This window comes from Hemicordylus capensis, chromosome 4, assembly GCF_027244095.1.
Source record: "Hemicordylus capensis ecotype Gifberg chromosome 4, rHemCap1.1.pri, whole genome shotgun sequence".
Lineage (NCBI taxonomy): Eukaryota > Metazoa > Chordata > Lepidosauria > Squamata > Cordylidae > Hemicordylus > Hemicordylus capensis.
This window is the reverse complement of record NC_069660.1, coordinates 18,943,344-19,073,133: the sequence shown is the minus strand read 5'-3', so window position 1 is coordinate 19,073,133 and position 129,790 is coordinate 18,943,344. Positions and strand designations below refer to the sequence as shown.

Sequence of the window (129,790 nt, the reverse complement as noted above, 5' to 3'; positions counted from 1 at the left end):
AGCGTGGTATAGTGGTTAGAGTGCTGGACTAGGACCGGAGAGACCCGAGTTCAAATCCTCATTCAGCCATGAAACTAGCTGGGTGACTCTGGGCCAGTCACTTCTCTCTCAGCCTAACCTACTTCACAGGGTTGTTGTGAAAGAGAAACTCAAGTATGTAGTACACCGCTCTGGGCTCCTTGTAGGAAGAGCAGGATATAAATGTAGTAGTAGTAGTAGTAGTAGTAATAATAATAATAATAATAATAATAATAATAGTATCGAATGCCTCCGAGAGGTCCAAAAGGACCAACAGAGTTACACTTCCTCTGTCAATTCCCAATTGGAGATCATCCATCAGGACGACCAAGGCAGTCTCAACCCCATAGCCCATCTGAAAGCTGGACTAAAACAGGTCTAGATAATCAGTTACATCCCAGCCTGCCTGGAATTGGGAGGCCACCACCCTCTCAGTTACCTTGCCCAGCCACGGAAGGTTGGAGACAGGCCTATAGTTGTTCAACTCTGAGGAATCCAAGGCAGGCTTCTTCAGAAGTGGTCTAATAATCGCCTCCTTAAGTGTTCTAACAATAGCCTCCTTATGAGACCAGAATTTCAAAGATAAGACAATAAATAATTTATTATAGAAAAGGGATCCAACTTTAGAAGGATTTGATGGAGGTCTGATTAGAGTTAAGTACCACTTGCGGACCACCTTGAACATCTACCTCTTTACATTTGCTAATATAATTTTAACAGGAAGTTTATTCCATATTGGCTTCCAGATTTCCAGTGTCATAGTGTGAGCACTGCAGTATCAGTTCCCTGAAATACTAGAGTCCTTCTGTGCCCCTACAGCAGGCTCAGGAACCTTTCAGAAGTGGTGTGTTAAGTCTTTATTTATGCATTCTAATTTAAAGTTTTGTGTACCAGTAATACATTTTAATCTTGCTAAGCTATGAAGCTGCTCAACTCTCCAAGAGCAGCACTCATTTCGAGTTGTAGATTCTGCAACCTGCCCGCCCCCACCCAGCAGTCATGAAGGCTAGAAACTTCCTTTAAAAAAAAAACACACCCACTTTTTTTAAAAAAAGGAAAACCCTCAATTGCCAATTTCATTCGGAGTGCAGAATGTGTTTGGGGGAGACAGAGAGGAAATGTTGTGACAGGCTGGCATCTATGCATGTATGAACACGAACACATGCACATATAACTGCTAAAAGAAGAAAGAAAGGGAGCTGGGGTTGGGTGGGAGGGAGAAGATGGGCAGTCCATTTAGCGCCTGTGGACACTCTGGACTTTTGTGTGTGCGCACACGTCTGCCCACCAATGAGAAGTATTCCCGAAAGACTTTCTGCCAGCAGGAAGGCAGAGGAAGCAACACCAGATTACTCAAGAGCCCGGGCATGGAGACATGTTCACCTAGAACTCTGCCCCCAGCATGATGAGTGATGAACAACTTAACTCTTTATTGGCTGGCAGGCAACAAGCTACTCTGCTGTGTCCCCCTCTCCTGCTACCCTTCCTACCAGGCACCGTTCTGTTTGCTCACCATCGAGTTGCTCGTCTCCATGTTATGGGAATGCTGCTGTGGGGAAGATGGGGGCAGACAGAAAAATCGGCCTCAATGTTGGACTAGCTTTGGCAGTTTCAGGGTGATGGCGGCCATGGGTACAGTCAGGGGTGGTGGCTGGGCTTACGTGCCACTCAAAATCATTTTGCATGCCAGTCTTGGCACGCATGCCATAGGTTGCTGACCCCTTCTCTACAGCTGAGTTAACAGAATGTAATTCATTTTTATTTATTTATTATTTATTTAGCATATTTCTATACCGCCCAAAACTTACGTCTCTGGGCAGGACACCACCATTGGAAGAACCTGAACAGGAGTTTACCTTAGTAAACTAAAAGCAGTTAAATGGACTAGTAGCTAACTGAGCAAAGAGGCACCTTTTTAAAGCAGTGATTCTCTGCAATGAGCAGGGGGAGAGCAACTGGCCCTATCCAAGCCCAGCCCAGCATCCCTCCAGCGGCTGTTGCTGGTGTCTTTTCTTATGTTTCTTTTTTAGATGGTGAGCCCTCTGGGGACAGGGAGCCATCTTTATTTATTTATTTGTATTTCTCTATGATAAAATATAAATAAATAAATATGTAAACCGCTTTGGGAACTTTGTGGTTGAAGAGTGGTATATCAATATTTGTCTCAGTCGTAGTAGTAGCAGCAGCTTGAGCCACTATAGTGGGATTTGTAATGAAATGCTTTGCCTGGGATTTTTACACACAGCAGGCTTTGTCACAAATTTACCGGGAGGCTTGACTGTGAACTCGAAGTTGTCCCAAAAAACCGACACAAATAGTGGATTTTTTTTTACCTCGATATAAATCGGGCTACACTCTAACGTGCAGTGAAATCCCTGAATTTTGTGTGTGAACTGCTCCCCGATAACTCTCAGGGACTTCAGGGTAAATCTGGCCGATATGTGAGCGTACCATCTCCATTTCAGAGGAGATGAGAGTTAAAGGGCTTTAAAAGCCCCGTGTGGAAAACTTCCTGCCGCACCTGGAACCAATTCACGTGTTGTGTTTGAAACTGTAGCTCTAATTTGCCTAGAAGTAAGAGGTAGATGCTCAGTGACCAAGTCTGGTCTAGCACCCAAGTCAAAGGCTGCAAACGTAAACACACCTACTAGTGAGAAAGCCCTAATCAACCCTGACTTCTGAGAATAAACATAGGATTTGTTTCAAGTCTATATTGATGGACTTGCTTCTGTTTTGCAGATGGAATGTGTCATAAAGCAACGGATGTGGGTGTCCTTGGATCAGTGGAGAAATTGTGGTGAAGGTGCCAGTTTAATTTTCCCATCTCTTTCATGTGGCCAAACTTGTTTTCATAAGTGGGTTGTGAGTATCTTCCGAAATATGAAGTGTATGCAGAAAAAATGAAAGAATAGGCAGACCTACAGTTTTGCCAGAACACCCAATATGAAGCTGCCTCTTCATGTATGGAATTATCAGCCTTTTCAGCTGGAACGTGTCATAATAAAATTGTAATCCTTGGATACCCAAACCTCTCTGTCCTCCATCTCTCTAGGCAGTGTTTTTCTTAAGACAGGGTTGCTTTAAAAATAAAATAAAATAAAATAAAATAAAATTGTTTGCCCTATCTTGGCATTTATTCAGCTAAACTGGATATTATAATATTCAGAGCATTTGAAAAAGCTGGTAATATTTGATACAACAACTATTTTAATTGATGCTATCTTGCCAAACCAGGGGAGACTGCATGTGTCTCATTGTCCCAACCACTTTGTAATTTTTTTGGTTGAAGAACAGTATAATAATAATAATAATAATAATAATAAGAAGAAGAAGAAGAAGAAGGGTGGTCTTTGTTTAATGGATGTCAGTTTGTAACTGACAATTCACAGATGTGTAAGTGTAAATGATTTGGGGATGTGTAAAGCCACCTTAAGTGGCGCAGCGGGGAAATGCTTGACTAACTAGCAGAACGTGCCGGGTCGAATCCCCGCTGCAGCAATATAGGCAGCAGCAATATAGGAAGATGCTGAAAGGCATCATCTCACACTGCGTGGGAGGAGGCAATGGTAAACCCCTCATGTATTCTACCAAAAGAAAATCACAGGGCTCTGTGGGCGCCAGGAGTCAAAATCAACTTGACAGCACACTTGATATCTTCTTAGGGGAAATGACTCAGCTAGCAAGCCAGAGGCTGCCGGTTTGAATCCCCGCTGGTATGAGCAGTGATATAGGAAGATGCTGAACAGTATCATCTCATACTGTGATGGCAATGGTAAACCCCTCCTGTATTCTACCAAAGAGAACCACAGGGCTCTGTGGTTGCCAGGAGTCAACACCAACTCAATGGCACACTTTACTTTATCTTCTTAGAGCTAGAGCCTAATAAGAGAGTTTGGATGTATGAATTTGTTCATTAGGAGGGATGTTTATACAAAGGGAGTCTGATTTGGCATGCTTAATTTTAAACCTGTTGCATTTCTGGATAGGTAAACTTTAGGGTCTTTGACAGATAAGAAAGGAGTGTTGTCAGCAAATCAACTGATTTTATGAGTAATACAACCGATAGTAATGTATTTAATTAAATTGTTGCCCCAAACTACATGTACGAGGTTCTGTGAAAATGACAAAGAAGAGAGAGGGCAGAGTTTAGCCTGCTTTATACCTCCTACTTGTATTATATTAACAAATTAATTATCTTCCAAATATATGTCGTTGGTTGCATGCTTGAATGGTTGGTTAACCAAGGATTCACATAGCTACTATATCAGTATGTGGGCAATCCAGATGAAGAAATAGCAGTCTATTCATGCATCATGGGGGCTAAGTAAAAGATATTCATTCATACGTTTTGATGTAGCATCAACTGAATTAGCCAACCAGCTAAGGGAGGACGGGGCCTACATGACTGAAGGGCTTTCCAAGTTCTGTTCAATGCCTTCCAACATCTCACAGAAGAAAATAGGGATAAATTTCTAACAACCAGTTTTCATGCCAAGAATTGGTGCCCAAGCTCCCACCCACTATTACACATTGCTGAAGACTAGATTCCACCTGCCATATGCATGGTGCCTTAGTGTTGTGCATCCATTTTCAGGCAGGTGCATCAGAGACAACAATGCATCCACTCTAATTTCTAGAGACTCTGGTGGGAGGAGAGCTGAATTATGAAGAACGGCAACTGTAGCAACTCACAAGGGGGAAAAAAAAACCACACCTGAACAAAGCATCACCAAGAGGCAAAAATAGGGACAGTGATTTACCAGGAAGATTCCAGAAAATAGGGTCTGTCCCTGGTCAATGGGGAAAGAGAGCAACCCCTGAATTACTCCAAATAGTCAGCAGAGACACTTGTGTAGACAAGAGTATTGGAAGGCAATTTTGAGATAACCACCTCTGAAGCTTGATTTGGAAAATAAGCCAAAGATGGGAAGACAAGGGTATGTTGTGACAAACAACTGTTAAAGAAACCTGCAGGTATGTAATTGCACTGCCATTCTGCGATATGCTAAACATAGAATCTGGAATGTGTTGAGGTCACTGGTCTTGAGAATTCCTACTGCAAGCTCAGTTTGGAACCCCTGGTCTCACCCTTTTCAGCTGTTCCACATTCCGAAATGTTTTCACGCGACTTGCCCTTGTCTCTGCTTTAAATGGATACTTCTCCCCTCTTCTCCCTCCTTTTGTGATGTTCAGCTGATGGAAAGAGAACAGGCGAACAGATGTGGGATCTCTAGCTATGTTTGGGGAAACTCTGATGGACACAATGATTGTCTGCTTTGCTCACCACCAGTTCTCTGGCTTGGGAAATGGGCTCACGGGGTTAGGAACACTGCTGGAGAACAATATTCAAAAGTCTCCCAGTGTTACAAAAGGTGAATTCCAAACAGTAGTAAAGTTAATTATATGAGACACATTCACAGTATTAGAATTTATGACAAAGCCACAACCCGGGAAGGGGGACACCCAATCACAGAAGAATACCTTATTGGTATATTTGAAGGGGAAAGAACTTAAATTGCTAGTATCAGAGTTGAAGCACAATCTTCCAGTAGTTCTCCTGTGCATGCTCCATTGAATGAAGGAGAGGTGCATCAGAACACACTAGTGCTCTGGTGCAACTCCCATGCATTTCAATGGGCCACCTGCAAGTGCAATCCTAAAAGAAAAACCATAGGGCTCTGTGGGAGTCGAAATCAACTTGATGGTACATTTTATCTTTACCTATATGTCCTGCTGACCTGATTAGGATTTACTTCCTAGTAAGTGCTTAGGGCTGCAGTGTAACCCACTTTCAAAATGATATAGTTCAGATCTTCTGGTTTGCCTCAGAAAGTTGTAACTTTAATTTAACCATGTTCCATTTATGACTTCAAAAATCTATTTCTCCAGTTCAACCCAAATCACACAAATAAAGAATAAGTGGCAGGCATAGCAATCAAGACTCCTGGATCTAATTTTGTTCAACCTTTTTCAATTCCCTGCTGCAAGTTTGATGAGTATGCATTAGCTATATTTTGTGACAGATGCTTGCTATGTTTCTGGATTTCAGTAATTAGAGTTTCATGCTCTCAGAGGATTTTTTGTTTTATTTTAACAAAAATACTTTCATCATATATCAAACAAGAGCCTTATTAAAAAAAAATACACCAACTTCATAATAATTTAGAAGCCACTATGATAGTAGATTTGCACATGTTAATAATATTTTTCCCCAGTCTGATTGCAAAAAGGGCATTTTGCAGTATTTCAATTTCTGTTATTACAGCTCTTATTACAATACATCTGAATGTAATAGCTTCACTCACTGATCCCTTGGAATTAAATGCACATGAACAAAAATGCTTACGATTAGCCTAGCAGAAAAACAAGCCCAGGAGCAGAGAAAGCAAACATTTTTGGACTACACAAGTTAAGAAGTATTTGCTTCTGCATGTTTTCAAATCTATCTACAAGGCAGTTAATTTCCAAGCACTATCTACTAATTCTGTGCAGTTGTCTCATTCTGACAGGCATGTTGGCCCCAATAAGACTTCTGTTGGGCAATTTTGGAATGAGTTCAGATCCAACAACAGGGAGTGCCAATAGCCAGATCCTCCGGCTGAGGTCCCAGGTGTTGTGTTTGAATTCCACTGGAGATCTGACATTCTTGTTGGACTAAGTTAAATGGCCCGCGTGCCACTTCTTGGCTGAGTTCGACCTTTTAATTCGGTTCAAAAGGAATGTTGAGAAATGTCAGATTTCTGATCTGGCGTGGCTTGACCAACAGTTTTGAGGAGTCATGTCAGTGCTTCCCAGCTGACAGCAGCTTGCTGGCCATTTAATTTGATTCGACAGGCATGTCAGGAAATGTTGGATTTCTAGTCTGAATCGACCTGAGCTGACAATTTGCCAGGGAGAGGGGGCATGTCAGCACTCCCAACAATTTCTCGGTCAGGTTGGCTCTGACATTTTTTTTGCTGCACAGCTCTACTATCTGCACTTTTCTATTACTGTCATTAGTTGATTTTCCTGACGCTAAGGTCGGATACAAACAATAGTTTTTAAGAGAGTTGAAAGAGGCGTGATGGAGACACATCACTGTCCTTGGTGTACTTATTCATTCCTGTTGCCTCTGGTCAAATAGGCTTTTGAAGCACAGCCTAAACTGGGAAAACCTGTGAACAGGGATAACGGTGGAACAAGTATGCACACTATGGGCAGAGGTCCACCTAGGTAATTTTGGATCCTGGACCTAAAGGCCTTGGGAGGTTCCCCCCACCCCCAACTTCGGCCCTGAAGTCTGCCTAAAGGCCTTGGGAGGCCCCCCCCCGACTTTGGCCCTGAAGTCTGCACCTCTGACCATGGGCAATTACTGGCTCTGTCAACCCACCACCATCTCTCTGACAAAAACTATTGGCTGATTTTAGCAGTTGGTTTCAATCCAAGCTAGAGTTGCTAGACTGCAATGTAGACTTTTCCTACCAACCATCAACTTTGGTGCGAGTTGAAGAAACAAGGTAGCTGGGACTTACACAGCCCCACCTATTTTTATTTGCTTCTTCCTGTGGTGAGGCATACCTGGACTTCTCCTCCCTACGGCCAATGGAGTAGGAGGATAGAAGAACCAGGCAGGAAAGCAGTGGCTTTTATCATGCAATTTAGTGGTTAGAGTGGAAAAATTCCTGTTGGGAACCCTAATCCATGCACATTTATATGGATCATAAAATCTATGGAACTTCCAAGCTTTTGCATTTAAACAGAAGTGAGGAACTAAATGGAGACTTGTCCTAGGCTTCCCATGGTGGAGTTACAATGTCATTGATTCTGGAGAATGAGTGACGTAAATCTGCTGTTTAAAAAATGAATATATTCAGTTTGAGCAATGCGTTTGTATTCCTAACCCGCACATTCAGCACTTGACGCTAGCAAATTTGCTGATATTGCTTATGCAACTAGAAATAAAGCATGAACTTTGCACTGTTAATAAGAATGCTGCTCAGGGAACATGAGCTTCTGCTTTCTGATGTATGCAAGTTTATGGGTGTGACCTACTGATTGCTATTCTCACATAAGTTCCACGGAAATATTTATCCTGCTTTTTGACCCAAAGGGCTCTAAAAACGTGGCTTACCAAATATTCAAAAGCGGTGTAACGCAGCAGCAGGGGGAGATTGTTGCCATAACAGAAAAAGCCCTGTTCTTCCTTGGTGCAAATTAAGAAACATCTAATCCCCTGAACACATGGAGATGGGGATCGCTGTTCTGAGGGGATTTACAACTGCATCACTTCAGCTATTAGGAGCAACTGTTCAAAATCAAATCAAGTAAATCCTTGATTATGCTTAGCCATGCAAGGATAACTGCCCCCTCCTCTTCCTCCTCCTCCGACATGACAGGCAGCTCTCCTTCAATGGTAGGGACCCATTGAAGGATGGTAGGGACCTTCAACTTCAAAGGCAGCCTCCATAGTGTAGCAATGGGGCTGCAGCAGCATCACTTAAAACTGCTTCTGGGCAGCAGAGCAGTTCAGACCACTAGAGGTGCCAAGTGGGTGGGGTGTGCAGAGAATCCTTTCTGGAACCTTCTGGAGTCCTTTTCTTTCTCTTAAGCTCCATGTCAGTCAAAAACCATGTAGAGATCAACCTTGATTGAAAACAGCCGTGAACTTCCAGAATGTAGAGCAGCTTTTATTTATTTATTTAGCCAAGGGAGTCTTTCAGCTGTGGAAATGTCATTTAACCTTTTTCTTTCTTTCTTTTTTCGGTAATGTGGTCCAAGAAAGTTGCTCTATCAAAGCCTTGGCTTTGGGTGCTTTGTTTTGAACTTTGATTGCTGCTAATGAGATAAATGCATTTTATTACCTTCCAGGCTGACTTTGCACTTGGTACAATGGCCAAGTACCCTTTGTTTCTGCAGCATATGATGTAAATGGAAAGGAACATTATTTTATTAATTCATTAAATTTGTAACCTGCCCAGTCTCCCAATCAATGTGGAGAACCTGGATTTTGTGTGCAATACCACATGAGGGGTTTCAGTGCTCCTGTGGATTCTCAGCATATACATAGCCTAGTAATATAATTGACAAAGCAAACATAACATGAAACTGGTGATGTTTCAGGTAACACCTAAAACTGCTTTTAAGGGTGCAAAAATCATAGGCAGTGCATTGGTCCATTAGAATTAGTTTTAGAATTAGAATTAGTTATTCTATTAGTTATTACTAATTAGAATTAGAATTAGTTTTAATTGTAAACCACCCTGAGCCATTTTGGAAGGGCGGTATACAAACCAAACCAAACCAAACCAAACCAAACCAATCAATCAATAAAAACACCCCAAAGCCACAAGATGGCTCATTACTTTGTAGGGCTGTCCTTGCAATCAGAACTAGACTACATCAGAATCAGAACTGGATTAGATAGGCCTTGGGCCTGATCCAGTGGGGCTCTTAGAACTAGGGTAGGCCATGCCTCCTATCTTAATTCGGGAGCTGTGCATGCTCCCATTTTGTGATCATGTGCGAGGGAAAAATAAGGCTGAAGGTGTGGACAGTGATCGTCAGCTAGCCTCCTGCTGGGAAGGAAAGCTCGGTCAAAGCCAGCAGCTTACTCAGTGCTGAATGAGGCAAGATGAAAAGCGATTCTACCCAGTGGGAGGCTAGCTGAAGATCACTGTCAGCACCTCTGACCATGTTTTCCCCTCGCAAACAATCACAAAATGGGGGTGCTTATAGCTGCTGAACTAGGGTAAAAGGCTTGGCCTACCCTAGTTCTGATCGTGAGGACAACCTTTCTGAATTTTATGTCATAATACAATCATGACATAATTAGTAACTAGACCTCTGCAGAGGTCCAGTTACGATTGCCACCAGCTCATTTGGTGGCAACTCAGGACTGGGCCTTCTCCATAGCTGCCCTGGGGCTTTGGAATATGCTCCCTGTTGAAATAAGGCCATCTTCTTCTTTGCTTACTTTTAGGAAAAACCTCAAAACCTACCTGTTTCCCCAGACTTTTAACTGAAATTTAGAAATTTTTTTTTAATCTTTTGAGATTGTTTTTATTTTTGTTTTGTGAATTTTAACTGCTTTATATTGTTTTACATTCGCTATATTTTTAATTCAGAGTCCACCCTGGTTGCATATGAATGGGAGACTAGAAGTGTGAGCACTGTAAGATATTCCCCTCAGGGGATGCAGACGCTCTGGGAAGAACAGAAGGTTTCAAGTTCCCTCCCTGGCTTCTCCAAGACAATCCTGATCACAGGAAGGCACCCAATCATGCTCACAGCCTCTGCCTCTTCAAATGACAGCTGTAAGCATGATTGACCAGCCCTGCAGGGGAGAGTGATTGACACATCGGGCAAGACTTCTGCTTCATTTTCAGAGGCTGTACACAAGTACAGCCTCCGTTAATAACATCTGAAAGAGGCCTCTGTCTCCTGAGTGTGTTTTTTCTCAACTGGACAAAATGAGGGCCAGTTCAGGGGGTCATCCCCAGATGTTGTTGGACTACAACTCCAATCAGCCTTCAACCATTGTGGCTTTAGAGGATGGGGGTTGTAGTCCAACAACATCTGGGATCCAAGGTTGGGACCCCTGCTCTCGCTCGTGAAAATTTATGGCACAATAAATCTGTTTGTCTTTAGGGTGCCAGAGGACTCTTTGTTGCTTTTGCTGCAGCAGATTAGCATGGCTACCCCTCTGTGATAAGAGTCCACAGATAAGAAAGAAATATGAACTATATCTGCTCCTTCTTCTCATTGCTGCTTGGATGTTACATTGTTGGGAGGAAGAAGGAATTTTGCAATATCTGGAAATGATAAAAGCTAAGAATCACATTCTAGAAATGGTTCATTGGCTGCATTGATGAGTTATTACAGCAAATAGGTGTTGGCGATCATAAATCCACAACACGGTAAATCAGTGCAGTATCTAGACTGTCCTGATATAAAGCAATGAATTTTCTATTGGGGCTGGGAAATGCTCTGAATGTTTTCAGACTAAAATTGCAGCTGGGGATCTTGACCTGCAGCAGCCTGATACTCACAAACATTATTGATGTTAAAAACAAATTGTTCCTCAGCAATGACTCACCGGGGGCTTCACTCCCCTAACATATGACCCATGCAATGTTAATTTTGTTATGAGTAAAGGACTATTTATCATCTTCTGGTCTGAATAATGCTTCCTATGCTTCCTATGAAGAAGGCATCCAATATTACAGCGAACAATGCAAGCCATAGACTCCCAGTCAGATCCAAGAATGGTAAACCCCGCCTGTATTCTACCAAAGACAACCACAGGGCTTTGTGGTCGCCAGGACACCAACTCGACAGCACAACTTTACTTTTACCTTTAGGTGCAGGCCTGCAATTTACAGGCCCATGTGGGAGCTATATGATTTCATGCACTGCAGGAATACCCCTGGCCATGAGCTCAGGGGTGGTCTCATGCACTCAGGACTGGTGTCACGCGTAGGGTAGGCCAGGTCAGGCCAAGGCCTGAAGGTTCTCGCCTGCCTACTCAGCTGACCCCTTTGTATTGGTGTGGATTGGTCAACAGACTTGTGCTACTATTGCCTTTCCCACTGAGCACTCACTACATCAGCCAAGGGGAGTGCCTCCCCCAGCTGAGAAGAGCTGCCACCGAGTCTTCCTTTGGCAACAACTACCCCCCTCCAACCCTTGGATGGCGGGAGGTGTAGGGACTGCCAATGCCCAGTAATCTCGGGGTGGGGGGCAGTAGTAGTAGCCAGTGCATGGGGGGCAGGGGCATAGACTCTGCAGGCATGGTTGAAGTGGGTACGTAGGGCTACCAGTTAGTGCAGGGATGGCCAACCTGAGATGCTGCTAGGAATTTATTGCAGCGGGAGATGATGGGAGTTGTAATCCAACAGCACCTGGAGAGCCTGAGATTGGCCACCCCTGAGCTAGCATGTACCAGTCCAGCATCTCTAAACACAGCATCAGGGGCATAGTGGGGTTCCCCCTGCGTCTGATGTCAGATGCAAGGGGGTGGGGAAACCTACCCCCTGCAAGCCTTCCCCTCCCCGTTTCTTGAACTCACCATTCAGTGAGCTTTTCGGTGTGGGAGGGTGGCAGCCACCTTGGCGAGCAGCAGTACTGGCTTGATGGTGCGGAACTGGGCCGGCTGAGGGGCTGCTGGGGATTGCCATCCTTCTCTGCCGGAGGTGGCAGCGGATCAGGGCCGGGCAGCCCCTCCTCCAGCAGCTCCTGGGAGAAGGACGCGCAGGGGGAGGAGAGAGGAAGCCCCAACATGCTTCTTCCCACTGCACGCGTGCAAAGTGCTGCGTACCCCAGCTGCAAGGCACCAGCACCCACCACGGAAAGGGCGTCAGTGGCAGGGCACACCCCAAGCCTTGTGGGCCCCCTGATCCTATGGGCCTGGGGACAGTTGTCCCCCCTTGTCCAATGGACATTACGCCCATGCACAGCACACTTTACAGGGTTATGTTAGGCTTGCTCACCAGACCCTAAACCGGGTTGGAGGAATGCCCAGCCAGGGTAGAGAGTCAGCAGGAGAGCTGCTGATCCACAGCCGTGTGAACTCAAAAAGCAAAGTAGAAGGAGGGGAACGTGATCATGTGGGATGGGAGAGCCGAGGAGGATGGCTTTTTGTCCACCCTCGGTAAAATGCTGGAGTAAGAATCTGGGTGGGGTGCACCCATCCTACCCACCTCCTGCCTCCCCCATGATCACTCTCTGCCTACTCCTCTGCCTCCCTTATTTAGCATCTAGCACACATTGTGCTTTTTGAGTTTGACCCGGGACCTTGCACAGCTCCCCTATCCTGGCTGGGTGCTCCTCCGACCCAGTTTAGGGTCATGTGGACAAGCCTGTGGCCTCTACTCAGGACCTGCCAGTGCCGTGAATCAGTTAATACAACAATGGTGACCCCACACGCCAGCAGTATTCTTGTAATATCTGATTCACAGCAATGAACTTGCTCTGAATATCTGTAGTTGCAGGTGGGGTCTTGGCTGACAGCCAAGATAAGTAGGTCATAATATAAGTAGCACTCAATGTAACTCCCCCCCCAACTTAACAAACATAATCAGTATTGATGGACCCTTGCAAACTGGAGCCCACTGATTTATTACAAGTTTATGAGAACTTCCTCCAGAGATGATGCCCACACTTAGAAATGCCTTGAGGTATGGAGAGAGGCTAACACTGAGGTGCTGAAGAAGGTGCAGGCAGCTGCAGATGGTGTCTTCTTGGAACATTTCAAGGTGAGGCCCTGGCAACCCTGCTTGGAAGTGTTCCATTGAAATCAAAGAGGGTCACGTCTACACAAATTGGAACACTGAGCTCACCATGGAGGTTTTTCCTCCTCAGTTGATGGAAGGTAAAATGGGATGGCACGTTCCTCTGACTTGCTCCACAGGCAGGGCCATATCAATCATTGCAGCTTTTTAACCTTCGGTGGGAGGAGGCCCTACCCACTTGTGGAGAACAGCAAAGCAAAGCAGGTACTCAGTTGTGGGGCACAGTAAAGCAGGAACAAACCCACTTAGAAAAAGACAAGCTGCATTATACACTGTGTGTGTGTGTATGTATATATATGTGTGTGTGTGTGTGTGAGCCCTGATTTGAATCCTATCGAACATCTATGGAAAGAACTGAAACATGCAGTCTGGAGAAGGCACCCTTCAAACCTGACACAGCTGGAGCAGTTTGCTCAGGAAGAGTGGGCCAAATTACCTGTCAACAGGTGCAGAAGTCTCATTGAGAGCTACAGGAATCGCTTGTTTGCAGTGATTGACTCTAACGGTTGTGCAACAAAATATTAGGTTAAGGGTCCCATCATTTTTGTCCATGCCATTTTCATTTGTGATATTATTTGAAATATTCTGTTGCATCAACACTCTAAAGCAAAGTCTGATTTTTGTTAAATGCAGAATAAACAATGATGGGTGCCAATTACATTTGTCAGTTTCAAGTTATTTCAGAGACAATTGTGGGTTCTTCTTTTTTCATGGAGGGGTACCAACACATTTGTCCACGTGTGTATATCTATATATCAGGTGGTATATAAATGTGATAGGTAGATGGACAGATACATTAAACACACACACACACCAGAGCAAAATCCTGAATACCAAAGATATCCTGAACTATATCACCTGGTATATACTGGATATACCAGGTGATATTCTGAATATGAAGGCACTGGATTGTGCTAGCATCACAAAGAGGTTTTGCCTTGAACCTCAACTTTGGAGTAAGAACAAACACATCTTAAGAAACACAAGTGAGCTCTGGACAATACAATCCTTCAATGAGCTGGCCTTGTGGTAGCAAACATGAATTTTCCCCTTTGCTAATCAGGGTCCACCCCGGTTCACATTTGAATTGGAGACTCCATGTGTGAGCACATTCCCCTCAGGAGATGGGGCCGCTCTGGGAAGAGCATCTCCATGCTTGCATGAAGAAGGTTCCAAGTTCCTCCCCTAGCACCTCCAAGACAGGGCTGAGAGAGATTCCTGCCTGCCACCTTGGAGAAGCCGCTGCCAGTCTGTGAAGACAATACTGAGCTAGATAGACCAAGGGTCTGACTCAGTTCCTATTACACCCTGGTTAATTTACATAAATAGTACAGAGAACAAAATCTGCCTCTTACATATTTTAGGAAAGCTTTGGGCAAAATAATTGAAAGCCTGGAGGCTGTCTGGAGGAAATGTCTGTGGCCACCTTAATGGGGCAGGCTTTTGAAGCTTACAGAAGACCAGATTATTTCTTTGGTCCTTTCGCCCCTCTTTTAGAGCCTCAGTCAGGAGGAACCACGGCTGTCCACTAGAGGGACCCTTAGAGCTTCCATAAACACTGAAGGCATTTTTAAAAAAGTAATAGTAATAATAACAATAATAATGAATAAATACTGTGCGTAAACTGTAGGCATCTAGAGCTTTGCTTGAGAGGCCCTTTTAGACGAGGGCCCTTTGAGAAGCTGACAGGCCCTTTTATTGTTGCTCTTGGAAGAAGTGCCTTGGCCCCAGTGGGAGACAGCATTCCTGTTACAAAAGGCATCCCATGGCCTGAGTGGGAGAAACTTTTGTTAGAACGGGAATCTTTTTGTCCCTTTACCAGAGAACTCGCTCTCATTCTGTGTGCCAAAGAAGAGGTGGAAAAAACATTCTAGCACTCTTTGGCTTTCTCATCCCATGACCAACCCTATGCTATTTCTGTGTGGTAGGGGTTTCAGATGCTCAAGATGAGCCACCCCTTCTGTCACTCGACTAGGGGAAAAGTGCCCAGAGAGCTGGGGAGGATGTGCATGCTCATGATGCGCACACATCCTGATTGTGTGTTTTAGGGTCAGCAGACACTGCATTTGCAAACAGCTGTCTGTCCATACATGCATGCTTTTGCAGGAATGACTGTAAATGTATTCATTTTAAAAGGACAGGCCTTCTCAAATGAAGGATATAGATAGGAAATATTCTGCCGTATGCATGTTGAGCATAATGTGTTGAGTGTAATGTGTATGCACATATGCTATACACAGATTGCACATACAATGAACATAACATGACTAGACCTTATATGGACGCAAGTTTTGGGCGGTATAGAAATATTTTAAATGAATGAATGAATGAATGAATAAATAATATCATGCAGAATGCAGCAGGCACGTTGGTCACCCGTAGAGACCACATTGCTCCTATTCTAAAAGAACTACATTGGCTGCCAATTAATTTCTGGGCAAAATACAAAGTGCTGGTTATTTCCTATAAAGCCCTGAATGGGCTGGGCCCAGAGTATTTAAGAGAGCGCCTTCTTCTTCTTCGTGAACACTGCCACCTGTTAAGATCATCGGGGGACGTCTGGTTGTGGTTGCCACCAGCTAGCTTGGTGGCGACGAAAAACCAGGCCTTCTCTAGGGTCACCCCAAAGCTTTGGAACACACTCTCAAATGACATCAGAATCTCCCCATCTCTGGTTGTTCTTTAAATGACTTTTGAAAACACACCTGTTTCATAAGGCTTTATGATGTTTTGAAGTTTTATTTATGGTAATTTTAATCGGTTTAATATGATTTTTAGGTCTTAGTTGCTGTTTGTTTTAATTGCAAACCGCCATGAGGTTTTCTATAGGACAGTATATAAATGCGTTAAATAAATAATAAATAAAAATAAATCTGGAACTAGAATTCCACATTTTACCAGAAAAATGGTGTCTTGAGCAGAAGGGCTAGTTTTGAGGGGATTTCCTCACCATTTCCCAAGATGTCTGAGGGAACACAATGGCTACTGAAAACTGAAAACTCATCATCCATTCTGACCAAAGATCTGTTGCTTCAACCTGTTGCTTCGACTGACTGATGAAATGCATGGTGTGGAGAGAGTGGACAGAGAGAAGTCCCCTCCCCACCAAGAAGTCTAGAACCAGGGAAGTCTAGAACCAGGGCTCACCCAGTGAAACTGATTGGCAGGACATTCCAGACAGACAAAAAGAAGCACTTCTTCGGACAGCACTCAGTTGATCTATGGAATTGATGTGATGGCCACTATTCCCACCAGGGGCGTAACAAGGCTGGAGTGGGCCCAGAGACAAAATTTTAAAAAGGGCCCCTCGCTGATACACACACACTTCACAATATATAATCATGTGACTTGCCTCTGGGGGCCCCCTCAAGGCATGGGGGCCCCCAGGCAGATGCCTCCCCTTGCCTAATAGTAGTTACGCCCCTGATTCCCACTTTTAAAAAGGGAAACAGGCAAATTCATGGAGAACAAGTCTATCAATGGCTACCCCTGCTAACTTGGCAAAGAGGCACCTTTTAATGTGGTGATTCTATTTAGCAGGAGGAGAGTAACTGGCCCCATTCACCCGCAGCACAGTACCTCCAGTGACTGTTGCTGGTGTCTATCTAATGTTTCTTTTAGATTGTGAGCCCTTTGGGGACAGGGATCCATCTTATTTATTCATTATTTCTCTGTGTAAACCCTCCCTGAGCCTTTTTTGGAAGGGCGGCATAGAAATTGAATACATAATACTAATACTAGTCATGATAGCTATATGCAATCCCCCAGTTCAGAGGCAATAGCCTCAGGCATATTGCTACACAATTGTGGGAGGCGGGTATGCCTTCATATTCTGTTTGTGGGCTTCACAGAGGCATCTGGTTGGCCACTATGGGGAACAGAAGGCTGGATTAGATGGGCTTTGACCTGGTCCATGCTCGAGAGCATTCCCCTCTGCAGCACGCTGGAGTTCTGTGACATATGCAGGGCTTCTCAGTGGCTGAAAGGATGTAGGAAGGTAAACTGCTGATATAACAAATAGCACGCTCAGTCCTGGGTCCACGTGCTACCAATGCCACAGACTCATTCTGTGGGCATATCTCTTTCTCTCAGCCCACAACAGATCCATTTGGGAGTGTTAAGAAGGCAAACAGAGTTTCAGATTAAAAGGCACTTTGGAAATTGTAGGTAGTGTCCAGGGCTGTAGGGAGCTTGTCAGAAGCCAGAGGATGAAGTTCTCCGGTGCCCCCAGGACTTCTAATTACGTGCGCAATGTGCACGTACCCCAAGCCACGCCCCTTGTGTCTGACATTAGATGCCGGGGTGTGGCCAATACCCGGGATGGATTAATAAGAACCTAAGAACAGCCCTGCTGGATCAGGCTCAAGGCCCATCTAGTCCAGCATCCTGTTTCGCACAGTGGCCCACCAGATGCCACTGGAAGCCACAGGCAGGAGTTGAGGGCATGCCCTCTCTCCTGCTGTTACTCCCCTGCAACTGGTAGATATAAGTTTATTCAGTCGTTGACCAGCAAAACCCTGCAACTAGTACTCAGAGGCATCCTGCCTTTGAGGCTGGAGGTGGTCTATAGCCCTCCAACTAGTAGCTGACGATAGACCTCTCCTTCCTTTCCCCATCAGGGATTCCACAATCTCTGTTACTGGCTATGCCACCTGCATCTGCCCTGGGGAGGATCCATTTGCACCGTCCCCATCCTACCCCGTCAGTGTTTCATTGAAACACTGGCTGGCTGGGCTTTTCCACCCAGCCCAGCTAGCGTTTCAGTGAAACAATGGCTGGGGAGAAGAGAGGTGCGCCTTGTGGTCCCAGCAGGTGAGTGCTTCATTCATTGGCTGGGTGCAGGAGGGGGCAAGGGGGTGCCCTGGTCGAGAGGGTACCTTGGTGCCCCACCCACCAGACACTGGCGGCCAAGGGATGGTCGTCCCCTCTTGCTCAACTGTCCCCACATCCCTGGTGATTGACTGATTAAGCGCCGTCAAGTTGGTGGTGTTGACTCTTAGCGACCACATAGATAGATTCTCTCCAGGATGATCTGTCTTCCACTTGGCCTTTCAGGTATCTCAGTGGTGCATTCATTGCTGTTGTAATCGAGTCCATCCACCTGGCTGCTGGTCGTCCTCTTTTTCTCTTTCCTCCAACTTTTCCCAGCATTATGGACTTCACAAGGGACAGAGCTGGGTTTTTGCATAATGTGTCTGAAGTATGAGAGTTTGAGCCTGGTCATTTGTGCTGCCTTGAGTGAACATTCTGGATGGATTTGCTCTATGACCTATTTGTTTGTTTTCCTGGCTGTCCATGGTATCCTCAAAAGTCTTCTCCAGCACCAAAAGTGTCAACGCTTCTTCAAAGAATAAACTTGCTTCTTCAAAGTCCAAGCTTTCGCATTCATAGAGCTTCACCCGAGAACGATTCTAATCTCTTTGTAGGCATAGACACGTCCTGTCCCTGGTTGCATACCTAAAATCCCAGCATTGCCTCCCTCCAGTGGATATATTTTTGGTGTCTACCTTGCGTCCCTTTTTAGATTGTGAGCCTTGGGCGGGGGAGAGGAAACCACCTTCTCCTTTTTCTGTGTAAACTACTTTGAGAACTTTTGTGCTAAAAAAATGACGATAATACTAATACTAATAACCATGATAACTGCATACCTGACCAAGTGCGTACAGGAACTGTGCAGGGACCTAACGCAGCATCTGGAACCTCGTGGTTTCCACATTCTCGGACGCAACCTGTGGACCAATCCCAACTCTCTCTTCCGCTGTATGCAAAACTCGGGGGAGGCAGAACCAATCAAAACCACAAGCCGGGAGGCTCCCGTGCCTCGCCTTTCCTGCAAGCCTCGCCCCCTGTCGGCTGCTTGAGGCTGCGGCGCACCTCCCTGCAAGTGATGGACTGAGGTCCCCGCGCTAAGTCCGTTTTGGCGAGAGTCAGATCCGCTTCCAGTCGGGGCGTGGGAGCAGCGCGTGTCGCCCGGGGTCCGCCTCTCCCTCCCTCACTGTCTACCTGGTCAAGCTGCTGCTGTTGCAGCACCATGCGGGAAGCAGACCGAGAGAAGCGCTAGCTCGTGGCTCGGGTTTCTCGCTCCAAGGTAGCGGCGCCGCGCTTTGGAGCCGGTCCGCACTGCAATTCTTGTGTCTGTCTATGGAAGTCCTCTTCCACTCCAGTTTCGGGTCGGATTGGGGCTGCTGAGGGGAGGGAGGACCCCCCCCCCCGCCCCGAAACAAGCAAACCAACAATCCGAGTCATGGAGCGTGTCTTGGCTTTGCAACATTTTCTTCTTCAGGACTAATTCTGCAAAACGGAAGAGACGGGAAGAAGCTGCAACTCGTAGGCTGCCCATCTGCAGAGAACACCTCGGCGCGTGGAGAGAGCCCGGCGGCGAGAGCCAGGAGTCTCTCTGACTCCCGGGAGGGAGTAGTTTTACTTTGCAAGACCTTCTGGTCCGCTTTCTTTTGTTTTCCTCCCGGGCCCCCCACCCCCTTCCTTGTCCTTTCCTGCTGCAAGCCGAGAAGCTTGCGAGTTGGGTTTCATGGAGCTGGGATTCCTTATACTTGTTGGACTTACAGTTGCCTCGAGTACAGGTAAAACGGGGGGAACTGGGAGATGCATTTTCTGGGTGACTTCTGGTCCCTTTCTCTGCGGTAATGGGAGTTCAGTTTTGCAAAGACCAGCAGCGGGCTCCTGCGCACGTTTGCTCGGAAGTTAATTCCCCTTGACTTCAGTAGGTCTCCCTTCCTGGTAAGTGTGCATAGGATCGCAGCCGCAGCCTGGGTGTGTGCAGGATTGCAGACCAGAACAGTAGCACCGCAGGATTGCCTTCTAAGTATCTCTCCGAATCAAAGATACAGCTCACGTTTTTCTTTAAATGTAACATGAAGGACAATCTATAATTCTTAATTCAGTTGTATTAGTAATTCAGTATAGAAATTATTTCTTAAGCATCTAAAGCAGCAAGGTGCTGAAAAGTATGGATGCATAGAATCACCACCTAGAGATGTACATATCAGGCAGTATAAAGATATGATAGATAGTTAGATAACAAAACCCTGCTTGCAGATTCACACCTTCTTCTGAAACACACAAGACTTCTAAAATTGGCTTTTAAAATGCTCTCTTTTAAACCATGGTATTTGGCATCAAAAGTTACTAATACTGGTGATTATTACTATTTCCTGAAGGTAAAAGTTCATGATTTTCTATAGATTAAGGAGGTGTGACATATCTTCTAAAAACAAAAATGCAGGGCCATTGTCGATATGTGTATTCTGGTGGAGTTGTGAGTGTTGAACAAAAGAGAAATCCTTTCTCCAGTGCTGCAGCTGTGATGATCAGGACTGAGAGCTGGAAACCCTTGTTTTAAATCTAAGCTTGATCACTAACTGGCTAGGTAGCCTTAGGCAAGTGACTTTCTCCTACATTCAGAACACACTTCTTTGGCCATGTACTTGGGAGTAAACTCCGTTGAACTTAGTGGGACTTACTTCTAAGTAAACATGAACAGGATTGGGCTGAAAGTTGCAGTGTACAAAGAGAGCTCTAGTCTACCTTACAGGATTGTTGTGAGGATTACTGAATCACTCTGAAGTGCTTGAGCACTCAAAAACTCATATAAATCCCAGGTAGTACTATAATTGCTTGAAAATCATTTCCATTGGGGCTGCCCCAAGAGACAGCCTCAAATGGCTGTATTGTGCAATTGAGTGGTTGCACCCCAGGGTATCTTCCAGTATCCAGAGGACAGGCCGCTGGCATGCACCTCTAAGATTGTAGTGTTGCTTCTTTGTCACTCCTCTAAAAGTCATGCTTTGCTTTGCTTGTGTAAATGGACTGACGCTGCTCTCCAGTGAAATCTCCATGCCAGAGAAATCTGGCAGAGAAAGGTAAAATGCTGGGACTGCACAGGCTCCACTGCTATTCTAACTCACATGCTATGCCTTGTTGTAAGGTAGTACTTTTCTGGCAAGACATTTTATCAACAGTGCAATATGGTACTTAATTGGTTTTCCCTTATTCAAGAATCTCAGGAGTACTCTTTATAGTTTGATATCTAGAAGATGCACAAATCTTTAAGTTTAATTGCACTTTTCTAAGTGTCTGTTAAATTAATTGTGAAGCACTGGGAATCCAACGTTTTTCCAAGCATACAAAATTGGGCTTCTGATCTATGTTTACTGGCAGCTCAAGAGAAAATAGTTTAGGGTAAGTTTAGGGTAATAGCAGCGTAAGGGCACTTAATCAATCACTCAAACAGTCAATCAAATCAATCAAAGTAGTGCAACTTTACAAAGTTTAGAATATTTCTCAAGTCTGTTTCATTGTAAAAGTTGGTATTCTTTTTGTTTCTTCCTCTTTCATTTGCCTGACTCCTCTCAAATTGACTCTTTGGTTAATGTTTTTGAGTTTTAAATAATGGGTAGAAACGTGATTTGGTTTATGCTGATATATCATAAATGTATATTTTAATATTTTTCTACAGTTGTTTGTATATGTTTTATGTATTGAAAAGCAATAAAAGCATTACTTACTTTCAAGTAAATGAAGTGGGGTAATTGAAATTCTGCACAGCAGAGGTTCTCAAACTTGGGTCCCCAGATATTGTTGGACCAGAACACTCTTCCTCCCCAGCCATAGTTGGAAGCCCTTTGTGGCTGAGGATGATGAGTTTAGTAGTCCAACAACATCTGGGGCCCTAAGTTTGAGAGAACCCCTGCTCTGTAGTAGTTCTTTTAAATTTTCCCCCAGATGTTTGTCTGGGCTGCAGCTGCCTAACCAAGAGGAATAAAAATCATTTATGATGATTTATTAAAAATCATCAGCGCCCCTCTGACTCAACGTACTTCTTTTCTCTCTGAACTACAGGCTTCTTGCTGCCCGTCTCTCATTCTTTGCTGCCCCTGGGTGGCAGCAGCAGTGGGCTGAAGTTTCCGGGGCTCCAGCAGAGAGACGGTAGAGAAAACAAGGCAACGGCAGGGGGGCTGCTCTCTACCAGCAGCACCGGGGTGGAAAAAGTGGCTCACCCAGGAGAAGCACATCACAGAGCCAAGCGCTGCACTTGCTACACCTACAAGGATAAAGAATGCGTTTATTACTGCCACCTGGACATCATCTGGATCAACACCCCAGAGTGAGTGAGGAGGTGGCGACTCTGTATTGGGGTGGGAACATGTGGGGGTAAGCACGTGGCCAAACTCTGAAGGGGAAGAGGGGGATGGAGCCAGACTTCAGGCATGCTGGCCCTCTCTTTTTTTTTAAAAACCAACTTAATCCCACTTTAATTTCATTGTTAAAGTACTTTGCTTCTGCATGTTTGGCATGTAGGGAATAAAACTATTGTTCCATATTGGCCATGATAGAGAAGTGGAATTTCCATGTTCATAGAAAGTAAACCTCTGAATATTAGATGCCGGGGGGGCGGGGAGATGTTGTTTTCATTCCCTGTTTGTGAGCTCCCCAGAGCCACGTATTTGGGCACTATGAGCTTTTTTTTAAAAAAGCAGTGGGTGCTAAAATGGCAAATATTTTGTTGTTGCATCCATATGCAAAGATTTATTTAAATCAAGCAATGCTATGATCTTTATAAATCTGTAAACAAGTTAAAACCAACAGGCTGTCTTAAAACCCTTCACCCAAAAGCTTTAAAACAAACCATTTCCTAAACATGTGTTGCTGCTGAGCAGAATGCAATGAAGTTCTCCAAAGTGCCTTAAGTGGTGAAATGTGTGATTAAAATTCAAACTCCCAGATGTTTTCCAGCTTCGGGATCTTTTTCAGTGTTGAAGCAATACTCTAAATAGTGATTTAACGTCTTATTGGTACTTGCGTGAAAAGAGTTTTGCAAAAGATAAATGGAGATGCCTGAACAGCAGAACTTCTGTTCATTGGACTCTCGTTGTAAACTATATAAAGTACGTATAGTTCTGCATATAGATAAGTGCAAATTCCTGGAGTAGCCATCTGGTTTTGGCTGAATGTAAAAGTCTGATCTCTTCTCTGATGCCTCCAAGAGAAGCAGGAACTATAAACTGGTAAAAAGCAAAGGTGAAGCTGTCGTTCTTGAACACTGTATGGATCCATCTTCCTCAGTGAGTTGGTTGTCTGCACGCAGGTCATGTATATACAACCCCACAAATCCTGCCTTCAGGTTATCGATCCTTGTCAGTCTTTTTCATGATTGCTTCCTAGAAGAGGATGTCTGCAGTGCTTTGCAGTGCTTGTGAAAATAATACCATCAGTGTCAGACTCTGTCTAGCTTGGGCAGCAAAGATTTCTTTGGAAATCTTCATCAACTGTATATCCCAAATTTGAGGGGTCTTGATGCCTTCATTTCAATCTGCGTATCATCTAGTTCGACCTTCTTGCAGCCCAGATGAAGCAGATAAGACTCCCTTAAATGATGAATAGTCCTATTGTCTTAATTGAGTCTTACCTGCTCCATCTGGGTTGTGTGAAAGTCGAACTAATTGATATGCAGATTGAGTGCTTGGAGCTTTCAACCATGCAGGGCCTGATCCAGATTGGGAGGTGGAGGTTCATGATGGAGGAAAGGGCTTTATCCCTTTGCCTTCTTCCACCGTCTCTAGCCAAATCACCCCCCCCCCCACACACACCATGGCTGCTGTCTGTCCTGGGCAGAAAACTCCCATGGGATTGAGCAGGGGCATAGCTAGGGGAGAGGGGGCCCGTGTTCATCCCTCTCTCTGGGGGCCCCCCAGAGTGAGGGACATAATGAAGAAATTAGGGAGAGATGGATGTAGAGGGCCCTCACGAGCTGGGGGCCCATGTTCTTTGAACCCTTTCGCTCAATTATAGCTACGCCCCTGGGATTGAGACTGTAGTGGAGGCAAAGAGTTAAAGCCTCTTCTCCTGACGCAATCCCAGTCCCCATTGGGACCCCGGCAGCTGCTATTTTCATTTTAAATAAATGCAGGACCCAGTTGCGCAATTTGTCCATCAGGGCGTTTGGCTCTTTCTGTGTGTGTCTGTGTCTCCTGGGTGATTTGCAAACTTCCCTGTAACTCATACTAGCAACATGCATCTAGATACAGGCCTGCTCAACTTCAGCCCTCCTGCAGATGTTGGCCTACAACTCCCATAATCCCTGGCTGTTGGCCACTGTTGCTGGGGATTATGGGTGTTGTAGTTCAAAAACAGCTGGAGGGCCTAAGTTGAGCCGTCCTGACTAGAAGCTGGAAGTGCTCTGCATTATACTTCTGTAGAATAAGGAGAATCTGTGTGTATGGAGCAGTGGCTTTGGGCTTGTTTGGAGTACATGACTTTATAACTTGTAAAGTTATTTGCCGCCCCCTTTTGCAGCTCATGTTGTCTGCCCTTAAAATTGCTGTTGAACTGTAAGCAAACTCACCCTATTCAAGCAGCAGTTGACTAGCCCATGTCAAAAGTCCTTTTGCGTGTCTCTTTCTTCATATAGCCCAAGGGCAAATTAGATAACCCTCCCACTCTGTATTCTACCAAAAGAAAACCACAGGGCTCTGTGGGAGCCAGCAGTCGAAATGGACTTGATGACACACTTTACCTTTTCCTTTAAGAGCCTCCTCACACATTGTATTTTAAACATATATTTAAAAATATATAGGGGATATTCACACAACCAGGCAGGCAGGGGAGCAGGCAGGCAGTGGAATGACTGCGTGAATCTTACCTTCCCCCCAGCTGACCCATTAAACATTGCTAGGAGTATGGATCACACTCCCAAATGATCTGCTGCTGTGCCAGGCAGTGTGGAGGCAGTGTGGATGATGCGTCCTGGCCTCCAGGTATCCCACAATGCACTGGGTGCGGTGCATTGGGGAATTCCTTCAGGAGATGGGCGCTCTAGGTGCCCGTCTCTGTGTCTCTTTGAGTTAAACACAGCTCGAGGAGAGATGTGATCTCGATGCCTGGGTTAATGGTGTGGTGGTGCCATTAACCCAGGCTAAAAAGCCGGCTAGGCAGCACTGCCCCACTGGGATTGGGCCCGATCCCGCCGGGTCTCACGCACAGCCTAACCCTGGGTTAGGCTGTGCATGAGAACAGCCTCCTGGTGCAAATGTGACAGACCCTGACTAAGCAAGCAAAAGAAGAATGTGTGCAGCAGCTGCAGTCCTGTTTCTGAAGAGTGTGTTTGTGAATGGGGGGTGATTTTTTGCTGATCTTCCCTTACCCCAAAAGCATTCCTTGCAATCTGACATTATATCCCCTGAGGACTGCAAACTTTTGCTTGCACTCATTCAGCCTTAGGATGTCTGCTGCTTGCTTGAAGACATCATACAAGTTATAGAGCCAGCATTGACCACAGCCCTGTTAAGTGTTGGCTGGATGGCAAAGCTGAGTTTGCTCCGCATAATGTGTGGAATAGCTCCCAGAATGAATTGCAGCCCCCACCGCACATTTTCGAAGCATGTTTAAATATGAAGTGGAGATTCTAACCTCCATTAGAATACAGAACCAGGGTGTGATCATTATTCTGGAAAGACATAAGTGCTTTTTTTAAAAAAAAAATCCTTTTATGTTGTGTAGTATGTGGCCCTTCTGTGGAGTTTGTTGTGCCTTGAAGTCTGGAGCTGTGCAACAGATGTATATAACTGACCAGGGGCTCTGCACCTGTTTAGACACTGCACAAATTGCATCACCCAGATTGCCACACACACAGTGTGCCACAAGCAGAAAACGGGATGAGAAAAGGTGAATCACACCAGGGTTGCCTTCAGCAAGGAATAGATGAATAAAACAATCCAAGTTATAGTTGCAGTTAACTGAGCAAATGCATAGGGATGCAAAAACTGGCTGCTGACAGTGCTCGTTTTGATTGCAATGCTAATTCTTTCCAGATTTCACAAATACTGGCTTGTCTTACTAGCCAGCCTCTACTTATGCTTGCTCTGCATGTGCAGAGGGCCTCGGGGAGAGGCAGGGATTTCTAACATTTCCTCTGGGTGATGGAGAAGGTAAAAACATCAGTAGGGTTGCCATGTCCCCCAGAATTTAGGGTAGCCCTTGGATTTTGGCTTCTCCACCTGGCTGCTAAATTCCACCCTGATTTACATGGATTTCAAATGCGCTACCCGGATTGCCTGGATTTTACTCTGGATCCGATCACATGGGAGGGCAGAGAAGGAGGGGAAATATACAAATCTGTCAAATAAATAAATCAAATGCAAATCAGTTGCCGCATAGGAACATAAGAACATAGGAAGCTGCCATATACTGAGTCAGACCATTGGTCCATCAGTTTTGTCTTCACAGACTGGCAGCAGCTTCTCCATGGTTGCAGGCAGGAATCTCTCTCAACCCTATCTTGGAGAAGCCAGAGAGGGAACTTGAAACCTTCTGTTCTTCCCAGAGTGGCTCCATCCCCTAAGGGGAATATCTTACAGTGTTCACACATCAAGTCTCCCATTCATATGCAACCAGGGCGGACCCTGCTTAGCTAAGAGGACAAGTCATGCTTGCTACAATAAGACCAGCTCTCCTCTCCTCATATGCAAATTAGGCCACCCGGATTTGGGAAACTTGAATATGGCAACCCTAAACAGCAGGAATTCCACACACTGTTCTTTGCTCCTCCAAAATGCAGCAGAAATGAGAGACCACTTTATTTCTGCATATGCCAGAGGGCTCAAGGAAAAGCCTTGGAGTTGAACTCGTCTTGTGTTTGTGTTGCAGCTTGGAGAAGCTAAGAACATGCTAAACTCTTGCTGTTTCTTACATTCACTGAATGGATGCAAGTGTGGTTTGAGTCACAGAGTGTACCCTCTTGATCCATGCTGGCCTGCTGTTTGTAGAGTTGTGAGCATACAAGATAGCAGGATACTGCAGCATAAGTGAAGGAACATTTATTAATAACTGTATGTTTCCATTAAAAATATTCTGTCGGTTTAAATCAACTTAACTGAGGCAGGCCTCTGGCCTAGGTCTGCGTATCAAATTATCAGCACCATGTCTAGCAGCAGACTAAACTACAGCCAAGTAACAAGACCTAAACCGCCTCCTAGCCCTGTAACAACTACTAAGCAGGCTGGGGTTCTGTCTTAAAACATCACTGCCTTTAACACATTCCACAATATATAACACTATTATATTACACAGGCCTATAAAATCTACTCAGCTGGAATTCTGTGGCAGAGCATTGCCTTCAAATGATTAGGAAAGGAATGATGGGTGATGTCCATGAAGTGCTGGTGCTACATGAGATATGTTGCTGCCGCTACTGGGTTCAGTTAACACAGAACTGGCACTCATTTGTGGGGTGGGGGCAAATACGGCAACCTCCCCTTTCTCCAGAAGCCCTCCATGCCACTCAGAAATATGTCCCTGTGGGTTGTACAGCCCACATGGCCATATTTTGGGATGGCACAGAGGGCTTCTGCAAGAAGTGACTCATCAAAATTTGTCTCGCCTGTGAATGGTCGTGCCTGTGTAGTCTGGACCTCAGCTGTAGCACTGGTACTTCCTTAGTCAAGATATTGGCCAATGCCCCAGTGGGGAAAGGAGTGGTCCACAGGTGATTTAGAAATATGTGTGGGCAGACGGACTAGTAAAAACATTTGTAGATTTTGGACTTTGGAACGCCATCCCAGAAGAGCTTTGCCATGCTCCCTCCCTCAGTGTTTTAAAGAAGCAATTGGATTTTTAGATTTAATATTTTTAGAGAGGCTTTTAAATATTTTATCCACTGCTTATATCTGGTAGGTTTCTTAGTGTTTAGCTTTTATTTATAATTTTAATTTCAAAATATTTAAAATTTGTCATTTTAATTGTGGTTTTAGCCTGGTCTTTTAATGTTTTGATTTATTATTTATTTATATAATTAATTCCTGAAGAGGGGATGTGTGGGGATGTGGCAAGCTCCGACCCCGCTGCAGCCATGACCAATGGCGGGCCCAGAGGGGGCGACACATGCAAGAGTGGGAGGGAAGAGCATGTGCCAGGTTGGGGCAGTGGGCGAAGCCCCTCCGCCCTGAGGAGGAGGGCGAGAGGACGAGTGGTGGGCGAAGCTCCGCCGCCCCGAGGAGGAGAACGGCAAGGCGGAGGGAGCGAGTGGCGGCAGGATGGCCTGGCCCCGGCCCCCCAGGGTGAGACGGTGGTGGCAGGGATGGCTGGGCCCAGCTAGAGGTGCAGATGCTTTGCACCCAGGCCCACTAGTTATTTGTTATATACTGTATCTGTTTTATTAATGTTGTGAGTATGTTTCCCAAACTATGGGAAACACCTATATCGGGCAGCAGCAATATAGGAAGATGCTGAAAGGCATCATCTCATTATTATTATTATTATTATTATTATTAATAAAACTTTTATACCGCCCTTCCAAAAGGCTCAGGGCGGTTTACATTAAAACACCATTAAAATCAAATAATCATTAAAACAAAAATTATAAAACATAAAACAATAATTAACAATTAAAAACATCATAAAACAACAATTAAATATTCAGAACTATTTAAAAACAAGTTTTAAAAAGCTGAAAAAGCCTGGTTGAAGAGGTGTGTTTTCAGGTGTTTTCTGAAAATTGCGAGAGATGGGGAGGATCGTATCCCAGCAGGGAGCGCATTCCACAATCTCGGGGCAGCAGCCGAGAAGGCCCGTCTCTGTGTAGCCACCAAACGAGTTGGTGGCAACTGGAGACGGACCTCCTCAAGTGACCTCAATGTCCGGTGGGGCTCATAGCAAAGAAGACGCTCTCTTAAATACCCAGGGCCTAAGCCATTTAGGGCTTTATAAGTTATAACTAGCACTTTGTATTTCGCCCGGAAACCTATTGGCAGCCAGTGTAACTCCATTAACAAAGGAGTAATGTGGTCTCTCCGAGATGACCCAGAGACCAACCTGGCTGCCGCATTCTGAACCAACTGAAGTTTCCGGACTACGTACAAAGGCAGCCCCACATAGAGCGCATTACAGAAGTCCAGTCTGGAGGTTACCAACAAATGTACCACTGTTTTGAGGTCATTGATCTCGAGAAACGGGCGCAGCTGGCGTATCAGCCGGAGCTGATAGAAAGCACCCCTGGCCACCGCCTCAACCTGAGAAACCAAGGAGAGACGTTGATCCAGAAGTACTCCCAGACTGCGAACCTGTTCCTTTTGGGGAAGTGTGACCCCGTCTAGAACAGGCAGATCAACATCGTCTCTAGAGTTCCGACCCTGCACAATAAGTACCTCCGTCTTATCTGGATTCAGCTTCAGTTTATTCTCCCTCATCCAGCCCATTACTGCTTCTAGGCAGGCATTTAGGGAGGATATGCCAACTCCTGAAGAAGTTGACATGGAGACATAGATCTGGGTGTCATCAGCATACTGGTAACATCCAGCTCCAAATCCCCTGATGATCTCTCCCAGCGGTTTCATGTAGATGTTAAAAAGCATTGGAGAGAGTATGGAGCCTTGAGGGACACCATACTTAAGCTCAGATTTTGAAGAGCAACAATCTCCAATTGACACCATCTGGAATCTGCTCGAGAGGTAGGAGCGGAACCACTGTAAAACAGTGCCTTCCACCCCCAACATTATCAGACGTTCCAGAAGGATACTATGGTCGATAGTATCGAAAGCCGCCGAGAGATCTAAGAGGACCAACAGAGTCACACTTCCTCTGTCCATTGCCAATTGGAGATCATCCATCAGGCCGACCAAGGCAGTCTCCACCCCATAGCCCGCCCCAAAACCAGTTTGAAATGGGTCTAGATAATCAGTTTCCTCCAAGACCGCCTGGAGCTGAGAGGCCACCACCCTCTCAATTACCTTGCCCAGCCATGGGAGGTTGGAAACTGGCCTATAATTGCTCAACTCTGAGGGATCTAACGCAGGCTCCTTTAGAAGAGGTCTAATAATTGCCTCCTTAAGACAAGGAGGCATCCTGCCCTCCCTCAGAGAACCATTTATGATTTCTTCCAGGCCGCTTACAACAGCCTCCCTGCTAGATAGAACAAGCCATGTTGGACAAGGATCAAGAGGACAAGTGGTAGGCCTCACCGCTCCAAGCAGCTTGTCCACATCATCAGGAGTCACAAACTGAAATTGATCCAGTCGAATCGTATAAGAGGAGTTGTCGGACACCTCCAGTTCAGACATAAAATTAATTGTGGAGTCTCCATCTAGGTCAGCCCGAATCCAAGAGATTTTTTCTGCGAAAAATTCATTAAACACACCACAGCAGGTAACTGATGCCTCCAAATTCTGGTTCAAGGGAGAGGGAGCAGATACTAGTCCCCTCACAACCCTGAACAACTCCGCAGGACGTGAACTCGCAGAGGCAATACGGGCAGAAAAGAACCGCTTCTTTGCCGCACGTATCACCTGAGCATAGATCTTTAAATGTGCTCCATGTCGTAATCTGTCAGACTCAAGTTGAGTTTTTCTCCACTTGCGCTCCAGTCGCCTACCTTGCTGCTTCAGCTCCCGTAGATCTTCCATATACCAAGGGGCCAATTTTGAAGCAGATCGGAGGGGACGCTTAGGAGCAATCGTGTCTACTGCCCTGGTGAGCAAGTTGTTCCAGTTCTCAACCAGGGCATCAACAGGATCACCAGCAGAGCCAACATTAAATCCCTCCAAGGCGTCTTGGAATCCTACTGGATCCAGTAACCTCTTCGGGCGGACCATTCTAATAGGCCCCTCGCCCCTGCGGAGGTGGGAAGTGGTTGTAAGTCCAACCTAACCAGATGGTGGTCCGTCCATGACAACGGGGAAATCGTAGGAGTCCCCACCCACGGAACACCACCCTGATCAGAATAAAAGACCAAATCAAGCGTGTGACCTGCAGTATGCGTTGATCCAGAGACCGCTTGGGATAGGCCCATAGTCGTCATGGCTGCTATGAACTCCTGAGCTGCCCCGGACAAATTGGTCCCAAAATGAACATTGAAGTCCCCCAGCACCAAAAGTCTGGGAGACTCCAACGCAAGTTCCGCGACCAAGTCCGTGAGCTCAGTAAGGGATTCCGCTGGGCAGCGGGGTGATCGGTACACCAGCAGAAGTCCCAATCTATCCCTGGTCACCAAACTCAAGTACACACATTCGATATGGTCCGATACCCTAACAGGGACCCTGGTAAGGGAGATGTTATCCTTATAGACCACAGCCACTCTACCTCCCCGCCCACGTCCCCTCACCTGCTCCTCTACAGAATATCCTGGAGGGAGAAGCTGGGACCAAACTGGACCACTAGCCTCCCCCAACCAAGACTCAGTAATACACATCAGGTGGGCCCCTTCATCCATGATCAAATCATGGATGAGTTCTGATTTATTTTGGACCGACCTGGCATTGCAGAGGAGCAAGGTAAGGTTATGTGGGATGTTGGCAGTGCTCCCCGAGGTCAAAGAGCTGGCAGGACAGCTGGAAAGGGGGACAGCTATAAGATTTCTGACCACCTTTCCCCTGGAGCAGCATGGGAGGAGGCAATGGTAAACCTCTACTGTATTCTTTCTACCAAAGAAAACCATAGGGCTCTGTGGGCACCAGGAGTCGAAATCGTCTTGACAGCACACTTTACCTTTACTTTAAGCTGTCCTGAGCAGTAGTGCACTGGAGGGGCGGGGTATAAAATATTTAAAAATATTTTAAATAAATGAGTAATTTTTATAAGCTTATTTGCATGGCTGTATATTGTAGTTTATAAAGCAAATGAAGCATTGCTAAGTGCTGTACCAGTATTGTTCAAATAATAAAACAGTCAGGTTCACTTATTTATTTATTTATGCATTTATATACTGCCTTTCGTTAAAAAGATAACCCCAAGGTTATAATAGTTTGCCAATTAAGAGATATGACACAAAATGAAAAAGATCGGGGACAACAGGGTAAAATATGCAAATCCAAGTAAATTAAAGTGATGTATTGACCAGGAAAAATGGAGACAGTCTTCGAAGGGGAAGAGCTGATTGGGAATTGGTCTGAGCCAGGCCTGGGCAATTCAACTTCTGACCACAGGGATTGTGTGATTGAATTGCTCTCTCAGGGGGGGAAAAATCCCTGTATGCAGAAGGTTAGCATGTCTGAGAAGGATTCTAGGTTATCCTTCTCTCTGATATATTAATTTTCCATGTGTGGGGATTTCCCCCTCCTATGATTTCTAATAGATTACTGCTATAGAGGCTGTGTGTGGGGTGAGGTTGCTTTGCCACCCTTCTAGTCATGCTCATGGAAGGGAATACCCATGGGTGACACAGTGTGGTCTTGTTTAACGCAGACGACTTCATGTGTGGTTCAGTCTCTCTTGTAACCTAAGGAGCTATTGGGACACACGTTGCCTAGTGATATGAGGGGAGAAGAAGGGCTCTTTCCTTGCAAAGAAGCTGGAGAGCAGCTGTGACGAAGGCTTGTTCCAGCGCCCAGCACGTGGAGGGGAATGGTGAAGTTGTTCACTTCTCTCCTCCCTGCAAAAGCCCTTTTCACTGCGTGGCCCTCAGGGACGTTTCTGGAAGCGAAAAGGGCTTTGCAGGAAGAGAAGAAAAACATTCCCATTCCCCTCTGTGCTCCCTTGCTTCTGAGGTGATTTTTGTGGGGGGTTTTGGAGGTGTTTTTGCAACTGTGGCTCCCCTAAACCTCTCATTCCCTTTCATTTTCTATTGCATGCAAATCATACTGCAGAATGGCGAAGAGACTGAGCCGCAGACTAGGAAGTCCACAGCTCAGATCTCATTTCTACCGTGAACTCGGAAGTCCCCATGAAATCTCACTTCTGCCTTTGGCCATTATGGTTCGGGATGATGGAGTGGGAACATTTGGGGACCCAAGTTTGAGAACTCGTATCCTAAGTGGAGGGGGGATGCGCAGGGATGGAGCGCCGATGCTTCTTGGCTTCTCTGGCCGTTGGGGTGGGCATGGCCATTGGGGCTTTCATGGAGAGCACCTGCATGTCTGAATTTGCAACTACATCACTGTTAAGCACTATGTTACGCTAACTGTCAAGTGTAGAGGTATTTTAAATGGGCAAAGTGCTCCCCAGAATCAGTGAACAACAGGTCTCTGGAATTCCCATTGTTTAGATGAAAAATTATCAAATAATCCTAAGAACTGCAGTTTGCGGAGGTGCTGAGGATTTTGTTAGCTCCCTTGTGCCTGCTTGCTTCACAGAACTGTACCTCCCTTGGTTCTCTGGAAAGAAGCAATTGGAATTTGCCTGGTTTAAGTCTGTAATGCAGATACGCATTTAAACTACAAAAGTACAGTGGATACACATTGCTTGTTTCATGTTTGTGTTTCACACTGATCACAATGCCATGCTGCACAACACCAAAGCATGCTTGCTGGTTCAAGTCCTCGATTTTGAAATGCTAGCTCTCTGCAAAGAATCAGTCATATGGTTTATATTTTTTTAAACTGGCTGCTAATAAACTCCGGAACAGGGTTAAAATAGAAAACACTGGCTGACATCTAGGTGAAATTACTCCTGAGTAGTCCTGTTGAAATTAATTAGTCATTTAGAGTTACTCCCGAGTGGTTCTGTTGAGGAACTAACTTAGAATGGAATACAGCCACTGTTTTGAATTCGTTCTTTCTGCAGTGCTGCACAGATTCAGACAGGCTGATTCTATGCTATTGCTGCTTTTGCTATACATTTCCCAGATGGAGGCAAAACTGTTTAACAAAGGGATTAAATGCCAAAGGTGTTCACCTCCATAAAGCTTTTTTTTTTTTTTTAAGTAGCAAGCCCTATTGTAACGGACACATCCTGATGGTGGAGTGACGCTGGGGTTCTTTTAGCCTAATTTCTTAAGGAAAATAAGCTTATGAGATCATCGAGCTCTGTGTGTGTGTGTGTGTGTGTCTGTGTCCGTGTGTGTGACTTCACAATGCCTGGACTGATTTGAACCAAATTTGGTACAATTGTAGGGACACATAGGGGCACCTCAACGTTGTAGTTTATGATGATGTCATTCACCCCAATTCAAGATGTGGGAATGTTTGAGACGCAAGTCGGCTAACTTGTGAAGATGGTAACAATCAATCAAGCCTATAGTGAATGGAAAGTAGGCAGATTAGTTCTTACTGGCACTCCTTGCTTAATCTTTTGCATCGCTGTGCAAAGCTGAGTATATATCAAACTAAAACGTAAAAGGAAAAAAAAATCAGGTTTTGCCTGCACTATTTGTTTCCTGCCAGCCAAACTAAATTGACAGCAGGCTCTTGGATGGCTTGATAGTCTAGGGAGGAAGCTATCCAGTTTGTAGTTTGCCTTGGAAACCTTCTCAGTCCAGCTTTGATTCAGTGCCTTGATTCAGTGGATGGCCTTCTCCTCAGTTGCTGTGACTTGGTTCCTCCGGCACAAAGTTCTCTGCATTAAGCTCCTCGACTTGAATTGCTAGGCAGGTTGTTCTCCATTCGAGGAAACTCAGTGAGTACCATAGATCCTTAGCCAAGGTGGGGTGAAGTTTTTTCTGACTTCAGAAAAAAGGGAAAAGAAAGTAACTTTTGGTGGTGTTAATGTTCCTATATTTTCTTTAAATCACGTTTGGATTTTCTCTCTCTCCCTGCCTTGGCCCATTCATGCTAAATAGCCCGGGACTTGTCATTTCCCAAAGAGTAGGGAAACCCCCCACCCTCAAGCCATTTGCTAGAAGGTAATCTTGTTTTCAATCGGAGGGGGGCATACTATTGCTGTTGTGTAGGAAATTAAGAAAAAAGTTCATTATTGGATCAGGGAGTCATCTGGAGACTTGATTACTATTACTACTACTATTTTTATATACTTCTTTTCAACGAAAAAGTCCTCAAAGCAGTTTACATCAAAAAAGAATAACAAGAAGAATAACTTGATTTGTCAGAGACCTTGGAAGGAAGTTAGGCTGCAAATCCTATGCACGCTTACCTGGGAGTAAGTCCCATTGAACACAGTGGGACTCTTTTCCTGGTAAACATTAATCGGATTGCACTGCACATCACATTGATCTAGAACAGTGTTCTTCATTGTAAGGCCCGGGGGTCAGTGGCAGCCCCCATCAACCCTAAGTGTGACCTCCGAACTAATTGTTTATTGGGCCTGTGCGGAACTTCAGCCAAAGCTGCATATTCTGCACAATCCCTCTGGCACCATGTGGAGATGACCATTCCCATCGTGCAGTGCATTGCGTTGTCCAGTGCTTGTAGGGCTTCTTTAGAGGAAATTGAGCTCTCTTAAGCCCCTGCACCTTCTTGGAAGGTGTGCACAGGGTGCTGGGAAGCGTGGCACTTCCCAGTGCTTCCTCTGTAGAGCTCTTAAGAGATGACTCCGTCTCCAGCACTAAGAAAAACACAGTACTGTGCAGAGTTTAGCACAATGGAAAATGGCTCTCTCATGTAAGGTTTTGCCAAAATGGCCCCCACTTAAAAAAAAATAGTGAAGATCACTGATCTGGTAGAAAACCAGTTGTTAGGAGAGTTTCCAGTTGAACTCAAATTGTGCATGGTTAAAAATAGTGAACACCTTACCTCTCATCTCAAACCAGAAGATCTTGATATTTGATTTGCTCTTACGTGAATGAGAGGCAGATTATTCTCACAATTGTCTTTTCAACTGACATTTTCTTTGTCCCTCATTCAAAACACTCCTGCTAACGGCTAGGAATTGGGGGCTGACATACAGAGCAATGGAGTGTGGACATGCCAGGAAGACATGTTGGTGCTACAGAGGGCTTTCCTAGCTGTATAGTATCATGTGCACAGCGGGAGAGGGAGTGGAAGTACCCTGTGTCACCCAAAAATATGTCTCTGAGGGTCGTGTGGAGAGAAAGCAGGGTCATGGTGACTGCCTCAATCTCCACACATTGAGTCAAAAGTGAGAATGTGACTTCTATGCATGGAGTGCCAGATGCATGGGAATCTTCCATGTGGGAACAAATGTTCAGATTAGTCTGCATGTATACCTGCATGTGTATAGAAGCCCCTTCTTCCCACCCCCCAATGAAGATAGGAGTTGTAGTTCAGCAACATCTGGAGTACCATAGATTGGGAACCCCTGCTCTAGGGCAAGGATTCCCAACCTTGGGTTCCCAGATGTTGTTGCCGGGGATGATGGGAGCTGCAGTGCAACAACATCTGGAGACCTAAGGTTAGGAGCCCCTGCTTTAGTGTATTTAGGCCTGGGTTGTACAACCTCCCCCCTCCTGCTGTTGTTGGACTACAACTCCCATCACCCCCAGCCACAGTGGCTGGGGATGATGGGAGCTGTAGTTCAACAACAGCTGGCAGGCCAAAGTTGTGCAGATGTGGTTTAGGCCCATGTTGTTGGAACAGCTTTTGGCTTTTATGTCTGGTGTAACAGAGCCCCTTAATATGCTGAGAGGTGTCTAGGACCATTCTTGCTGTGCCTGTTGGCTGATTTTGGCCACAGCCTGACTGTAGGCTGGTGTACCCTGATGCTCTAGGATGATTTAGGATGCTCTCATCATGGCATATCTATTTTGTAAAATTGGCCTTCGCCCACCAAACATTGAGAATGCCAAGCTTGGGGGTGGTGGGAAGGTTGAGTTCATACTGGTGACCCTCTATTCTTGCAGAGAATAAGTATTCTGATTCTGCACTGATTTCAAATGAATAATGCATTAGGACCCATAATTAGTTAAACACATCAATTAGAAAGTAGACTGGGCAGGCATTGGCTGTGACTAAGTACAGTACGTTCAAATAAAAGATTATGCAAATCACGAAGAACTTCTTCCTTAATTTCTGATTATCTGTTCCCTTTAGCATTTTTTTTGGTAAAATAATCAAAGCTCCACTTTCCACCTTGCACAAGGGACACCAAACTTAGAAGATCAATCCTGCCTAACCCATGCGTACACGCCTATTTTGAGTCTGGGTCTAAATCCTACCCCCACTTTTTTGCTCTGATGATGGTAAAAAGGTTCCCTGCTCATTTTCTGTGCAGTCTTCTTATGATTGTATAGTTGCAAGACTTCTGTTAGTTTCTGAGATCATGTCTACAGAAATCAAATCCAATTGCTTTTGCCTTTGAGCAGTGGATAAAAGAATAGCATTTCATACAGCTGTTGCTGCACAGCTGTTTCATGTTGTGGATTGTAATGACTTTAACTGAAATCTTCTGCCAAAGCCACAAATGCTGAAAATTCTTCACATTGCGTCCAATCTGATTTCATACAGCATCACCAATGGCTTCTTCATAGAGCTTTTAAAATAATAATTTTTTTTAAAATCCTATGTCCTCGTATATTGTGTTGTCATCTTGCAGCACGAAGTGGAACAAGTTATGTGAAATGGCTTGAAGTGTTAGTAATGTGGTTTTGGTGTTTTGTTTTTTCTAAAGGCTGTTGAAGTTTGCAAGCATGGGATGCACTGCTTTGCAGTGATTCCGCTCGTACCTCATGGGCAGATTCCAGATGGTGTCTCTTGGAGACTGTTGTTCTTCAAAATCTGAACTTTTGTATGATGTCCTTCAGGGCTCCATATTGTCTCTGATGTTGTTTAACATTTATTTATTTATTTATTTATTTATTTGAAACACTTAATATACCACCCACTCCGAAGACTCTGGGTGGTGTACAAAAACGTGCAAAGCAAGACAACATTAAAATTACATTCTAAATTAAAAACTAAAGTAACTAACAAAAAAGAAAAAAAATAGGTAAACTACAGGGCAAAAGCCTGGTGAAAAAGAAAAGTCTTCAGTAGAGATTTAAAAATCAGTAAGGAAGGGGCTAAATGAATCTGAAGGGGAAGGGAGTTCCAGAGAAGTGGGGCAGCAACCGAAAAGCACAGAAACAGCATTCCCAGAATGGTCTGGGATGGCAATATACAGCTGAGTATCATCAGCATATGGATGAAATCTCACCCCAGACTGGGAAATGACCTGACCCAGCAGCTTCATATAGATTTTAAAGAAGACAGGGGCAAGAACTGAATCCTGGGGAACTCCATAAAGGAGTGGCCATGGGTCAGAGCATCTGTCCTCAATGCATATCAACTAGACACGTCCACTAAGGTAAGAATGGAACCACTGTAAGACAGTGCCCCCAATACCCAACCCATGCAGGTGGTCGAGAAGGATAGCATGATCAATAGTGTCAAAAGCTGCTGAGAGATCTAAAAGGACCAAGAGAGGGACACTACCCTCATCAAGGTCCCAAAGAAAGTAATCTACCAGAGCGAACAGTGCTGTCTCTGTGCTATGCCGAGTCCTGAAACCTGACTGATAATAATTAAGATAACTAGTTTCTTCCAAGATCCTCTCAAGCTGGGCACATACAATCCTCTCTAACTCCTTTGCTATAAAGGGGAGTTTGGAGATCGGTATATAGTTGGCAAGGACCTCAGGGTCGAGGGAGGGTTTCTTCAAGTGAGGGTGAACTATCGCTTCTTTAAGGGCTGCTGGCACGAAACCCTCACATAGCGAGGAGTTAACCAACTCCCATAGCCAAGAATTAACATTCCCACCAGCTGTTCTAACCAGCCAGGAGGGACAAGGGTCCAAGCAACATGTTGCTGCACCCATACCTGAGAGAATCGTGTCCATATCCTTGACCAACTTAAAGGTGTCCCATGTAATGTCACAGGGCGGAATCTATCTGATCAGATCCTATAGAAGTAGAGTCCAGCTCTAGCCGAAGGCTGGTGACTTTATCAGCAAAGAATTGAGCAAATTGACCACAGTGGCCAGATTGAACATCTACCGAATCCACTCTCCTAAGAAGGGAGCGGGTAATCCGGAATAAGGCCGCTGGAGGAGAGTCAGCTGATGCGATAAGAGCGGAGAAATAGTGAGATTTCGCTGCTCTTATCATCCTAGAATATTCCCGAATATGAGCAAGTAATTGCATTCGGTCATCTTCCGCACCAGTTTTCCTCCAACGACGTTCCAAGCGTCTTTTGGTCTGCTTCATCTCTCTAAGCTCTGCCGAGAACCAAGGGAGCTGGGATCCACGTACCTTAAGAGGACGCTTGGGAGCTATTTCATCTAATGCCTTCGTGGCCTTGATGTTCCAAGATTTCACGAGCTGTGTCGGAGAAACGCAGCTCAAGAAACATCTACATGAAACCATTGGGAGAAGTCATCAGGAGATTTGGTGCAGGGTGTTGTCAGTATGCTGATGACACCCAAATCTATTTCTCCATGTCAGCATCATCAGGAAAAGGCATAACTGCCCTAAATGCCTGCCTGGAGGCAGTAATGAGCTGGATGAGGGATAACAAACTGAGGCTGAATCCAGATAAGATGGAGGTATTTATTGTGCGGGGTCAGAACTCGGGAGATGAATTTGATCCTCCCCCAGAAGGAACAGGTACACAGTCTGGGAGTTCTTCTGGATCCGAACCTCTCCCTGGTCTCCCAGGTTGAGGCGGTGGCCAGAGATGCTTTTTATTGGTTTCAGCTGATACGTCAGCTGTGTCCGTTTCTTGAGATGAATGACCTCAAAATGGTAGTACATATGCTGATAACTTCTAGGCTGAATTACTGCAATGCGTTCTATGTGGGGCTGCTTTTGTATGTTGTCTGGAAACTGCATCTGGTTCAGAATGCGGCAGCCAGGTTGGTCTCTGGGTCATCTAGGAGAGACCATATTACTCCTGTGTTGAAAGAACGACACTGGCTGCCGATACGTTTCCAGGGAAAATACAAGGTGCTGGTTATTATCTATAAAGCCCTAAACAGCTTAGGCCCTGAGTATTTAAGAGAATGTCTTCTTCGCCATGAGCCCCACTGCCTGTTAAGATCATCTGGAGAGGATAATCTGTGGGTGCCACCAACACGCCTGGCAGCTGCTCGAGAACAGGCCTTCTCTGTTGTGACCCCTGGACTTTGGAATGCACTCCCTGTTGAGATAAGAGCCTCCCCATCTCTGGCAACTTTTTAAAAGGCACTGAAGACACATTTGTTTACCTTGACTTTTAATTAGATCTATGGTTCTAAAAAGAAAAAAGAAATATTTTTCTTTTTTCCTTTTCTTTTTAAATACTGGGTTTTAAATGTTTTAAAATTTTTAATGTTTTAAATGATTTTAATTGTTAAGTGATTTTATGTTTTAAATTTTAATTCTAAACTGCCCAGAGAGACAAGTTTTGGGTGGTATAGAAATGTAATTAAGTAAGAAAGCAAGTAAGTAAATAAATAAATATTATCATCTATTTCCAAGCAGAGAAAAACGAGTTTAGGTCGTTTGAATATGAGGAAAGCATTTAGGTAGTTCGAATATCAGGAAAGCACTATAGCCCCCAAAGTTATGTTCTGGCTCAGACTTTAAGCCAAGTTGGAGAATAAATCTAGGCCTCCCAGACACTAGGGGTATTCAAGCCGGCTCGGTTTGATGGGTTCAGTATCGAACTGGATTGACCGGTCCGAGTTTAAGCTGAACCAGGCCTGGTTTGAACCGAGCCAGCTTGAAGCTATACTGGTAAAAGGGAATCCAGCGAGGATTTGCCTGTACCAGTACAGGCAAGGGCAGGGGGGCTTTCCTACATATAAAGGGGTTGGGAGTAAAAAGGTACTTACGAGTATGAGTGGCGGTGGCGGCCATGCAGGATGGAGCTCCCTACCACACCTGCTGGCTTCCCCCTGAGTAGCCAGGGCCAGTTCAGGCCTCTATCCAGGTGTGGAGGTCATGAAAATGGCCGTCATGGCAGGGAGCCACTGCCCGCGGCTACTGCAGCCACGGCTTATCCTTGTAAGTATATTTTTACTCCCCTTCCTCCCCCTCTATATGTAGGAAAGCCCCCCTGCCCTGTCCTGGTAAAGGGGAATCCTCACTGGATTCCCTTTTGCCAGTATAGCTTTGAGCCAGTCGAGCCAGCTTGATTGAAACTCGAACCAGGTCTGCCTCAACTGGGCCAAAACCGAGCTGGGATGGGTTGGCTCAAATCTGGTCTAGATTCAAGCCGAACCAGCAAATCTGGTTCTGTGCACACCCCTACCCACTTAACTATTTTCACTCTCATAGCTCTGGTAATAGCAGTGATGTAAAAGAAAGAAGGGAGATATCTCTTGAGTCGCTGTTATGGTTCCTGGCATGCAGCTATTGCTGCGAGCCAGGTGTCAGGGGTGCTAGGGAGTGCGATTTTCCCAGTGCTTCTGACAGCAGTACTGGGAAAATCACATTTCCCAGTGCTCACAGCATACTGTCAGGAGCTTCACAGAGGTTGAGGAAGGCCTCTGTCATACTGCTCCTGTGCCATAATTGGGAATAGAACAGGGTTAGAGGAAGTGGCATTTAAATGATTTTGTAGTCTATTTGCATAGTTTCAGCCTTTAGACTGCATGCTAGAAAAGTGCCTTTTGTATATCCTCCTGTGACTCGATTAATTGTTACTTTACAATTGATCCTCAGAGTTGGGTTTCAAGAGGCAGAAAACTGCATTTTTAGTGCAGACAGAGGCTGTGCAAGTTTGAGGTTACAGTGTCCACAATGTTGCCCACAAAAAATATGGCAGCTGACATGCTGCCCCAATCCTGCTGCCCGCTGCTGCACTCCTGTCCGCCGCTCCCACCCACCACTCGCTCTGGCCCCCAAGCCAGCATTCTCTGCCAGATGCCTCTGCCTCTGCCCCCAGGGCTCAGATGGCCTCTGCACATGTGCAGACTCTTCACATGCCCTGAGGGCAGGGCAGCTGGCAGGGAACGCTCCTGCCCATTGCTCTGTTCTGATGTGTGGCCCTCACCCATTCGGGTGCATGCCTTGCCCTGGGAAGCCGGCTCAGATGGCCTCCACGCTCAGACGGCTGCCCTACCTCTGTGCATGTGCGGACTCCATACATGCATAGAGTCAATCTGAACCCTGGGGGCGGGGCAGCTGGCAGGGAACACCAGGTTGCTGGGACGAGGAGCACGCTGGAATGGGTGTGGGGTGTGTGTGTGAGAGAGAGTGAGAGAGTGTTTGTGTGCCTGTGTGTGTCTGCACATGTGCCTGTTTGTGTGCCTATTTGTGCCCATGCCTGTGCATGCCTTTGTGTTTGTGTGCAAATGGCTATATCACCTGTATACAACCGTTACACTGTTTTGCTGATAACACCATCCTGAAGGAAATTAAATTAAGCAGGAGAACTGTAAGGTTTATGGGACATTTCTGGAAAGATAATCTATAGTATTGGAAACGGTTGCTAAAGCATTCGTTATTTTTAATTATCATTGTGGTGTGTGTGTGTGTGTGTGTGTTTTAAGAAAAAGGAAAAAATGAAGTACATATTCAAATTATACAAATTACTTCTTGTGTCCTAATTCACTGCTGAATAATCATGAGGTGGGATCACACTGTCACTATTAGTGTATCCACTAATTTCATTTACTTGTGTTTTTTCAGATGGGGGTGGGTGTGTGACTTTATCTTAGTTGAAGGTTTTAGAAAGTTTTTGGTGTTCAACATCAGGAAGTTTTACCTTGTGCTTTGGGTAAGCTTTTCCACATAGTGTCTAATCATATTTCCCTTTTTAAAATGTCAGGAAATTCAGTCATCCAACAATCTTCAGCTTAAAATGAGAGTTAAGCTATGTTACATTTTCACTTGTGCTCTAAACAGAATAGAAATTGCAAGTTAAGGTGCCCGTCTTAATGTCCGTGCCATATAAGCCATAACGATTTTGTACAGTCTGGTATATGATTATGGCTTTAAAAATGTGGCTCCATGCAGCCATCCTTTGCCTTGGTCTTTCAGTTGGACATTGGGCTAGGGAGGGATGCATCCAGGCAGGCATTTTACAGGTGCAGTTCCCCAATCATTTCGAAAGCCAACATCATATACCAGACTGTACAAAGTCATTAGAGCTTATATGGCACGGAAGTTAAAATGGGCACCTTAACTTGCAATTTCCATTCTTTTTACGGCGCGAGTGAAAATGTAAAACATCTTAACTCTCATCTTAAACCAAAGGCCTTTGGATTACTGAATATACACACCTGGTAAACAATTACAAGAAACCTCTACTAACAATGCTATGAACAGTTAGTATTCATAACTGTATAATGAATGATTAAGTCTTAGTATAATAGGTGTTTATGATCTGCTGGTCTGAATATGATGGTGCTTTTAGTAGTATTACCCACTCTGCCCCCTCATGTTCCCTCGCCATCTGCATCAAACTTGCACAAAGGGCTGGTTTGGATGGTAGGGCTGGTAGGCCTACTTTACCTACACATAGTAAGGGATGTGAGTGTGCGTCTCGTGGCCACAGAGGCGTAACTAAGGAAAATGGCGCCTAGGGCAAGCACTGAAATTGCGCCCGCCGCCGCCCAAACATCTGACACGCATCTTTCAGGTTTCAGTTCTCAGGTGTCAAGTACAATATCACACATTTTCATTGAACAAAATGTTTTTCACTTACTAGCACTGATTTACAAATATGTTTAGGATGCTACTTCCAGCACAACACAAAATACTTTATAAAGTTATCCTCTAGCCCATGAAACATGCCACTTCTTTGGACACTTAAATCACCTTCCCTATTGTTTACTTTCCAGAGGAAAAGGGGATATATCCAGAGGCACATTACAATCAAATTTTAAAGTATGAATTTGGTAGCACTTATTTTCAATGTAGCATAAGTTAAGGTTGCAAACTACTTCTTCAGAAGTATTTACTACTTCAGATGGCAAAAAATTGACATAGAACCCTACAACAGCTTATGCAGTATTCAAAATCAGTTATCTGAATGCATTCTTTGAAAATCATAACACAAGACTACCACTGCTATCCAAGCACATTATTATAATAGCACAAAACCAACCGTCCCCTTACACTGCTGGAGAAGCTTCATTATTACTATGGATACTACTCATAAAGCAGCATGTAGCATCTTAAAGACTAACAGATTTACGGTAGCGTGAGCTTTCATGGACACGAGCCCACTTTGTCAGCTGCACAAAAACTCCGTGCCACAATAAATCTGTTAAAGGTCCCACAAGACGGTTAGTAGTAGGAGTAATGAATTTCACAGGGGCAACCATGTTAGCGTGTTGCAGCAAAAAGAACAAAGAGTCCTATGGGCCCAGCCTCTGAAAGACTACCCCTGAAAACCATGCACTCTTCCATGGGAGAAAGCCCCGCTGAACACAAGGAGACTCACTTCCAAGTAAACATTCATAGGGTTGCTCTGCAACAGATTTTATTATGCCAAAAGCTTTCGTGCATCTAAACAACTGGGACTCTCATCCAAGAACACTAGTAAAGCCTTTGAGGCGGCACAAACTTCTTTCTTTCTTTCGGTATGTATGTATGTATGTATTTATTTGCTGCCACCAACTAAAGCAGCTAGGACATTGCCTTCCTAGGAACCTCGCGCCGCTTCCACAGATTAGACCCCAGCTGGCCAGATGCAGGGAAAAAGCGCTGGGCCACCATAAGGCTGAAACCCTGGACGCAGCTCCCAGGGAGCAAAACCCACGGGACTTACTTCCGAGGAGACCTGCTCATTAAAACGGCTTTCTCCCCGCAGCTGCAGCCGACTAACGCTGCTACCCCCTCTGGGTGGGTTCCCACCACGACTAACTCCCCCCTCCCCACTAAGAAGGCAACTTAATCCAGCCACAGTCCCGAAGCATGGCGGGGGTGGGAGGAGACAGGCCGCCAGTGCTCAGAGAGGGAACGAGGGGAGACAGGCCGAGGGGGGCATCACCTGGGCCTCGGCCGGGACCCCGTCTGGAGCTGCGCCGCCCCCCCCACTGCGGCCTGCCCGTGAGGGACCTGAGCGCCGCTGTCCCTTCTCCTCCTCCTCTCTCGCTTCAACTTCCCGCCCCCTCAGCAGCCTGGAACAAGGGAGGGGCAGCGGCGGGGTCCGGCGGTGCGGCTCTGCACGCGCAAAGACCTCAGGCGCCGCCAGGAGAGAGGAGGGCACCAACCGAGCGACAATGAGAACAGCGTCGTTTTTTCAGCCGCCCCCAAATCCAGCTACGCGCTTTCACGCATGTGCGCTATCCGGGTTCCCGTCGCCCCCGCTCACGCCGCCACCGCTACTACTCCTCCATCCCTGCGCGCCTCGCGATCGCCATCCCCGTCTCCCAGAACGTGCAAGAGAGCGCGCATGCTCAGTCGGGCGAAATCAAGGGGCGCAGGTTTCCATTTGTCTCTTGGGTCGAAGGCAGGAGGGCGGGTGTGCACGACTGACAATAGAGAGGAAACCTTACCGAAGTTTTAGTTGGACGTTTTTCGGCTGGATTACGCCCCCTCTTCAGCAGCAGCCGCCGATAGATTTTTTTTTTTTTAAATTTTAAGCACCAACAAAACATACAGCTCACTAGGTGTCATTTAAGAATGCTCTGTTAGCAGAGCCACAAAATAAATCAGACCAACCAGCAGCCAAACATGTTAGCAGTGGCGGGCAGGCGCACAATCTGACTTGTCAATCACTGCCAGGGCGCAGGTAGCGGTGCGGTGTGAGCCTGAAAAAAATTTTTTTGTGGGGAAGGGGGGGATGGGGGGGTCATGGCACTTTTTGGCGCCCCCCACGTGACCCACCAAAGTGGCGCCCAGGGCACGTGCCCTGCCTGCCCCCCCTATCGTTACGCCCCTGCGTGGCCATCTCTTCCTGGCCTGTTATCCTACAACCTCATAATTGTGAAGGGGGCAGTTCATCTGAACTGTGCCTCGCACACGATTTAAATACTACTTTAAATTGTGTGTGAGGAGTGGTTTGAATACATTGCTCCCCCGTGCAGTTATGATGCTATGGCACAGTATGTCAGGAGGATGGGATAGGATGTGGATGCTCATGTCCCTCCTTACATGTGGGCAGGTTTGATTGGGCATATCCAGTGGCGTGGTGGCACTGAGCAGAATTTGGGCTACTTCAGAGTTCTGGCTGTTATACATGTGTTATCTTGCAACACGACAGTGATGCAAAGAGCCCTTCCACCTGATCCTACCTAGTGAAGACCGTACAACTGGACTGTGACATTTAATTTTGGATATGATCTTGAGCCTTTGCTAAACCACAGTGCTCTTTGGGGAGATTTGCGTGAGAGAATTCCACAGAATGGAGCTGTCTCAGCACACGTGCTTCTAACTTTGCATGAGAGAGAGACAGGCCGAGGCTTAAGAGTCAATAAATGTCTCAAGCTATTAAAAGTAAATAACGAAGAGATTACATTTCTAACCACTGGGGGGGAAACCTGCAGGCCAAACAGACAGTGGATAATCCTTTCTGGAAGCTACTCGTTCTGCTTAATCGTCTGGAGACAGACATTATTTGCCATTGTGTGTGTGTGGATTTAATGTTTGGTCCCCCTCAGTAAGAATTCACGAAGTATAAAATAGAGTGAGGTTTATGATTTTGCATTCTAATGATGGAGAGGATAATCCTTTTCCTAGCCTGTTGCATGGGAAGGTGTAATTGTGGCTGGGGTAGTAAGTATGTGGTTGCCTTTGCTTTTAGTCTAGATTGGATTAAAGCCTCCTTGGTCCTAATTCAACAAGGTCCGGTTAGTCTGGTAGGCAGTTTTACTTGTGGAGCCTAATACGCTGCAGCAAGATGCACCGAGAGCCATGTTTGGGTGTAACTAGTATGGCATCATCCTTTGTTGGCCATCCTCAACAAGTAAAACTGCTTACCAGGGAGATGACAGACTGATCAAACCTTGCTTCTTTGTCATAATACTCTCTTCAGCTGCTTTCTGTGATATATCAAGCACTTTGGTGGCCCTGTGTCAACCAGTAGGGCAGTGAAATAGTGCTACTCATTATCAAGGTGAGGATTGTGCATATTTGGGAGATTCCTCAGGTATACAGGGAAAATAATTAGGCTATTCACATGAGCAGCCCATCCCAGCCTAGGGCAGCCCAGCTTGGGTTGGACTGTTCGTGTGGAGCTCCTGATCCTGGGATTGCTCCTGATCCTGGTGCTTCTGCCCCTGTTAGCCCGACTTTGAAACCTGCTCCTTAACTGGGGTTAGAGGGTGCAAGTGTGCCCTCAACCCTAGGGCCAGGATTGTGTGTATGCTCGGGCTGCACGTAGCCCATGTGCCCACAGAGTTCGGCACCTAGAGCGCCCAACTCACGGGGGATTCCTAGTGAAAGCCAGAGTGGTATAGTGGTTAGAGTGCTGGACTAGGACTGGGGAGACCCACGTTCAAATCCCCATTCAGCCATGAGACTTGCTGGGTGACTCTGGGCCAGTCACTTCTCTCTCAGCCTAACCTATTTCACAGGGTTGTTGTGAGGAGAAACTCAAGTATGTAGTACACCGCTTTGGGCTCGTTGGATGAAGGGCAGGATATAAATGTATAATAATAAAATGCACTGCACTCATTGTGTGGTGGATTGTGGGATACCTGGAGGCCGGGACTCATTCTCCCGGCTCCCAGGATGCTACGCGACTTGTGGTGGCGCCCATCATGTTGGTGCGTGGGCCACACAGCTCAGTTCCTCCGTTCATTGTCTGTGAGGAAGGTAGGTCCAACCCTGCCTCCCCACCACCACCCTGCCTGCCGCTGCCGCTGTGTGTGACCTCACTGTGTTATTAAAAAATGAAACAAAACTAAAAAGCACAAAAACACAAAAAGAAGGAAACAAAACTAAAAAACACAAAAACAGCTTTCCTGAAAAGGGGTGAATTTGGGCAATGCCATAACGTTAGGGATGTGCACGAAATGTTCCAGTGCCTCTATTTTGAGACGATGAAATGATTCAAGCTGCTCCAGGTGAATCGTTTCAGTGGGGGCAAGTAGTCACTTTAACAGGAGGCAGGTCTTACTTTCCCTCTGTTGCTGCTCCAGTGCCCCCTGCTTGCCCCAGCATTGTGCTGTTTGTATTAAGCAGCTGCGCTGTCCAAATTTTTGAAAAGCAACACTGCCCGGCTGCTTCTTGCTTAGGATCAGGAAGTTCCCTGTTTCCAGCAGCCCATGGGTGGCGTCTGTGCATGTGCAGACACTATCTTGAGAGGTCAGCATGGAGTTGTTGCTAAAATGACCGCTCCACCCACCCACCCACCCCGGCCTCAGATGTGTACGAAATGTTTTGTGTGCATCCCTAGTTAATATCCTTAGAGAGACAAAAACAGGGTGTGGTATAGGAGAAGAGTTGGCAATTTTGGGGATTGTTGGTTACAGCTGAAAGTCACAATTGGCCTGTGAAACTGCAGTAGCCGTTCAGAAGAGTTGCAGATTTCAACTCTCTTCAGGAGTTTTAGTCATGTTAAGATGTCAGGAAATGGGCCTATGGTTCTTTCTGAAACAGTGATCTTCACTGATTATGTGTCAGGGGCTACTGATGTGACCCCTCCCTACACAGCGCCTTGTATCTCAGATCTGTGTTTGGCTCAGTGTGCCCCCCTCAAGAGAGTGGCAGAAGGCTCAGGGTAAAGTGTGCACCCCATCAACGGGGATGTGGGGAGAAGTAAGTTGTGGGCTGCCGTTAGGGCCATCAGCAATGAAGAACACTGGTCCAAAACCCTTTTTCCTAGCACAATTCAGGCATTGAGTAACCATGTACAGTTTACATGAATAAACATTTCTGTGTACAATTTACATGGATAATCCCCCCAGGAAGAGCTCATTAGGATGGGGTTTGACCAAGCCGCACGGGTTATTAAACAGCGTGTCTTAGACACAGAACTGCAAGATGAATTAGCAAAGTTACCGAGGGAGTTGCATATAGGCAATCAGTCCTTAAATGCAAGGCCTGCAGAACATCTAAACAACTTATTAATTGCAAAATTTAGGAGAGCTGTGACTCTCGCTCGCCTAAATGCACTCCCCACTGCAGTTCTAGAGGGGAAGTTCAAAATGTTACCATATTCAGCTTGCCTATGCCCATGTGGCTCGGGTGAAATAGAAACCACTGCACATGTGATTCTTTACTGCACCTTTTACAAGGATATTCGTTTAAATTTTATTTCCCTGCTGTTATAGAAGTTTCCTGGCCACACTGATGAGTTTTATTTAGACTATCTGCTGTCCAGTTTTAAAGAAATGGTTTCTGGTAATGTGGCCAAGTTTTGTCACATTGTTTGTAAAATTCACAAATAACTTATTATTTATTTGGATGTTACTATGTAATGTTCATTTTATGCTGGTCAGTGACCGAAATAAAGTATCTATCTATCTATCATGGATAATTAGGTTTGTCTGATGAGATTAAAGCTGTATCTGGGGAAAGATCCTCACCGTGATTAAGAATGCTGAGTGCAGCGTGTTCCTAATCACAGGAAGTTTCTCTCTCTGGATAAAGCGTTCTTCTCTTCAGGCAAATGTTGAATATATGTGTAAATTGTACATGGAAAATGATTATTTGTATACTGAATGCCTGGAAAGGGCTTTTATGAGAGGAAACAAACAGAAGCACATACCAATTTGTGAAAAATATATTGACAAAGATGTTTGCCAGGCTATAGGGAGGAATAAAAAGTTATGTAAACAGCGGAGGGTGAGGAGAACAGAATGATAAGAGTAAAGATGAAGACATTGTACATCTAAGGCAGTTACTAAGGCACTAGTTAGCAAATCGTAGGTGAAGTGTCTAAATTTGGACTGTAGGAATTATCTAAACTTAGAAAAGAAATTGTAGGAATTAATATGGAGGTATAAATGTGAGCACAACATTAGAAATTCTGTTTGTAGAGTGGGGTACAGTGAACAATTTAGAAAATTCATAAAATAAACTCAGGGAAATACAGTTTATAACCCTCCTGCCCTGAAAAGGTAGCACGCTAGAAAGCTATCCCAGTGAGCAAAAAATAACTTATTGAATTTAAGTTCAGTTACAAGCAAAAGGAAACATTGTTGAAATATACTGACTTACATACACAGCATGGATGCACCCATGCAGTGAGAGAGCAGTCTAGCAGAACTTCCCAACTAATTGCACTGGTGCTGTGGGGAAGTGGCAATTTTTGACTCTCTTTCCTCCTTTATTTGGGCTTGTAAGAAACCAAGAATCAATTTTAGGATTATGCAAGATGAAAAAGAACAGGGAGGATTGGCTGTCCCTAACTTGAAATTATACTTCCATGCCATTTGTTTGAGGTGGATTTTGGATTGGATCAGAGAACCATATGGTCCAATTGTGGATATTATTAGTGTAGTAGTAGTACTAGTAATTCGATTTCTATACCACCTTTCAAAAAATGGCTCAGGGCAGATATGGAGGGATCAGACCTTTCAGATGGGTTACATAAGACTAGCATAAAAAGAAATGACCAGGACATAAAATCCCACACAACTAGAAATAGTCTGCTAAGTGTTTGGGACAAGTATAAGAAAAGGATCAGCCTGGATCTATCACCTTTGGCATCTATTTTAAATACTTTTTTCCATAAAGAAAATTAAAAAATGTAAAAAATCTCTCCTCGGAGAGAAAAGACATATAATATGCAAAGCTTAACTACTGGAAAAACAAAACTTCAAACCCTCACTTAGGAATGGTCTAAGGAACCTTCATGGTTTCAGTATTTACAAATTAGTTCTATAGTGCAGAAAGAAATACAAAGACAAGGTGGTAAACTTTTTTTCTTTTCAAATTCGATTTTTATTGATTTTAACAATAATAATATTGTCATTCATTACAATATACACAAAAGTGGACTTCCCGACAAGGTGGCAAACTTAGAGAGATTTAACAGAATTTGAAGTACTAATAACCATAAATGCTGATCACTTACTAGGATTGATATATAAATTGCTGTTGAAATATGATTCAGAACAGAGCAAAGACTGCATGATTAAGTGGATGCAAAATTTAAACAGGACAATTGATATCCAAGAATGGGAACATAAGTGGAATGTGAATATTAAATTTACAGCAAATAGTACCTTAAGAGGAAATTGGTACAAAATGTATTTTTGTTGGTACATTACTCCCATGATGATTAGAAAGATGGACAGTAATTATTCTGGAGACTGTTTGAGATGTAAGAATCATATGGGGACATTCTATCATATGTGGTTGACTTATGGCAAAGCACAACAATTTTGGAAAAAAAATTCACTCTTAAGATGCAACAAATTTTAAATATAAACTTTCCCTGTTCACCTGAGCTTTTTTTGTTAAATATGGCTAAACTGCATATACCTACTAAACACACGGAGTTGTCTTTATATATGATTACTGCTGTCAGGATTCTCTGTGCTGCCAGTTGGAGATCATAGGTAACCCCGACCTTGGACGAATGGCTACTAAAACTATGGGAATATGCCTCGTTGGCTAAGATCACTGCTTATTTACGGAATACTTCAGATGAAATATTTGCGTTAACCTGGGAACCTTTCATAAATTACAGTTTAGCACAGGGTCAACATTTTTTTAAAAAAATACTGAGGGTTGATTAACACATTACTTATATCTTTCTGTAATAGCTGATGTGAGGGGGAAGGTTGGCAAAGGATGGAAGCGGAATCCTGGATTGTTGTATGTAACTGTTGGAAGTTCAAGAGATGATAATGTAATCATATTATTTCCTTTTCTTATTAAATAAAAATATTATTAAAACACACACACACTGACTGACATACACAGCATGGACTGAGCAGTCTAGCCCAACTAATTGCACTCGTGCTGTGGGGAAGTGGCAATTTTTGACACTCTTTCCTTCCCCAGGGAATCCTTTGTGCTACCTAAAAATATTACCCTGAGGGATGCACAGCCCTTGGGAACATATTTTGGGAAGCACAGAGTGATTCCTGGGGAATGGGAGGGTGTTAATACTGCTAATTCCCTGCTGTACCCATGCAGCTTGTGGGCAAGTTCTGTTAGACTGCTCTCGCTGCATCGGTGCATCCTTGTTCTGTATGTCAGCTACTGTGAAAAAGAGGTGGGGGAAATGTATAAGCTGTATAAGTATAAGGCATAAATGTATAAGTATAAGGCATAAGCAAGTGCTTCTTATAACCAAAAAGGTGGGAACCAGTGTTTCCTCTCGCTGATGAAAAAAATTAGAGGGATCAGATTGGTTCTTGGTGGCACACGTATACATATATACATATACATATATGCACTTATACATATGTGTACACATATGCATGATTATGTGCCACTATGGATACAGCACACACACACACACACACGGAAGGAAAGATGTGTATTTGACAATTCTATTCTATTTGTAAAATTAAAATAATATTTATTCTATTTATAAAATTAGATTTATAGCTTTATAGTGCCCAACTAAGTATGCTAACTTTGGGGCTGAAGCCGAGCTCTTAAAATTCCATAAATACAAAATTTATTCCATCTGAGCTTTTCTGAAAGTAGCGTCTTGATATGGTGATAAGTCAGAACCAATCTTGGCAGAACCATACCTACTGGGTTAGGCTCCTGCGTGTTCTTTTCTATTATCTTCTCTGCCATTTATCAAAATTGGATAATTCTTGGGGAATAGTGCTAGTAGATTCCCTCAGTAGACAAGATCTGGAATAACTGGATCATTTACAGAACAAAAACCTTCAATTAACTGGAAAATAGAATTATAACTGTTTTCGTTACTTTAATGTGTCTTTAATAGTCTTTTTTTCTTTTTCAGAAAAATTATGAATATAATATTTTAACTATTATAGAGATCATTATTGAGTGTTAAAAACCTGCTGAGAACAATAATAAAATACTTCTCTCCAGACCTTATTTTTATTGAATAAGTTAAAACGTTAAAAAGAACATAATAATATGATAAAACATATTATAATAAATAATACGACAATAAAATATTAATAAAAGAAGATAATAAAATATGCTATTCAGAATTTTCCTGAAAAAGAAAGAAGTGTATCTTACAATTATATTTATAAAATTTGATTTTTACTTTCTTTCACTATAAGTATAATAAAATCATTTAGTTTAGCATCACAACAACCTGAACTATACTTAAATAACAGTTATTATTAGAAACGATAGTGCTGAAGAGAGAGGGAGAGAAAATAGAGGGGGGGAGGAGGGGCGGGGGGTAGAGGGAGAGATGAAAGCAAGAGGAAAAGGGGTTTGGACATTATATGGTGGAGGATTCATTATATTTAGGTATAAATTCCCAGGAAGGGAAGTTAAACCCCCCCCCCGCTTTTTACCATGCTAATGCTGATCTCACTATTCTACTATTGCTGCTGTGCTGATCTCCTTCCAAATTCACAGGGACTGTGCGGGGGCCGGAGTTGGCTGAGTGGGGGGGAAAAGATTTTTTTTCTGTGTGGATGTGCAGCTGCACAGCTTAGAAGGAACAGTGGTGGGAACATAGAGCAAAGATGATGATGATGATGGGGGAAAACACTTTAAGTATAATGCATTAATAACAGTCTGAAGCAGAATGATATAAAGGTGTGTGTGCGGGGGAGAATAAACCTGATGAAGAAGGAAAAAGGAATGTTTCTAAAATAGACTGAAGAAAGAATTGAAACTATATTGGACTGGTTCAAACGATACTATCCCCAGCATATGTGATGAAGGAGGGGTGTGTGCTGAGAATGTGTATATTGAGTAGGGGTGCGCACAGACTGCTTGCCATGGTTCGGTCCAAATTCAGACCGAACTGTGGGTCCCCAAATGGGTTCAGTCGAACCCACCAGCTGTGCCGGTAGGGTCGATGAACCAGCTTGAACCAGTTCGAAGTGGTTTGTGATTGAAATGGCCCGGTTCGTGGCAACCTGGTTCACAACTGAACTGGTTCTCAACATCCCTAGTATTGGGATTTTGTCCTGTCATATTGGAGCACAAGTTAAGAGGCGATTCAGGTGAACAGCCCCCACATGTGATCAAGGGACATGCCAGGAAGGCATCGGGACGTCTGTGGAGGATGTCCAGACGGGCGCGCTCTTAGCATGCCCCCTCCATCACATGTACTGGGACTGCTTTTGTTTGAACTGGCCCACAGTCATTGTACAGTAGGCTAAGGGTAACTTAGAGGATTAAGTTACCTTTTATATACAGAAAGCAGAACAATAAAAAAAGACAGGGAAACGCCAAAGCTAAGAAGAAGGGTGTACTTCAAAGGAGGTCACGTGAGCAGACATGGGAAGTGCACATGAGCAGACAGAAGCCCTCGTCAGACTTTCAGAGTACAAGAAATCTGATTTATTGCAGAAAAGGGAACAATAACTAAGAAGTGTGCTGTGAATGGATCCATGGCCATTGAACAGAAATAAGAAACAAAACTAGAACACAGCTGTGTGACAGAATTTATTGAGAATTTATTGCTGGAGCTCGCAATATCCCTTTACAGTTTAACAACCCAGCGCCTTTCATAAATCATCATAAATTTTGATATAGGCAATTTGATACTTGTGTCAATATTACTCAGATGTTTGGAAATTGGGAGAGGTGATGATTATATAACATCCAGCCCCAGTGGAAAGGTCACTGGAGTGTCTAGGATTTATTTACATAATATCTCAAGTGATGAGCAGTTTCTTTCACAGCATTTCATACAAATATTCACCTGCATAGCACCACACTTTTCCCAGTTAAGTTCTATTGTTTTAGTCATACCATACAGTGTGGCACAAAATATTGGCTACACACACAAGCCAATAATTTATTTAATACCAAAAATCTTAAATCTCTGCAGCACCATTTATAACATGGAGGTGGTACATAAAGGTACTTATTATGCGGGATCAGAACTTGGGAGACAATTTTGATATGCCAGTTCTCGATGGGGTCACACAGGTATGCAGTCTGGGGGTGCTTCTGGATCCAAACCTCTCCCTGGTGTCCCAGGTTAAGGCGGTGACCAGAAGTGCTTTTTATCAGCTTCAGCTGATACGCCAGCTGCCTCCATTTCTTGAGATAAACGACCTCTGAACAGTAGTACATCTGCTGGTCACCTCCAGACTTGACTACTGCAATGAGCTCTATGAGGGGTTGCTTTTGTACATAGTCCAGATGGTACAGAATGAGGATGGTACAAACTGCAGATGGTACAGAATGCGGCGGCCAGGTTGGTTGCTGGGTCATTTCAGAGAGACCATATTATTTCTGTACTGAAAGAGCTACATTGCTGCTGATAAATTTCTGGGCAAAATACAAGGTGCTGGTTATAACCTACAAAACCCTAAATAGTTTAGGCCCTGGGTATTTAAGAGAACATCTTCGCCATGAGCCCCACCACCCATTAAGATCATCTGGAGAGGTTTGCCTGCAGTTGCCACCAGCTTGTCTGGTAGCAAGGCTTTGGAATGTGCTCTCTCTTGAAATAAGAGCCTCCCCATCTATGAAAATCTTTTAAAAAGACAGTCAAGACACATTTGTTCCAGGCTTTTAATTAGATTTATAGTTTTTAACAGTGTTTACAGTTTTAACATTGTGTTAAATTTTGAATTGTTTTGAAATTTTACTGTTCTAATTTTAATTTATATTGTTTTTATTGTAAACCACCCAGAGACAAAAGTTTTTGGGCTGTATGTAAATATGTGAACACCTGAACACAGAATATTGTCTTCAAATACAGGGAATAGTGTATTGTATCATAACAAACATATTCCCTAAACAATGGCTGATATCCTGACTAAATTTACTAGAGAAAGTCCTGTTGAAATTTAGTAGAAATTTAGGGTAACTCCTGAGTAGTATTACTGAGTGACTGGATGTCAGCCAGTATGTCCCTGCCTAATCAATGTTAAAATTAGAATAGAATAGAATAGAATATATAACACAACATCACACAACATCACACAACATACATTTCTATATAATTTATGGTTAAAAAAGCCCCCAAATACACACATGATAATAGTATTAACAAAAAAGGCTAGCTGCAAGATAAACACTTTGGTTTTTTAATGGTTTCCCATTTTATTAAATAATAATGGTCCATATATTTCACGGTTTAACGTGGGTGGTTCCCAGCTGCTCACACAGTTGCCTGCCAACACTGAAGTGTTGACAGTTTTGTGCAAGAGGGCAAATACTTAAACTAGTGTACCTGCACTTTCTTTCTATCTATCTATCTATCTATCTATCTATCTATCTATCTATCTATCTATCTATCTATCTATCTATCTGATTTTTAGACCACCCCAAACTTCCATCTCTGGGCACTTTACAACAACATAAAACAAATTAAGACAAAAATGAAAACCTTAAAACAATTTATAACCACAGTCAAATTAAAAAGCTTGGGTGAAAAAATGAGTCTTTGGGTGAAAAAATCTCCTGAAAGGTTCTCGGATGGGGAGGCTCTTATTTCAGCAGGCATCACATTCCAGAGTCTCAGAGTGGCTGCAGAGAAGGCCTGTCCCTATGTAGCTGCAACTGCAGACAAACTTCTCCGGATGATCTCAATGGGCGGTGGGGCTCATGGCGAAGAAGACATTCGCTTAAGTACAAATATAAGATAGGGTATACTTCAAATAAAATATAGGATATGAAAGTTGCTAAATATAAGACCCATTGATAGGGTATCAACTATATGATAGGCTCCGCTATAATAGGCCCATTGTCATGGCTGCTATGAACTCCTGAGCCATCCCAGACAAATTGGTCCTGAAGTGAACATTGAAATTCCCCACCACCACAAGCCTAGGAGACTCCAACAAGAAACCCGAGACCAAGTCCGTCAGCTCAGTAAGGGTGCTGCTCCCAAAGTGCGGCAAGTGCGCTATTTGAAGTATCTATTCTAAGTATGTGTATTTGCACAAGACCATTCAGTCTGCAGAAGTGCAGGTGTTTGGGAACTCTCCACTTTAAAATATGTGGGCCAGTAAAAATAATCTGATTTGCATTAGGCTGAGAACTGGGGTGGGAGTGGGGTATTTCTTAATGCAGTGCTAAATTAACATGAAATTTATTGGTAAAAGTATTTATTATTTATTGTATTTGTTACATTTTATATCGCCCAATTTAGTAGCCCTGGTGCCACCATAAGAACAGCCCTGCTTTTTCAGGTCCAAAGCCCATCTAGTCCAGCTTCGTGTTTCACACAGTGGCCCACCAGATGCCTCTGGAAGCCTACAGGCAGGAGTTGAGGGCATGCCCTCTTTCCTGTTGTTACTCCCCTGCAACTGGTACTCAGAGGCATCCTGCCTTTGAGGCTGGAGGTGGCCTATAGCCCTCTGGCTAGTAGCCATTGATAGACCTCTCCTCCATGAAGTTACCCAAACCCCTCTTAAAGCCATCCAGGTTGTTGGCTGTCACCACATCTTCTGGCAGAGAATTCCACAAGTTGATTATGCATTGTGTGGAAAAAGTACCTCCGTTTGCTGGTCCTAAATTTCCTGGCAATCCATTTCATGGGATGACCCCTGGTTCTAGTGTTATGTGAGAGGGAGAAGAATTTCTCTCTATCCACCTTCTCTACTCCATGCATGATTTTATAGACCTCTATCATGTCTCCCCGCAGTCATCTTTTTTCTAAACTAAAAAGCTCCAGTTGTTGTAGCCTTGCCTCATTAGGAAGGTGCCTTAGGCCCCTGATCGTCTTGGTTGCCCTCTTCTGCACTTTTTCCAGTTCTGCAATGTCCTTTTTTAGATGTGGTGACCAGAATTGTACAAGGTACTCCAGGTGTGGCTGCACCATAGTGTTGTATAAGGGCATTATAATATTAGCAGTTTTATTTTCAGTCCCCTTCCTAATGATCCTTAATATGGAATTGGCCTTTTTCACATTGACTCGACACTCTCAATGAACTGTCCACCACGACCTCAAGATCGCTCTCCTTGTCAGTCACTGACAGCTCAGATCACATCAGCGTATACTTGATGTTGGGGATTTTTCATCCCAAAGTGCATCACTCTACACTTGCCAACATTGAACCGCATTTGCCATTTTGTTGCCCACTCACCCAGTTTGGAGATATCCTTTTGGAGCTCCTCACAATCAGTTTTGGGTTTCACAACCTGAAAGAGTTTGGTAGCATCTGCAAATTTGGCCACCTTGCTGCTTACCCCTGCTTCAGGGCTGGACTGGGGGCACTGAGAGGGCGTTGGAGTGTATGTAGGGAGGGCGCCAGGTTTTGAGCAGAATAGGTAATAAAGGGTGGGAGTTGGGGCGCAGGGGCACCGCGTGGGTAGGGCGCACCGGGAATATGCCCTGTTGCCCTGTGGGTCAGTCTGAGCCTGCCCTACTTCCAGATCATTTATGAATAATTTAATAAGCACCGGTCCCAGTACAGATCCCTGGGGGACCCCACTTCTTACTTTCCTCCATGGTGAAAACTCTCCATTTATATCTACCCTCTGTTTCCTGTCTTTCAACCAGTTAGCAATCCACACATGTACTTGTCCCCTTATCCCGTGACTGCTAAGTTTTCTCAGGAGTCTTTGATGAGGAACTTTGTCGAAAGCTTTTTGGAAGTCCAGGTATACTTTGTCAACTGGACCACCTTGATCCACACACTTGTTGACACTCTCAAAGAAAAGGTTTGTGAGGCAAGATTTACCTTTGCAGAAGCCATGCTGATTCACTCCCAGCAGGGCCTGTTGTTCTGTGTGCTTTACATTTTTATCCTTGCGAATGCTTTCTATCAATTTGCCTGGAACAGACGTTAAACTAACTGGCCTGTAATTTCCCGGATCACCCCTGGATCCCTTTTTGAAAATTGGTGTTACATTTGCTACTTTCCAGTCCTCTGGTACAGAGCCCGATTGCAGGGATAAGTTATATATTTAGCAAGGAGGTTGGCAATTTCACATTTGAATTCTTTGAGAAATCTTGAATGGATGCCATCCAACCCTGGCGATTTGCTAGTTTTCAGTTTTTCTAGACAGTTTAGAACATCAGCTCTTGTCACTTCTGTCTGATTCAGTCCTTTAGCCTCCCTGAAAAGCCTGGTTCAGGAGCAGGTATGTACTCAGTATCCTCTGCCGTGAAGACAGATGCAAAGAACTCATTTAGCTTCTCTGCAGCCTCCATATCTTCTTTAATAATTCCTTTCACTTCCTCATTGTTGAATGATCCAACCGCCTCCTTGGCACTGGCAGGTTTCCTGCATCTGATGTATTTAAAGAAGTTTTTGTTATTCCCATAGATGCTTTTAGCTAAATATTCCTCAAACTCTCTTTTCGCCTCCCTTAGTGTCACCTTGTATTTCTTTTGCCAGAGTTTGTGTTCCTTTCTCTTCTCTTCATTTGTACAGGCCTTCCAATTTTGGAAGGAAGTCTTCTTCCCTTTTATGGCTTCCTTGATGTTACCTGTTGGCCATGCTGGCATCCTCCTGGATTTAGTGGTACCTTTCCTCCTTTTTGGTGTACATTCTAACTGGGCTTCGAGTATTGTGGTTTTGAGTAAACTCCATGCATTCTGGAGTGAAGTGACTCTTCTGATTTTCCCTTTCAGCTTTCTTTTCACCATACTCCTCATTTTGGAGAAGTTTCCTCTTCTGAAATTCAAAGTGTCTGTGTTAGACTTCCTTGGTGATTCTCTCCCCACATGTATGCTGAATTTGATCTCACTATGGACACTGTTCCCAAAAGCATCGATGACACTGACATCATGCACTAGGTCCTGGGTGCCACTCAGGATTGAGGCTAAGGTCACCTTCTCTATGGTTGGTTCCAAGACCAATTGTTCTATTATTATTATTTTTTGTTTACACAGTCAGACAGGTGTTATTGACTGGTTTGTTTTATCCAGACATCGAGTCCTTCCCAAGGACCTGGGATGGCTGAATTTTATTGTCAGTGTTGTTGCTGTTATAGAAATCGTCGCAGAATATAGGCTGTTCCCAGTAAAGCTACTTTTTGTAATTGGCTGATGGTGATTTCTGTGGCCCCTATGGTGTTGAGGTGCTCTTCAAGGTCTTTTGGAACTGCACCCAGGGCGCCAATTACCAATGGGATTACTTTGGTCTTTTTCTGCCACAGCCTTTCAATTTCAATTTGTAGATCTATTATTATTATTATTATTATTATTATTATTATTATTAATTCAATTTCTATACCGCCCTTCCAAAAATGGCTCAGGGCAGTTTACATAGAGAAATAATATAAATAAATAAGATGGATCCCTGTCCCCAAAGGGCTCACAATCTAAAAAGAAACATAAGATAGACACCAGCAACTGTCACTGGAAGTACTGTGCTGGGGGTGGATAGGGCCAGTTACTCTCCCCCTGCTAAATAAAGAGAATCACCACGTTAAAAGGTGCCTCTTTGCCAAGTTTTCAGTGTATCTAGAAATTTGACCTCTTTGTCATTACCTGACTCTGAATTTACCCAGTCTATTAGGATGTTCTCACGATTGGCCAAAATTGGGCTAAGGGAGCCTAGCCTGATTTCCTGTGTGTGGTAACAGGAGCTGCGCGGCTCCCGTCAGCAAACCTCCCAAGGTACCCTCCCCTTAGCTAAGGTTAATGGAGTGAGCGCTCTGTTAACTTCATCTCTTTGATCGTGTATTGCTGTGGCGCAGCTCCACGGTGCGGCAACACATGAGGAGACCCCTGGCCGGGAGGTTGCAAGCAGCTTCCTGGGCTTGGGGGTCTCTCTCGCATGCGGCCCCAATCCCCGCAGCCCCCGGTAGCTCCATGACGGAGCAGGCAGCCGTGTGCACGGCCAATCCGGCTGCCCAGGCCTCTGTGGGTGATCATCGGCCCCTGATTGGTAAGCCTGCTCTCCCCACAGACTTCATTTCTGTGAGCCTCACTGATAGTGAGACTCGCCTCTTTGTGTGGGTAATTGAAGTCACCCATTATTACTGCCCTGCCTCTCCTTGATGCCTCCCTGATTTCTTCCTGCAACTCCCAGTCACTGTCAGTGTTTTGATCCGGAGGATGATAGCATGTCCCTTTGGATCAAAGTAGTACACGAGTAGCACATTTCCTTTCAGGCATTGTATTGTCACCTACAGGTTTTCTGTGGAGGACTCCAGTCCTCCTAGGTTTTCTAGCTTGTTAGGTTCTATCCCTTCTTTAACATACAGTGCTACCCCATCTCCAAGGTGCCCCTCCCTGTCCTTTCTATAGAGTTTATATCCAGGGATAACAGTGTCCCACTGATTCTCATTGTTCCATCATGTTTCTGTTATGCCCACTATATCTATTTCTGTGTTAGCACCCAAGCACTCCAGCTCACCCATCTTGGCTTGGAGGCTTCTGGCATTGGCATATAAGCCCCTATATGCTGAATCTCTCTCCTGGTGTATGCTATCTTTCTTTTGACACTGTGACTAGCTGGCACAGCCTCCTGTCTGCGCTTTATGTGGTTCTGCTCTGTCCCCTTCTGTTTTATCCCAATAAAACAGCTCTGTCCCCTTCTGTTTTGTTTTATCCCAATAAAACAATACAGTCAACAAACAATGATTAAAACAAAGAGTTTAAAGCAGTAGGATGTGGTGAGATCCACTAGTTTAGATGCTGTTTAAAAATAACCATTTCATGGAAGCTTATTAGCCAAGAGAACTAAAAATGAGGTGTTCAGATGCAGTATACTTTTGATAATTAGGTGCAGGGGCCATGCAACCCATATGGATGTTTTGCTCATGCCCTGTCTGCTAACTTCATTGCCAGGCACTTTGCTGACCAACACTAGAGACAGAATATTAGACTAGATAAAATCCAATATTCTGCCTCTAGTGTTAGTCAGCAAACTGCCTGACAATGAAGTTAGAGGACAGGGCATGAGCAAAATGTACATTCTGTGTTGCATGGCCTCTGGGAAACACCTATATTGGGCAGCAATAATATAGGAAGATTCTGAAAGGCTTCATCTCCTACTGTGTGGGAGATGGCGATGGTAAACCCCTCCTGTATTCTACCAAAGAAAACCACATGGCTCTGTGGTCGCCAGGAGTCGACACCAACTTGACAGCACAGCTTTACTTTACTTTATAGTAGACCTTTGGCTTGAGTGAGAAAGGGAATACATCATATATATAATACTGGTGCATAGTTGGCGATTTTGTTTCTGAACGTTAGAAGTGCTGGTGGCCTCCCCCCCACCTGGCTTTTTATGTTATAAGAATACTAATAAGTGCTGTTCAGTGGAAAAGTATTTTAATATTGGGCTCCAGGGTTTTCTTCTCATGCTGTTTTAATTGTTCGAATGAAGGCTCTGTACTATTTCACATGGTTCAGCTCACTATTGTTAGTTATTGAACCCCCTCCCTCCATTCCTCCTCTTCTTATTGCGGAAAGTCTGTGATTTGTTTTGTGAAACCCAGAGAGACATAAATTTAGTTCTCATGCCTAGATTTTGACCCAGTCATTTTAGGGCTAAGATTGCAAGGGAGAGGTGGTTGGACTTCCAGAGGAGGGAGGATTTGGCTGCTCTTTTGCCTGTTCTCGATTTTTGTTAGGAATCAAGGGAAAACAAGTGGTGTGGAGTAACAGACATTTTGTAATCCTTTCCCTAGAAGACGAGATCTCTAATACAGTTTTCAGTTCATTTGAATCCGTGTTAAGTGTTCAGAATTTTGCATGGCTCCATATTAAGTTACAGCCTCCCTGTTCCAAAATAAATCATGCTGCATAGTTCTGGAAGAATGTTCTGCTAAGGTTTTGTTTGTAAAGGTAAATATATATATATATTTGGGAGAAATTTACTTGATGTTCAGCTGAAGAGACAGTAAAGCAAAAACAAGAAAAGTTGCTATTCTGAAGTTGTTAATTTGCAAGTCTTCCCCAGTGGGGTAGTCCTGCTGATTTTCTTAGATCAGTATCTATGGCTTGTGGATTCTGTTGCCTCAATCTAATTATTTTAATAGCTCTTGTTGCAACATAGCTGACAAATCTCTTGGTAATGTTGATATTTCTGAATCCAGGACTGTATTTAGTTGCTGAATTCAGCTTAGAGGAGAGGAGCATGGTTTTGTAGTAGGACGATGCATCATCATCATCGTCATCATCATCTTATTTCAGTCTTTGGCTAGCATAAAATACAGCATATTTAAACACTCTTTAAATGTATTGGCATTCAGCAGCAGATTAAGAATTATACTAAGGCATAAAACATTGACATTAGAATATTAAAATATTAGGGTGATGCACATTATTTCGGAGATGATGTTTTTGAATTAATAACAGAGTTCTTCAAGTAGGATTCTATGATTTAGGGCCATTTGACAAGCTGAAAAGGGCAAACCAAAATGTCCTTTCGTTGGTGGAAGCCAACCACAATTCCCCCCAATTTTCCGGTATGCGATGTCTGCTAGTTGCAAACACATGCTTGTCATATTCACACTTTACATGTCTAGGTGTACACTTAAAAACATTTTAGATGTACCCCTAAAAAATGTAATATTTGAAGCAGCCCTTAGATCGATATATAAAACTGTGCTCTCTTGCCTCTGTCTGGCTTTAAAAAAAACCCAGAGTATTACTTTGGAAAAAGTGAGAGTTGACCTTGCCAGCTCATGGGTAGGTTGAGGTCTATCGGGTTTGTGCTGGGGTGAGATTAATTATCATAGCCCTATTCAGACATCACATTGTACAAGTGTACAGAAGTCTGTACAAAGGTACATGTTTTTGTGTGAATGACTGTGCCTGTGTTCATTTAAAAAGTGAATCTCACTACAGGCCCCCTGAAATGCGTGGTACAGATGGAACATGAACTGATGTACTTGTGTTCACCGTAATGTGTGAATAATGGTCCCTGTGTATACTGTACATATGTTGCATGAGTGTTGAACATAACATGTGAATAGGGCTTATATCAGTAAATCGGTAACTACCAGGCCATTTACCTTTACTCAACTGCAGCTACATCTCTTTCTTGATTCCATGCTCACTGCTTCCTCTGCATGTCTGTTTGCAGTGCTTCCTTATCAGACCCGACTGTATTTGCAAACACCTCCTTTTGCCTGATTTTTCAGGCCATCTCTTGTCTTTGGAACAGCCTCCTTCAGCTGCCAAACTCCCTTCTCCCTCCTGACAATTCTTCTTCACACACAGATTCCCCCTAACTCTGTATCCAATGACTGACTCTGTCGTTCTCTGTATTATTGTACCCAGTGAACTGTATAACCTTTAAGTGCTGCCTGGATGAAAACGTAGAACTTGGTCAGTCCCAGTTGATAGCTACGGAATGTAGGGATGTGCACGGAACCACGGAGGTGTGGTCCGGCACTGGGGGGCATGTAGCTTTAAGGGGGGGTAGTACTTACCCCCCCGCCGCTCTCCCCCCTCCGGCGCTGGTGCGTTTTAAAATCTTCCTGGGGCGGCAGAGTTCCTCGCTTGTCTTCGACGCTGGCACGCGTGCGGTAATGTATGTGGCACGCGCGCGCCAGTGTCGGAAACGAGTGCGCGTGCCGCGCAGGGCGCATGCACACCGCTAGCTGTACTCCTTTGAAGGCTTTGGATGACAACAACGGGGGCAGGGCCGGCAGGGAGGAACTCTGCTGCCCCAAGAAGATTTTTAACAGCACCAGCGCTGGAGGGGGAAGAGCGGCGGGAAGGGGGGGGGAAGTACTACCACCCCCCTTAAAGCTACATGTCCCCGCCCTCCCGAACCTCCGGACCTCCGAACCGGTCCGGCGGTCTTTTACATTGTGCCTGGACCGAACCGTGCACACTCCTAACGGAATGGTGACTGAGCTCTTCCTCAAGTGGAGGGAGGAAATTAGCTTCTCAAGATGGTGTATGATGATTCAACATGGGGACCAAATTGCTTTTGAAAGGCAATTCTGTCTTTCTTTCTCTGGCTATTGACATCAGAAGCTAGGTGAGGGGGAAGGGCCTGCTTAGTCCTTGGCACAGGATTAGTCAGGTTGTCTGCCAGTGACTCTTTGACCATACCTGATGCTGGAGGTATTTAAGATATTTAAAAGTTTTCAGTTTCATTGTCCATGTGCATTTTATTTGGAACCTGGAGACTGCTGAAATTCAGGATCGTTAGCACAAAGAAACGAGGCCGTTATTAATAGTCCAAAATACAGTAAGACAACGTCACACTAATAAATTTCCTGCTCTGCTCAAAGTTCCTCTTTCTCCATAAAATTTGTGTTAATTTTCCCCTCAAAAAATGACTAGAGAACTTTCCCCAATAACTTAAATAGGCATTGTGAATCTATTTGGCATGTTGGTTGACCTATCTGTACAGTTTTAAAAAGCCCTTCACCATATTAATTTCCTCACTGTATCTCAAAGGTTTTTCAAGTAGTTAAGTAGAAATTTTAGAAATGTTACAGAAAAATTAAGTAAATGGAGAAAGTAAGTGTGGGGAAAATTTTGCAGAAAATTTTCTACCCCACATCTCTGAGGTGTGTGTACACACACACACACACACACCAACACACACACCAACACACACTCACTCATTCACTCACTACAGAACTTATGACTATAATTAATATTTATATACCACTTTTCATCAAAAGTTCCCAAAGTGTTTCTCTTTCTCTTACACACACACACACACACACACACACACACACACACACACACACACTCTCTCTCTCTCTCTCTCTCTTAAACTTGCTGTCAAGTGGGACTTCTGCTGTGTCATATGGCTGTGTGTTCTTTTGTTGCATGTTGTGGTGTATACCTAATTCTGCCACACTGAAGCTGAGTTGATTTGGGATAGGTTCAGGACAGACAAAAGAATGTACAGTACTACTGCATCATACTATGCATAATTAACTTGCAGAATGTACTATCCTAAGATGTGGCGATGATCACTACCTGAGATGGCTTTTTCAAAAGGGTTGACCAAATGCATGGGCTGCAGTTCAGTCTGTGGCTGTTACGATGGCTAAACGGACCTCCACAAATAGAACTACATTCCTTGAAGAGGCACCTTTCAAAGTGGTGATTCTCTTTATATTTAGCAGGGGAAGAGCAACTAGCTCTATTCCACCCCAGCACAGTGTCCCTCCAGTAGCTGTTGCTGGTTTCTTCCTTGTGTTTAGGGATGTGCCCGAACCGTGGTTCGAAGCGTGGTTCAAGCACTGTTAGGAAAATTAGGAAGGGAATTTTAAGAGAAAGGAGAGCAGGTAAGCACCGTCGCCCCTTCCAGCTTCCTGCTGGAGTACTTCCCCCAAAGCCCTGCATGCCATCAGCACACACATGGTGCCCATGAGGGCGCCATGTGTGTGCTGACGTCACATGGGGCTTTGGGGGATGTACACCACCCCAGCAGGAAGCTGGAAGGGGCGGCAGAGAGCAGGTAAGCACCTGCTCTCCTTTCTCTTAAAGTTCCCTTCCTAATTCCCTTCCCTTCCCCTGCTAATTGGGCAAAGAGGCACCTTTTACCGTGGTGATTCTCTTTATTTAGCAGGGGGAGAGTAACTGGCCCTATCCACCCCCAGCACAGTACTTCCAGTGACTGTTGCTGGTGTGTGTCCTATGTTTCTTTTTAGAATGTGAGCCCTTCGGGGAGAGGGAGCCATCTTATTTGTTTTATTTCTCTTTGTAAACCGCCCTGAGCCATTTTTGGAAGGGCGGTATAGAAATCGAATTATTAATAATAATAATAATAATAATAATAATAATAATAATAATTTTCCGAACACTGCTTGAACCACGCTTCAAACTACGGTTCGGGGACATCTCTACTTATGTTTCTGCCTTTTGTTTCTTCTTAGGTTATGAGCCCTTTGTGGAACAGGGAAGCATGTTTTTATTCTTTTTCTATGTAAACCACTTTGAGAACTTTTGTACTGAAAAGTGGTGTATAAATAGGAGTAGTAGATAGTACAGCTAGTACAGCTTTGAGCACCAGATGCTCAGGCCCCCGTGCCTTACTTGTGAGCCAGAGTCCTCTGCCTGGCTGTGCTGTACAAGATGTACTTGGGCAGATCCATCAAATCAATCTTTATGTTCTTACCTGTGTATGAAATTAATCATGTGTGAAATGCTCTAAGAGACGGGGTATTACTGTGCTCCCACCCCCACTCCGTTTCCACATGCAGCTCACACATTCCATGGCAGCTGGGATGTGTTGGCCACACAGCAAGTCGGTGAGAATACTTCTAGCCGTCAGCCAAATGGCCCCATGCCAAGTTCACAAAGACTGTAATATTTTTATTTTTTTTTGCAAGGTGGGGGAAGAAAAGACAGATCACTTACTTTCCCCTGAGACTATTTACTCTTATGGATTGGATACCATAGATGCTTTTGATGTGAGTCCTTCTGGCCCTGCACTGCTAATGCTAAAGGGGCCAGGTACCCCTCCTCAGTTACATTTGTACATAAATCTCTTCAGAAAGGGGAGTTTACACTCAAAGTCGCAATCCTATGCACACTTACTTGGAGTAAACCCCGTTAGGGTGTTACAGTGTGAGAATTTCCCCCCCCCTTCCTGGATTTTATGTCCTTTGGCTTTTTAGTGTACGTTGCTTTGAATAACCATGGGCAAAGAATGCAGCCAGCAAATAATACTATTAAGGGGATGCTAACAATCTTCTGTGGTCTGGATTAATAAAATCAGGATAAATACCATCTCCAAATGTCTGTCTTCTCACTCTCTGGTGCTCTCAGGTCACAGCTTCCTTCTGCCTCTCGTGGCTTCTATGAAAGAAGCTATCAGTATGATTAATTGGCTAATTAATGGTCATGGTTGATTTGATTCAAATCCAACCGATTTAAAGAATAGATCATGATTTAAAGCGCTTCACAGTAGGACTCAATTTTAATGATTTAAATCTCAATTTAAATCATTGGTCAGGAAGGTTCGATTTAATCATCATGTTCTAGTAAAAGTACATTCTTATTACCATTAATATGCCTTAATAATATTCAGGGATAGATTGAGGTTTAATTTTTAGAAGGTAGGTACACACCATAAGAGGTGCACACATCTCATATTTCTGTTTCATTCAGGCAACCAGGCCTTGAATTTCGTTGTTGCACTGTTTGCATTTTCTGCACATGCCTATCTTACCCACAGGTAAAGAAACTTCATCAAAATATTCCCAAATCTGGTCTCTTTTACGGTCTGCTGCCACGATAGGTGTTTCCCTTCTACAATGGAGGATACACTCGGGAAAAGTTTCCTCAGGACTGTATGAATACATTCTGTTCACGTGTGTTTTCACTTTCTATTCCCTTCCCCTATCCCTTGCATTTATATACCCAGACAGACTTCTCCTCCTTGCTCAGATCTACTCCATCCTTCCAAATCCTCTATTTATTTATTGGCCTTCTTTAGTCCGATTCAGACATTCAGATGCCTGTACACTTTTACACATGTTTATGTGAATGATTGTATCTGTGTTTTATGTTAAAAGTGAATCTGGATACAGACCCTTCAAATGCATGACCCAGATAGGAGGTATACTTCTGTACCTGCATTGAGCATCATATGTGAATGACTGTACCTGTGTACAGATCTGTACCTGTGTACTTATATGACTGTTGAACATAATGTGTGAATGCGCCTAATGTCTCTGCACAATTTGGGCGGGGGGGCAAGGGCTTGACTGTGTGTGTGCTGCATCTACGCTACTTGCAGAATAGGATTGGTCTGATCTCTCATCCCCATATACTGCTGTTAACATGTTCATAGAATATAATTAGAAAGTTTTGTCTTAAGATAAAGCTTATCGCAGTCTTCTTCACAGCCAGGCCCATGAACCACTAGTGGTTCCCATCAATCCTAAGTGCAGCTCCCTGACTGATTATTTATTTGGCCTGTGCAAAACTTAAGCTGAATACCTCGCTGGGCTCTTCCCACGCCAGTACCATGCAGAGGTTCCCAGTGCTAAACTTTACCCAGTCCTAGTGGGGCAGCTTTGAGGGAAATGAAGCCCTGTTAAGCCCATTGCCACCTTGGAAGGTGCTCATGAAGCTAAGTGTAGTCCTTCACAGTGCTTTCCCCATAGAGCTCTATAGTTTTCCCACGGCATGCTAGGATTCCCCACCACACAGTTGGGAAAGAACTGCTGTAGAAATATGGGATTGCATAGTTTCATCAAGCAAAAAACAAAACAAAACAAAACACCAAACAAACAAACAAAAAACCACACAAAAAACCACACAAACAAAACAACCACTTTTAATTGTTCTGAATTTGTGATTTCAGCATTGCCCGAGGCAAAAATTGCACTATAACATGTTAAAAAGATTCGAAGTAAGGTAAAAGGAAAGTAGGATGCTCATATTTTCCTGAAAGAATGTTTCTTTCTTAAGGTCCAGTGTGCACACTGTTTAATTACAAGGTTGTATTTTGCAGTCTGTTCTGTGTCAATCATTTCATTTATGGGGCACCAGTAATGTAATGTAATGAATAGTAAATGTAGAGGCATAGAACAGGTGAAATGATATGTTTGTATTGGACAAGGCATATGTTTAGAATGTTTAGAAAGTGTCCAGATCCAAGAGATTGTTTGCGAGGCATACCACTCCATAGCAATTTTTTTTTTTAAAAAAAAATCATGTTAAAACTGATTCCTGACTGCCTTCATCACTTTGAAAGCTGAGGATGCAGTAGCAGTTGATCCAAAATTATTTTGAGACTCCTTTGATGTTATTTTATGCTATGCTTACATATAGCACTTTGAGGGTGTTTGAAGTGCATTCTAAATACTTCCTCAGTATTTAGTAAAATAATCCAGTAAATCAGCCCTGTGCCACCACGCCCATAATACAAATGAGAGCAGGGAGGCTGAAGCAGAGAGAAAGAGAGTTCATATTTGACTTGGTGAGAATATACACCGTTTTGCGACCCTGTTGGGTGCAACCCCTGCTAACTTGGCAAAGAGGCACCTTTTAACGTGGTGATTCTCTTTATTGAGCAGGGGGAGAGTAACTGGCCCTACCCACCCCCAGCACAGTACCTCCTGTGACTGTTGCTGGTGTCTATCTTATGTTTCTTTTTAGATTGTGAGCCCTTTGGGGACAGGGATCCATCTTATGTATTTGTTATTTCTCTGTGTGATCCGCCCTGACCCATTTTTGGAAGGGCGGTATAGAAATCGAATAAATAATAAGCTGTTCCTACAAAAAGCAACTTTACTGGGAACAGCCTATATTTTGCAGTGATATCTATAATAATAACAACAATATTGATAATAAAATTCAGCCTTCCCAGGTTCTTGGGAAGGACCCGATGCCTGGATAAAACAAACCTGGCTGTGTGAACAAGAAATAATAGTAATTGATCCCCCTAATTGCTGCTGCTCGGGTGCCCCTTCCAGCCCATCCACCAGCTGCATTTTTCTTCTTTTCTAAATCAGTCACATGGGTGATTCCAGCCAATCAGAGATCATGTAGTGGTTCCCAGCTGGGGGTACTGGTATCCCTAGGGCTACTTGAAGAGCTCTCCTGCTTCTCCACACTCCAGCCAAACTATGAGGCTGTTTTCACGAGCAGCCAAGACTGGGCTTGGCTGCCTGTGAGAACCACCAGGAGCCACGCATATTCTGGTGCTGTGGCAGTCTGCAACCCGCCTACCGAGCCTGCTGGTTAAGGGCGCAAACACACCCTTAACTCGGGCTAACTGCTCGTGTGTGAGCTCCGGCTGCTCCCAGCCAGCGCTGGCACAGTGCCCCACGCACTTGTGTCCTGATCCCCACACACCTGTGTCCCGCACATCCACGCTGCCTGGGGCGGCAGCAGGCCACAAGATCTTGGTCATCCTGTGCAGGGAAGGTAAGTTTATGCAGCCTCCCTCCCCGCCCTCCCTCCCAAATGGCCGTGAGTATGGGCTCTACGTGTTCCCCATCTGAGGCTCGCTGGCTTGAAGCCAGCCTGTCCTCAGTGATGTGTCTGCTGCCGAAGGCTATGGAGGTTAAGAACCTCATCTTCTGCTGCTGATTGGCTGGCTGTGTTCTGAAGCTCAGTGTACCCCTCCCCTGGCAGGCTTCAGAGTACCCCTCAGCTTCAATGACACTGAGTAGTCCCATGAAATTAATGGGACAGTGTAAGCCAGTGACTAGCCTGTCTCATAACTGTAATATTTAAATTTGTATACACAACACGCGCACACACACACACACACACACCTACACCTCAAGGGTTACTAAGCTGAATGTCTGAAACAGAAGGGGTACACTTGTCCAAAAGGGTTGGGAACCCCTGAAATAGATGGTGTCATGACACTTTGCAGTCAATTAGTTTTGACTATGTGATGATGTCCCTGAGGGCTAGTAAGATCAACTGTTCATGAGAGCAAGTCAGGACAACCTAACCTAATAGATGGACGATTCTCAAGCAATGTTGAAAAACCAACAGAAAAGGAAGATGTATTTTGGAACTGTCAAAAATATGCATGAGAAACAGTGGCTTGTAGGGATGTGGACGGAACCACCGTTTGTCTCTCCATTCTAGGAATGCTGAGCCAGTTCCTTCAATCAGCAGTCAAGCTGGTTCGGAGGGTGTGTGTGTGTGTGTTCATGCATGTCAGACATTTCTGTTGCGACGCTGACCAGGGCTGCAAGGAGGCACACTGCAGCCCCGCACACCCACTTTTTGAGAGAGCGCTAGCGGGGAGAAAGTGGTTCGGGGGGGGCTGGCAGGTAGGCAGCACCTCCCCTACCCCTTAAATACCCCACACACACACTCCTGGGAGTGCACAGAACTGGTTCTGTGCACATCCCTCATGGCTTTGGCTCAGCACTATTCATAAACTCAGAAAAACATGGACTTATTTCTAACATTACCAGTCCTCAGAGTGCTGGACTAGGACCGGGGAGACCCGAGTTCAAATCCCCATTCAGTCATGATACTAGCTGGGTGACTCTGGGCCAGTCACTTCTCTCTCAGCCTAACTTACTTCACAGGGTTGTTGTGAGGAGAAATCTAAGTATGCAGTACACCGCTCTGGGCTCCTTGGAGGAAGAGCGGGATATAAAACTGTAATAATAATAATAATAATAATAATAATAATAATATAATATATGGACCCAGCTCCGGAGAATTTAAGTCTACAAGCCTTTATCTTGTGATGATGATTAATTTTGAATTACAATATAATACCCTTCATTTTCAGCTAGTTCTTTGTAATGAGTTATTTTTAACATCGAAGACATTAGAAAAATATTATTTTGTTGCCATCCAGCCATTTGCTCTTTCCTGTAGGTACAAATTGCGGAAAGTTGTGTCAGCTCATGTCCACTAGTTTGTTTCCAGAAGAATTAAATCAGCCCACATACTGTATCTAGTAATATTTGCCTGTCCTCCCTTATTAATTCTACTTAAACAGGCAGCCTTTTGCTCAGAATTCCTTTTAATCCTCCACCTCAAAATGTTTTCCCTTCTCTCTCTCGTCTTGCTTCATTTTTGAAAGAGAATTTGATCCCTCCTTCCCCCGAAATCCGACGTTGCCAGCTTCTTGGGTAGGTTGGCTTGGCTCCATGTCAATTAGTGGAGTCAATATGTTGTCTCTGAACTACCATGTGGTCGCCACATGTTGCTGATGGGGGAGGGCATCCTCATGACCTCGTATGATTCATTTTGCCAGCTGCAAGCACTCACACCTATTTGGGTATCAAGAAGGGAGTGCAGTAGGACGTGACCGTGGAAAGCCTGCTACTCATCGTGCGAATAATTGGCATCCAGCAATATAAATTATACCTCTTTGACTAGTGGCATGTCTCAACAGTCTTCTGGGTCAGGGCTAGTCTGTCTGTACAAGCAGCCCGCTCAGTTGCTTGCAGCAGAAATGTCTGGAGGAACACCGGTGAAGTAGCTTGTAATCTAAGACAGGGATTCTCAACGGTGGGTCCCCAGATGTTATTGGACTTCAGCTCCCGTAATCCCCAGCCCTAGTAGCCTTTGGTTGGGAATTATGAGAGTTGTAGTCCAGTAACATCTGGGGACCCAATGATGAGAATCCCTGATCTAAGAGATCTACCCAGATCATATCAGAATGATTATCATTGCATTGCTGGTCTGGGACTGAGGCTAGGTGAATAGGAGCTTATTTCAGGCCATGTCCTGAGATTGTGGATGAGGAAATTTATGATCCTGGGGTGCGTCCTGGCTCACAGCACTTATTTTTACCCTCTGTGCTGCATGGGAGGAGAGCTGGTCTATGGGAGGAGAGCTGGTTGTGTGGTAGCAGGCATGAATCATCTCCTTTGCTAAGCAGGGTCTGCCCTGGCTTGCATTTGAATGGGCGACTACATGGGAGCACTGCAAGATATTCCCCTTAGGGGATGGGGCCTTCTCAATGGTCCGTCTGATTTTTTTTCATCTCTGCAGAATGAGTTTTGTTCTGGGCAGCATTATCAAGGCAGTGTTTGCAAATGTGCATTCAGAGTGGAGTCTTCCTGATTCAGTCTGAAAGGAAAGGAAAGATTGTGCCGTCGAGTCAGTGTCGACTCCTGGTGACCACAGAGCCATATGTTTTTCTTGGTAGAATATAGGAGTGGTTTACCATAGCCTTTCTTCCGCGCAGTATGAGATGATTATTTATTTATTTATTTTTACATTTATATCCTGCTCTTCCTCCAAGGAGCCCAGAGCGGTGTACTACATACTTGAGTTTCTCCTCACAACAACCCTGTGAAGTAGGTTAGGCTTAGAGAGAAGTGACTGGCCCAGAGTCACCCAGCTAGTATCATGGCTGAATGGGGATTTGAACTCTGGTCTCCCCGGTCCTAGTCCAGCACTCTAACCACTACACTATGCTGGCTCATGATGATGCCTTTGCCATTGTCACTGAAGTGAACATCCTCCTCCAGCACCTTCCTATATTGCTGCTGCTGCCCGATATAGGTGACTACAAAGATATATTTACTAGGCACAGTCTGGGAAGCACACCGGCGGGGATTTGAACTTTCTGTGTTCCCTCGCTGGCATCTCCAAATAGGGCTGAGAGAGACTCCTGCCTGTAACCTTAGAGAAGCCGCTTCGACTGAACTGAGCTAGATGGACCAAGCTAGATGGAGTCTTATTCAGTATAAGGCAGCTTCCTGTGTTCCTGTATTCCTATCGGCTCTCATTCTTTGGTTAAGATCCTGCCTACTTGAATGAGGCTTCCGCACTACCACAGTGCTTCTGGGGAGAGGGGTGATTTTTATTTATCTTTCCTGCCTTTGGAAGTGCCCTGTGCCTTCCGAAGATATGTTCCTGTGTGGCCCTCGGGGACATAGTTTTGGGTGGCAGAGGGCACTTATGAAGGCAGGGAAAGTCTATGAAAGTTGCTCCCCCTGCTGCATGTGTACATGCTACGATAGTGGGGAAGCTGTCTGCAGTGTGGATGTGTGTTCCTGACATGCCCACACTGTATTAATCAGTGGCTGACATACAGAACAAGAAGGCAGCAAGAGAGCAGCCTAGGAAAACTTCTCAACTATCTGCACCAGTGACTGGCATACAGTGACTTGTATGTCATACAGACATACAGACAGTGTCATACAGACATTGACTGGCATACAGAGTAAGGATGCACTGGTGTAGCCTAACAAAACTTCCCAACTAACTGCAATTAGGAAGCGGCAATTTTTGACACCCAGGAAGCCCTCTGTTTCACCCCAAAATATGTCCTCAAGGTTTGCACAGCCCTTGGAGACATATTTAGGATAAAAAATTGTCACTTCCAGCTGCACTGGTGCAATTAGTTGGCAAGTTTTCTTAGTCCACACCAGTGCATCCTTGCTCTATATGCCTGTCAGTGTCTTTAGTCTAGCAGGCGGGGTCAGAGTGAGGGTGAATTGTAGAGTGAAGCTGAAGTTTGCTTGTGAAATTATTTGATGTTCCTACTGGTCACATCTGAATTCTGTGTTTGTTGTAAGCCTAAGTTCAGTCAATAGCACCACCCAACTGGATAGTGGGGGAAATTGCTTTTGTGAAAAATATTCATAATGGTATTTAAAAAATAAATAAATCTGTTGTTACAGGAGGACTGTTCCGTATGGGCTGACTAATTACAGAAGCAGTTTCAGAGGCAAAAGGTCTACAGAACAACACCGCAAGATCTTACATTCATCAAAATGGCCTCCATTTCGCTGCTCTTGTGCAGACAGATGTGACAAGCAATGCATGCATTTTTGCACAAGGACTCAGAGTCGCCAGTGGTAAGACAGTTCTTCTGTGGATCTGAATGAAATTATGAATGGTGTGGAAAGAGTGGGTAGAAATGTTTCTTTTCCTGTCATAACAAAAGAGCTCTGATTCATGCAATGAAAGTGATTGGCAGGAGCTTCAGGGCAGACAAATGGAGGCACTGTATATAATGGAGGTCGAAGTATATAATTATCCAGATCATTGCCACAAGATATAGTGATGGCTATTAGCATAGGCCACCCAGAGCCACAGATGCACGATAGCTGCTTCCCCATGGTGTAATGCCATGGCAGGTGAGAAGAGCTGGTGCTGTTATTATTATTATTATTATTATTTCTTGTTTACACAGTCAGACGGGTGTTATTGACTGGTTTGTTTTATCCAGACATCGAGTCCTTCCCAAGGACCTGGGATGGCTGGATTTTATTGTCAGTTGTTATAGATATCGTCACAGAATATAGGCTGTTCCCAGTAAAGCTGCTTTTTGTAATTGGCTGATGGTGATTTCTGCGGCCCCTATGGTGCTGAGGTGCTCTTCAAGGTCTTTTGGAACTGCACACAGGGTGCCAATTACCACTGGGATTATTTTGGTCTTTTTCTGCCACCGCCTTTCAATTTCAATTTGTAGATCTTTGTATTTGGTTATTTTTTCTATTACTTTTTCTTCTATTCTGCTATTCCCTGGTATTGCTATGTCGATTATTTTAACTTGTTTTTCTTTCTTCTCGACTACAGTTATATATGGTGCATTGTGTGGCAGATGTTTGTCTGTTTGTAGTCGGAAGTCCCATAATATTTTTACATCTTCATTTTCTTCAACTTTTTCAATTTGATGGTCCCACCCATTTTTGGCTACAGGTAGCTTGTATTTTTTGCAGATGTTCCAGTGTATCATCCCTGCTACCTTGTCATGCCTTTGTTTGTAGTCAGTCTGTGCGATCTTTTTACAACAGCTGATTAGGTGGTCCACGGTTTCATCTGCTTCTTTACAAAGGCGGCACTTGCTGTTTGTTGTGGATTTATCGACTTTGGCTCTTATTGCATTTGTTCTTAGTGCCTGGACTTGCGCAGCCAGTATTAAACCCTCTGTTTCTTTCTTCAAGTTGCCATTCTTAAGCCATTGCCAGGTCTTGGTGATGTCTGATTTTCCACTTATATTGTGCAAATATTGACCATGCAGGGGCTTATTTCTCCATTTTTCTGCTCGGTTCTTGACTTGTTCTTTCTTGTAGGCCTGCTTTGTTTCATTGGTGTTGAATAGTTTCGCGTTCTTGACCATTTGAAGTGCACCTTCTTCACTGTCCTTGATATATTCTTCAAGGCCTCTTTTCTCCTCCTCTACTGTTTGATGGACTTGCAGCATTCCTCTTCCACCTGAGCTGCGAGGGAAGTATAGCCTATCGACATCACTGCGGGGGTGCAGAGCATGATTGATGGTCATGATTTTCCTGGTCTTACGATCCAGCATCTCTAGCTCTGCCTGGGTCCAGTCTATTATCCCTGCAGTGTATCGGATAACAGGTATAGCCCAGGTGTTTATGGCTTGTATGGTGTTCCTGCCATTGAGTTTGGACTTGAGGATTTTCTAACTCTCCTGATGTATTCACTTCCAATTTTTCTTTTAACTTCAGTGTGTGCGATGTTATCAGCCTGGAGAATGCCCAAGTGTTTGTAATGTTCTTTTTCTTCTAGGTTCTTGATCTTGCTTCCATTGGGCAGTTCTATTCCTTCTGTTTTTCTTATTTTTCTTCTGTTCATTATTAATGCAGCACACTTGTCTAGTCCAAACTCCCTTGCTATATCGCTACTGAATCCAAAAATGGCTCAGGGCGGTTTACATAGACAAATAACAAATAAGATGGAACCCTGTCCCCAAAGGTCTCACATTCTAAAAAGAAACATAGATAGACACCAGCAACAGTCACTGGAAGTACAGTGCTGGGGGTGGATAGGGCCAGTTACTCTCCCCCTGCTTTGCGGTGTTGCGGTAGTGAGCATGAATGGTCCCCTTTGCTAAGTAGGGGCTGCCGTGTTTTGCATTTGGATGGGTGACTATATGTGAGCGCTGTAAAATATTCCACTTAGGGGATGTAGCCATAAGCTTAGTGTTAGAACATCTGCTTGCATGCAGAAGGTCCCAGATTCACTGCCTGCATCTCCAGGTAGGGCTGGGAGATACTCTTGCCTGAAACCTTGGAGAGCTGCTGCCAGTCAGTGTAGACAGTAAGCTAGATGGAGGACTGACTCGCTGTAAGGAAGCTTCCTATGTTCCTGTGTGGTTACATTATGTGCGTAAACCCCCTGCTAATTAAGCAAAGAAGCACCTTTTAAAGTGGTGATTCTCTAAGATTTAGCCGAGGGAGAGCAACTGGCATCCCTTCCGTGGCTGTTGCTGGTGTCTGCCCTATGTTTCTTTTTAGATTGTGAGCCCTTTAGGGACAGGGAGCCATCTTATATATGATTTTTTAAGTTTTCTGTGTAAACCGCTTTGAGAATTTTGTTGAAGAGCAGTATATAAATATCAATAGTAGCAGCCAATTTTCTTCTCCTGGAACCTAACCCAGGAGAATGGTTTTAATTGTTTTTAACCATTTTAAACTGTTTTAATTGTTCAGATTGTATGCTTTTATGTTTGATTTTGAATGATTATATTTTGTTTTAGTTTGTAAACTGCGCAGAGCCATTGGATGGGGCGGTGTAGAAATGTAATAAATAACTCCTGCGATCCCGTTGCACCAATAACCCAGTATTCACAGTTACTGCAGTAGTAGCAGAGAACAGAACCCTTGTGAATGCTGAGGTTCTCCTGTATGTGTGAACTGGGCCTCAGATGGTTTTTAAAAGGATCTGACAAATTCATGGCGTTGGCTGTTAGCTCTGATAGTTAGTGGAGAGCCTCCATGTTCTGAAGTGGTTATACCTCTTTTTGCAAAAGTTGGACAAGCAGCAGGCATTTTGCTTGTGAGCTTGTGAGCACTGGCTGGTTGCTGTTGAAAACAGAATGCTGGGCTAGATACATCTGGCTCTGATCCAACAGGGAAGCTGTTAAGATCACAAAAGCAGAGGAATTGGTCACATATGATTTTAGTAAATGGAAGTGTCATGGAAATTTCCCTAATTTTTTTTGCGATATGGCATTTTGGAAATAGTGACAAGGATGCCATATCCACGTGTTCAGTGAAGCAATGCTTATTTAATCTAGTGTGTTTTTTTCACAATAAAAGTGAGTAAAGCAACACATGTTTTGATTCAATTCTTGAAAAAAGGCAGATGATAGCTAAATATTCTGGGTGGAAAAATGACATAGTGGTGCAAGGATTTTTTATTTTAATATTTTTTAAAATCACCTTCTTTTCCACAGTAGTAAGGAGCAACTGAACAATACAGCAGAAATGAAGCCACATCGAGAAAAAGAACACATTCTCGCTCAGTAGCCCAGGATAATTCAGCTGCTTCTATGCGCAAAGGTACCAGTAAGTAGTAAGTAAATTTATTACGCTCCTTAGACCAGCTTAACATTTAAAATAATACAGTTATAATTTACAAAATATTCAGATTGCTAATACGAAGCTCTATGAAGTTTGGATGCAACAAAACAAAACTTGGCCACATTTATAGAAGTAACAAATTTAAAATTTGACAGTAAAGAATCCAAGTAAAATTGATCTGTATGGCCAGGATGGTTCTTTAAGAGAGGAGCAATAAACTTAATACGAGCCTCCCCTATAAAATTGACAATACAGAAGCACATGAAGAACTGACCATATATCCCCTGAGCCACAAGGGTAAAGCAAAGGTACCATGTGTATTGCAATTACGGGTGATATAGCAACAGGCGCGGGCCATGAGTGCGCCTCCTGCGGGGTGGTGGGCGGCTTCTTTAAGTGTAAACGGAGCCGGTGCTCCGTGCTGCCCAGCAGCCCCTGCAACGGGGAAACCGCCTCTGCCACTCACCTGGCTCCCACGGAGGTGAGCCCCCGCCAGCGGCCAGGTGAGTGGCAGAAACGATTCCCCGCCGTTCCAGCTCTGTTTACTCTTAAAGAAGCTGCCCCCCCCCCCCGAGGCGTGTTCATGGCCCGCGCCTGTTTAGCAACCAGTTGATATTCTGGTTAATTTTCAAGTCTGTTAGCTTAAAATAAGATGGCCAAGAGGCAAGTAGCGAGGCACTTAATATGCATGTTTGAGGAAGTTTTTAATCCTTTTCCCCAGCTCCACTGACCAGAACAGAATTAGCTTGGAATAGAATATGTGCAAAATAGAATATACTAGACGTGGCCTCTTATTGACCAAGCAAAGTCATTTTATTTATTTATTTATATGTATGTATGTATGTATGTGTGTATTTATCATCTTTTTATATCTATATCTATACACACAAACACATATTTATTTCTAGAAAATTAGAAATAAGACAAATGAGAAAATACTAATTAAAAATAAACAAATTATTATTAGAAGTAATACAAACTAGAAAATACAATAAATATAAAGAGTATAAAGCAGTTAAAATTCACAAAACAAAACAAGATCAAAGACAGGGATGTGCACAAATCGGTTTTTTAAATTCAATTTGTTTTGTGTCCCAATCTACGCCCCCAAATCACCCCAGATTCAATGTGTATTTGATTTGATTCAATTCATATTCAGATTGATTCGGATCACTTATCAAGGTCCTGGGGCACCAAATTTGGGTGGTGGGTATGTCCCCATGGGTGCCAAAATTTCAAGGCAGTGGGGCACTTGGTTTATTTTTAATGGGGTTTTTTAAAGTTTTTACTGATTTTGTATATTTCTGCCATAGGACATAATGGGGATTTGAAGTCACCCTTTCCTAACCCTAACATGGACCCCCAGCTTTCATTTTTTCAAAAGGCTAAGCTCTAGCCTTTGTAGAAGTGGAGTTATGGAGCAAAATATGCGGCTACTATTTTTCAAGTGTTTGGATTCTTTGGTGTATAATCACTTTTCCTCATAATGAATCTCTATAAGGATTCATTATACACCTTTATTTCTTCTGTTCATTTTGACTGTCATTGGACAGTGCCAACTGTCAAGTGCCATTTGTCAACTACCCCACCCCACACACACATTGGTCTACACAGTTTATTTTTTTTAGGAATTTTTGAAGTTTAAATTAGTTGGTGTCTTCATTGCACATCTTCGTTTCTTCTGTTCATTTTGACCCCACTGCTTTGCAGGTGGGGGTGGGGAATTAGTGACATCCCATGTGCCAACAACCCCCCAACCCACAAGCCACTGGGTACTTAGTTTATATTTTAGGAATTTTTGAGGTGTTTAGACCTTTTGGTGTGTAATTAATCCTCATAGGGATTCATTATGAGGAAAGGTTACTTCGACTACTACTACTACGGATATTTATATACCGCCCTTCAACCAAAGTCCTCAAAGCGGTTTACATAGAAAAATAAATAATACATAAATAAGATGGTCTTCTGTCCCCAAAGGGATCACAATCTAAAAAGAAACATAAGGTTGACACCAGCAACAGCCACTGGAGGGATGCTGTGCTGGGGATGGATAGGGCCAGTTGCTCTCCAACTGCTACATAAGGAGAATCACCACTTTAAAAAGATGCCTCTTTGCTCAGTTAGCAGGGGTATAAACACTTGAAAAACACCAAAGAGTCTAAATACTTGACAAAGTTCCTAGAACATAAACTGAGTAGTACCCCACTGCCTTGCAGGTGGGAGGGGGGTATAGTTGGCACATGGCAATTGACAGTTGGCACTGTCTGACGACAGTCAAAATGAATAGAAAATGAAATGAAGGTGTGTAATGAATCCTCATAGGGATTCATTGAGGAAAAGTTATACACCATAGAATCCAAACATTTGAAAAATAGTGACCACACATTTTGCTCCAGAACTCCACTTCTACAAGGACTAGAGCTTAGCTTTAAAAAGAAAAAAGAAAGTTGGGACTCTGAGGGAATTAATAGGGTTCTGAATCTCAAATCGATTCAAATCGAATCAGGCGCTATTTGATTTGGACCCAAATCTAGCCAGTGGAACACAGGGGCGATTTGTTCTGTCTCCAAATCACCCAAATCAGCTAGATTCGGGTACAAATTGATTTGTACCTGAATCGTTTCTCACATCCCTAATCACAGATAAAAACGTATTAAATAATTTTTAAAAGCATAGGAAAGTTCAAGAAATTAAATATATGTAATAGAATTTTGTTTAATGTGCTTGTAAACGTGAAGTAAAAGAACTGTTTGAAATTTGTAGGATTTCAACTTCAAACATTCATTTTACTGAATAGTTACCATATATGGTACATTTGGATCACAGTAAATTTGAATCTGAGAAAGATAAGAACGTAAGAACAGCCCTGCTGGATCAGGCCCAAGGCCCATCTAGTCCAGCATCCTGTTTCACACAGTGGCCCACCAGATGCCACTTGAAGCCTACAGGCAGGAGGTGAGGGCATGCCCTCTTTCCTGCTGTTACTCCCCTGCAACTGGTACTCAGAGGCATCCTGCCTTTGAGGCTGGAGGTGGCCTATAGGCCTCCGACTAGTAGCTGTTGATAGACCTCTCCTCCATGAAGTTATCCAAACCCCTCTTAAAGCCATCCAGGTTGTTGGCTGTCACCACATCTTGTGGCAGAGAATTCCACACATTGTTTATGCATTGTGTGAAAAAATACTTCTGTTTGCTGGTCCTAAATTTCCTGGCAATCAATTTCATGGGAATGCCCCTGGTTCTAGTGTTATGTGAGAGGGAGAAGAATTTCTCTCTATCCACTTTCTCCACACCATGCATGATTTTATAGACCTCTGTCATGTCTCCCTGCAGTCGTCTTTTTTCTAAACTAAATAGCCCCAGGTGTGGTAGCCTTGCCTCATAAGAAAGGTGCTCTAGGCCCCTGATCATCTTGGTTGCCCTCTTCTGCACCTTTTTCAGTTCTACAATGTCCTTTTTTAGACGTGGTAGCCAGAATCGTACACAGGTGTGGCCACACCATAGTTTTGTATAAGGGCATTATAATATGAGTAGTTTTATTTTCAACCCCCTTCCTAATGATCCCTAGCATGGAATTGGCCTTTTTCACAACTGCCGCACCTTGGGTTGACACTTTCAATGAACTGTCCACTGTGACCCCAAGGTCTCTCTCCTGGTCAGTCACCGACACTCACTCAGACATGTAGCTCCTATCTTCTGCTTCATGTCTGATCGAGTTTTAAAAATCTGTTGAGAACAATAACAGTTCAAATATAATGATTATATTCAGTATTTAATCTAAATAAATAAAAATTAAACCTTTGCCCCAGGATACTCCAGTGTAAAAAGAAGTGCATTCAGCTAATTTAAGTGGCAAACTTAACAGTATCAAGGAAGGGTTGAGAACATTTGGAATAACTGAAATCTTCAGTTATTCCAGAGGTTCTCAAAACCTGGTCCCCAGATGTTGTTGGACTACAACTCACATCATCCCGAACCACAAGACTTGAGTCCTCCCCACAGTTTGATAAGATAATTTTGATTATATGCAACAATACTTCAAGTCTCTTCACTGGAGCTGTAGTCACTTTGTAGTGACACATTGCTCGGGGACATTTACACACAGCAGGTTTTACTGCAAGTTTACTGGGAGGCTTTACTGCCATCTCGAAGTTGTCCCAAAAAACTGACGCAAATAGTGGATTTTTTTTTAAAACCACTATTAATTTTTTTAAAACCCCGGATATAAATTGGGCTACACTCTAACATGCAGTGAAACACACAGATTGTCTGTGAACTGCTCCCCAATAACTCGCAGGGACTTTGGGGTAAATCTGGCCGATATGTAAACACACTCCCTCCATTCCCGAGGAGATGCGAGTTAAAGGGCTGTAAAAGCCCCATGTGAAAAACTTCCTGAAGGTCTAAGAAAGTAATTTTGGGGGGTTAGCAAGAAGATTTGCTAGCAATAGTTTCTACATTTAGGGTATTTTTAATCAATCACAGGTGGTGAGGGAATTTATTCCAATGCATACAGCACAAAAAATTGTATAAGCTCTTGCTTCCCTTCTGAAAAGCAGGTCGGCAGTCAAAACTGGAGCAAATTAGTCTGAGAAAAATATTTAGAGTCAGAGTTGAAGTATGGTGCACTTTTGATGCACTTTTGATGCAATCCTGCAGGTGGCCCACATGTGCAGAGTAATTAATGGCTCTCATAACCTAGCTGCACTGATGTATGCCCGACTGTGTGGAGGTTGCCTGGCAAAGGAATTGGAGAACTCGGCTGATTCTTATGGGATGGTTCCTTGCTAGTGGTATAACCACCGTTGAGCAAGGTGGGACAAATGTCCCTTGGGTGTGGGGGCCAAGGTGTCCTGCCCCAACTTTTGCCCTCATTGGTGGATGCCATGTCCACCCCCTCCCCACTGCTGCCGGGCACCATGCCCTCTCAGTTCCACCACCATGCACATGTGGGGTTCAGCCACCCAGTGATTTCTTTGCTGACCTCTCTTGTGAATGAGGGAGAGGAAAGAAGCACCCAGCTGGGCTGGTGAAGAAAGCCCTGGTTGGTTGGGCCACACCAGTGCCCTCAGTTTTGGCAAGCTAGTGCAGCCAGAATGGGCATGGCCGGTGTGGGTAGCATGCCCAGTGGAGGACAGGGGCAGGCATAGTGTACGGCAGTAGAAGGGCACCCATCCTCCCATCCTATCCAGGGGCTGCCACCGGCCTTCCCTCACCCTGCTCCTTGCGCTACTCTGTGTGGTGCCTGTTGGATTGAACTCTGTGTGCTTATCTCTTTGAAATCAACATGCTTTCAGGACATGCGACGAAATTACAAAAGAAATGACTAAAGTATGGACCTTTTGTTATATGCAGTAACTGATACTTGAATGTGTTTTATTTCAAAGGTGTGGAACCAGGAAGCTACTACCTAAGATATAAAACTTGCCCAAGGTGGGCAGATTCTTAAAGGGATTATCTAACAGTAGATGCTACCTTTTCCTGAACGCCATCTTGAAGGCGGAGAATTCTTTATTCTGGAGAACACTGTGCTTCTTCCGCAGTGTTCTGTTGAGAGTCTTGCTTGTACATCACAAGGAACATGATGACTTCCATCTGTACCGGAAACGAACAACTTTGCCAATTTAAAGTCCAAACACCGTCCACCCACAAGTTTAAGGGTCAAAACGCAAGATAGGAAAAAAACACTGCTTCAGCTGCTTGCATTCTACATGTACGAGTTTGTGAATGTCCAGATTTCTGCAGATGCTTGTCATGGGAGCAATTGGTACCTTAGAAAAATACTTGTATTCCAGGCCTTGACAAAATTTCTTTGGATCTAGGGGCCAACCCCCAAATTTGGGAGACAGGCAAAATTACTGACGTACATTGTGGAGTGGGAGAGTAAATAATCTTCTCTTTATCCCCTTTATAAGCAACATAGAACAGAAATGGGGCTGCCTGGGACAAATTAAAAAATATATATTAAATTACTAGTCCAGGCGCCACAGTTAAATTTCTAGGCACCATGGCTCCCTAGCACCTGGGATTTGTCAAGCCCTGTGTATTTGGCGTCGTTGCTTTTATGCATTAAAAAAATTTCCCTCTTTGTCCTAATGTAATGCAAGTCTGTAATATTGTAATTTCAGTGGCACAATTGTTAAATGACAATATCTATGCAGATTAAATATGAATGGCTAATGTTAATATCATTATAAAAATATAGCGAGCTTATACTGTGAGTATTTCCTAGATTATTGGATTTAAGCACCAATTATCCCTGCACTGAAGTGGAATTTTAAAGTGGATCTGAAGGACAGATATTGAGAGATATGTAATGTTGGTGAATGTAACACTAGTTTATCTGTTCCCCGGTTTCTTTTTATTAAACACCTTCTTAAGATGAAACTTTGAAACTATGAAAATGCATTTGCTAAGGACAATCAAAGCCATATATTAGTCTTAATTCAAATATTTAGAAGGGTTGGCTGTGAAAAGACAATGGTGGGAAAACTTAATTGCCATTATGAAAATTCACTGTTGAAGAACAGGCAGAAAGATCGGATATATTTCATCACAGCTGCTGAAACTGACCTAGATGGAGCTTTCGAACAACTTCGATGCATGTTTGAATTAAGAAGATGTCAGAAGAAAATTCATCCAGTGTCTGGTTATACAAACAGAAAGAGAAAAAGGAAATTTGTTATTGATAGTTGGAAACCTTTCAAAGGATACTTTGGTAAAAACTGTGACATTTAAAAAAAAAAAATAAAAGTTATATTTTACTAAAACAAAGGTTTGAAGACCACAGTTAAGACTGTAAGCTGAATAAATGAACTCTTGAACGCATTGCAAAAAATAAAATAAAATTCAAAACCAGCAATATCACATTTCCAAAGAGATAATGGACATTGTTTTGAGCAAGAAAGGAAGAGATCTTTTGTCATTATATATATATAATGAATATATTACATAAATAAATTATTCTACTTTAAAAAGTAAACATATCTCCCAGTTATCACATTTATACCAGTTTATGCTTTGCTGGTGTGATTTTGTTATTGAGATGTAGATTACTTATTGTCTTGAAAGGTGTCTTCTACTTACTGTGTGTGTTCCTTTTAATTAAGGTGGTGGTGAGGAATTGCATCTTTTAAAAATAACCAACCTTTTGTTATAGCTCCGGGGCACATTTTTAAGAATGACAAATCACTTCTCAAAAGCTGTAACATGTATGTGCAATTTGTGCATAAGACTTTCATTATTACAGTAGATGTTATCACACAAAATAAGGTGGCGATCTAGCTCAAGTTTAGTCATGACTAACCACCAAAAGTTAGAAAACACCCTAAGTTAGATGTCTGGGAATGAGGTTTTAGGAGGTCCTGCAACTGGAGAAAAGAAAAGAGGAGCCCAAGAGAAGAGTAAGACCCAGGGAAAGCCGCAAGAGAGTGTGGGAGGGAGGGAGAGTGATGCGGTAAGATTTAATTTTTCTTAGTTCCAGTTGCAGAAGAAGCCAGTCACATTATTTCAATGAGACTTGCAGCATAATTCAATGAATTTTACTCAGAAATCCCTCTGGTAAATGAGGCTTATCCAGGTAAATTTACCTAAGACCATATGACTATATATAGCTGATTGGGTTTGAAGAGTACAATTAAAATCTTAGTGGAGAGGATTTCGATATATTAATGCACATCTGCACTCGTATCTAACTTCTTACAGCTAAATACTCAGTTGTGTAACTGATGTGCAGCCTTCTTAGGGCTATGTTCCCTCCCATATGCTTTCAGTGGCCATTTCAAACATTAGGCTGGTCACACAATTCTAATTAGTGTAGGAGACACACCCAACCTACAGATGTGAAGAGCTGGGGGGAAACTGGGGAAAAACTTTTAAAACCAGTATTAATCCAATCAATCACTCAATCAATGATTTTATTTCAGTCTTTGACCAGCATAAAATACAACATATTTAGATGCATACAGCAGCAGATTAAGAATTTTGCTTAGACATTAAACATTTACCTTAGAGTATTAAAATATTAGGAATACTAAACTGCATAAGTTGATATGTCGGTGATACAATGCACATAATAACTCCACAACTCTCAACGAAAAGACCCTTTATTGCACAAAAAGAAACACTAAATGTTGGTATACATACATAAAATGTAACACACCATCCTCAGTTAAGCAAATAAATGAGCACAGATAAAAACCTTTGTTCCCCAGCTGTTAAATTCCATGACTGGTGGAGAGATAATGGGGGGGGGGGGGGGAGAGAAGGGAACAGCATAAACTACAGAACTAGATAACACCAACCCCGTAATTAACCCTAAATAACATACTATTAATGTCCGAGTTAAGAGTTTTTTGGCAATCGGCTCACAATGTATTTTATACGCTACATCACAGTACTTAGCAATGTTATACGTAATGGAAGGGTTCCAGGCAGAGAGTAGTAAAGAACCTAAAATTGGTCAGCTCGTCTTGGTGACTTAAAATTGGGGAGATAAAACGGATATCCATATAAAACTGACAGTATAGAAGGATGTGCCCCATTGTTTCTACCATCCCCGAACCACAGGGGCACAAACATTCCGGAAGCAGAATTTTCCTGTCTCCCGTACAACACTGCTGAGAGCAGTGTACCTTAGCGAGCCAGTGCGAAAGCCTGTCTTTTGTCTAGGAACGGTTGGTTGAGTTAGATAAATGGCAGGTGCAGTTATTAGCCTTAACCTTTCTGAAATGAGGAAATTCAGTACCAAACCCAGATCAGTTTGACATTTGACATCTAGGCACTGTTTTTTTCATTTCTTTCCTGGGAAAAAATGGTTTTTCAGAAAACAAACATTCTACCCAAATTCGGGAGCTGTGCATGCTCCTGTTTTCTGTTGTCTGTGAGTAGAAAGCAAGGTAGGAGGGGGAGGAAGTTATCTGCTAAGCAGTAGCTGGGTCAGAGGGCTCCGTCTAAGCTCTTTAGCAAGGTAGGACAAAAAAACTCCAATTGAGCTGCTGCTTAGCAGATGATCACTTCCTCCCCCTCCTACCTTTTTACTCACAGACGATCTGAAAATGAGAGTGTACACAGATCCCGAACTTTAGTAGGATGCACCTCCTACCCTGCGTTGTACGCAGAATGTCCCAGGTTCAGTCTTGGCAACTTTAGGTAGGCCTGGGAAATACTCTTGCCTGAAACCTGAGAGAGGTTCTGCCAGTCAGTGCAGATCAGGCCTGCTCAACTTTGGCCCCCTCAGCTGTTTTTGGACTAAGGTAAAATAAAGGTAAAGTGTGCCATCGATATCAACTCCTGGCGCCCACAGAGCCCTGTGGCTGTCTTTGGTAGGAGGGGTTTACCATTGCCTCCTCCTGTGCAGTATGAGATGATGTCTTTCAGCATCTCCCTTTGTTGCTGCTGCCCGATATAGGTGTTTCCTATAGTCTGGGAAACATACCAGCGGGTATTCGAACCTGCAATCTCTGGCTTTTTAGTCAAGCTTTTTTTATTTCCCTGCTGCGCCACTTAGGTGACAACTCCCATAATCCCCAGCCACAATGGCCAATTGCTAGGGATTATGGGAGTTGTAGGCCAACATCTGCAGGAGGGCTGAAGCTGAGCAGCCCTGGTGTAAACAATACTGAACTAAATGGACCAATGGTCTGACTCAGTATAAGGCAGCTTCTTGTATTCCTGTGTTCAGTTTGTCCAAGGATGTGACCTTCAACATATAAGGGAATATGACTTTTCAAGTAATAGAATATAGTTTTTCATCCTCCCTGTTCATTCGCGATGTGTAACTGAACAGCTTTGCTGAGATTCCGTACACTCTCTGGAATTTGAGGAGACTTTAGCACAGCTAACTTTCTCTGGATTGGGACCAATAAGACCTAGAACATGCTTTAATAACTCCTGTAGAACTTTCCTTCAGTCTTAATTTTGGGGGTCATGAATACAGAGGTAGACATCCTGACGAAATGTTCTAGAGAAAGTCATTTTGGAATTTAGTAGTCCTTTAGAGTATCTCCTGTGTAGTACTATTATTTTAGCCAGCACCTGCAACCCTGCTCAGTGTTAGCACCACCTGCAGTTAAATGTGCTTTATAGTGCATGGAGTACGATAGGACCTAAGTGATGGACAACTGGTTTGGATTGCAGCAAATGCCTGTGGTTGACTTGGTTTGTCCATATTAAATTGCAGTCCTCAAACCACTTAGACTCAAGCAACTTCACTTAATCTGCTGCAAAATAAGTGGTTTGTGGTTCACTCAACTGATCTAAGATAGGGATTTCGTTTTTCTTTGGAGCAGGCTTGCACAAACCCAGGCTGCCAGCAATCATTCAGCTGTGCCTTCTGATCTTGTTATTTGGCATTAGACACTAGTTCTGATAGGTCAGTTCCATACTTTATGTGAGAAACATTGACTGTGGGCACTCCAGCATTACATTGCAAACATTCCCTAGCAAACATGGAAAGGGTAGAAGACCTAGCGTATTTACCCATATATAAGATGACTCTGAATTTAAGACGAGCCCCTTAAAAAGTATAGCTTAAATGCAGGTTATACCTATATTTGCCCAAAAGGAAGAGGACTCTGAATTTAAGATGACCCCTTGATTTCTAACATCAAAGAACTTGGGGGAAATCTAGTCTTGGATTCAGGTAAATGCAGTACATGCTTTTACACATATCCTTAAACTTGTGCCTGGGAACCCTGATTCTGTTAAGGTTCCCAGGCATGTATACAGGGCTTTTTAAAGGTGTGTGTGTGTGTGTGTGTGAGAGAGAGAGAGAGAGAGAGAGAGAGAGAGATGTTCCTGAACATGTTCTATACATGTGGAAACTGTCAGTGTACCTGCAGCAAGCATGTGTGCTGCATAAAGTATAGATCTCTCTAAATAGAACATGGGAGAGCTTTTAAAAATATGGCACTGGTTATCTTTTAATTTTTAAGTACCCTTAAAAATTAAGATAACCAGGGCCGCCTTTTCATCTTACTCCAAAAGGCAACTCCATTTCACATTTACATAAGGCTATTGTATCTTTTATTTGTGAAGGATTTATACCCTGCCTTTCGACTGAATGTTCCTAAAGTTGGCTTACAATGAACTGCAGTGATAATTAAAAACTAAAGACCTCCATGCATATACATGTGCAGTTCAGCATCCCTTTGGCCAATGGCAGAGGCCAGAAGGTGTCTCTCTTTAAATCCATAGTCCCTGGGCAGTTGATAGTTGAAGCGGAATGTTCTTCCTATCAGAGAGAGGGGAAGTAAGTTCCCTGTAGCTGTTCCTTCCCAGACCAACGGTTGCGGGCTGTCTGCCTTTTTTTTTTTTTAAAGTTGAATATATTTGTTCATACATATCTAATTCATGCATAAAGGTTGTACAAAGAGCTGAAAAACTTCAGAGATGGTTGGGAAAGGTTTATTTTATTTGTGTATTGATAGAGCTGATTAGTTACTATACATAAAGTGCGGTAAAGCAAAGACAAGAACCATGTTGGTGACAGAAAAGAACTGCATTGGTGATGCTCTGATCCTAGCCAATAGGCACTTGCTTCAGCTAATTATTTCTATTCAGATTGAACTATCCGCCCCCCCCCCCGCAATGTATTTAAGTGAACTGGGAAGCATTCACAGTGTTATCAAACTATGTGCATCACTCTGAAAATAACAGGTTGAGTCAGAAAGAGAACGATTGGAATACTGTAGAATATAGAACAAACCTATACCTTCGCCCAGATCTACCTCAAAGAAATTAGTTCATCGACCAGATTCCTGTTAAATGAGATCATGATGAAGCTAACCATATGAATGGGTCTTTGAATTTAAATGAGTATATTTCTCTGCTGTGATTGTAAACAGAAATTCCAATGAAAAAAGAGTAAACTCTGTTGGAATTTAATTATTTCTATCGCTTCCTGGTAAGTGATGTTTATGCCTGACTAGAATGTATCAGCCATGTTGTTGTAGGATGTGATAAATTCTCGCTGCATTATAGTATTGTACAGATGGCTAGAATTCATTTTCTTCGCATATGAATTAATCACAACCATCTGAAATCCTTTAGTAATTGGCTAGAGCTTTGTTATTCTCATCCAACTATTTATTAAATTCAGGAGAAATAAACTAATAGTGACATGCCAATAGCATATGGTATTTGATGCATTGGCAGGACAGCCACAAATGAGCTGGAGGAAGTTCTTCCCGAATAAGTAATTTCTGGTCCGAACAGCTCTATCCCCTTGGCCTCAACGTAGACTTAAAAATCCTTGACTTCAAAGGACTGGGGGAAACTTCAGTAAGAGTTTTGCATTCTGTATGGAAGAGTTTGCCTTCCACGCGATGATCCTTTGAAATTAGAAATGCCACTGTGGACAGGACAGATCAAATGGATTATTTCAATAAGGCCAAAACCACTGAAAGGGAACATCCCACCATCTCGTTTAACAGTTCCAACTGAAGTACTTTCCATGCTGGTGTTCAGCTGGCAATAATGTTGAACAACACCAATAATGTTAAGAAGAGAAATGTCTTAATGGTAAGAGCAGTTCAGCAATGGAACCAGTTCCCTAGCGGAGCAGTGGGTTTTCTGGAGATTTTTGTTGGAGGTCCTCAAAAAGGGACATAACCATCTGTTAGTGATGTTCTACCTCTGGATTTCTTGAAGCTTTCAGGAGGTTAGTCCTGATGGCCCACAAGGCTCTCTCCAACCCAGTATTGGCAACATTGTTGTCTGTGCTGACCATCCATATAATGTTTTATACATGGCCTTAGGATTGCTCTTTGCTTCAGCTGTTGTTGGACTACAACTTCCATTAACCCCACTCAAAATGTCCAGTAGGCAGGGATGAGGGGAACTGTAGGCTAACATCTGCAGGGGGACCTCAGTTTGAGACCTCTGTGATAAGTCTTGGGAAACATCATTGGCTATTACACTAGCCAGATAGAAGGGACCTCCATGTTCTGAGGGAATAGTCCTGGGGATGTTTCTCTCCCCACCCCACCTCACCCCAACAGGAGGAAAAAGCCCATCAAACAAAACAAAACAAAACAGAAAAAAACCTGTTTTTCCTCCAAGGTCTACAATGGAAAAATGAGGAGGGCGGGGGGACCTTATGAAATATTTCCAATTCCAGAATGATGTGTGAAATGTTTTTTAACACAGTGTTCTCAAGTACAATTGTGACAGTCAAATTCATGCTGCTATAAATCTCCAAGATCCAAGACTGGAATATAGTTTATTATTGTTATTTAGAATATGTTTATGTGATGTTTATTTTAGAGATGATATCGTTGCTGTTGCATTTGTCATAATTACTAAACAAACAACGCTCATAGGTCTTGATGTCAGGAGAAATATTTTCAAATGCTGCAGAAACAAGACATCTTCAGGCCCCTGCTAACTGAGCAAAGAGGCATCTTTTAAATGTGGTGATTCTCTTTATTTAGCAGGGGGAGAGCAACTGGCCCTATCCATCCCCAGCACAGCATCCTTCCAGTGGCTGTTGCTGGTATCTATCTTATGTTTCTTTTTTAGATTGTGAGCCATTTGGGGACAGGGAGCCATTTTATTTATTTATTTATTTATTTATATCCAAAGTAAACCACTTTGGGAACTTTTTGCTGAAAAGTGGTATATAAATATCTGTCATTGTTTTGTCCAGGAGTTCAGTCTAGGAGTCTGCCAAGCATATTTCCCCCCTGCAGTATGGCAAAGACTTTAGCAAGGTCTTTGTTCAACACAGCCTCTGTCTCCTCTTGCTTCCCACTTGTCTCAAATTTCTCCATCGTCTGCAACAAATGAAATAAACAGATTAATGGTTGAAAATTCACGTACACAGTCAAGGAGCAAACTTGCATGTGAAATAGATGAGAAACGTATTTGAGTTCCTATAAAAGTTGCATTTCTGAAGCCTGTGAAACTCAAAGTAAAAGCTGTAATTCTTGCAGACACCCGGACTAGATTGCTGATAAGTAGTCCCATTGAAATGAATGGGATATATTAGTCATGACTGATTTGTCTCATTAATTTCAATGGGACTGCACAGGAGTAATTTAGTTTATGTGTCAGCCACAGATTCTGTTGAGAGAAATAAAACTAAATTATGATTGTTCTTTCCAAAATGTATTATTTATTGGGATGGAGCAGGAAAATGCATTAAAAATGCACAGGATAACTATTTTTGTTTATAGGAACATACAAAACTGCCTTACAGTGAGCCAGACCATGGGTCCATCTTGCTCAGTATAGGTTAGTAGCAGCCCTTCAAGTTTAAAGCAGGAGTCTTTCCAAGATCTACCTGAAGATGCTGCCAGATTAAACGGGATGCTGAACCTGGGATTTTCTACATACAAAGCATATGTTCTACCACTGAACTATAACCCCATCCCAATGAGCTATCGAATGGTTTAGATGTACTATGACACAATGATTGTAGATACTATGACACCTGCATGATTGTGGATGATGATGATGATCTGTACCCTAAGAAAGGTAATCATGGCTAAGCATCATTGAAACCAATGGGAGAAATTAGTCATGAATATCAAGAATGGCAATCTGGTTCTTGTAGGTTTATGTTATACTGAAAATCTTCCATGAAGTAAGCATCTGCCTCCAAGTAGCAAATAATACCAAAACCTTCAGTTTAAGATGAGAGTCAAGGAACATTTTGGAGAAGCACTGTGCCTTGTAGAGATGCATCTGGCAGAAATTCACCAGGATCTCTGGCAGAAATTTATCAGGGGCATTGAGAAAGAATGAATTTCTGCCTGGCTGCATCCCTTTCCAGCCCAATGTTGAGCAGAAAGACCAAGGCAAAGTGTGGGTGCATGGAGCCTCACATGTAAAGCCAGCATAATATATGAGACTGTACAGACAGACGGACTCTACAAAACTCTTCACAACTTATATACCATGGTACTTAAGATGGACACCTTAACTTGCAATGTCCATACTTTAGCACAACTTGAAATTGAAAGCACCATAACACTCATTTTATACTTTGGGTTTTGGGATTATTGAATTTCCAGGCTTTTTGAAAAGAAAAATCCAACAGGGCACTTTGGGGAAGAGAAGTGTGACAGTGTCTCTTCTTACTCATGCTGGTTTAATCAAGTCTCCTTATACATAGGCATTATGCCTCTGATGGAGAACGCTTGCCTTCAGATTGCCCTTGCAATTCACCAATCACCTTGTGTGCTTTTGCAAGGTCTCCTGCCATTTCGTTGCCACCTCAGGCACACCCTAGCAAGTCCCTCTGCCTCACCACCACCGTTTGTGTCTTTGCAAGTCCTTTTGCCACCCAGAGTTGCCAGAACCTAAGGGGTATACTCATGGGTCAGATGGGCCGTAAGCCAGAATTTGGCTTTTTAAAAGCCAAATCTGGCCACCTAGTTGCCACCTCGTTGCTGTTATGTGTGCCCTTCTAAATGCCTGCCTCTACCACCTTTTTGCAGCACTATACACTCTCCTCAGTCCCTCCTCAACTTCACCACTGCTTTGTGTCTGCTCGCAAATCCCTCCACTACCTTGCCTCCACCTCGTGTGCCTTTGCAAGGCCCCACCATCTCACATGCCCTCAGACACCCGTCCACCATCTCACTGCCACCTCATATGCACTTGCAAGACCCCTGTCACTGTGCCACTGCTGCACGTGCTCATGCAAGTTCATTCACCCTCCGCTGCTGCCTCACTCTCTCTCACAAGGCCCCTAGCCACCATGTGTGCCCTCAGAAGTCCATCCACCACCCTGTCTCCACATTGCAAGCCCCCTGCAAGTCCCTTTGCCCCCTTCCCCCACCTCACACACCTTCTCGAGGTCCTCCTCCACCTCCTGGGCCTTCCCAAGTCCATCCACCAACCTGCCTCCTCTTCATAGGCCCTCTCAAGTCTACTTGCCACTGCCTTGTGTACCCTCACAAGACCATTTGCCACACTGTCTTTGCCTTGCATGCCCTCACAAGTCCATCAACCCACCACCTCACATTCCCTTGCCAGTCACTGCACTGCCTCCACATAACGTGACTTGGCTAGTCCATTCACCACCCTGCCGCTGCTTTGTGTGCCCTTGAAAGGGCTTTTGTCCCCTCATCTGCTGTCCTGCGCAGTCTGCACGGCCTTCTTCTCACCACTTTGCCACTGCCTTGCAAGGATCATTGTAGAGATGGTAAGCCCTTCTGATGACATGAAGCCTGCCAAATTGCAATCAAATAGGTGCAAGGTGCAGTGATACTTTAAATTGTTAAGGGTTTCCCTTCCCCCATTTGACATCTCATTGACACAGATGAAAGGATTCACATGTCAAAGTATACGGCACATATCACTACCCCTCTCCTCCTAGGGAGGGGATTATTATTTCCTCCCTATCCCTCCTCTTTGCCAATTGGAAAAAGTTACACGTTATAATTTTAAAAATTATAAATTAAAATTTTTAATATTTTTAAAAAGAAAGAAACCCTTTGAAGCACTGAGTGGGGTCAAAATCAAAGTGGGGTAATTTTTTACTTTGATTACAAATCAAAGCAGCTTTTCCTTTGATTTGACTCAATTCAGATAACTGCTGATTTGGGTCCAAATTGAAGCAAAACTGCCCGAAGCTGAGCACCCATTTTGCACCAGATTTCAGCTGGCAGCCGAACTGATGCACAAGTCTGCAACTTCATTCTGAAAAGTTCAAAACCTAGTTTGGCAGACTGGGTTAGAAGAAAAAGTCGGGTGCCATATCAGCCAACAATACAGCTAAGACATGTGAACCAACCGAAAGGCATTTCCTGATAGAAGGAACAAAGATGCTGTCCATGCAAACTATAAGTCTTTTGAATCTGTGCAATGGAATCTGCTAGGGTAACAATCAAGGAACATTTTAAAACACACAGAACAGGATCTGTTTCTGCTGTTACACTTAAAAAAAAGGAGTAATACACAGCTAATGTCTTATGTATGGAAAGGTTTATAGTACAGCAAAACCTTTCGGGATTAAGTGACTTATAATACATCAGGCAAGTTAAAAAAATAATATTGAAGTTATCTGTTTACGTTATCGAGATCCTGCTGAGCTTTATTTTAAAAAGTACTTTCTCCTAATAAAATATCTACTTGCAGAGTGAATGTTTGAGGTGGTGAGGGAAGAAATTATTGAGTTGTGCTGCGTTTTTAAAGCTGCTGGAGTCATAGACCGATTGGCAATACCTAGATTCTGAATGCTCTGTACAATTTCCTTTGAAATGTATGCACTAAGAGTTTCTTCACAGGTTATATTTTTTAGGGGTCATTCCAAAGGTGAGATTTGACCTCACCTTCCAAAAGTGAGGTCATTCCAAAGGTGACACTGCTGTTAACCATGGCAGGCCCAGTTTTTCTTTAGTCCATAGCAGCTAGATTGAAGCTCTCATGGACTGGGGCAGCAGTGGGGCAAGGGATAGGGTGGGCTACTCCCTGCCATGGTCCCACTCAATAGGGGCCTCTAATCTGAAGACTCCTATTTGGCTACTTTTGACTAAGCAAAAATTAGGGCTAATGTCAATTTAAATGTCATGTGAAGTTGGGGTCCTAAGTGTATGCTGGGAGTATGTGTGTGCACAAAACCAGTGTGTCCAGTTCAGTTCAAACTGGACTTGAAAAGAACTGGGCATGTTCGGTTTTGCTGCTACAAACTGACCCCCTGGCTGGACTCAAATTATTGAGCCTTGAGGCTGCGGTCACTGCCGCAGTCACAGGGGGTCTCCAGTGATTCGCCCTCCCCTGCCAGCCTCCCCAGTCTCAAAACACCCCAGTTTGGGCAGTTTTCAGCCCATTCTGGGCCTCTTCACACTGACCGTGGCTATTTTGGAGGCTGTTGTGCATGCACACTGGCCATCGGTGTGACTCCGGACTGAAAAAAAAAGTTTTCGTTCGGACCAGCCAGGGGTCTTGTTCGGCTCGCGTGTGAGCCCTTGAGCTGGCCAAGTTTGACATTGAACTGGCTCAAGGTTGAGCTGGTTTGCACATCCCTAGCTGGGAGACACTGTACTCACGAGAGATCTCTCTGCTATTTCAAATCTGTAGAGCCATCCCTTCTTCTATGGCCCCTTCAGTCCACAGTCCCTGAGACTTAAGACCTATGTCAATTTCCTCCCCATCTCTCTGTTGCCTCCTTGATCCAGTTTCCCTCTCGGGGCCCCGTCCTCAGCTTCCCTGCACCTCTAACCATCCTGCAGTATCATATAGCATCCTGAACAGAAGAAATGCCCTGCTGGATCAGGCACAAGGCTTATCTAGTCCAGCAACCTGTTTCACACAGTGGCCCACCAGATGCATCTGTGAAGCTCACAGGCAATAGATATGGGCATGCCCTCTCTCCTGCTGTTGCTCCCCTGTAACTGGTATTGAGAGGCATCTCTCCTCTGAGGCTGGAGGTAGCCTATAGACATCAGACTAGTAGCCACTGATAGACCTGCTCTACAGGAATTTGTCTAAGCCCCTTTTAAAGCTAGTGGCCATCACCACATCCCATGGCAAAGAATTCCATAGATTAATTATGTGCTGTTTGGAAAAGTACTTCCTCTTGTTGATCCTAAATTTCCTAATCTTCAGTTTGATGGGATGCCCCCTGCTTCTAGTATTATGAGAGAGGGAGTATCATGCAGTATCATACAACCCTAAGCATCCTGCAGCAGAAATACAACTACCATTACAAATAATTATATACTGAGGCTGTTCTCATGAGCAGCTAAGCCTGGGCTTGGCTGCCCATGAGAGCTGCTGGGATCCATTCAGATCCCACCAGTTCCACAGTGCCAAACCCAGCATCAAAGCCTGGCTATTAGCCCGGGTTAACGGAGTGAACACTGTTAACCCAGGCTCTGGGATCGTGTGTCAGTGCGGGTTGCTTGCAACCCATACTGACACAGAGAGGAGTGCCTAGAGCTCCAGTTTATTTTGGGGAATCTCCTAATGTTTGTTGCCATGGCAGCAACTGGCGCAGTGTTCTGGAGGTCAGGGGAATCCCAGAGAGCGGTGCATTGTGGAATTCCCCCATCTTCTGGAATGCCACAATGATCGCTGCCGTGGTGGTCATGTACACAGTGGCATGGCGTGGCTGGGGCCAGCCCAGATCACTGGCGGGGAAGGTAGCTTAACCCTGCCTCCCACCCCTGCCACTTGCCTGCCCGCATGCATGATCGTGTGAAAGGCCCCACTGCTTTTTAACAAAAGTTCTCAAAGCAGTGTACACAAAAAAATTAAACAGGTTGACATGATGCACAGTACTTTCATGTACGGAAGATATTGGCACCACCACTGCTGAAGATCCAGAAGCATGGGGGCCACTGAGAGAACCAGCAGTAGCACTATGAGCATTACCACAGTTTCCCCCCATGCATGAGAATGAGGCCTCACTGCTTCCAGGTCCTAAGAAGTCGTGATGCCAAAGTCTTTGATGCCCTAAAGTACTGAGTGAGCATCATGTCAACCACTATAAATCAATAAAATGGCTCCCTGCCCTGAAAGGGTTTACACTCTGAAAAGAAACAAAGTAAACAACAGCAACAACCCCTGAAGGTATGATGTCCTGGGGCTGGATAGAGACAGTTGCTCTCCCCCTGCTAAATACAAGAGAATTGCCACTTTAAAAGGTGCCTCTTTACTCCATTGGCAAGAGTTAATCTTGCAGGAGGTTTCAGTTCCTTTGAGACTGTGACTTTTGAAGACTTTTTGCTCTATCCCCCGAAGAAGAGATTTCTCTAGAAACATATTGAAGATGCTAGTGGGTTTTTCTAATAGATGGTCTCCTACACCCAGAGGGCTCCTGCTTTTGTTTTTTTCTGCTTTGTGGTGCTGCTCCCATGTCTTGTGCCATCTTTTTTGCTGGAATGAATTGAAAATAGATGAGGATCTTCTGTCATAATGGCTCTCTTATGTGCAGAGACCACAGTTAAGACGAGACAGGTTTGCTTTATCGTTTGATTCTCCTTCCCGCTGTTGCAGCTGTTTGCATTATTTAGTCCTTCTATAATTAGAATTGTCCCTCCCTGCATTCTATGATTTTTTTGTTCTGCAAATAATTTGCTTAAACTGTATAAACTTTGCCCCAGGATCTCAGAATGGTCCTCCTGAGACAAACAAAATTAGAATACACACACAAGAAAGAGTGAGGATTGTAAAACACAGCATCAACATAGGGAACCAACAACACCACTGATAAAATCAGCATTTAAATCCAGCACTTCAAACTAAGCAATTAGTTCCACATGCAGAAAATGAATAACATACCAGCTGCTACAAAGTAGCCTATTGCTGTTTCATATAAAATCACTCTAAAGAATGTTTGGCCAAACTAAAGAACTTTGCCAAACTGAGTTTGAATATGAAACTAATAGATGAAGTAGGGTCAAATTAATTAAAGCTGGCTTAAAATGTCATGGCTTATGCCTTATGTCTCTGAAACACAAGAGCTTTGCTTGCTCAAAGACCTGTTTAGTCCAGTATTCTACCGCTAAAAGTGACCAGTAACATAACTCTGGAAGCCTGGAAGCATGGTATGAAGGTGATGGTCTTTTCCTGTTTGCCACTGTATTGACAGGCAGGCTGAATATATGCCAAGACATTCAAGATATTAAGGTCTTCTAATATATTCAAGATATCAATAAATATCTTATTAATCTCTAAAATATTATCTCATATTAATATCTTATCTTAAATATTATCTTACCTTAAATATTTAAGACATTAAAAGACTTGTATTACTACTGAATTTATCTCATTAGCTCACCCATTTGTGATGTATAAACTGAGGGCTGGTTCACACTCGACAGCAGCATCAAGTGATGATGTTAATTTGGACCCCTGCTGAGCAAAGAGGCACCTTTTAAAAGTGGTGATTCTCTTTATTTAGCAGGGGGAGAGCAACTGGCCCTATCCATCCCCAGCACAGCATGCTCTCAGGGGCTGTTGCTGTTGTCCAGCTTCACCTCTAGGTGCCTGGGAGGGGCACTGCTGGGTCTATTCTGCCACGGCTTTCAGGACTTGGCTTTGCCTCAGAGATGGTGGGGAGGGGCTTAACTTTCACCCTTCTCCTCCTCCACTCATCAGTGGGAGAAACTGTCCCCAGGAGCCATTAAGACCAGGCAGCCTTGGACTCAAATGACCTCCTCATCCTTGGCTGCCTGATCCTTAAATAGAGCCCTGAATTCAAGGCCATCCCCTTCCCTGCGGCTCCTCCCTCTCAGGCCAGGCAATTAACCTGGACCCCCTATAGCCAGCCTCTGGGAGGGCCCCTTCCTCATGCTCCACCCCCACTACCAGCATCAACAAGCCGGGCTGAATGAACAGGGCAGGAGCAGCCCTCTCCTCGTCACCAACATTGGGCCGTGCCAACCCAACCCAGGGCAGCTGCCTCCTGCCTCTCCCCTGACCTGGGAAGAGAACTGAACAGGCCAGGGATCCCTTGGCTTTCCGTTGCCTTGCTGCCCGACTAAGCAGTCTGGTCTTTCAGGCAAGGGCGGGGGAGTCGGTCAGCTGTTGTCTGACTTATTTCTTTTCAGATTGTAAGCCCTTTTGGGACAGAGAACCATCTTAACCTAACCTAAAACGGTGCTATTGCTGATGTCTATCTTATGTTTCTTTTTAAGATTGTGAGCCCTTTGGGGACAGGGAGTTTTCTTTCTTTCTTAGCTGGAAGAGGTCCTGAAGGTCTTCTAGTTCAACCCCTGGCTCACTACAGGAAATTACTAGAGCACTCCTGGCAGACTCCCTGATCAGCCTCTGGTTGAATACCTTTAGTGAACTAGAGCCCACTACTGCATGAAGCAGAGGGCTGCAGCGAGAGGAGGAGATGGCCATTTAATGCCTGGCTTAAAAAACCCCAAAGGTTGATGTATACAGATTGATGTGCACTCCAGCATATAAGGGAGCCAGCGTGGTGTAGCGTAAATAGGACTTGGAAGACCCTGGTTCAAATCTTCACTCAGCCACGAAACTCTTTGGGCACCATGAACTTCACTCCTTCTCAGTCCGTCAGTCACTCTTTCTCAGCCCGTTTGACCCCATAGGAACATAGGAAGCTGCCACATACTGATTAAGACCATTGGTCTATTTAACTCGGTATTGTCTACACAGACTGGTAGCTGCTTCTTCCAGGCAGGAGTCTCTCTGAGTCCTATCTGGAGATGCCAGGGAGGGTACCTGGGACCTTCTGCATGCAAGCATGCAGATAAGGACATAAGTACCCAAACTGCCCCTTCACATCCGTACCCATGTGGCATAGGATGGCTTGAGCAGGCAAACTACTGGTTATTGGTCTTAGGAAGGAAGCTAATTGTTTTGTGTGTGGCCTGTGTAGATTTAGGTGCTTATCTACCACTGCCAATTTCCATCCGCCCATCCACAGACGGTTAATGGGGAGTTCTAATCTTTAGATGAATGTGGGGGAATTGGCAGAGGTAGCAGTAGTGTCTGGTAGGCACTGGAGCTGGGGGTAGGGGGTGGGGCAGGGGAGAACCTGGTCATCAAGGCAGAAGCCTACCTAAAAGTAGGAAACAAAGGTTTTGTGGGGAGGAAGAAAGCAGAAAGCCAGGGCAAAAAGCAAGGCAGAAAGTCAGAAAGCAGAAAGGAAGGGCAAAAGACAGAAAGAGGGACAGAAAGGAGAAAGCAGGGATTGCATTCCCCCTCCCACCAAACAAACAAGCGAGTACAAGTACAAGCTAGTACACCAAACAAACAAGCTAGTACAAACAAGCTAGTACAAGATCAAATTTACCAGCAGTCAGGGAATAGTGCAGATCAGGGAGCTTCCTTCAGTCCCTCCTCCTCTGCCTGAAACTTCCTCTTTTGGTCTTACTGGCTGGAACAGCTGCTACTCCAGCCAATCTGATTCCTCTGGGGCTCCTCCTGGCACTGCCCTCAGGAAGAAGGGAAAAAATGTATTAAAAATATACTCCCTGAAGCAACTGGGAAGTGCATTTTATCCCATTATTTTAGTTATTCCTGGGAGCAGTTCCAGGAGGAGCCCCCGAGGAATCAGATTGGCTGGGGCAGCCTCAGTAGCAGCTGTTCCAGCCAGTAAGACCAAAAGAAATTAGAGTCAGGGGAAGAGGGCTGGAAGAAGCTCACTGCTCTAAAGGTTTCCCTGGATGCTGATAAGTCTGAGCCTTTAGCTTGTTTTGTTTTTTGTTTTTGGCGATGGGGGTGCTGCCCCTCCTGCCCTTACTGACTAGCCACCCCTGAGGTAGATAAGAACCTCTGATATGATGGCGTGTGGGAGTTTTCCATTCACATATTTTAACAATTCTGAGGAGTGATTTTCAGGAGTAGTCGGAATGAACCCACACTTGCAGAATGCAAACCATGTGCATGTGTGTGTGTGTATACATGGAAAGACTGAACAACAAGATTTTGTAGAGGAATGTTAAACTGAAAAAAGGAGGCCCTAGAAAAGCATTCTGGGGATGTGGTTTACTTTTCAGTTGCTATGATTAAATTTTGCATTTAAAAATAGATCTCAATTGCCAGTATATTGCTGACACAACCATCTTATTTTTCATTTGTGATTGCCTGTTTTGAAATGTGGTCCTGGACCCAGTCATTCATATCTGTGAAAGCATGGAAGATAAGCCCAGCGAGAGTTTTCAACTAACTTATTTGATAAACTGGCCAACCAAAGCCTGTCTTTTGGCCAGTTTTCCAATGTCCAGTGGGCATAAGAGAGGATGCCAAAGAGACATTTGGAGGAGAGAATGTTGCTAATAATGTTGCTAATAATAATGTTGCTAAGTTATTATGCTAATAACTCAGCATAAAACTGAGTAAGGATATTCACACGACCAGACGGATGGAGGGAAAGCTGCTCTAAACTTACCCTCTCCTCAGACGATTCTACAACATTGGTGGGAAGCATGGACTGTGCTCCCACACCATCCACTGCTGACACTGCTGAATGCAGCACGGATCTCCGGAGTCTGGGATGACGCGTCTCAGGCTCCATGTATCCCACAATGCTCCGCATGATGAGTGCAGTGCATTGGGGGATACCCCCATGAGCTGGGTGCTATAGGTGCCCATCTCTGTGTGTGCTCGGGCTACAAGCAGTCTGAGCACACAAACGATCCTGGTGCCGAGGTTAAGAGGGCACTTGCGCCCTTAACCTCGGCTAAAGGCCAGGCTTAAAAGTGGGCTTATGCGGGCGGGCAATGCCAGGATCTGTGCCGATCCTGGTGATGCACACAAGTATCCTAACACAGGCTGGGCTGCTTATGAGAACAGCTGTAGTATCTCTGCTGACATGCTTTGTCTCCAGGACATCATTTGATCCAGGTTCTAAGCCCAGAACCTGCAGCCTGGATTAGGCTGCATGTGGATAAGATGGGGTTAGGCCCAATCCTGGCAGGGCAGTACCGCCTTGCCCTGCTTTCAAACCTGGCTCTTATCCAGGGTTAAGGGCTCAAGTGAGTCCTTAACCTGGGCTCTGGGATTGTGTGTTCACTGGAGCTATGTTTAGTCCCAGCAGATACAGAGATTTGCACCTAGAATGCCCATCTCCTGGGGGAATCCTCCAATGCATCACACGTGCTCCGAGAAACATTGGAGCAGTCATTTGGGGGGAAAGTAAGCTTAACCAGCTTCCCTCCCCACCCGCCTGCTGCCCTACCCACTAGGACTGTGCACGAACCAATTCAGAGGACCTTTCCTGGATTTCTGGACTGGTCTGGTGTTCAAGCCGGTTTGGCGGCGGGTGTGTGTGCTATCTCATGATCAAGCAAAAAATTCTAAACACAAAAAATAGTCATCATTCCAATTTTCCTAACAAACAACACCACATGGACATTTCACATTTTTCTATTGTTACTTAAACCCAAATTTATAATTAATATTTTAAATTTAGCTTCAGATTTTCCTCACTAATTCTTATGTTTGAGAAGCAAGAGCAAGTGGTATTGTTTGTTAGGAAAATTGGAATGATGACTATTTTTTGTAGTTAGAATTTTCTGCTTGATCATGAGAAATTTTAGGATTAAAAAGGTGGACATTTTTGTGGAGATCCAGGTTGTCTTTGGGCTTCCACACTGACTCTTTCTCATTTACAATTTGTATGTAAGTACAATGCTCCCTGAACTATATTCTTTGAAACGACTTTTCATGAAATGCCATGACTAACCAATACTATGTGGGGAGGAGAGCTGATCCTGTGGTAGCAAGCATGAATTGTCCCTTTTACTAAGCAGGGTCCACCCTAGTTTGAATTTGAATGGGAGACTATGGGGCAATTCTCACGATCAACAAAAATCGGGCTAGCAGAGGCTAACCTGGTTTTTGTTGACCATAAGAACCACTGGGCTCACAGCTGAGCCCAGTGGTTCTTGAGCGGGTAACCCGCTCGAGAACCCCTGGTAAAAAGCAGGTTTGCGGAGCGAGCGCTCCAGCAAACCTGCTTTTTACGATCGTGAGTAGCTGCGGTGTGCCTTCGCACCACGCCTACTCACAAGCTGACCCCCGGCAAGGAGGCGAAAAGCCACCTACCGGCTCCGGGGGTCTCCCCAGTATGCCCTGTGCACTCGCGCAGGGCATACTGGGGCTTGCGGGGGCTGCGCAGCCCCTGCTCCCCCCACCCCCACCGGCTCTGTCATGGAGCCAGCCATCGTGTGGGCGGCCGATCCAGCCACCCAGGGCTCCCTGCCACTCATGAGCGTGGAGAGCGGGCTTAGCCCACTCTTCCTGCTCACCCGAGGAAACCGGGTCTCACTGATCATGAGACTCGGTCCAATATGTGTGAGCAGTGTGAGCAGTGTAAAATATTCCCTTTAGGGGACGGGGCTGCTCTGGGTAGAGCACCCAGAGCACCCCTGCATGCAGATGGTTCAAAATTCCCTCCTTGGCAACTCCAAGACAGGGCTAAGAGAGACTCCTGCCTGCAACCTCGGAGAAGACGCTGTCAGTCTGTGTAGACTACTGAGCTAGATGGACCAATGGTCTGACGCAGTAAAGTTGCTTCTTATGTTCCTTTGCATCAATAACCTGCACTACGCTGATGACACCACTCTGATAGCTGAGAATGCTGATGATCTGCAAGCTCTAGTAATGAAAGTCAAGGAGCACAGTGAACAAATGGGACTGCAATTAAATGTAAATAAGACTAAACTAATGACAACGGGTACAGCAACCAGCCTCAGAATTGATAATGAATACACTGAAGAGGTGGATAGCTTTTGCATTTTAGGTTTGACCGTCAACAGTAAAAGATCCAGCAGTCAAGAAATATGCCGCAGACTAGCACTTGGTAGGGTTGCAATGAAGGCCTTGGAAATGGTATTTAGATGCCGTGACGTGTCTACACCTACAAAGATTAGAGCAGTTCGGACAATGGTTTTCCCTGTGACACTCTATGGATTCGAAAGCTGAACTTTGAAGAAGCAAGATAGAAAAAACATTGAGGCTTTTGAACTTTGGTGCTGGAGAAGACTTTGGAGGACACCATGGACAGCCAGGAATACAAACAAATGGATCATAGAACAAATCAATCAAGAATTTTCATTCGAGGCACAAATGACCAGGCTGAAACTATCATACTTCGGACACATTATGCAAGGGCCCAGCTCCCCTGAGAAGTCTATAATGCTGGGGATAATTGAAGGAAAGGAAAGAAGAGGACGACCAGCAGCAAGGTGGATGGACATGATTACGACAGCAATGAATGCATCACTGAGGCCTTAAAGGCCAAGTTGAACAGAACAGAACAGACTTTATTTCGGTCATTGACCAGAAACATTATCACACACAACAGAATGTAATTTGCATAAAATATAACAAAACTTAGCCACTGTGTTGGTATATTTATGATTAAAATTTGACAATAAATTTTTTAAGAGAGACTCATCTGGATAACCAGGAAACATCACAAGATACGGCAAGATAAGTGTTGATCGATCATTCTTGTAGAGGTCACAATGTAAAATAGCATGTTCAGTAGTCTCAATATCGAAAGGCCAAGTTGAAGACAGATCATCCTGGTGAGAATTTATCTATGTGGTCGCTAAGAGTTGACACTGACTTGACGGCACTTAATCAATCAATCAATCAATCAATTATTTATTTATTTATTTATTTATTTATTTATTTGAGAGAGATAGAGCGAGAGCAAACAGAACTGTCTGCCTTCCCCAGAAAGCAGGCTTTACCTTGGGTTTTCTGAAAGGTTTTACTGTGAGTTTGAAGTTGCCCCAAAAAACTGATGCACAAAGTGGACTTTTTAACCCCGGATATAAATTAGGCTTGCAATGAAAAACCCGGATTGTGTGTGAAGTGCTCCCCGATAGCTCACAGGGACTTCAGAGTAAATCTGGCCGATATGTGAACACACATCCTCCATTCCAGAGGAGATGCGAGCTATAGGGCTTTAAAAGCCCCGTGTGAAAAACACCCATACAAGTATTTTCTGGATCCCATAAGGATGCTGTTAATCAAAAGGAATTGTATAAATTTATTGTTGATTAACAAACAGAAATATAATGTGCATGATGTTTCAGAACATCAGAGCAACTGAAGAAGGCAGAAGCTGAAACATATTGAACATTGTTTGGTAATCAACAATAAATTTGTGTGTCTGTTTGTATATATAAACAAACTGGCTCATATGCAGCCCAAAGGTATGTGAGCCTAACACTATTGTGGGCATGCTAGTTGTGCAACTGCAGAAACACAAAAATGCTGTTAAATGAGGGTAAGACCCTTTGCATGTCTGTGCAACTTTCACAATTGCACAACAATGGTGCTAGGCTCATGTATTGTTGTCCTGAATGTGAGCCCCTGTGTATTTGTAGCACTACCAACTGATAGTTTGAAAAGGTCCTTCTGAAATGTTTCGGTTTAATCCATTTAGATGGAAAATATCTCAGAAAAAAGACATCACCAGGCCCACTAGAGTGCAATTGTACACCCAGGGAAACCAGTGGCAAAACTTCGCAGCATGTTAATGCAACAGGATTGCAGGCCGGGAGATTTGTCTCCTGGGTTGAGTATGCTATATAGACCCACATCTGGCTGGTGAACTTCTGAGACCTTGTTGAAGTGGGACCCAGGGGAGCTTTTTGGGAATATGCACGCAGATAAAAGCTGAGCTTTGTTACAAAGTAAACAGCCCCCAGGGCCCAGGGAACTTACAATAGCTGAGACATGAAACACGCTGAAGGAAAATGTGCGAAGAATGTCAACGGTCAAGGTTTTAAAGGCAGGGTTATTACAACGCAGGGCTGATGGAACTCGTTATCACAAAAATGTCATCTGTCCTCAACATGCTGAGGAAGAGGTAAGCTGAAGTCAGACAGAGGGAGATCCACCTGGGGCCTTCCCAGACCTGGCGGCTTCACTGCATCAGGAAGTGCCTAAAGTTAAGCAGTTCTGAGAGAGCTTAAAAGTGCTACTTGTTTAGGCTGCATAAAATGTGCAGTAACTGAATTGTCAGGACAAAAGCTTAATAATGCCATTGGTTGTATGAATGCCATCTTCTGCTGCTGTCCTGACATTGGTGTAAATGGTTCCATCCCTCGTATGGAAGCACCCCTCCCCCTCCTCCTGAGTGTAGTGAAGCTGCATTAAACCTCCAGTTGGAAAAGCTCCTGGTGAAAAGTCACAGACAAACACAAAAGTCTCTGAGTAACCTTTAGGCTTACACAAGAAACAGTATCTTGGGGCTGAAGGGACAGAGGGAAACTGCTTTCTCCAAAGAATGTTTAATCAGAAGAGTGCCAAGGAGTAGCTGAAATTGTAACTGAAGTATAATTTAGTTTGGGTGAGGCTTTGTTTGTACTGATTGTTAATATACTATTGTCCCTTTAAGAGACAAACCAAGTGAAACCCTGGGAAAAGGGGATAAAAAGGTAACTTCCGAACAGTTCTGAGTTCAGCTGGAGCCCTGCCAGGTGTTGATTTTACTTTGGAAGGGCAAGTGTGCGTTCACACATCATCTAGATTTATGTCAAAGTCCCTGCGAGCTATCAAGGAGCACTCCACACACGATTCAGGGTTTTCATTGTGCATTGGAGCTTAGCCTGATTTATGTCCGGGGTAAAAAATTCCACTTTTTGTGCCGGGTTTTGGGGCAAATTCAAAATATCCGATATGCCCGGTAATGCACAGTATTTAATCCCTCTTAATCCTGCGGTAAAGCGTGCTGTCTGGGAAAGGCCCTGGAGGGAGAGCAGCAAGGCTGCTGAAATGTCTGCCAAACCGATGAAGCTCTTTATAGCAGTAAAGGTTCTTAATCTCCCTTGAGTGTGGTGTAACAATTTCAATGGCTGACATTCCCATTCACTAGGAAGAATGTCCCCACTGCCGCGCCGTGGCTTAGTTTTGTAGCGCTGATCACGTGTGTGTGTGTGTGTGATTTTCACTGATCTCTCCTTCCTCTGAAAGTGCCCTGCACTGCCTGAAGACATACCCCAGAGGGTCAGGGCCATATTTTCAGCGGGTGCAAGGCACTTCTGGGGGAAGAAGAGACTGGCAACCCACCCCACAAATTGCAGTACATGAGCCAGCTGGGGTGGTCACCATCGGGGCCAATGACAAAGAATGCTCATTGTGTTTTTTGGCAAGGTCTACAGCCACCTAATGGAGCAGCAGGGAAATGACTTGACTAGCAAGCCAGAGGTTGCCAGTTTGAATCCCCGCTGGTATGTTTCCCAGACTATGGGAAACACCTGTATTGGGCAGCAGCGATATAGGAAGATGCTGAAAGGCATCATCTCATACTGTGCGGGAGATGGCAATGGTAAACCCATCCTGTATTCTGCCAAAGAGAACCACAGGGCTCTGTGGTCACCAGGAGTCGACACCGACTTGACAGCGCACTTTACCTTTACATCCCTAGAGATGGAAAATAGGCATGTTCAGCTTTCAGGGTGTTATTGTGCTTTTATTGTCCTGCTTGCAGCAGTCAAATTTGCAATGGTGTTTTTAAAGCTTTAAAAAGTTTCATAAACACAAAAGCTATGATAAAATTTTATTGATGTTGTCAGAGGACTGGAAATGATCATTGGCAGGATTGCCCTCCCAAGATTACTTCATGGTGCAACGATTGGTTCATTGTTACCCGAAGCCTGACCCTAATCTTTTACTCTGTACAAAAATGACTGCAATTCCACCCTAGTTGTTAGGAGGTTAGGGATAAAGAAGGGTAAGTACAACAGTGCTATCTGTCCTCTCCAGGGAGTTAGATTTCACCAAATATCACTATGAGCTTTCGTCCCCTGAGGTGGTACCAATGACCCAAATTTGTGGGCCTGGCTTACGGACTATCAGCTCTGCAGAGCTAAGAGACTGCTTTGTAGTGGGGAAGCCTCTTCCTAGTATGCAGGCACATGGTTAGTGGGGATGTTGGCCAGTAAGATAATCTGTTAGACTTTCACAATGTGGATAATGAACTGTGGCTAAGCATAAGGCTTAAACAAATATGATTATGATATACTGAAGAAAGTCCAAAGAGGTTTGGGAAATGGGTTTTCAAGAACGGGCTTTGCATCCTGTTTCTCTTTCTAGTTACTCTTGCGCAAGAAAAGATCCATCAACAGATACACATTTTTGGTTTTGCTTTAAAATGTAACATGTAATTAAGGATAAAAGGCCCCAACTATGTAAAGCCATACATTTCTTTATCTCAGCTGCGCTTTCTTGTATTTTCTTAATTACTTTTAACTGCTTGAGGCTGAAATTTCGGCATTACCAGATTCTGTATAGCCCAGTTAAAAATGTAAGAGTGACTTTGTAGCTACTGCTACTTCTTGAGTCAAAGCAACAGTTGTTTTGGACATGACAGCATGGCAGCAGGATGCACTTCTAGCTTGTCTGAGAGTGATCTTATATTTCCCCCTCAGTAGGGATATGTATAAAATCGGTTTAGCACCTAAGGCAGGGAAGTAGAAGCACAGGTTGGTCGCCTGCCAGTTTCCTCCTCGTTTCACCAGAGGTTGGCAGCAGGCCTGTGTCCTAAATGTGGCCACAGCCACATCCCCAGCCTTCTTTCTCCCCCGCTGTCCTGGGCCCTGTAGCTGCCTTCTTATTGGCCTCCACCATGACAGCTCATCTCTCCCACTGCTAAGCCTCTGTCCACATCCTGCTCTGCTGCAGCTGCTGTCACAGCAGCACCAGCAGCTACTAAAGCTCTATGAGCCACAGCAAAGACTCCCAAGCTTTGCCCAGCTGCTGCATGCTATAAAAATGTCACAGTCAGGTGAGATGCTGCAGAAAATAGGCTTGGATTGGAGGCTTTTGTTTAAAGGTTTGAGATGGGGGGCGGGAGAAATGGGCAGAGAGGTGGCTAGATTGTGCCCAGTGCCAGTAGGCTGGTGGGCAGGAAATAAAATAGGCTTATGATTTGTTTTAAGGTTTGATATGGGGTGTGTGTGTGACAAAATGGACAGAGAGGGCTGGAGAGGCTTCTGTTTTGAAAAACTGTAAAAAAATGCAGTGAGGGATTGCAAAAGACAGAACATTTTTAAAAAACACCCACTAGGCTAGGCTACCTTTCCCTTTCCTAACCACCTAAGTACCTAGCTAATACAGGGATCCCTCCCACAGACTGAACCCCTGTTCAAACTTCTTTTAAACTAAACACAACTTTTAAAAATGCAAACCCAAAACTAAGTCAAACCTCCCTCCAACCAGAAAAAAGCCAAAATACACAATTTAATACTTTACTTTGTGTCTCTGTGTGTAGTGTGTGTGTGTGTGTGTAAATGGCTACTCAGTCTAGGACTTCGCCCATGTTGTGTCCAGTTGTCCACTTCTGTATGGTCTCTGCTCTTTAGTTCAGTCTTCTTCAACCTCCTCCTACTTTCATTCTTCAGATGGAGGGGCCTTGGAATTTTTTTTTAAAGGCGGGGGGGTGGGTGCGGTGGCTGGCCAGCTGGCTAGTGGCCACAGCGGCTCTAGGGCTGGCAGGCACAGACAGCAGGTACAGGCAGTGATTCTCTCAGCAGCAGGAAGGGGGTGGAAAAAACACCTCTTCTCTTTTCTTCAATCAGGCAGAAACAAAAAGTAGAGAATCCACTCTAGGCAGCAGGCAGGCAAGGCAAAGCCAAGCTCCTCTGGCATACTCTCTCTCTCTCTCTCTCTCTCTCTCTCCTCCCATGAGGCAGAAAGGCAGAATGGTGGCTGGCTGCCTCCTTATGTATATTTGAAAATCCCACCTTCAAAATCCCACCTTTGTCCCTTCTTTGACCCTTCCCCTGTGAAGTGCTGGATCAGTCACCTCTAACAACATGAGATTTGAATGGAAATGAGCCAATTTGGAACCAGGGGGGAATCACCAACAAATCATTGTATACTTTAAGTCACCAATCTGAAGCTTGGGAGGGCGGGATTTCAAAACTTTTTCCTGAAACAAAATGGAGACAGCAAGAGAGATCACCACAAAGTGGAGGTCTGAATCTACAAATCTTTTGGGTTTGAAATCTGGGCAATTTGTTTTGGACCTGAATCTGGCCAGCTAGCACAGGGGTGATTTGTTTTGTCCACAAATAACCCCGAAAAGGTAGATTCAGGTATAAATAGTTTTGTATCCGAATCGATTCACACATCCCTAGTAATCAGCCCTTTAGTTCTTCTACACAGATGACCAACTACTTCTGCTTAGATATATAACAGTTTTATTTTAACAACTAAAGAACTACAGGAGAACCTTGTTACCACCGTGAGTAACGAAACTGCAAGTAATGAGGGAAAGGGGGGTTAGGTTCCAGAATGCACAAAAAAGTTGTTAAAACATATGCTTTGGCAGTTAGCTACATCCCCACTCCAAAAGATGCTTTGATAATATATGAAGAAGTCCTCACATTGCCATCTGGGATCAATCCTGTTCATCTACAGTTGTCTTCAGCAACAAGACTTATATGTAGCATCACTTTTATCATTAGGGACGATGGGAACCAACGGAGATGGAGGGAGGCTTTAAAAAACAAATCTGGAGAAGGTCTGGATTTCCCATTTCAGTGCTGTGTTTGGCAAAGGAACAGGACTGCAGGAATACAACCTTTTTATTGTAACAGAGAAGATCAGATGGCCTTCTTTCCTTGACATGAGTTCACACCTTGAAGAGGAGGTATGGTAGAGACAGAGGTGCTGCCAGATTGGATCCACAATAGGTTGGAAACTCACAATTTGGTGGCCATGTGGGAAAATAACAACAATAATAACAACACTGCATGGACTTGCAAACTTTCCCCCAAAGTGCCAGGCATACATACATTCCTGCAATGAGTCAGATGTAAAAGTTCACCAATGAGATAAAAGTACATACATGCCTTTTAAATTTGTATTTTGTTTCACTGAGCCCACCACCCAAAGGAAATGTGCTAACTTCACAGGAATGAATCCAGAGACCAACACTTTCTGGTGTCAATTTATCAAGTAACGGGTTAGCAGCAGGTCAAGCTAGTTAGCATTCAAAGGTGAGGCATGTCAGTACATTAAATCAAATCTTGCCATTGATGCATGTGCATAGAAGAATGTCCTGATCACATATTAGCAAATGGTATGACTTTTGAAAGCAGGTAGGGACAGATTCCCAGGTCCTAAGCCAGGTTTCACGTGTACTTTCATTGACTAAATAGCTATGCCAATACAGGATTTGCTCCCATAACATTGCAGCTTCTCAGACACATGGAAACAGAGCAGACTTGGACAAGCTTTCCTGTCAGTTGAGTCCCTGTTTAGGACTCTGAAGGTAAAACATAGAAGGAATGTGCTCTACAGATTAGTTAAACTGGAGTGCTTGGCTTAAATAGGCCACCATATTTTCCACCCAAGGATGAAGGGATATTTCCCACCACCACCTTAAAAAAAAAAAGTACAGAGGCCAGGTCTACCAACTGATTTGAGTGGGCCAGCTGCAGTGGTAGACCTGGGTTCCTGGTCTATCCATTCTTTTGGGCAGGGAGGTGCCCCACCCCTAACCTGTCCAGTAGCCTTGACACTGGAATGACAGAAATCAGGTCTACCTAGGGCCTCTGGCATGCAGCAGGTAGCCCTGGCTTCCCATGCCTTGATAACCTTGGCCTCTGGAAACTGTTAAGACCTGGCAACTAGTTTGAAGGGGGCCAGGGTCTTCCAGGGGGCTCACATGTCTATGTCCTCAAGGACATTCCTCTTTTTCATGAAAATGAGGACATGTCCAGGGGGCAATGAGTTGTTTCATGCCCAGGGGTATTTGGTCTTCAAATGGATTAAGACAACTTAACTCCAAAGCCTGGTTCACGCAGAGAGGCTAAGTTTAGATGTAACACGGACCAATGGACCCACACACTCCTCCCCCTACTCTCCCATTCACATTTGAACATTGGTGAGAGGGGCCTCTCAGCAGACAGCGAGACTACAGAGAAGTGGGGGAGCTGGCTGTGCGGGATCCCTTCTTTCCTGAAGGACAGCCCACACAGCCAATAGCAGCTGGAGTAAGGGAGGAGGTTCCTCCCTCAACTCCGGTTTGGGACAAGGCTAACAGTGGTGCCAGGGTTTGGATGTAATGCTGGTCCCACCAAACCAGAGGTTGGAACAACCAACCTTGGAGAGGACCCAAGGTAACAAATGGAATTTGGGGAAGGAAACCCTGGGTCTATTTCCTCATTTAACATAAATTTGTCGTGTTCAGACGTTTGATTAGTGAAACTGGAAGTGAAGGGACCTCTGGTTTCATGTTATGTCTGAACCTGGCCTCAGTTTCCTCTACATATCAGCAACCATGGCCTCTGCTTTCCCACAATTGCATGGAAAACCAGCAATATCAACCAGATGGATACAGCCAGCAGCAATTCCCTTCTTCTAGCCTCTACAACCTTGGGTAGCACCACAGTCATACCCTTGTTATGGGCCAATTCACACTAATATTTATGTAAAATATGTATACCCTGAATTTCCCCTTCCTTTCAAATGGCTTACAAAGGTACTAGACTGAGGAAAACAATGGCAGCTAAAACTCCAGTTTAAACCAGAAAAAATAAAACCACAGAATCAAGAGCAGAAATAGCAGCAGCAGCAGAAACTAGCATAGCGGTAAATGTCACATCACAGCTGCTTATATGGAGAGGACACTAAGTGTGAAAAGACTCAAACTGAACCAACTCCAGTGCATGACTAACTTTAGTCCAGTTTGTACCCACACCGTACATCTGATTTCTAAGGGCCCAACCAAATAGTTAGGCCACACATTTTTTAAGCTCTGCCAATATGAACCCTGTCATGTTTCCTCTGTAATGTAAAACCAGAGCCTCAGAGGCATCACTGAGGAGGCCCTGCTCCTTCCAACCACTTCTGCAGCATCTCTAGAAGAAAGGGTTCTGAACTGGACCAATCCCTTCTTCTTCCAAGATTTTCTTTCAAGATTACTATCTTCTTCCAATAGGTGGGCAAGGGGAGAGACTATTCCCCCCACTCCATGTGATCATGGGTGTTTGCATGACCAATGAGAGAACAAGACTTGTGTGACCTGAGTGCATTTGGCTCCAGGACTTTGTGATTCTCCTGGCAAGAGAATTACATGACCTCCTCCATTCAGAAGCCTGACCCTTCCTCACCAAGAGCATGCCTCTTGCTCCTCTCCATGATCTTTATTCAGAACAGGGCTATGGCTTACTCCAGATCTTGGAGTGGGGGGTTGTTCATCTGAATAGCCCCTCTACCAGGCCTTTGGAGCACATATAGAGGGGGCATTCAGATGAACATTCCCTTCCTGTGATAAAGGGACATCCCAAGAGTGCATCAGGATGCCTTCACCAACATCACGGTGGGAATGCTCTCAACCTGACCTCTTAACTATCACATGTGTTGGCCACATATTGCCCGTACTGGCCCATAATAATTTTGCTTGAAGGCTGTGGATTAGGCTTTCAAAATTCTATTCCCACAAATCTTCACTATTCACAAGTAGCAAAAGCAAAATTTCCTGGCATCAAATATGAATAAGAATACGGCAAATATTTATATGTCACTTTTCAACAAAAGTGTCCAAAGCAGTTTACATAGATATAAATAAATAAAAATGGCTCCCTGTCCCAAAAGGGCTCATAATCTAAAAAGAAACATAAGGCAAACACCAGCAACAGCCACGGGAGGGATGCTGTGCTGGGGTTGGATAGGGCCAGTTGCTCTCCCCCTGCTAAATAAAGAGAACCACCAATTTTAAAAGGTGCCTCTTAGCTCAGTTAGCAGGGGTGCCTACTATGTTATGTATATTCTGTTAGGAGATTTGTTTGAACAGGACTAATTACATCACAGGTACCAAAAAGCACCTTTTGATTCCAGATATTTGACTGCTGAATAAAACAATATAAAATATTGATTTTATCTGCCCTCTGAGAATCACACATTTTGGCTTTAATTACCGACCTTCATTCTGTGACCAACAGAAACCAGACCAGGCAGCTCCTTCCTCTGGAGAGCTTTCTCGGAGGCACAGAGCTACAGAACATAACACCACCTGCACCCTGCTGCTTGAGACCCTGGATGCACTGCAATTGAATGGGAACAACTAAAGGCTAATGGTAAAAAATGTTATATAGGTGGGAATAGCAGTTGTGGGCAATTCTGAATTTGATTGTGTTCCCTCGCTGAATGGTAGCATCATTTTAACATGGCCCTTTAGGGGCAAAGCAGTTGCTTTTGTTTAGTTTCTCTTTTGTTTGCCCAGAGTTGTTAGTTCTGTCCAGATAGGAGCTGGAAGGTTCTCTGGTTTAAGTTCTTATACAGTTCTCAGTCCTTTCCCTCTGGGTGCTTGTGGAATTATTATAGAAGAACCATGGAAAAAGAAGAGATAAGGCAGCAGGAGGATCGTGGAGCTCTGAAAGTGGACAGCAGTGAGCAGCCAGAACTATAGGAGCTCTAGCGGGGTCAAAGGTATCACCAGTGAGATATTGGAGATCCGTGTGACTGATGTCTAGATAAGCAAGCTTGCGCCTTCCTTACTGAGTAACAAGCAGGAACAAGCAAGGCTCTGTTGTCAGTTCTTTGTGTAATCCTTACATGGAGAAGGTACAGAGACGGAATCTGCTATAGCATCATTTTTGCCTAGCCCTAGAGTGCATGTCTACTGGTGTGTTGCTTGCACAATTAATTTACTGCATGCAGGCAAAGTGAACAAAGAAAGGATAAATACAATAAAACTAAGTGATGTGCCTGTCCCCGCTGCGAAGCACATTTGCCAAAAAAAGAAAAGAAAAGAAAAAAAGCAAGATGCAATCAACTAAAAAATCTCTCATCTGCTCTTTCCAGCTTGTGAAGGGTGCCATATGGTCCCCGGAAGCTCTTCAGCTGCAGACAGAACATCGGCAGCAGCTGTACAAAATCCCCCCACTGAATTAACTTAGTCTCTTCCTGCCCTCAGCCAAAGTCCATTTAATTTGGGATGCCACCCAGAAAACAAGCTGATTTGGAGGTTTGGTTAAGTGTACCCCTCTGACACAGGTCACAATGAAGCCATTCTCAAGGATGGATTTATGGCCGAGTAGTCCGCCTAATGCATTTCTGACCTCCTGTCTCAGAGGTTAACAGCCCAAGTAGCCCTGATTGTTTGTCTAAGCTGACACATTTGCTGACATAACCCAACTTCAATGGCAACATGTGCTCTTAGGCGTAGCCCTGTCACCCGAGATGCAACTTGTACACAGTGGGATGGTTTTTCAAAAGGACGTGTCTCCCATTTAGGCTGCAATATTAAGGACTATTTATTTATTTTTTATTTGGGGGGGATTTTCTAGGTGGTTGGTCTACTGAACTCATTCCTGAGGACTACCTATTCCTTGGACTGGACTGATAAGATCCACAGCATGGCTCAGATTTTCAGACATAGCAAACTCCTCCTCCTCTCCCAACTCACTGCAGGCTGTTTAGATCAGTGTGAAATTCTGGCAAAGCTTCTGGAGGGAGCATGGGTAGGTTGGGCATTGCAGATGTCAAAGAGACCAACAAGCATTGAGAAAATACTAGGATTTGGTTCTTCACTCCTCTGGGAAGTGAATGCTGCTGCAGCACTCATCTCCATTCCCTCACTGGGAACAGTAAGTGTGGTTGGTTGTGACCAAACTAGGTTGGTGTGGTCAATTGTCCCATCACAGCAGGGACAATTCTAGGTCTAGGCCAGGATCTTCCACTAGAAAATGACTTGAAGGAAAATGAACTAGGAGCTGACATGGTAAGTAATCTAGAGGAGGCTTTAGTACTGCAGAAGTTTGAGAAAGACGTCAACATTAAGGCATAGGAGAAAGTATCTTCCTTGGCCTATTTGGCGATTGTGCCTAAGGATGTAGAATACATCTGTTTCTTTTCCACCAGGCGTTTGCCCTTTAAATCTCTCCCTCCCTCCCTCCCTCCCTCCCTTTCCCTTTCCCCCTTAAAAAAAATAAATAAATCTTGGATGCTATTCTTGCCTTGTACACCGCCCTGAGTCTGTAGATTGGGCAGTATATTAAATCTTTTAATACATAAATAAATAATATTTTAATAGCTTAATATTTTAATTGTCACTTTTATTGTATTTTTAACTTTTGTAAACCGCCTTGGGATTGTTTTTAATGAAAGGCGGGCTATAAATTGAACAATAAAATAAGTAAGTAAATAAATAAATAAGAACAATTGAAGCTGCCACATACCAAGTCAAACCCTTGGTCCATCTAGCTCAGTATTGTCTACACAGACTGGCAGCGGCTTCTCCAAGGTTCCAAGTCTCTCTCAGCCCTATCTGGAGATCCCAAGGAGGGAACTTGGAACCTTCTGCCTGCAAGCATGCAGGTGCTCTTCCCAAAGCAGCCCCATCCCCTAAGGGGAATATCTTACAGTGCTCACATGCAGTCTCCCATTCAAATGCAAATTAGGGTGGAACCTGATTGGCAAAGGGAACAATTCATGCTTGCTACCACAAGACCAGCTCTCCTACCTTAATAGGACTGAACCTGCTAGTAAAGTGGATCTGAGATGTTTTGAAACTCTGATTCTGAATGTAGGAGTTGAAGAGCTAAGAGAACAACAACAACAACAAGAAGAAGAAGCAATTAGAAGTAACTGCAGGACAAACAACATCTTAAATTGATGACAATAAATTTGATCTACAGGGGTCAACGAGCACATGGAGTAGACTTCTGCACAGGCATCCTCTGCTGGGTCAAGGGCTATAGATACAGAAGGGTGGCGAGTGTTCAGTGTTGAGTTCTGGAATCTCTAGCCAAATGGTGCAATGCTTTGAGTGTGAGACTAGAACTTCAGGTTCAAATCTCCATTCAGCCATGAAACTCACTGGGTGACCTTGGACCACCCACTCTCTCAGCCTAACCAACATTACAGCATTTTTCTAAAGATAAAATGGGGGAGGAACCATGTTTGCCACCCTGAGATCCTTGGGAAAAGGAACACACATACATACCTAGATTAATTAGATACTCTTGTAGTTTCTTACAATGAAACTGTGCATGCAGTGGGCAACAAGTGATTGGCACTGTCAACCCTTACAGTACTGATCATGTGCTTTGTGTGGTGACAGCTGGAAATTGAATCTAGCCTCCTTTCCTGAGGGGGGTGGGATGTCTATCATCCCTCCCATACAGATGATTGATATTATTAAAGCTAGCAGCATGAACCATGTTTTGGGCAGATACAGAGATAATTCACATACTCAAAAATTGTGTTCTACCCAGGTTTGGGAGCTGTGTGTGCCCTCCTCCCAAAGGTGGGAGGGAAACCTGGGTAGAAGTAATTGTGTGGAAGCAAAGTAGAAGGAAAACCTGTGTAGCTTTTTACCATACCTTGCTTCCACTCAATATGAATATGAATACAATGAATATGATGAATATTTATATACAACTTTTCAACAAAAGTTCCCAAAGCAGTTTATATAGATATGAATGAATTAATGAATGGATAGATAGATAGATCGATCGATCGATAGATAGATAGATAGATAGAGGGATCCCCAAAGGGCTCACAATATAAAAATCACAATCACTTCTATCCAGGTTTTCCTCTTATCTTGCTTCCACACAACTGAAAATTGGATCACACACAGCTCCCATACCCAGGTAGATATGTGTCAATATCTATGTCAATGACCGCACAGTAGGACTTGATAGATACATGCATCTAGCAATGTATGGCAGCTTAATGTTGTGTGTAGATCAAGGCCAGTTTAGATCTACACACAAGCCTGTTGTCACTCCCCAGCCAAAATCCCTCAATATACCCACGCCGTAACCACGTACAGTTGCGATTTCATTTACTGTCAACACATCCATATTTATGGTCTCCAATCTGATGAGCCTCTTCAAATTCCTTTGTGTAATTACATCTTTGTTAATACCCTTTGAAATCTCTGATTGTAGAAGATTTTGTTTAGAAGTGACAAAGCAGAAATGCTTTGTAAAGGCCAACATTTAGTGCTTCAAAACTGGTTTCCCAATTTACATAAATCTTATTAAGTGTCCAGGATGTTGACATGCTTAGAATTACTTCCCAGAAGGAGTAGCGTTACAGATAGTATCGCTGTTGTGCTTCTCCCACCAATTTAGATTGACTGTATGTCTCATCTGTGAAATCAAATCTTAATCTGACAATAATCATTTCATTAATCAGTCCTTATGTTCTGGATACTTACTGGTATATCAAAATTTCATATCAGATGATTCTATTCCTACTTTGGGCAATGATTGATTGTTCATATTAATGGACACATTAATTTTACATATTTCTAACTCTGGGCATGTGTGTACCGAAAGGAGTGTGGATTTCCCAAGTGCATGAGGAGAGCTGGTCTTGTGGTCACAAGCATGACTTGTCCCCTTAACTAAGCAGGGTCCACCCTGGTTGCATATGAATGGGAGACTACATGAGAGCACTGCAAGATAATCCCCTCAGGGGATGGAGCCGCTCTGGGAAGAGCAGAAGGTTTCAAGTTCCCTCCCTGGCTTCTCCAAGATAGGGCTGAGAGAGATTCTTGCCTGCAACCTTGGAGAAGCTGCTGCCAGTCTGGAAGACAATACTGAGCTAGATAGACCAATGGTCTGACACAGTATATGGCAGCTGTCTATGTTCCTATGTTCCTATAAACTCTTTAAAGCAGGGATGATCAACCTTTTTGATAAACATCATACGTTTACAAGTCTTATGAACCCATAAAGCTACCTTGCTATCTTTGGAATCATTCTGTTGGTCCATTCACCCCAGTGTTGTCCATCTGGATGAGCAAAAGCTCTCCAGGGTCACAGGCAGGACTCTTTCTAGGGGTGTGTGAACTGGTTTGACCGGAACTGGATTGAGCTGAGTCGGTTTGAATCTGGTTTGGATTTGAACCAAACTAGCCTTGCTGGTTCCATGCAGATCCCTAGATTTTTCCTGAGACCCTTTAACTGGAGATGCCAGGAACTGAACCTTACCCCTTGTACTTGAAAGGCATGTGCTCTACCACTAAGCTAGGGCCCCTTTCTTAAGCCAATTCCAAACTATAGGCAGAGTCATATGCCTTAGTGTTCTTTGCCCTCTAATCTACTCAACCAGGGAGTAGGCAGTAGCACAGGGGACAAGCATGAATGGTTTGTGCCCAGATATCTAAGAGAACGCCTTCTTCTTCATGAACCCCACCATCTATTAAGATCATTGGGGGCGGTCCAGTTGCAATTACCACCAGCTCATTTGGTGGTGATTCAAAACCGGGCTGAGGAACACGTTCTCAAATGAAACCAGGACATCCCCATCTCTGACTGTTTTAAAGCAACTTTTGAAAACACAGCTATTTTATCAGGCTTTGAGTTTATAATGTTTTAAAGTTTCATTGATGGTTATTTGAATTTGTTTTATATTATTTAAAGTTTTAATCATTGTTGTGTTTTAATTTGTAAACTGTCCAGAGAATTTATATGGGGTGGTAAACACACACACACACACACACACGATGTTGCCTTGCATATTTGTGCTTGTGCTATTTTAAGTTTCAGTAGAACAGACTTGTACCACACTGCATGTACCACACGCAGCAGTGTGAGAGATGCCGAACCACACATATTATGCTGTGCAGAATGTGAGCCCCTGTTCTTCCCCTGGGTTTCTAGGAATTACCCCTGCTAACTTGCAAAGGGGCATTTTAAAAGTGGTCACTCTCACAGGGGAAGAGCAACCCCAAGTGTTTTCCTGCTGGGGTGGTGTGTGTCCCATGCACATGGCGTCCACACATGCACAGGCACATGGTGTTGCTGACCATGCAAATGGCACCTGTGCATGAGTGGGGGCATTCAGGGAAGCATGCCGCCCGAGTAGAAAGCTAAATGGGTTGGTGGAGAGCAGATAAGGACCTGCTCTCCTTTTTCTTAAAGTTCCTGGTCCTCCTGCCCAAAGAGTGCTTGAACTACTGTTCATGCACATCCCTATCCTTGAAGAAGTGTTGCAAGTTTCCAAGCATGACTCTTTTTGCATTTGTGAAATGTTGGAGGTTTAGCAAAAAGTATTTACAGTACAACTGGTTCTAATGGATGAAAGGGATGTAGGACAGGAGCCTAGAAGATCTTGGACATTTGTGGGTGGGAGGCAGGGCCGCATTCCTGGAGCTTCAAATCCTTGAAATATAAACTATACGCAGGACCCTTTCCCTCCTCAAACAGCTGCTTGCAGATTGCTGTCAAAGGGGGCAGGGGAATGCGAGGGATTTCTTCCTGCTGTCTTCCTTGCATTTTTCATCCATTTGGGAACTCTTGCTTGCTGAAATCAGGAGCATTTCAGCAACTGGATGCAAATAGTTAATCCTTTCCACTGTGAAATGGATTGTGTGATGTTAAGGATGGAAACCTGAAGATACATGACACCATTGCTGAATACAGGACCAATCAACCTGCTAAAAATCTACCTCAAGTCCTTGTTCAGTTGATCTTTCCTTTAGTCTACATTAACATTTTTGTCTATTTTGCTTTAGCAGACTGAGCGCTTTCATCCTGTTCTTCCATAGTACTCCCCCAGTCAGGATGTCAATTGCAGTGCCTGTAAGCTTTCCTTGAAGAGTTAATAGCACTTTTGGGTGAGTGGTAAAAACAAACAACAAATATATATAACAAAAGTGTCCAAAGCGGTTTACATAGAGAAATAAGTAAGTAAGTAAGTAAGTAAGATGGATCCCTGTCCCCAAAGGGCTCACACTCTAAAAAGAAACATAAGATAGACACCAGCAACAGTCACTGGAGGGGTACTGTGCTGGGGGTAGATAGGACCAGTTGCTCTCCCCTGGCTAAATAAAGACAATCAGAATGGTGAAGGAAGAAAAGCTTATGAGATCACTATATCTCTGTGTGTCCTTCTAATAACCTTTGCTTTATAGTCTGATACAAACCAAATCAACAGCACATGGGAGCAGGGTCCTAGCAGTTTTTTTTTGTTTTTTTACCAGTCTGCCATGTTGTTTCAAGATGGCAGCCACTCAAAGTATAGACAATGCCCTTTTGTTACACATGTACTGCTAATTGGATACAAACCAAATTCACAGCACATGGGACGAGGATCTAGGTAAGAGTCACCATAATTAAAAAGAAGTGGGAAAGCCCACCAAAAATAGGCTCCATTATTTATTTATTTATTTACTTACTTACTTACTTACTTATATTTATATCCCGCTCTTTCTCCAAGGAGCCCAGAGCAGTGTACTACATACTTAAGTTTCTACTCACAACAACCCTGTGAAGTAGGTTAGGCTGAGAGAGAAGTGACTGTCCCAGAGTCACTCAGCAAGAATCATGGCTGAATGGGGATTTGAATTCGAGTCTCCCGAATCCTAGTCCAGTACTCTAACCACTATGATTCATGGCTGAATCAGTTCAACTCAAATCTGTTTGATTCAAGTGAATCAATCTCAAATTGAACCATCCTTGAGGAGATTCAAGGTCGGTTTGAATCACCCTAGATTTGGCTTGAATAGATTCAGGGATTCGAGCCTTCATTTTGTTCCCGCATTACCAGCCCTCTGAACATCTCTGCCATCCACAGTGTGGATTCTTGGTTTGTAATGATTTTTTCATAGAGTGCACTTCTATGGAGAAGTCATTACAAACTGAGAATCCACAATACATAAAAATTCCTTAAAATTCACCCCTTTGCCTTTGCTTTGGGGGGGGTTGTTGGGTGGTATTTGGCACCCATGGGGCCCTATGACCCAACCTGTTTTGGTGCCCCTAGCCATTACTCATGGGGAATTATGGGACAGTTCATATCCCCATTATTCCTTGTGGCAGAAATTTAAAACCCCCCACCAGGAATCTAAATCTACACACACTAACATTGGCAAACAAGGGGAAAAGTCAGAAATTGATAATAATAATAATAATAATAATAATAATAATAATAATAATATCACCTGATTTCCCTACTGCTTTTCAGGCAGTTGGCAGTATCCATGATGCCCTGACACCCAACCCACTTTTGTGCTCCTAGTCCTTAAAAATTAGGCCAAATTGATTAACATTCAAATCATACCAGCCCAGATTCAAGGCCAGCAGATTCGAGCTTGAATCAAATCAGACTGCTGATTTGATTCAACCTCAAATCGAATCACAAAACTCGATTCGTGCACATCCCTAATTTGTTTTGCTTAGAATAACTTGGTTTATTAAAAAAAATAATCCAGATGTTTTTGTAACATACAAATAACAATAATCACATTCTCTTTCTTTCTGCTCTTCCATTCTGCCAAGAACCTGCTGCTCTGATCCTAACTGAACCAGACTGCTGGTGTCAAGCATCCAAAAGGCTGCAGAACAGCCAGTTTATAAATTGATTTCTGGAGGAAAGCCAACAGAACCTGGGAGCAGCTATTTCAGGTCGGCTCTTCCCTAGCGACAGGGCCGGTGCTATCATTAGGCCAACTAGGCAGCCTCCTAGGGCGCAGACCTCAGAGGGGTGCAGAGTGCAGAGTGTCAACCAGAATAATGAGCCATTGAGTGAAACAAGATGGGAGAGTCGGATCAATGCTTTGAAACCACTGAGATATCATCTTGGCAATATATATTACTAGCTGAACCGGCACACAACATCTGCGCCTCTAGTCTCTCCTCGCCACTTCCCCCCCCCCTTCCGCCCAAATTGATTCCCCTAATTTTCGCCTGCTGGCCGCCTCCTTTGCCAGGGCCCTTCTTCTCCTCCACCGCTCTCCCCACTCCCAGCCCACATGCCCGCCACAACCCCAGTTGCTCGCCAGCCTCCACCCAGCCATTTTGGGGAGGCCGCCGCCACCACCGCCCGCTCAGCTGGGCTCCTCTTGGCGGTGTCGCTCAGCTGCCCGCGGCCTCTTCTCCTCTCGCTGCCCCCCGGTCATTAGCTGCCCCCAGCTGCCGGAGCGTCACCCTCTTGGCCTCCTCCTCCTCCGGGCTTCTCCAACCCCAGTCTCCCAACTGATGTTTCCCTCAGTCCCGAACTCTTGCAGCATGCTGCGCCTCGCAAGAGTTCTGCTGCCAAATCCTGGGCACGCATGTCCCAAGAGAATAAAATCTATAGAAATCTTTGATGACACAAGGTTAAAAGGTTCATCTAGAAATTTTTCCTGAATTGAAGCTAAGGCCATTGCTGATGCAATTTGTAAGTTCAAGTTTGTGGTATCCCTTGTTGCATGGTACAACATACTTTTTGAAGTCAATCTTACAGGCAAGCTACTACAAATCATTTTGATGGTCTGTGATACCTTTGAGTATTTGAGGAAAGATAAATGCGCTTAAGATGAATAGAACACCAAAACTCATGTATATCTTAAGAGGCCTCCCAGTTTTTATACCTTTATCTTATTTTAAACAAGTTTACAAGATAATTAACAAGTTTATATGGGAAGGTCATCCACCAAGATTTTCACTTGGCAAGCTCCAATTGCTGGTTGAAGAGGGTGGTTTTAATTTTCCACACTTCCAAGCTTACCACTGGGCTTTTATTCTATCTTCAATATTGAGATGGAAAACTGAGCCCCAAATTTTGGATACCCCATGGGCACGACTGGAGAGCTGCTATTTAGCTCCACTATCAGGTATTATATCAGGTATTGGGTTCGTTATTTATTCACTCTTCTGGTAAACTACCGGCAGTTCAGGCAGCTAGATGTATATGGAGGAGTTTATGCCTTAAGTATGGCTTTGATCCTTTTCAGCACGCAAAGCTTACATTATGGATGAACCCGGATTTGAAGATTGGGCAGAAACCTTTCTATTGGACCAATTGGGCAACTTCTAATATTATTACTTTAGAATAATTAATTACCTCAGAAGAGGTTTTTAAATCTTATGATGCTTTGAGAAATGAATCTAATATCCCTTCGAATGACAGTTGGCAATATATACAATTAAGGGACCTTTTAACACTATTATTTGGACATGATGTACTTGCTGCTTCAGAAACTCCATCATTAATACTGTATTTGGAACATCTACCAGAACAAGCTAAACCTAGTTTCATTTTATTTAAAACTTAAAAGGGAAAGTTGATATTGATTATATTTGTGTATTATGGAATCAGGATCTTGAATATACCATTATGGCAGACCAATGGTTAATAGCATTAAGGACAATGCAATGAACATAGATAGATCTTAAATTATTATTATTATTATTATTATTACATATGTATCCCACCCTTCCTCCAAGGAGCCCAGAGCGGTGTACTACATACTTGAGTTTCTCCTCACAACAACCCTGTGAAGTAGGTTAGGCTGAGAGAGAAGTGACTGGCCCAGAGTCACCCAGCAAGTCTCATGGCTGAATGGGGATTTGAACTCTGGTCTCCCCGGCCCTAGTCCAGCACTCTAACCACTACACCACGCTGGCTTGTTCAGCAAAAACTTTTGTTTCGCTCTTACTGGACTCCCCAGAGGATGTTCAGAAAGGGCTGGGTTCAGAATGAGGTTTTCTGGAGATGTAATATTTATGAGGGGACATTGTCACATATGGTTTGGTCATGCCCAATTATAGCATCTTTGGAGGATGAAGTCCATAAAATTGTAAATAAGACATTGCAATTATAATTGTTTTTTTAAGATAGCTATGTTCTCCTGGGATATATTCCCAGGATATGGAAGTTAACCCTTTATCAACAACTATGGATTCTTTGCGTTTGGGAAGTGGCCAAAAAGATTATAATTCAACATTGGGAAAGCAGATTTACTCCGGAACTTCAGCTTTGGACTACTGAAATGTGTTCATTATCTGCATTTGAATTGGTTTTTTTCTGCCATTTAGGCAAAGAGGAAGAGTTTCAAGCTATATGGTCAAAATTTAATGAATTGTATGTGTTCTAGAAGGTGATTACATATATATGAATTGTTTGTCGGGTTTCTTTTCTTTTCCTTTCTTTTCTTTTTCCTTTTTTCCTTTTTTCTTTTTCCCGCTTCCTCTTCTCTCGTTTTTCTTTTAAAACTTTATATGAAAAGTGTTTCATTCTTAGGAGTATCTTAAACTGTAATATTTGTTCTTTAAAATAATTTCTTTTTAAAAGCTACTGCAAAATAAGGAAGCTGATTTAAATTCAGCTACAAGCCAATTGCAAGTGACCAAGGATGTGCATGGAACCGCGGAGCTGTGGTCTGGCACTGGGGTGGGGGTTCCTTTATGGGCAAGGGGAGGGTGTACTTACCCCTCCCGCTGCTTTCCCCCCACTGGCGCACATTTTTTGGCAAGCCTTTGGGACGGCAGGATACCTCCCTGCCACCCCTTCCCCCTCTCGGCAGCAAAAGTCTTCAGAAAGCCTTTTGCGTGTGCACACGTCGCACATCTGTAGTCTACCTAGATGTCGTGGAAGTTAAGGGAGGAGCCTTTTATGCTTTTTGAAGTATGGTATGCCCTGATACAACCACTGCTGCCGAGAAGACAGGCATTCATTGGGAAGAACTGGTTGAAGTGGCTGAACAAATACCTTGGGCCTAACCAATACCATGGGAATACCAAAGTGCAGTTGTTCTTAGTGGAACAGCAGGATTCCGTCATCTTACCACAATAGCCATAATGTGTTTCTAGCTTGTGTTATTCCCTTTGCAGTGGTTCAAGGCCAAACACACCAGCTGCAACGGTTTCTAGAAAGACCAGCTAAACAATGTTGTCAGCTGTACAGCTTGTATTGTTTGATCAGTTCCATGTCGGCAAGAGAAGCTCCTAGCTGGCCAGGAGCCGCAGTTGGGGTTGATGGGGACTCTAACCCTAGCCCTAGCTTGTCCCAAATGCAATCACTCTACTCCATAACAACTACACACCCACTCATGTAAATGTTATGCATGAATCTGCTCAGAGATGAGCATAATTAGTTCATACTAATTTTCATGTGAAATGATGGCCCTCATACTGTGCAGTGTCCTGTGGGCAGTTTCCACACTGCCTGAACTACTGTGGACATCTTAAAAAATTGACAGAGTTGCACAGGTGCTGTTCCACAAATTGGCAATTCCAAGAGTAATGGAATCAGACGTTATCACTTTTTCAGTGACTGTAGGGATAAGAATATTAGGATATTATTATATACTCACTGGTTAGAGAACATCTCTTACTATGTGGCTGCAGGGGTCAGGAAATCCATTAGTCTATTTGTCTGTGATGAGTGAAAAATGATGCCTGACAAGCAAAAAAAAAATCCTGACAAGTAATGTACCAATATAGTTTGATGAGTTAAAAAAAATTGTCTGGCTGGTGAACAGAGCCAACATTTCTTGACCCCTGTAGGGCTATTTTTTTAAATAAAATGCTTAAATATTATAGATAGTGTCTGAAACATGCCAGATGTTTTGGTACAGATGGCCCTTGTTATCTTCAGGAGTTCCGTTCTTCCCTACAACCACAGATAATGAAACCACAGATAACAAGACCTTGAATCAATGGGAATTGGGGAATTAGGTTCCTAGAGCTCAAAAAAAGGCTAAAAAGTGGAGAAGAGGCAGAAATAAGAGAAATGAAGTAGCATGCCATGCTCCCCTGGTCTCCAGCTGTCCAACAATGCCCCCCCCCCAACCCCCAATTCCTCCAAGGTTCTGCGAAAAATCATGAGGAATTATTTTTAAAAACCACGAGCCAGAAAATGGTTCCGTGGTGCAAAATGGTGGCTGGAAATAACATCGGAAGTCATTTCTGGCCTCCCAGGAACTCTGGATAGGTGAACAGACTATTTTTAGAACAGCGGATAACGCGGTCAGATCTACATAGCCTGACCGTGGATATGTGGAACTGTGGGTGCTAGGACTGTAGATAATGAGGACCACCTGTAATTGAATCAGAAGTTTGGGACATAATTTCAGATTCTATGACCAATGTATTTTGCACATTTCAGACACTATCTATAATATTTAAGGGTTTTGTAAAAATTTGGTCTTATAGGAGGAGATGTTCTCTTGCCATGGATATACTGTATATAATATCAACTTGAAAAATTGCTTATGGCTACAGTTATTGAAAAAGTGGTAACCTGCCTGATTCTGTTACCCTTGAAATTGCCCAAATGTCTAAAATTGTGCAAATGTAATTGTGCGTCATTACAGCAATTATTTCTAGTGGCTGTAGTGTTGTGCAAGTGTGTGAGTGAAGTTTTAGGCATTTGCAGAATAGTGTTCTCTGTTGGTTTTTTAAAACCACAACTCTGTTGATTTTTTAAAGAAAAATCCTCAGCAGTATGGGCGTTGTAGAAACCATGCGTGGGACATTGCACGGTATGTGAAATAATGACTTTTACAGTCTATATCTATAACATGCTCCTTTGCCATGACTGTTGACTTTGCAGAAGCAAAAACAGGGGTGTTGATTTGAGAAGATGGAAGCATCAGCCTTAAATAGCTTCCACCAGCCAAGGATACTTGAATAATTGAATTTCCTATTTGCGCTCAGTGCTGTATCGTCAGGCAAACTGTGAAGTTCTCTGATTATATGACTTTCACCTCTGTATTTCCATGGAGGTCCTGAAGTTTATTTAACTAGGGCTGCATATATCTGCTTGATCTTTTGCAGCATTTTCTCATCAAGCTGCTGCTATCTTTGAGCCATTTCAAAAGCCTTCAAGCTATGTAAAGTACATTCCCAGGAAATCTACAGCTCTTTCCCTTGTTCTGCTGCAAACAGTGAAATGTATACTTGGCCCATGTATTTTTTTTGGTTAAGGAAAGAACAATAAATGGAGATAAAACCCCACCTTTTGGGATTGTGGCACATAGTTGTGGCTGGGTTGTGTTCCAATATATTCCCAATAGGACAAAGCTATTTATTTTCAAATCTCTGTTTATTGAGAGTGAGAACTGGAAAACAGTAGAGAAAAAACAGAAGACATTTTATGAATTTAAACTGGCCTTATTAGGTAAGACAAATACTTTCTCTAGTCCAACATTCTTGTGTCTATCCAGCTACACATGCACAGCAACGGGGAATGTTTTTGTAGCAGGAAGACCGATTTCAGCTCCTGTTCAGCTAATCAACCAACATTCTCCTAGGGATGTGCACGAAGTGTGATTTGCAGCATATCCCCGGCCGCTTTAAAATGGAGGAGAGCAGGTGCATACCTGCCCCTCTGCCACTTGCCACCACATCTTGTATCGGCAACGGTAGACCCCATCTATCATTGCGCACCGGCGGTACTTCCCTCAGCTGCCCGCACCTGATGCTCTGTGCATGCTCTGCCCCCACATGACCTCTGTGCATGCGCAGCAGCTATGTGCATGCTGGCGTCATGCGGGGGCAGCTTGGTGAAGCACTGCTGGCATGCAGTGATAGTTGGGGGCTACCGCTGCCGATACAGGAAGTTGCAGTGAGCAGGGGATGTGCTGGTGATTTTTTAAAAGGTTCTGGTGATGTGCTATGAATCTCACTTCTAATCGCACTTCCAGTCGTGATTCGTGCACATCCCTAGTGCAGGCTCTTTCTCTGGGGCTCAGACTTGATGCTTGATAGGACTGCATACTGCTTGTTTCCAATTTATGCTCAACATGTATTTTTGTTTCAGTAGAAAAATAGCATAAGCTTCCTGCTGGGGAGGGACACATCCTAGTAACCCCCTAATGGCACCAGCATGCACATGGCATCTGCGCATAAATGGGCACAATTTGTGTGGTCAGCATGGTATTTCTGACCATGAAAATGGTGCCCGTGCATGCACTAACACCATGTACATGCTGGTGCCGTGCGGGGGTTATTGGGATGCATGCCACCCCAGCAGGAAGCTGCATGGGGCAGCAGAGAGCAGGAAAGGACCTGCTCTCCTTTTTCTTAAAGTACCTGGTCTCCCTGCCCCAAAAGTGCTCGAACCGCGGTTCAAACCTTGGTTCGTGCACATCCCTAATATGCAGATAAAGGTAAAGACAGGGAAGGAGATCAGAATGCATCAGTGTAAGAACCATGTTCCTCCTCTTACTGGCTCATATCTCGCTCGAAGCTGGCTCTTTAAAAAACTGTCTGTCTCCTTAGTTTTGCAGAGCATTTTTTGTACCC

At 43.9% G+C, this 129,790-nt stretch overlaps 1 protein-coding gene across 6 annotated transcripts; it reads left to right on the top strand.

Moving 5' to 3' along the window:
- Positions 1-19,127: 19,127 nt before the first annotated feature.
- EDN3 (endothelin 3) lies at positions 19,128-84,803 on the top strand. Of its 6 annotated transcripts, none has more exons than XM_053242733.1 (5): positions 19,128-19,867; positions 22,146-22,410; positions 74,764-74,940; positions 78,294-78,396; positions 83,804-84,803. In XM_053242733.1, the coding sequence occupies exons 1-4, from the start codon at positions 19,816-19,818 to the stop codon at positions 78,361-78,363; spliced, it is 564 nt and encodes a 187-aa protein (XP_053098708.1). In that variant the 5' UTR covers positions 19,128-19,815; the 3' UTR covers positions 78,364-78,396; positions 83,804-84,803. The 6 variants fall into 6 exon arrangements, with proteins under 6 accessions (XP_053098708.1, XP_053098710.1, XP_053098707.1 ...); XM_053242735.1 differs by having other exon boundaries at positions 78,294-78,402; XM_053242732.1 differs by having other exon boundaries at positions 78,294-78,409.
- The last annotated feature ends 44,987 nt before the right edge of the window (positions 84,804-129,790 follow it).

Coding starts and splice junctions, on each gene's coding strand:
- EDN3 (XM_053242730.1), top strand. CDS start 19,816: ATGGAGCTGGGATTCCTTATACTTGTTGGACTTACAGTTGCCTCGAGT. Junction 22,411..74,763: donor ATCTGGATCAACACCCCAGA/GTGAGTGAGGAG, acceptor CTGTTGTTACAG/GAGGACTGTTCCGTATGGGC. Junction 74,941..78,290: donor AGGACTCAGAGTCGCCAGTG/GTAAGACAGTTC, acceptor TCTTTTCCACAG/TAGTAAGGAGCAACTGAACA.